This window comes from Rattus norvegicus, chromosome 1 (genome assembly GCF_021556685.1).
Source record: "Rattus norvegicus strain SHRSP/BbbUtx chromosome 1, alternate assembly SHRSP_T2T, whole genome shotgun sequence".
Classification (NCBI taxonomy): Eukaryota; Metazoa; Chordata; class Mammalia; order Rodentia; family Muridae; genus Rattus; species Rattus norvegicus.
Window position 1 is genome coordinate 222,362,299 of NC_141534.1, and position 144,179 is coordinate 222,506,477.

A 144,179-nucleotide genomic window follows, 5' to 3' on the forward strand; every position below is an offset into this window, starting at 1 on the left:
CCATTTTTGGTGTCAACACATTAATTCATGTGAGAAATTCAATACCAATTGCAAAAGACCAATGAGTAAAATTAAATCAGAGTTCATCCTGGGATCCAAACTATCAACCAAACTTACTATCAAAGCAGTCAGAAAAGCTCTTTTTTGTTTCACATGGTGCATTTTTCTAAAAAACTAGAGAGCAGACATAAGTGTTGTTCAGATATTCTATGATCTACCAGCTTCCCTGTAGGGCATTTTTATTATTATTAATTATGCTTTATCTAACCCAAGCATAGGGTGTGTTGTGATAACATTTTATTATTAAGCTATTTATTTGCTTTTAAGATTCTTTTATTTTGCATTTAGGAATGTTTTGCCTATATTTATGTGTGTGTTCTATGTGTTTTCCTGGAGCCCACAGAGTTCTGAAGACAGAATCAGATCCCCTTGAACTGAAGGTACTTGTGTTTATGAATCACCATATGAGTGTTGGAAATAAAACTCGGTTCCTCTTCAAGATAAACAGGTTATCAATAATCTGTGATTTACTTAATAATCTGGGAAATAGAGTCTGCCTATGCAGTTAACACTTCCACAGAATTCACTTTATAGCCCAGTTTGCCTTCAAACTTAAATTTTGATGCCTTTAATATTGTGATTCAGGCAGATCCTGTCAAGAAACACATGCAAGCTATTCTCTTTTTTTTCTCCATCTTTATTAAATTGGGTATTTCTTATTTACATTAGAATTGATATTCCCTTTCCCGGTTTCCAGACCAACATCCACCAAACCCATCCCCATCCCCTTGTATATGGGAGTTCCCCTCCCCATCCTTGCCCCATTACCGCCCTCCCCCAACATTCATGTTCACTGGGGGTTCAGTCTTGACAGGACAAAGGGCTTCCCCTTCCACTGGTGCTCTTACTAGGCTATTCATTGCTACCTATGCAGTTGGAGCCCAGGGTCAGTCTTTGGATAGTGGCTTAGTAGCTGGAAGCTCTGGATGGTTGGCATTGTTGTTCATATGGGGTCTCAAGCCCCTACAAGCTCTTTCAGTCCTTTCTCTGAATCCTTCAACGGGAGTGCCGTTCTCACTTCAATGATTTGCTGCTGGCATTCGCCTATGTATTTGCCATATTCTGGCTGTGTCTCTCAGGAGAGATCTACATCTGGTTCCTGTCAGCCTGCACTTTTTTGCTTCATCCATCTTATCTAGTTTTGTGGCTGTATAGGTATGGACCACATGTAGGGCAGGCTCTGAATGGGTGTTCCTTCAGCCTCTGTTCTAAACTGTGCCTCCCTATTCCCTCCCAAGGGTATTCTTGTTCCCCTTTTAAAGAAGGAATGAAGCATTTGCATTTTGGTCATTCTTGAGTTTCATGTGTTCTGTGCATCTAGGGTAATTCGAGCATTTGGGCTAATATCCACTTATCAATGAGTGCATACCATGTATGTTTTTCTGTGATTGGGTTACCTAACTAGGATGATATTTTCCAGTTTCATCCATTTGCCTATGAATTTCATAAATATTCCATTGTGTACATATACCACATTTCCTGTATACATTCCTGTGTTGAAGGGCACCTGGATTCTTTCGAGCATTTGGGCTAATATCCACTTATCAATGAGTGCATACCATGTATGTCTTTCTGTGATTGGGTTAGCTCACTCAGGATGATATTTTCCAGTTCCAACCATTTGCCTACGAATTTCATAAAGGCATTGTTTTTGATAGCTGAGTAATATTCCATTGTGTAGATGTACCACATTTTCTGTATCCATTCCTCTGTTGAAGGGCATCTGGGTTCTTTCCAGCTTCTGGCTATTATAAATAAGGCTGCGATGAACATAGTGGAGCACGTGTCTTTTTTATATGTTGGGGCATCTTGTGGGTATATGCCCAAGAGACGTATAGCTGGATCCTCAGGCAGTTCATTGTCCAATTTTCTGAGGAACCTCCAGACTGATTTCCAGAATGGTTGTACCAGTCTGCAATCCCACCAACAATGGAGGAGTGTTCCTCTTTCTCCGCATCCTCGCCAGCATCTGCTGTCACCTGAGTTTTTGATCTTAGCCATTCTCACTGGTATGAGGTGAAATCTCAGGGTTGTTTTGATTTGCATTTCCCTTATGACTAAAGATGTTAAACATTTCTTTAGGTGTTTCTTAGCCATTCGACATTCCTCAGCTGTGAATTCTTTGTTTAGCTCTGAACCCCATTTTTAATGGGTTATTTGTCTCCCTTTGGTCTAACTTCTTGAGTTCTTTCTATATTTTGGATATAAGGCCACCATCTGTTGTAGGATTGGTAAAGATCTTTTCCCAATCTGTTGGTTGCCGTTTTGTCCTAACCACAGTGTCCTTTGCCTTACAGAAGCTTTGCAGTTTTATGAGATCCCATTTGTCGTAAACCGCATTTTTTAATAGGATTATTTTTCTCCCTGAAGTCTAACTTCATGAGTTCTTTGTATATTTTAAGTATGAACCCTCTATCAGTTGTAGGATTGGTAAAGATCTTTTCCCAATTGGTTGGTTGCCGTTTTGTCCTAACAAATGTTTCCTTTGCCTTACAGAAGCTTTGCAGTTTTATGAGATCTCATTTGTAGATTCTTGATCTTAGAGCATAAGCCACTGGTGTTTCGTTCAGGAAATTTTCTCCAGTGCCCATGTGTTCGAGATTCTTCCCCACTTTTTCTTCTAGTAGTTTGAGTGTACCTGGTTTGATGTGGAGGTCCTTGATCCACTTGGACTTAAGTTTGCAACAGGGTGATAAGAATGGATCAATCTGCATTGTTATACATGCTGACCTCCAGTTGAACCAGCACCATTTTCTGAAAATGCTATCTTTTTTCCTTTGGATGGCTTTGGCTCCTTTGTCAAATATCAAGTGATCATAGGAGTTTGGGTTCATTTCTGGGTCTTCAATTATTTTCCACAGGTCTATCTGCCTGTCTCTGTACCAATACCATACACTTTTTATCACTATTGATCTGTAATACTGCTTGAGTTCAGGGATAGTGATTCCCCGGGAAGTCCTTTTATTGTTGAGGATTTTTTTGTTATTCCAGATGAATTTGCCAAATGCTCTGTCTAACTCTGTAAAGAATTGGGTTGGAATTTTGAAGGAGATTGCATTGAATCTGTATATTACTTTTGGCAAAATGGCCATTTTTACTATATTAATCCTGCCAATCCATGAGCATGGGAGATCTTTCCATCTTCTGAGATCTTCTTCAATTTCTTTTTTTTTTTTATTAACTTGAGTATTTCTTATATACATTTCAAGTGTTATTCCCTTTCCCGGTTTCCGGGCAAACATCCCCCTCCCCCCTCCCCTTCTTTATGGGTGTTCCCCTCCCAACCCTCCCCCCATTGCCGCCCTCCCCCCATAGTCCAGTTCACTGGGGGTTCAGTCTTAGCAGGACCCAGGGCTTCCCCTTCCACTGGTGCTCTTACTAGGATATTCATTGCTACCTATGGGGTCAGAGTCCAGGGTCAGTCCATGTATAGTCTTTAGGTAGTGGCTTAGTCCCTGGAAGCTCTGGTTGCTTGGCATTGTTGTACATATGGGGTCTCGAGCCCCTTCAAGCTCTTCCAGTTCTTTCTCTGATTCCTTCAACGGGGGTCCTATTCTCAGTTCAGTGGTTTGCTGCTGGCATTCGCCTCTGTATTTGCTGTATTCTGGCTGTGTCTCTCAGGAGCAATCTACATCCGGCTCCTGTCGGTCTGCACTTCTTTGCTTCATCCATCTTGTCTAATTGGGTGGCTCTATATGTATGGGCCACATGTGGGGCAGGCTCTGAATGGGTGTTCCTTCAGTCTCTGCTTTAATCTTTGCCTCTCCCTTCCCTGCCAAGGGTATTCTTTTTCCTCATTTAAAGAAGGAGTGAAGCATTCACATTTTGATCATCCGTCTTGAGTTTCGTTTGTTCTAGGGATCTAGGGTAATTCAAGCATTTGGGCTAATAGCCACTTATCAATGAGTGCATACCATGTATGTCTTTCTGTGATTGGGTTAGCTCACTCAGGATGATATTTTCCAGTTCCAACCATTTGCCTACGAATTTCATAAACTCGTTGTTTTTGATAGCTGAGTATTATTCCATTGTGTAGATGTACCACATTTTCTGTATCCATTCCTCTATTGAAGGGCATCTGGGTTCTTTCCAGTTTCTGGCTATTATAAATAAGGCTGCGATGAACATAGCGGAGCACGTGTCTCTTTTATATGTTGAGGCATCTTTTGGGTATATGCCCAAGAGAGGTATAGCTGGATCCTCAGGCAGTTCAATGTCCAATTTTCTGAGGAACCTCCAGACTGATTTCCAGAATGGTTTTACCAGTCTGCAATCCCACCAACAATGGAGGAGTGTTCCTCTTTCTTCACATCCTCACCAGCATCTGCTGTCACCTGAGTTTTTGATCTTAGCCATTCTCACTGGTGTGAGGTGAAATCTCAGGGTTGTTTTGATTTGCATTTCCCTTATGACTAAAGATGTTGAACATTTCTTTAGGTGTTTCTCAGCCATTCAGCATTCCTCAGCTATGAATTCTTTGTTTAGCTCTGAACCCCATTTTTTAATAGGGTTATTTGTTTCCCTGCGGTCTAACTTCTTGAGTTCTTTGTATATTTTGGATATAAGGCCTCTATCTGTTGTAGGATTGGTAAAGATCTTTTCCCAATCTGTTGGTTGCCGTTTTGTCCTAACCACAGTGTCCTTTGCCTTACAGAAGCTTTGCAGTTTTATGAGATCCCATTTGTCGATTCTTGATCTTAGAGCATAAGCCATTGGTGTTTTGTTCAGGAAATTTTTTCCAGTGCCCATGTGTTCCAGATGCTTCCCTAGTTTTTCTTCTATTAGTTTGAGTGTGTCTGGTTTGATGTGGAGGTCCTTGATCCACTTGGACTTAAGCTTTGTACAGGGTGATAAGCATGGATCGATCTGCATTCTTCTACATGTTGCCCTCCAGTTGAACCAGCACCATTTGCTGAAAATGCTATCTTTTTTCCATTGGATGGTTTTGGCTCCTTTGTCAAAAATCAAGTGACCATAGGTGTGTGGGTTCATTTCTGGGTCTTCAATTCTATTCCATTGGTCTGTCTGTCTGTCTCTGTACCAATACCATGCAGTTTTTATCACTATTGCTCTGTAATACTGCTTGAGTTCAGGGATAGTGATTCCCCCTGAAGTCCTTTTATTGTTGAGGATAGCTTTAGCTATCCTGGGTTTTTTGTTATTCCAGATGAATTTGCAAATTGTTCTGTCTAACTCTTTGAAGAATTGGATTGGTATTTTGATGGGGATTGCATTGAATCTGTAGATTGCTTTTGGTAAAATGGCCATTTTTACTATATTAATCCTGCCAATCCATGAGCATGGGAGATCTTTCCATCTTCTGAGGTCTTCTTCAATTTCTTTCCTCAGTGTCTTGAAGTTCTTATTGTACAGATCTTTTACTTGCTTGGTTAAAGTCACACCGAGGTTCTTTATATTATTTGGGTCTATTATGAAGGGTGTCGTTTCCTAATTTCTTTCTCAGCTTGTTTCTCTTTTGTATAGAGGAAGGCAACTGATTTATTTGAGTTAATTTTATACCCAGCCACTTTGCTGAAGTTGTTTATCAGCTTTAGTAGTTCTCTGGTGGAACTTTTGGGATCACTTAAATATACTATTTTGTCATCTGCAAGTAGTGATATTTTGACCTCTTCTTTTCCGATCTGTATCCCCTTGATCTCCTTTTGTTGTCTGATTGCTCTGGCTAGAACTTCAAGAACTATATTGAATAAGTAGGGAGAGAGTGGGCAGCCTTGTCTAGTCCCTGATTTTAGTGGGATTGCTTCAAATTTCTCTCCATTTAGTTTAATGTTAGCAACTGGTTTGCTGTATATGGCTTTTACTATGTTTAGGTATGGGCCTTGAATTCCTATTCTTTCCAGGACTTTTATCATGAAGGGGTGTTGAATTTTGTCAAATGCTTTCTCAGCATCTAATGAAATGATCATGTGGTTCTGTTCTTTCAGTTTGTTTATATAATGGATCACGTTGATGGTTTTCCGTATATTAAACCATCCCTGCATGCCTGGGATGAAGCCTACTTGATCATGGTGGATGATTGTTTTGATGTGCTCTTGAATTCGGTTTGCCAGAATTTTATTGAGTATTTTTGCGTCGATATTCATAAGGGAAATTGGTCTGAAGTTCTCTTTCTTTGTTGTGTCTTTGTGTGGTTTAGGTATAAGAGCAATTGTGGCTTCGTAGAAGGAATTCGGTAGTGCTCCATCTGTTTCAATTTTGTGGAATAGTTTGGATAATATTGGTATGAGGTCTTCTATGAAGGTTTGATAGAATTCTGCACTAAACTGTCTGTACCTGGGCTCTTTTTGGTTGGGAGACCTTTAATGACTGCTTCTATTTCCTTAGGAGTTTTGGGGTTGTTTAAATGGTTTATCTGTTCCTGATTTAACTTCGATACCTGGTATCTGTCTAGGAAATTGTCCATTTCCTGAAGATTTTCAAGTTTTGTTGAATATAGGTTTTTATAGTAAGATCTGATGATTTTTTGAATTTCCTCTGAATCTGTAGTTATGTCTCCCTTTTCATTTCTGATTTTGTTAATTTGGACGCACTCTCTGTGTCCTCTCGTTAGTCTGGCTAAGGGTTTATCTATCTTGTTGATTTTCTCAAAGAACCAACTTTTGGTTCTGTTGATTCTTTCTATGGTCCGTTTTGTTTCTACTTGGTTGATTTCAGCTCTGAGTTTGATTATTTCCTGCCTTCTACTCCTCCTGGGTGTATTTGCTTCTTTTTGTTCTAGAGCTTTTAGGTGTGCTGTCAAGCTGCTGACATATGCTCTTTCCTGTTTCTTTCTGCAGGCACTCAGCGCTATGAGTTTTCCTCTTAGCACAGCTTTCATTGTGTCCCATAAGTTTGGGTATGTTGTACCTTCATTTTCATTAAATTCTAAAAAGTTTTTCTTTCTTTATTTCTTCCTTGACCAGGTTATCATTGAGTAGAGCATTGTTCAATTTCCACGTATATGTGGGCATTCTTCCCTTATTGTTATTGAAGACCAGTTTTAGGCAATGGTGGTCCGATAGCACGCATGGGATTATCTCTATCTTTCTGTACCTGTTGAGGCCCGTTTTTTGACCAATTATATGGTCAATTTTGGAGAAAGTACCATGAGGAGCTGAGAAGAAGGTATATCCTTTTGCTTTAGGATAGAATGTTCTATAAATATCTGTTAAGTCCATTTGGCTCATGACTTCTCTTAGTCTGTCGACATCACTGTTTAATTTCTGTTTCCATGATCTGTCCATTGATGAGAGTGGGGTGTTGAAATCTCCCACTATTATTGTGTGAGGTGTAATGTGTGTCTTGAGCTTTAGTAAGGTTTCTTTTACGTATGTAGGTGCCCTTGTATTTGGGGCATAGATATTTAGGATTGAGAGTTCATCTTGGTGCATTTTTCCTTTGATGAATATGAAGTGTCCTTCCTTATCTTTTTTGATGACTTTTAGTTGGAAATTGATTTTATTTGATATTAGAATGGCTACTCCAGCTTGCTTCTTCTGACCATTTGCTTGGAAAGTTGTTTTCTAGCCTTTCACTCTGAGGTAGTGTCTGTCTTTGTCTCTGAGGTGTGTTTCCTGTAGGCAGCAGAATGCAGGGTCCTCGTTGCGTATCCAGTTTGTTAATCTGTGTCTTTTTATTGGGGAGTTGAGGCCATTGATATTGAGAGATATTAAGGAATAGTGATTATTGCTTCCCGTTATATTCATATTTGGATGTGAGGTTATGTTTGTGTGCTTTCATTCTCGTTGTTTTGTTGCCAAGACGATTAGTTTCTTGCTTCTTCTAGGGTATAGCTTGCCTCCTTATGTTGGGCTTTACCATTTATTATCCTTTGTAGTGCTGGATTTGTAGAAAGATATTGTGTAAATTTGGTTTTGTCATGGAATATCTTGGTTTCTCCATCAATGTTAATTGAGAGTTTTGCTGGATACAGTAACCTGGGCTGGAATTTGTGTTCTCTTAGGGTCTGTATGACATCAGTCCAGGATCTTCTGGCCTTCATAGTTTCTGGCGAGAAGTCTGGTGTGATTCTGATAGGTCTGCCTTTATGTGTTACTTGACCTTTTTCCCTTACTGCTTTTAATATTCTTTCTTTATTTTGTGCGTTTGGTGTTTTGACAATTATGTGACGGGAGGTGTTTCTTTTCTGGTCCAATCTATTTGCAGTTCTGTAGGCTTCTTGTATGCCTATGGGTATCTCTTTTTTTAGGTTAGGAAAGTTTTCTTCTATGATTTTGTTGAAGATATTTACTGGTCCTTTGAGCTGGGAGTCTTCACTCTCTTCTATACCTATTATCCTTAGGTTTGATCTTCTCATTGCGTCCTGGATTTCCTGTATGTTTTGGACCAGTAGCTTTTTCCGCTTTACATTATCTTTGACAGTTGAGTCGATGATTTCTATGGAATCTTCTGCTCCTGAGATTCTCTCTTCCATCTCTTGTATTCTGTTGGTGAATCTTGTATCTGCAGCTCCTTGTCTCTTCTTTTGGTTTTCTATATCCAGGGTTGTTTCCATGTGTTCTTTCTTGATTGCTTCTATTTTCATTTTTAATTCCTTCAACTGTTTGATTGTGTTTTCCTGGAATTCTTTCAGGGATTTTTGTGTCTCCTCTCTATGGGCTTCTACTTGTTTATTTATGTTTTCCTGGAATTCTTTCAGGGATTTTTGTGTCTCCTCTCTATGGGCTTCTACTTGTTTATTTATGTTTTCCTGGAATTCTTTCAGGGATTTTTGTGTCTCCTCTCTATGGGCTTCTACTTGTTTATTTATGTTTTCCTGGAATTCTTTCAGGCATTTTTGCGATTCCTCTCTGTAGGCTTCTACTTGTTCTCTAAGGGAGTTCTTCACGTCTTTCTTGAAGTCCTCCAGCATCATGATCAAAAATGATTTTGAAACTAGATCTTGCTTTTCTGGTGTGTTTGGATATTCCATGTTTGTTTTGATGGGAGAATTGGGCTCCGATGGTGCCATGTAGTCTTGGTTTCTGTTGCTTGGGTTCCTGCGCTTGCCTCTTGCCATCAGATTATCTCTAGTGTTACTTTGTTCTGCTATTTCTGACAGTGGCTAGACTGTCCTATAAGCCTGTGTGTCAGGAGTGCTGTAGACCTGTTTTCCTCTCTTTCAGTCAGTTATGGGGACAGAGTGTTCTGCTTTCGGGCATGTAGTTTTTCCTCTCTACAGGTCTTCAGCTGTTCCTGTGGGCCTGTGTCTTGAGTTCACCAGGCAGCTTTCTTGCAGCAGAAAATTTGGTCTTACATGTGGTCCCGGGCTCAAGTTTGCTCGTGGGGTGCTTCCCACGGGCTCTCTGCAGCGGCAGCAACCAGGAAGACCTGTGCTGCCCCTTCCGGGAGCTTCAGTGCACCAGGGTTCCAGATGGTCTTTGGCTTTTTCCTCTGGCGTCCGAGATGTGTGTGCAGAGAGCAGTCTCTTCTGGTTTCCCAGGCTTGTCTGCCTCTCTGAAGGTTTAGCTCTCCCTCCCACGGGATTTGGGTGCAGAGAACTGTTTATCCGGTCTGTTTCCTTCAGGTTCAGGCGGTGTCTCAGGCAGGGGTCCTGCCGCTCCTGGGCCCTCCCCCACGGGAGCCCAGAGGCCTTATACAGTTTCCTCTTGGGCCAGGGATGTGGGCAGGGGTGGGCAGCCTCAGGAGTGCCCACCTGACCAGGCGGTGAGGTCTCTCTCTCTCACGGGGTCTGGGAGCCCAATTTCTTTCTTCAGAGGCTTGAAGTTCTTATCATACAGATCTTTCACTTGCTAGGTTAAAGTCACACCAAGGTATTTTATATTATTTTGGACTATTCTGAAGTGTGTCATGTCCTAAATTTCTTTTTCCGCTTGTTTCTGTTTTGTGTAGAGGAAGGCTACTGATTTATTTGAGTTAATTTTATACCCAGCCACTTTGCTGAAGGTGTTTATTAGGTTTAGTAGTTCTCTGGTGGAACTTTTGGGATCACTTAAATATACAATCACATCATCTGCAAATAGTGATATTTTGACTTCTTCCTTTCCAATCTATATCCCTTTGATCTCCTTTTGTTGTCTGATTGCCCTGGCTAGGATTTGGAGAACTATATTTAATAAGTAGGGAGAGAGTGGGCAGCCTTGTCTAGTCCCTGATTTTAGTGGTATTGCTTCAAGTTCTCTCCATGTAGGGTAATGTTAGCTACTGGTTGCTATAGTTGGATTTTACTATGCTTAGGTATGGGCCTTGAATTCCTGTTCTTTCCAGGGCTTTTATCATGAAGTGGTGTTGAATTTTGTCAAATGCTTTCTCAGCATCTAATGAAATGATCATGTGGTTATTATCAGTCAGTTTGTTTATACAGTTGATGGTTATCTATATATTAAACCATCCCTGCATCCCTGGAATGAAGCCTACTTGATCATTATTGATGATTGTTTCGATGTGCTCTTGGATTCAGCTTGCAAGAATTTTATTGAGTATCTTTGTTTCAATATTCATAAGGGAAACTGGTTTGAAGTTCTCTTTCTTTGTTGGGTCTTTGTGTGGTTTAGGTATTAGAGTAATTGTGGCTTCATAGAAGGAATTCAGTAGTGCTCCATCTGTTTCAATTTTGTGGAATAGTTTGGATAGTATTGGTATGAGGTCTTCTATGAAGGTCTGATAGAATTCTGCACTGATCCCATCTGGACCTGGGCTCTTTTTGGTTGGGAGACCTTTAATGACTGCTTTTATTTCTTTAGGAATTATGGGGTTGTTTAAATGGTTTATTTATTCTTGATTGAACTTCAGTACCTGGTATATGTCTAGGAAATTGTCCATTTCCTGCAGATTTTCAAGTTTTGTTGAATATAGGCTTTTGTAGTTGGATCTGATGATTTTTTTGAATTTCCTCTCACTTTTTTGTAATGTCTCCCTTTTCATTTCTGATTTTGTTAATTTGGACACACTCTCTGTGTCCTCTGATTAGTCTGGCTGTGGGTTTATCTATCTTGTTGATTTTCTCAGAGAACCAGCTTTTGGTTCTTTGTATAGTCCTTCTTTTTTCTACTTCTTTTATTTCAGCTCTGAGTTTGATTATTTCCTTCCTTCTACTCCTCCTGGGTGTGTTTGCTTCTTTTTCTTCTAGAGATTTTAGGTGTGCTATCAAGCTCCTGACATATGCTCTCTCCTGTTTCTTTCTTCAGGCACTCAGAGCTACGAGTTTTCCTCTTAGCACAGTTTTCATTGTGTCCCATAAGTTTGGGTATGTTGTACCTTCATTTTCATTAAATTCTAAGAAGTCTTTAATTTCTTTCTTTATTTCTCCCTTGACCAGGTTATCATTGAGTAGAGCATTGTTCAACTTCCACATATATATGTGCATTCTTTCTTTATTGTTATTGAAGACAAGCTTTAGCCCGTGATGGTCTGATAGAATGCATGGGATTATTTCTATCTTTCTGTATCTGTTGAGGCCTGTTTTATGACCTATTATGTGGTCAATTTTGGAGAAAGTACCATGAGGTGGTGAGAAGAAGGTATATCCTTTTGTTTTAGGATAGAATGTTCTATAAATATCTGTTAAATCCATTTGGTTCCTGAGTTCTCTTAGTCTGTCTATGTCTCAGTTTACTTTCTGTTTCCATGATCTGTCCATTGATGAGAGTGGGGTGTTGAAATCTCCTACTATTTTTGTGTGAGGTGCAATGTGTGCTTTGAGTTTTAGTAAGGTTTCTTTTATGTATGTAGGTGCCCTTGTATTTGGAGCATAGATATATTTAGGATTGAGAGTTCATCTTGGTGGATTTTTCCTTTGAGGAATATGAAATGTTCTTCCTTATCTTTTTTGATGACTTTTGGTTGAAAATCGATTTTATTCTATATTAGAATGGCTACTGCAGCTTGCTTCTTCAGACCATTTGCTTGGAAAGTTGTTTTCTAGCCTTTTACTCTGAGGTAGTGTGTGTCTTTCTCTCTGAGATGTGTTTCCTTTAGGCAGCAAATTGGTGCGTACTCATTGTGTATCGAGTTTGTTAATCTGTGTCTTTTTATTGGGGAATTGAGTCCATTGATGCTGCGAGATATTAAGTAATAGTGATTGTTGCTTCCTGTTATATTCTTGTTTGGATGTGAGATTATGTTTGTGTGCTTGTCTTCTTTTGTTTTGTTGCAAAACAATTAGTGTCTTGCTTTTTCTAGGGCCTAGCTTGCCTCCTTGTGTTGGGCTTTACCACTTATTATCCTTTCTAGGGCTGGATTTGTAGAAAGATATTGTGTAAATTTTGTTTTGTCATGGAATATCTTGGTTTCTCCATCTATGTTAATTGAGATTTTTGCTGGATACAGTAACCTGGGCTGGCATTTGTGTTCTCTTAGGGTCTGTATGGCATCTGTCCAGGATCTTCTGGCTTTCATAGTCTCTGGTGAGAAATCTGATGTAATTCTGATAGGTCTGCCTTTATATGTTACTTGACATTTTTCCTTTACTGCTTTTAATATTCTTTACTTTGTTTTGTGCTTTTGGTGTTTTGACTATTATGTGAGATGAGGAGTTTCTTTTCTGGTCCAGTCTATTTGGAGTTTTGTAGGCTTCTTGTATGTTTATGGGCATCTCTTTCTTCAGGTTAGGGAAGTTTTCTTCTATGATTTTGTTGAAGACTTTTACTGGTCCTTTGAGTTCGGAGTCTTCTCTCTCTTCTATACCTATTATCCTTAGGTTTGATCTTCTCCTTGTGTCCTGGATTTCCTGTATGTTTTGGGCCAGTATTCCGTTTTACATTATCTTTGACAGTTGTGTTGATGATTTCTATGGAATCTTCTTCTCCTGAGAGTCTCTCTTCTATCTCTTACATTCCATTGGTGATGATTGTATCTATGGATCCTTGTCTCTTCCTTTGGTTTTCTCTATCCAGGGTTGTCCCCCTTTTGTGCTTTCTTTCTTGCTTCTATTTCCATTTTAATTCCTTCACCTGTCTGATTGTGTTTTTCTGTAATTCTTTTAGGGATTTTTGCATTTCTCTCTATAGGCCTCTGCTTGTTTGTGTTTTCCTGCAGTTCTCTAAGGGAGTTCTTTATGTCTTTCTTGAAGTCCTCCATCATCATGATCAAATGTGATTTTAAATCTAGATCTTGCTTTTCTGGTGTGTTTGGATATCCAGTGTTTGCTTTGGTGGGAGAATTGGGCTCCAATGATACCATGTAGTCTTGGTTTCTCTTGCTTGGGTTCCAGCGCTTGCCTCTTGCCATCACATTGTCTCTGGTGTTACCTTGTTCTGCTATTTCTGACAGTGGTTAGACCATCCTATAGGCCTGTGTGTCAGGAGTGCTGTAGACCTGTTTTCCTGTTTTCTTTCAGCCAGTTATGGGAACAGAGTGTTCTGCTTTCAGTCATATAGTCATTCCTGTCTACTGGTCTTCAAATGTTCCTGTGGGCATGTGTCCTGAGTCCACGAGGCAGGTCACTTGGAGCAGAAAAGTTGGTCTTACCTCTGGTCTCGGGCCTGGAGTCGCTTCTAAGAGCCGGGTTTTAGCTCTCTGTGAGGCCAGCAACCAGAAGTGCCTGCCCCGCCTTTGCTCGGGATCCTGTGCACAGGTGGCCCAGATGGCACTAGGCGTTTTCCTTTAAATCAGAAATATGGGAAGAGAGTAGTCTCCTCTGGCTTCCCAGGCGTGTCTGCCCCTCTGATGGTCTAGCTCTCCCTCCTACGGGATTTGGGTTCACGGAGATGTTTGACCGGGTCCCTTCAGATCTGGGTGGTGTCTGGACCACAGCATTAAGTGCCCCTGTCTTCCTGTTCCCAGAGCTATTCTCTTTATTATACAAGTTCTATATAAATGAATATGATCACATGAAATAGCTGGTTACTCACTATGGGATATGTGAGAAGAAATTGTTCTCTGTCCTTGGACAGAGAAATTGAGATTACAGAATGTTCTCTAAGAATCTTTTCTAATATCACAACAGTACCCATAACATAAATGGATATATACCAATACACAGTGGGTTTTAATAGATAATCTAATGTATTTTTTATTGGACTATATGCCAGGGACCATCCCTGATGGTTCTTCTTTCTTGGTTCCTCTTGAGGTCACACAGGTGGAAGAGCATTGATGGGGTAAATCTTGGTCTTGTGAGATATTTAAGGTTTCTGTTTAATAGTTTACATATGTGCACACACATATGTCTAAAGTATAATGCCGTATAATTTCTAAGTCATTCTATTCTGCATTCCCTTCCAATCTTGCTCTCTCCTCATGCTCTGATGTAACAATGTCCTTGTTCCTAATGTCTACTCCCAATGCCTTTATTCCAAATGCTATGTTCCCAATGTTATGCCTGCCAATGCAATAATCTTTGTACTGTTTCTAGGAGAATAGATAACATGATTTATCCAAACATCTTTTTTTTTTCAAAAACAAAAATTCACTAGAAGTTCAAACATAAATTCAAATCATAAATTGAACAAAAAGTTTACAGGAGAATGTTTACATGCATAGTTATTAACACTAATTACCTGGTTAAACATTCATTATCTGTCACTAGCTCATAGAAAGTTAAAAACTGTAATTTTTGTGACTAATTTATTAGTGATGTTTTGTTTAGATAAACCCAGTTGATATTTTATCTTCTGTACTTGAACCTATAGTAAATTATTAGTTCCCTTTCTATGACTTTTGGTTAATGGTATTATAACCTCTTAGAATGTGCTCTAAGTTAGAGATGTCTCTTGCTATCTCACAAGCAATTAACTCACGACAGTTGAAGGTTGGCAGAGTTCTTATTGCAGTTTTATCGTCAGAAACCACTTAATAGCAGCTCTATTGGACAAGATCTTCATAATTACTAATATAATTTTAGGAATATGGATATACTGTAGTAGACCTCTGTATATTTAAATATTCTTGGATATAGTCTTCTTTAAAAAGGATGTGTCTTTCTCTTTTTGATGTATTATACAGTTCACTCTGGTCTCAAATTCACAATCTTCTATTCTGTGCCTTGAAATGGTGGCATTACATCATTGTGCCACCGTTTCTAGCCTGATGTATTGAAACTGAAAGAGAGATCATATGTGTTCCTCAAGCTTGTTGTTACAGAGTAGGAGAGAAAAAGAAAACACATCTCCACTTGTCAAGGATTTTCTAGCTATTTTGATGCCTTGCTTTGTAAAACCTGGACACACACACACACACACACACACACACACACACACATGCATGCATGAACACACACATACACACACATATGCACACACCCATACATATGCACACACACCCAAACAACAATAACAACAACAAAAACAAAGAAAATTGTAAATTGTAAAGTATTAAACAAATATAGGCTGTTATGCCTAAAAAGACCAATCATACAACATTTTGATGCTATTTAACAGTATTAATTTTTTGTTTGTTTCACAGGTTTGTATGACATACTACATTTAATCAGTTTTATTAATATTTTAGATATGATTGTAATAGATATTTTTTATTAAACACTGCTTTGATAGGGAATTGTATTACAGCTTTCAGCCCTATCTTCAATGCCATTTACCAAACTAAATAAAGTAAGTGACAAAGATCTAGAGTGTGTCATTGTCCTAGTCAACATTGCAGCAGTTTCTTGGCAGTAGATCCTATGCGATCTAGAACCCATGGTGGCTAAGATAGCTATTAGTATATCCCACAAGCAACATTTATAGGCATACCTGAGAGAAATAGCCATTGATATTTATTTATTTATTTTCTGCATTAAGTGTGCTCTTCTGTGAACTGTGCTCCTTACACCTCATGGTGGCTTAGGGATAAAATAGATGTCTCAACTGAAACACAAATTGCAAAATGGTTCAAGTTGGGTAGAAATTTACTTCAGTAGTAGATTGCTTGCTTAGCAAGTACAAAGCCCTGGCTCAGTCTTTGATCTCCAGGAAGGAAAAAAGTGTTTCAAGTTATGACTGTTTTAGCAACAGAGTAAAAAATGAACTGGGTGGCAAAAGTCACAAACTGGGTGGCCCTTTGAGTTGGTAATCTTCATTCTCTTCTATACCTATTACTTTCAGAATTGGTATTTCATTGTGTCCTGGATTTCTTAAAAGTTTTGAGATAGGAGCGTTTTGCTTTTTGTATTATCCTTGATTGTTGTGTCTATGTCCTCTATTCTATCTTCTGCCACTGAGATTTTCTCTTCTATCTCGTATTTTGTTGGTGATGCTTGCATCTGTGACTCCTGTTCTTTTTCCTAGGTTTTCCATCTCCAGGGCTGTCTGCCTTTGAGTTTTCTTTAATGATCCTGTTTATATTTTTAGTCCTGGACAGTTTTGTTCAATTCCTTTACCTGCTTGATTGTATTCTCCTGTATTTCTTTAAGGGATTTATGTGTTTCCTCTTTAAGGGCTTCTACTTGTTTACTTGTGTTCTGTATTTTTTTAAGGGAGTTATTTCTGTCCTTCTTAAAGTCCTCTATCATCTTTGTGAAATGAGAGTTTCGATCTCAGTCTTGTTTCATTGGTGTCTAGGGGTATCTAGGACTTGCTGGGGTGAGAGAACTGGGATCTGATGTTGCTTATGTTACTTATGTTCTTGCCATCTGGTTATCTCTGGTGTTATCTGGCCTCCCTGCCTCTGACTGGAGTCTGTCCTTCCTACAAGCCTTTGATCCCATTATCCTGGATATGTCAGGATACCTGGAGATTTGAGCTGCAACTGGGGCTCGGGCTGTGTGGGATTGGTTCCGGTGCCAAGGCACTGCTTTCAGCACAGGTGGGAACCGTTAAGCATGTGGGTCTCTGGTTCGGTCTGGGTTCCCAACTGATGGCATTTTCCTCTCCATCCATTCCTCCCAGTCCTTCTTTCTGCTCCTCTTCTCTCCCAGATCCAGTTCTCCTCCACCACCATCACCATCTCCCAAAAAGGAGCAAGTCTCCCAGAAATGGCTTAACAAAATGTATTAGGACAAAATGTAAAAGGACAATACTCAATCTCGTACGGAAAATCAAACAAACAAAAAAACTCAGGATAACTAAAAACAATCCTGTACAATAAAGAATATCTGGAGATTTCACCGTCCCTGATTTCAAGCTGTACCACGAAACTATAGTTAAAAAAAAAAGACCCACATGGTAATTGTATAGCAATAGACAGGTTGACCAATGGAATCGAATCAAATACCCAGAGACTAATGAAAATGGTCCTTTTTATTCACTGCTCCTTGCTGTGACACCTTCTTTCCAGCAGCTGCAATTCCAGTCTCCTTGAGGAAACAGAATCTGTCATTTGGCATCTTTGTTCACAGGGTGGAGGGATTCCAGATTGGTCTTTTTACTGGCCATAAGCAGATATGGATCAATCCACATATGGTGATCTCAGAGGGCAGGTGGAGACCTAAGGGAGTGCTTCTGCCCTGGTCCTTGATGGACATTTGGTCAAAGCAACCGGGCGCCCATGAGTGAGTGTGAACCTCTCCAGGGATCCCCCCAGAGGAGTGTCCATAGAGTGTCTCCACTCGGCTTCAGGGAGGTGCGCTAGTCCAGGCATTTCCCACCATCGCCATCTGGACTAGGGAGAAGTGCCCAGGCAACAGAACCCAGACCGCAGTGTCAGGACTGCAGTGCTCTGCAAGTTGGAAGGAAGTGGATGAGGAAGGCTGAAAGACTCAGGGCCTTTCTAGGGGCAACAACCCTACAGCCAACCAGCTTCCATATCAGGAAAAAAGCTGTAAATCTTTGCAAAAGACAGGTGGGTCTTTTATCCTTAACTTTTAGAAGTGCATTATATTTATTTATTATTCATTTGTGTGTATTATTATATGTGTGAGCATGGTGTGTGTCACAACTTTAAGGAGTTTGTTCTTCCCTAGTATGTGGGTCTGTTGCATGGATCGAACTCAGGTCAGATTTGGAAGCAGGTGGTGATATTGTGTGAATCTTTTGCCCATTTTTACTCATCATATAAAGGCTAGAGCCTGTGATTGGGCAGGGAATGTGAAAGTGGGATGGGTGGTCTAAGAGAGAAGAAAAGAGGAAGAGAGTGAGGAGAGCAGGAGGAAGAGAAGATGGGGCAGAGAACTACTTGGCTGAGAGAAATTGTAAGTAGCAAGTGTATCATAGGGGGGATAGGCTGATGTGATGATGCAGCTGCCCAATGTAGGTTGCAGCTCATAAAATAATAACCAGAGTGTGTGTTTTTATACAGGTTTATTAGGGGTGAAAATTACTGCAGCCAAAGGCTGGCTCTTAAACGATGATTAATCTGTTCCCTGATGGCTAACATGACAATAGAGAGGATATACCTGGTGCTTGCTGCTCAACCAGCAACCGAACTCCATGATAGCCAGAAATCACATGCTCACTGAGTGCCAACAGAACTGGACAAACTAGAGCCACAAAGTTCAGGACTACACCATACCCAAGAAACCAGAACTGGGACAGGGTTGGGAAGGGTCAAGGTTCTTCATCTTCTGACGAGCCAGCTCTCTGTGAACATGCCTTAAACTTCACTACCCTGCAATGCAACTACAATTCTCAGTTAAAGACCAACATGTTTACCATCATGGGCCTAAGTTTCTCCCTTTTTCTATTCTTTTGTTCATTTTCATCTGTTTTCTTTTCTTTTCTTTTTTTTTTTTGGTTCTTTTTTTTGGAGCTGGGGACCGAACCCAGGGCCTTGTGCTTCCTAGGCAAGCACTCTACCACTGAGCTAAGTCCCCAACCACTCATCTGTTTTCTTTCCTCACATGCCCTGTCCTTGTCTCTGTTTGAAAAATCCCTGGACACTCGCCATTCACCATTATGTACTGAAAGTGAATCTTTCTACCTCAGCCTGCTTTAGATGGAGGTAATTAAAATATACATTCCATATAAAACATATCCTACACATTCATGCACGCGCACATGTGTATGTGCACACATCAGCCACTTCCTCACACTTTGTGAAACAGTCAATGGAGTCGTTATCACTCCAGTTACTGAATCAGAAACCCAGGGATCATCATTTCTTCTGGCTGCTGTCTCAGAATTTAGAAATGACATTTATTCTAGAAACTATTATAATTCCCGCCATCTTATTTTATTTTTTTAATATTATGGTATTATTTTGATAATGACAGTTCTACAGTTACTCCCTCCCGACCCTGCAGAGCCCAGAAGTTAAGCCACATAGTGGCTTCACTGTGTGTTTTACAGTAAGCTTAGAAAAGCACACCTGGTGACCCCCATACCACCATCAACCTTTAAACAAGCATGTGTTTGTCCTCCAATGATCCAAGTCCTCTCAGTCACTTTATGAGAAACACTTCAGATTCATTTCCCTGTGTTTGAATGTTGTGTGCGACAAATATTCACAAATGTGTTTTCTTGACTGTATTTTATTTCAGAACGAAAATATACAGCATGGCAATACTAATTTCTTTTACAGGCAGGGCCAGCATTTTGCATTGCAGAAACATTTACCCACGAATAGCTAGACTCAGTGGAGGGTTCTTGCCTGGCTTCAGGCAGGTCCAAGGATTCCCTGCCACCAGGACTAGGCAGGAAAGTCCAGGCAGCAGGTACTGCAATGTCATCTGTGGCTGCAGGCAGAAAATGGATGAGCTAGGAGGAGGAAGGTTAGCCCTCCAGAAACATTCTATCCCAGGGACTAGAAACCTGCTCTCACTTGTTAGCAAATAATGGACTCTTAATGTGACTTTCATTGAGTTATACTGTCCTGTGTCTCCCGTGGATACACTGCCACCCATTCAGATAGCCCACACATACAAGCTTATTTGCAGTAGCTGCTTCTTGTGCTGTTGTGTGTTGGAAAGAGCCAGGTGGTGGGCTGGAAACAGGCTTAGGTCAACTGTGATAAAGTGAGAGGAAGATATGGATAGCTTAAACAAAATTTGACTTAAGAGAGAATAAGAAGTAAAGAAGGTGGGAATAAATGGGGAGGAAAGAAAATGAGGGATGAGCAAGAAGTGGGGAAGGAAGAACAGAGGAAGAGAAAAGATGGAGTTGGGAAAGCAAGTACTTCATTCAAGTCAGTAGTGTAGCATCGGTTTTGCCATCTCTAAAATGGGCTGGCTGGGTGTCACATAGTATTTTAATATAATGTGATTCAGGACAGATGCTGGAAATGACTTGTGAGAGAGATGGAATGTTTTCTTAGCCTGTGGGTCCTTTCCATTTGTGTACAAGCCTGTGAGCATTACAGTGTCTATTACTTTCTGCTCACTTTTTTAAGTGCCCATAGAATAAGTGATTATCAGATGCAGGACTTTATGTGTTCTGACTGACTCGAAAGTATGAATTTCTCCCTTCAGAGATGTAAACAGTCATTGTCCGGCCACTCCCACAATTTTTGCACCACTTTTACCCCAGCCTATCTTATAGGCAGGACCAATTATAGGTAGAATGCTTTGTGGCTAGCTTAGTGTCCCAAACTGGGAATTCTTGCCCAGTTACAGAAGATGGCTGGTTCAAGCTCTGTATCTGCCATTGCTAGGGTCACCCCATAGATTCCTGGGAGCTTCCACTGCCCTAGTTCTCTAGCCTGGCCTAAACATCCTCCATCTTGCCCTAGAACAGTTGTCTCCCCCCCATCCCTGATTGTCTCCCTCCCTCCCTCCTCCTCTTCCTCCTATTTTAAAAATTACGGTTCATATTTCTGGAGTGGACACTGTCTTTATGGGTAGAAAACATTTACTCCCAATGATGCACATCTGGACAATCCATTCATTATGTCATCAAAATGACTTAGCACCTGATGCCAAGTCTGACTGAGTTTGAGCCAGGAGACTCACACGGTAGGTAAGAACCTGAATTCTTGAAAGTTGTGACATGTGGCACGCACCGACATACCCATAATACACACAAATAAATAATAAATTTTTGAAAAACGATTTGCAGTGTCTTCCTGATTTGTTCAAGTACTGAAGCTGGTCTGCTGTAGGTATGTTACTCCCTAGAAAGGCCCAGAGTCCTCCCAGCGCTCTGTCTGCAGCCAGAGGGCACTGCACTAACCGGCTGCCAGGTCTCTCTTGCTTAGTTCAAGTGGCAGAAAATCCTGGACTTGTCTGAAACCAGGCAGGAAACCCACATCGGGTCCTGGCTCCTCCGTTTTCCAGAGTCGGGTTAACATACCTAATTTGAGGAGGCTCTTAAGAGAAGATCGGTGGAGAGTAGAGGTCCACACCCACTCAGTGGGCGGTCCTCGTTGACTCTGCCGCCCGCCCTTAGAGACTAGAGGGGAAGCACTCAGCACTTGCTGTGGTCGGGACCGCGCTCTGAATGCAGCCAATGACTGAAGCACAGCTTTTGCTGTTCAGCCCAGGGACCAATCCGCAGTCTCTCCGCCCCCTAAACGAAGCGGTTAAATGATCTTCTGGTTCTGTTTTTTCAAAAAGACGCGGGATTCTAGCGGCTGGAGAGAAGGTGCCAGTGTGGAAAGATCTGGTAAGTAAAAAGCCACTTTAAGATGAATTTCTTCAAGCCAGAATGTTGGGAGCAGCAAATATTCACCAATACATTTGTCGAGTCTGTTTCATTTTGGAATAAAAATACACAGAGTAAGTGACAAATACTAATTTCTTTCTCAGGCTTACCTAGCATGCAGAGTGGAAGCCATACATTTTCAAGTAGGTGGTTAATACATCAACCTAAATTGCCTCTATGTTTCTATCAACATAATCCAGTATGTTCTGCTGAGGTCTAGAAAGTACCAGTCATCTTTAGTGTCCTTTAAGGGCATTGTGACGGTTTCCTCAATAAAACCAGACTTAATGCTAGATGTTGGGCTCAAGTATAGCAGGTCGTGGCTGTGAGCCAGGGAAGGTGGCAGGTCTATAAGCAAACTGTGATACTCAGAAGAGTGGGTGAAATCTGAGGCACACTGCTGCTGTGGGGGAACTCCAGTGCTGAAAAGCCCTTGGGGCAGAGGCAGAAGTGCTATCCATTTGAAGGGCCCAGGGAGCCCAGGGTTGTTTTCAGTGAGTTTTTCTTGCCTCAGAATGCTAATGGCATGGTAGTGTAGGAAGAGGCTTAGATCAACTGTGGTCTTTACCTCTGGAAGACCTCTCTGAGAGAAAAGTAAGTGGGCAGAATGTGCACATGGCTAGCCAGAATTAAAAATTAAAAAAGAGCCTTTAAGGGAGGGAGAAGTGAAGGAGGGAGAGAGAGGGACACAAAGGGCTGGGGAGGAAGTTTTTTGGCAATAAGGAGGGGGGATGTGTGTGCTGAACGCACGGAAACATAGCGGGTGGGGAAGTTATTCAGAAATAGGAAAGAAGAGCGAGAAAGGCCAGGGGAAAGAAAAAGGAGGCAAGAGAAAGGGGAAGAAGATGGAGAAAGCAAGTCCAGGGAGCTCTCAGAGAGGCTGAGGATGGGAATTTTCATACAGTCTGTATTGTTGTATTGTTCTCCTGAAGGAAGGTAGCAGATGTAATTAGCTTAGTAGACTTTGCCTTCTCAAACTATAGAGTGGGTTGGTATACTCTGAGGAATTTGTATTCACACCATTCTAACGGAAAAGGCAAGAAGGAGTGGAGGCAGGAGGGCATCATACAATGAACTTCCAAATACCCGTCATATAGCGAGGATTCTTTTCTCTAATTTATATGTCTTGGATTTGTTGTTGTTGTTTGACTTTTTTTGAGAGAAAGTCTCATGAGGCTGGCTGTGGACATTGGGACTCCTGATCCTCCTCCATGCTTTAATAGAGTGTGACTCAGCATGGATTCTGAAAATCGTTTGTGTGGGCAACATATGGAATGATTCAGAATTGTTAAAGCAAGTGCCAGTGAACTGCAAAATCCATATTTCTTGCTGCTAACTTTTATGTTTTATACTATGAAGCATCAACAGACAGGGAACCTCAAATTGCTTTTCTGGTTGAACAATTATCTGCCTGCCGCGGTCACATAATCCAGACCAGTTCCTCAAGTACTTGTGCACTTTCATTTCCTACATTCCGAGGAGTGTCCCTCTGGTTAAGTATTGGCACTGAACCTAGCGGGAATGTTCTCTGAGCAGTCTTTCACACATGGCTGCTGTCTGAAGACTTTACCTGCATTACATATTCTTCAATCTTCACAGCAGTTGAGGATGACTCTGCCACTCCTTTTAGGGTGAGGAAGAGGCAGAAAATACACAGTATGCCCAGGTCCATGGGGTCTCAAAATGGCTGCCTGAGCTGAGCCCTGTTCTTGGCACTCACTGTGCTGTGCATGTTCTCATAGGACATTCCTGCCATATTTTCAGTTGCTTCCGCTTCTCACAAACAGGAAAATAGGTCCAGGGAGACTAGTAGACTTCCTTAACAGTTCATTAGCAGCAGTTACTGGTAGAAATCAAGGACTCAGGTTCCACAAAGGAGGTCATGGACAATGGAGGGGTTAAGGTCATGGAAACAGTCTTTAGATGGCTCCCCCTGGGTAGGTGCTTCAATTACACATAGAGAAAAGCAGCAAGCCATGGGTGACTGTCTACAGACAGCCTTTCTATTTTCTTCTGATCACTTTCTCTGTGGAAACCGAGTGAAAATGCATAATTAAAGGGGTTGGGGATTTAGCTCAGTGGTAGAGCGCTTGCCTAAGAAGCACAAGGCCCTGGGTTTGGTCCCCAGCTCCGGGGGGTGGGGGGGAGAAAATGCATAATTAAATTGGATGTGGTGTGCTCACTTGCATCCACTTGCTCTGAGGAGGGTGAGGCTGGAGGAAGGCCAGTTTGAGGTCATCTTGGGCTACAAAACAAGACAGGCTTTAAAAGGAAAAAAAAAAAAACACGTTAAGGTGATGTCTGTATCTTGGTTGCATTTTGATGTGAATAAATTGGCATTGTAAGTGTACAAGGAAATGTTCCTAATTTGTAGAACCACCTCCCTGTCTTTTTGGTTAGAAAATAATGTAAATATAAATTCTCCAAAATGCTTGTTGAAAGAAAGTAGTCCAAGCTCTATAGAAAGAACTCAAGGTTTTTTTTTTTTCTTCATCTTTATTAAATTGGGTATTTCTTACTTACATTTCGATTGTTATTCCTTTTCCCGGTTTCTGGGCCAACATCCCCCTAGCTCCTCCCTCTCCCCTTCTATATGGGTGTTCCCCTATCCTTCCCCCATTACTGCCCTCCCCCCAACAATCACGTTCACTGGGGGTTCAGTCTTGGCAGGACCAAGGGCTTCCCCTTCCACTGGTGCTCTTACTAGGCTATTCATTGCTACCCATGAGGTTGGAGCCCAGGGTCAGTCCATGTATGAACTCAAGCTTTTTTTTTTTTCCTTTTTTTTTTTTCCGGAGCTGGGGACCGAACCCAGGGCCTTGCGCTCGCTAGGCAAGCGCTCTACCACTGAGCTAAATCCCCAATTTTTTGGAGCTGGGGACCGAACCCAGGGCCTTGCGCTTCCTAGGTAAGAGCTCTACCACTGAGCTAAATCCCCAGCCCCGAACTCAAGCTTTTTAAGCAAGCTTTTGAGAACTATCTGATGCAGCTTATGGAAATCAGGTCACTGCCTACACCACTCATTCCTCAAATGTGCCTACATAACTGAAGTGTTAGGATCTGCCATGTGCTAGGCATTGCTCTGACGGTGACATACTGAAGAAGCATGGGCTTGTTCTCCTTCATGGTGTATGGCCTAGTGATTCTTAGCTCTAGAAGGGCCCCAAAGGCAGGCAACAGAGTCAGAAACTCTCCCATCATTGGAGGCCTCAGTATTGCATTTAAACTAATTTTTTCTCTTGCTGAGACAGCAGGAGGAAATGCTACTTCAAACAAAGGACCTAAAACAGTAACTAATGCCCTTGTCATCTTGGACAAACTTTCCATATTACTTTTTGATATTTCTTACCAATTTCTTTTGTTTTCAGGGCACTATTCAGGAATCTTCATGCCTCTTTGCCTGACCTTATCATCTCCATGCTAAACAAACAGCAGATTTTAAGTTGGAAGTAGAACTTATTTTTGAATTTCCAAGCTGCAAACCCTTTTTGCAGGTTTGGCATTTGAGTTCTCCGTTTGCTTCTGTCTGTGGGTTTGGATGCATCATTGCCCTTGTCAAGAATACCCTTTCCCCAAAACGAAGTCTTTATAGAACCTGCTTTCTGTGGCAGTGGTGGGGGTTAGCTAATACAGATGATTTGTGTTTGGTATACAGTGTTTGGTACAGTGCGAGACATGCTCGTGGGACAGGGGGTACTCTGCTCTCCTTACTTGGGTGATTATCTTGGCAGATAAATTATCTGCTTGCAATGTTACTGTCCTTGGACAAGCAATGCCAAGATGCCAAGATGAAGGGGAAAGAAAGGACCCAGGACCCACCCAATTCATCTCCCCTGACCAGTGTTTCAGGTCTTACTTTTTATTTATTTTAATTAAATAAATTAATAATCAAGTAATTAATTAATTTTGCATCGCTGACACAGGCTCACAAACCTGCTCTTTTCCAAGTCCTTCCTCCTTACCTCCTCTCCCTTTCATTCCCCATCTATTTCTCCTCCTTTTCTCTTCAGAAAAGGGGAAGCCTACCATGAGCATCAACTGACCCTGGCATATCAAGTTGTAGTACAACTAGTATCCTCTCCTACTGAGGTTACACAAGGCAGCCCAATAGTAGAAAAGGGTCCCGAAGTCAGACAGCACAGAGACAGCTCCTGCTATCACTGTTGGGAGTCCTACATGAAGACCGAGCTATACAACTATAATATATATGCTGGGAAGCCTAGGTCTGTCCCATGAACACTCTCTGCTTGGTGGTTCAGTCTCTGTGAGCCCCTGTGAAGCCATGTTCATTGATTCTGTAGTGTGCTTGGCCCATTTGGCCTCTACAATCCTTCCCCCCACCTCTTCCACAGTTCTCCAGGCTCCACCTGATGCCTGACAGTGAGTCTTTGCATCTGTTTCCATCAGCTGCTGGGTGAAGCCTCCCTGATGATGATTAAGCTAGGCTCCTGTCTGCAAGTATAGCAGAATATCATTAGCAGTGTCAGCGGTGGACTCTTTCTTATGGCGTGGGTCTCAAGTTGGACCAGTCATTGGTTGGCCAATACCTCAAATTCTGCTCCTGTTTTACCCGCAGAACATTACTTAAGCAGGACAAATTTTATGAATGTTTGGTGGCTGTGTTGGTGTCCCATTCCTTCCATTAAAAGCCTTCCATGGTCACAGGTTCAGACTTCATATCTCCCAGTGCTAGGAGTCTTCGCTAGGGTCACCCTCATAGATTCCTGGGAAGTTTGATTGTCCTGTTTCTAGCTAGTCTCGGAGTTCGACTTCCAATTCTAATTCTCTCCTAGTACTCGTTCCCTCTGTCCTTCCCTGACCTGATTGATCCCTCCTGATTCTGTCCTTATTGGATTCCATTCAATACTCCATTATGTAAATGTATTACATTTTACCTATTTTTTCAGTTGAGTGACATCTTGGTTATTTCCAGTTTCTGGCTATTACGAATAAAGCTGTTATGAACATAGTTGAACAAGTGTCCTTGTTATATGGTGTTATGTTCTTTGAGTATATGTCTAGGAGTGGTATAGCTGGATCTTGAGGTATAATGTCTATTCCCAATTTTCTGAGAAATGTCGAATTGGTTTCCAAAGTGGCTGTACACTTATGAACTCCCACCAGCAATGGAGGAGTATTCGCCTTGCTCTACACCGTCTCCAGCATGAGCTGTCACTTGAGTTTCTGGTTAGCTATTCTGACCATTCTGACAGGTATAAGATGGCGTCTCAGTTGTTTTGATTTCATTTGCCGGATGCATAAGATGGTGAACATTTCTTTAAGTGTCTCTTAGCCGTTAGAGATCCCTGGGTCAAGAATTCCGTTTAGATTTAGTTGTACCCCACTTTTATATTTTTGGTTGTGAGCCTAGCCTTTAACGGCTGAGCTATCTCTCCAGCCCTGTACCCCACTTTTAATTGGATTATTTGCTTTGTCGATGTCTACTTACTTGAGTTCTCTATATATTTTGGATAATAGTCCTCTTCAGATGTGGGATTGGTGAAGATCTTATTCCATTTAGTAGTTTGCTGTTTGTCCTTTTGATAGTATCCTTTGCCTTACAGAAGCTTTTCAGTTTCATAAGGTCCCATCTATTAACTTTTGGCCTACTGGCTACGTTCCATTCAGGAAGGTTTTTTTTCTTTGCCAATGCATTCAAGGATATTCCCCACTCTCTTCTATAAGGTTTATTGTACTGATTTTTTTGTTGAACTCTCTGATCCACTTCGACTTGACTTTTGTGTAGAATGATAGATATTGATCTATTTGCATTCATCTACATGCAAACATATAGTTAGACCAGCACTATTTGCTAAAAATGCTTTCTTTTATACATTGTATAATTTTGGCTTTTATTTTTTTGGTCAAAAGTCCTGAGTATGTAGGTGTATGGATTTATATCTGTATGTTCAATTTAATTCTATTGATCAGCCACTTTTTTTTAAAATGCCAATGCAGTTTTTATTGCCATTGCTTGAGATCAGGGTTGGTGATATCTCCAGAAGTTCCTTTATTGTATAGGATTATTTTATCTGTCCTTGCTTGGTTTTTTATTTTTCCAAATGAAGCTGGGTATTGTTTTTGCAAAGTATGTAAGGAACTATATTCAAATTTTGATAGGGATTACCTTGAATCTGTAGAAGGTTTTTGATAAGACTGCCATTTTTACCGTTAGTCCTTTAGATCTATGCACGTAGGAGATCTTTCCATCTTCTGATATCTTCTTCAGTTTCTTCAGAAATTCATCTTCTCATACAGGTCTCTCACTTATTTGGTTAGAGTTACACCAAGATATTTTACATTATTTGTGACTATTGTAAAGGGTATTGTTCTCTAATTTCTTTCTTGGTCCGCTTATCATTTATATAATTCAAGGCTACTGATTTTTTTTTTAGTTAAATCTATATCCAGCTACTTTGATGAATGTGCTTATCACATGTAGGAATTCCTGGTAGAATTTTTTGGGTCGCGTATATGAGCTATCATATTATCTGCAAAAGAGATATGTTGACTTCTTCCTTTCGAATTTATATCCCTTTGATTTCCATTAGTTGTCGCATTTCTTTAGCTAAAGCTAACAGATTTCCATATGTCGAGCCATCACTGTATCTCTTGGATGAAGCCTACTTGCTCATGGTGTATGATGTTTTTGATGTGCTCTTGGTTCGTTTCTTGAGCATGTTGTTGAGAATTTTTTGCATCAATGTTCATGAGGGAAATTGGTTTGAAATCCTCTTTCTCTGTTAAGTATGTGGTTTAGGTATCAGGGTGACTCATAAAATGTATTTGGCAATGTTCCTTCTCTTTCCATTTTGTGGAATAATTTGAGGAGTATTGATATTAGCTCGTTTTTGAAAGTGGTAAAAATCTGCCTTACAACCATCTGGCCCTGGGCTTTTATTGGATGAGAGTCTTTTAATGACTGTTTCTACTTCTTTAGAGTTTAGGTATATTTGAATTGCTTAACTGTAGTAAATGATAACTATCAAGAATAGATAGGTGGTCTGGTTCTTTCAGATTTTTCCAAGTTTGTGGAATACAGGTTTTTGAAGTAAGACCCAGTGATTCTTTGACTTTCCACAGTGTCTGTTGTTATGTCCTCTTTTCATTTCTAATTTTGTAATTTAGATCTCTCTCTCTCTCTCTGATTTTTAGTTAGGCTGAATAAGGACTTGTCTTGTTTATTTTATCAAAGAGACAACTACTTCTTTCATCGACTGTTTTTTGTATTGTTCTCTCTATTTTTATTTTATTGATTTCAATCCCGAGTTTGATTATTTCCTAATATCTACGTGTCTTGAGTGTATTTCCTTCTTTTGTTCTAAAGCTTTCAAGTGTGCCTTTGAGTTGTCAGTTTGAGATCTCACTAATTTTTTATGAAGACACTAAGTGCTATGAACTTTCCTCTTAGCGCTGCTTTCATTTTGTCCAATAAATTTGAGTATGTTGTGCTTTTATTTTCATTGAATTCTAGGAAGTCTTTAATTTCTTTAGTTTTTTCCTTGACACAGTAGTCATTCAGTAGAAAGTTGTTCAGTTTCTTTGAGTTGCTTCTGTTTTTGCTGAAGTCTGACTTTAATCTATGATAGTCTGTTTGGATACAGGTGGTTATTTCAAATTCCTTGTATCAGTTGAGACTCACTTTGTGACACAGTATATGGTCATTTTAGAGATGCTGAGAAGAAGGCATATTCTTTTGTGTTGTCTGTGGATATCTCTTAGGTCCATTTGAGTCACAATACATTTTAGTTCCATTATTTCTTTCTAGTATATTTATAGAGTGGATTTGTGAACAGATACTGTTTAAATTTGGTTTTGTTTTGGAATATCTTGTTTTTTCCAACTATGAGTATTGAAACTTTTGCTCAGTATAATAATCTGGGCTGGCACCTGTGGTCATTCAGCATTTGTAAGACAACTGACCCATCCAGTTGTGGGTCCTTTCAGAGGCTCTCCTGAAACACGTGTAACTCTAGCAGGTCTGCTTTTATATGGCCCTTTTATTTTGCAGCTTTTCATTTTCTTTATGCTGTACATTTAGTGTTTTATTATTATGTGGCAGAGGGTTATTTCTTTTCTGGTTCAACTTATTTGATATTCTGTAAGCTTCTTGTGCATTTATAAGAATCGTTTTCTGTAAGTTGGGGAAGTTTTCTTCTATGATTATTTGTTGAAAATATTTTCTTGTCTTTTGAGCTCACAGTGTTCTCCTTCTTCTATTCATAATATTCTTAGGTTTGGTCCTAGTGTCCCAGATTTCCTGGATGGTTTGTTTCAGGAACTTTTTAGATTTACATTTTCTTTGACTGATATATCCATTTCTTCTATCATATCTTCTATCTCTGAGGATCTCTCTTTTATCTCTTATATTCTGTTGGTGATGCTTGTATCTGTAGTTTCTGTTCTCTTACCTAGATTTTCCATCTCCAGGATTCCCTCAGGGTTTTTTTTTTTGGTTGTATTTCCATTTTCAGGTCTTGAAAAGTTTTATTCCTGTCCTCACCTGTTTGTATTTTTCTGGACTTATTTAAGGGATTTATTCATTTCCTCTTTAAAAGAGTCTACTATCTTCCTAAGGTTGGATTTAAGGTCATTTTCTGTGTTTCAGCTGTGGTGAACTATGCAGGGCTTGAGGTAGTAGGATAGCTGGGCTCTGGGGGAGCACATTCTGGTTCTTGTTGATTGTGTTCTTACACTAGCCTCTAGTCCTTTGAGTTTGGAGTTTTTCTAGGTTTAGGTGCTAACTTCTAACTTTATCTTTGTTCAGTGGGTGTTTCTGGATGTTTTCACCCCCCTTGGTTTCTGTTTCTTCTCTGGTCTCTTTGACTGAGTGGAGTGGGGTTCTGGTGATGAACAAGTCTTCAGGTACAGTAGGGTATCTCTGCTTGGGTTTTTGTGACCTGTATGACCTCTGTGGTTTCAGGTGCCAATGTTGCCCCCAGGGTTCCAAGTACAGGGTGATCTCTGGGGTTCTGGGTATCTGCTTGGTCTCTGGGGTTCCTAGTACTTTGTGGCCTCCAATAAAGCAGCCAAAGTTCTGGGCTACGATATGGATCCCAGGTGATAGGGTACAGTTTAGGACTGTTGGATGTACTTTAAGGGGAATTTACAGGCAGTGGAAAATGACTTACCTGGGAGTCCCTGGTGTCTGGGAAAGCAATTGGAGTTCTGGGATGGAATATGGAGCCCAGGGGTTATATTGAGCTGTCTCTAAGAAGAGTTAGAGGCCAGTGGGTAGTGTTTTACATGGGGTCCCTACATCAGTACCTACATCTGGAAAAGTTTGTGGGCCAGAATATGTAGCCCAGGGGAGAAGTAAAATTTGGGGCTGTTGCCACCCAGTTCATTGTTTGCTCTGTATGCAGATATTTCCATAACTTAAACCTTTTTTTTTTCTCTTTTGGAGGTTGAGGACAAAGCCTGGGCCTTGTAATTGGTAGTCTACCACTGAAGTCAATTTCTACCCCAACTTGAACCATTTTGGAGTTTGTGTTTCAGCTGAGCCATCTATTTCATCTCTAAGCCACAATGAGTTCTAAGAAGCGCAAATCACAGAAGATCCCATTTAATACCAGGAAAAATAAAAAAATCAAAGACTATTTCTCTCAGGTATGTCTATAAGTGTTGCTAAAGCGTTATGCTAATAGCTGTCTTAGCGAATATAGGTTCTAGGTTGCATAGGATCTACTGCCAAGAAACTGCTTCATTATTGATTGGGACAATGACACACTCTAGATCTTTCTCACCTACTTTATTTAGGTGAATGGCCTCGAAAATAGGGATTTGTATTACAGCTTTCAGCCCTATCAAAGCAGTGTTTAATTAAAAAAATACCTATTGCAATCATGTCTAAAACATTAGTAAACAGATTAAATATAGTATGTTATACCAACCTGTGAAACAAACAAAATGAATACTGTTTAATAGCATCACAATGTTGTATTATTGGCCTCTTCAGTCATAATAGCCTATATTATTTTAGTGCTTTACAGTTTACAAAACTGTAAATTGTATATTTATTCTTAGCATAAAATTTATAGGCAAGTGAGGAAGGGTTTTGGTTTCAATTTGTTTATGAAGAAGAAAGAGAGTGTGGAGTTGCTTGAGCCTGTGATGAAGACTTGAGCAAGTTTACTGAGACATTTGGAGCCTAATACTCTCAGACTCTGTCATGACTAACGATTGTGTCCTCCTAATAACATGTTCCTTTATTACATCAAGACAGCTGAGAAGTGTCAGGCATTTGAGGTGCAATGCCAAAGCCTTTTCTTTGTTTCTTTGTGTCCAGGTTTTGGAAGGCAAGGTATCCAAATAGCTAGAAGTTCCATGACAAGCTGATGTCATGTGTTTATATGTGCTCTACTTTATAATAGCAAGCTCAAGGAACACGTGTGATCTCTTTTGCCCTTTCAAATGTGTCAGGCCAGTAACAGTGCTGTAATCCCACCATTCCAAGGCATAGAATTGAAGATTTTTAATTTAAGACCAGAGTGAACGTATAATACCTCGAAAAAGGGAAGGAAACATCAAAAAAAAAAAGCCATCATCTATCCAGAAATATTTAAATATATGAGGTCTATTGCAGTATTACCATTTGTACACAAATGATGCTTCTGACTACAGAAAAAGTATATATAAACTGCAGAGATGTGTTTTGAGAGACTCTATGCCTGGATAGAGTAGATTTATATTGCTTTGCATTCTTTTTTCTGTCTGTTTAACTGAGAAATGAGTGTCATTACAAATGATGACAGACTGTCTTTAGACACACCAGATCCCATTACAGTTGGTTGTGAGCCACCATGTGGTTGCTGAGACTTGAACTCAGGACCCGTGGAAGAGTAGTCAGTGCTCTTAACCTTTCAGCCATCTCTCCAGCCCAAGGGTGGATTCTTGGGTCGGGGAATACCTTTATACAAAAAGGGGGAAGGGACATGGGATAGGGGTATATGGACGGGAAACTGAGAAAGGGGATAAAACTTGAAATTTAAATAAAAACTCCAATTAAAAAAAAAGAATACTCACACAAACAACTAACATGAAACAAACAACAACAACAATAACAAAAAAACAAATGATGACAGGCTTAATTTTTAACCAAGCTCAAACATTGCTACTCCCATTATTACTGAGTGACTTTGCTGTCTTCTCATGATGAATATGACTTGGGACTAATGAGTCTTTTGGGCAAATTAAGACAACTGCTGTCTTAGTTCCTTTTTCTGTCACTGTGATAAAATGACCAGACAAAAACAAATTAAAATAGGAAGAGTTTGTTTGGGTCACAGTTTGTGAGAACCATCATGGGAAAGAAGTGTTAGCAGCAAGACCTTGAGCGAGTTAGTGTTGATCTGCAGTCATTAGTAGAGAACAGTGAACGTGCTCTGTTCCCCCATTATCAAATTAAACAGTCCAGCGTCCAGCTTAGGGAATGTTGCCAACATGTTTTTAGGCTAGTTAGAACTGATGAAGAAACACCCCACAGATGTTCTCAGAGACCCTATCCCAGGTCATTTGAGGTACTGTCAAGCAGACAGTTAACAATAACTACCGCAATCAATTTTAGTTTTTATTGAGTTGTTCATATTTCTGGAATTTGAATTATATCCTCCCATTTTCCCCCTTTCTGATTCTTAACATAAAGTCTTATAAAATAGGAGATGACGAAATTTACAAAAAAAAATGTGTAGTCCAATACAAAAGACATGAGACTTTGTATTAGAATCCACTATGTATTGTTATCTATGTTCATAGAATGTGACAAGCATATTTCATGTAGTTATATTAATTTATAGGGAAAGTATATAATAAAGAAAAAGCTCGCATGGGTTTTATTATACATGCAGCCTGAGTCACAGTATTAAGAAGATATGAAAATTGTGAAGACAAACTGGGCTGAATACTGAATTCCATGGAAGTAATAATTGCAAAGCCAGATTCTGTTTCACAAATTATTAAATAAAGCACAGATTATTAAGCACCTTTTGCTGTTGATGAGGAACTGGGTTTGATTTTCATCACCCACATGGTGATTCATAAACACTAGTAACTCCAGTTCAAGGAGATCTAATGCTTGCTTTCAGACCTCTGTGGGCACCAGAGTTACACATGGAGCACAAAGACATTAGGTAAAACATTCATATACATAAAATGAATAAATTTTAAAAGCAAATTAATGTTATAAATTAATGTCTTAATAATATGTTATTGTAACACACCTTATGCTTGGGTAAGATAGTATGTATATTAAAGATAATAAAAATGATTTGACATGCCATACGGGGAAGCTGGTAGACATTTGGGTCTGAATAAAACTTGTGTCTGCACTCCTATTTTTTAGAAAAATGCAGCATGTGTAACAAGGAGAGCTTTTCTCTCTGACTTGATAAGTTGAGTTTGTATTTTGGATCCAAAGATGAACCTTGATTTAATCCTACTTATTGGTCTTTTGAAATTGTTTCACATATGAATTGTGTGTTGACACTAGAAACGGATACAGGACTAGAGTTGTCGGAGTTATAAATATCTACCATTTATTTTTAGGTTCCCAAAGAAGAGCAGAATGATCCCAGTATTTCTCAAGTAAAAGTGGACTCTAAAAAAATGCCAAGGGATATAACCAACACCAGGAACCAAAGACCACTTTCACCTAAGAAAACTCAACAAGATCAGACTCCTCCCCTATATAAGAAAATTCTGGTCACCTTGGGTGTGAACGCTAGGAAACACAAAAACATGAAACATGTGCTCACAGATAGGGAGACAAGTAGCTTGTATGCAGCACTTAACAGTCTCAGTGCTGTCAAAGAAGAGATAGAATGCCAAAAGGGCAAAGAAATGCTGGTATGTGGCAAAGAAGGAATTGAAGGATACTTAAACCTTGGCATGCCCCTCTGCTGTATACCAGAAGGCAGCCATGTGATCATTACATTTTGTCAATGTAAAAGTAAGACAGAAGAAACTAAACAATTCTTTGAACCACAGGACCAAGCATCTACCAATTATGTCCGATTTTACATTCATGCAGTTGGGAGTAAGAGGAAAAAGATTCTGAAGTGTGGGGAACTTCACAAAGAGGGGAACAAAGTCTGTGTCTATGGCTCCAAGGGAGAGAACATCAGAGACACTCTGAGGAAGGACGGCAGGTTTTGTTCTTTCATAGAGAATGACCATTGGAAACTCATTAATGACCTGGACACTATCATAGAAAACACTCAGCCAGTTGATGAGTTAGAGGGCAAGCTCTTTCAGGTTGCAGCTGAGCTACCAAAGAACCCTAGAGTAGTCTCTGTCATGCAGAATTCTGGGTTAGAGAACAGAGACTTCCATAAGCTAGAAGACTATATTGTGAATGCGAACCCTACATTGAAAGAAGAAGGAGAAAAACTCAGAGCATACATCAAGAAAGAAAGTAAAAAAAGTTCCTTATTCAAAGTGCATAAAGAACACTTTGGGAAAATAACAAAAAATTCTACTCCTGTTAAAGTGCACAAACATCTTTCGAAAGTCAGTGATTCAGTTGGGTTCCTATGGTGGAACAACAATGGAAAGGAGGGCTGTGCCACCTGCTTTGTTTTTAAAGGATTATACATTTTGACTTGCCGGCATGTGATAACTAGTATTGTGGGTGAAGGCATAGATCCATGTCAGTGGGCAAGCTTAATTAGTCAGTGTGTAAAGGTGACCTTTGGTTATGAAGAGTTCCCACTAGTAGAAGACAAGTTTTTTGAGGTTAAACCTTGGTTTGAGATATCTAATGAAAGCCTTGACTATGCTGTCCTAGAACTGAGGGAAAATGGACAAGAAGTTCCTGCTGGACTGTATAATGGAATAGGACCTGTGCCACTTAGTGGGTTAATATATCTCATTGGCCATCCTGATGGAGAAAAGAAGTCTACTGATGGCTGTGCAGTGGTCCCTCAAAGTCATAGAGGGCAAAAATGTCAGGAAAATTTTCAAGAAAGAGAGAAAGCAAACTACTGGATTTCTACATCTTTTTTCCCTATATACACACAAAGAAGTTTCCACGAAGTCTTTCACAACCATGATGTGGTTACTTATGACACCACTTTTTTTGGTGGGTCTTCTGGATCCCCAGTATTTGATTCTAATGGTTCATTGGTGGCCATGCATGCTGCTGGCATCACTTGTACAGACCAGAATGGAGTTTTTAATATCATTGAGTTTGGTTTTACTATGGAATCCATTCTTGCTAATATTAAGCAAACTAAAGAGTGGTATGATACCATTTTTGTAAATGATCGGGATGCAGAAATGCTGAGCACAGACTCCTGAGGACTGGAAAGGGTGTATTCTAGTTCACAACTTTATGGGAATTGCCTAAGGTGTTTTTCTTCAGATAATAATGTTTTATGAACTTTCAAAATGATTAATTTCACCCAATAATCATAGTTCTAGAGTGTATCTTAACTATCAAGCATTTTCATGGTTTATTAAAACAAACAATCAAAAACAAAACTATCAATTGAACTATTTGTGTAAAGTAGCATGAAAAAGAGGATTAAGTGCTGATGTGGGATCCGAGGGTCAGGAGATGCTAAGATGTGAAAAAGTTGAGAGCATAAACTGGAGTTATTAGCCAGAAGACTCATGGAAAAGAAAGAAGCCAACCACGTTCCTTGAAACTTAAACCAATTTCAAACTCACTCATTTGGTTCTACCCATATCTTCCTTCTCTGCTGACCAGAGCTCAGCCAGGACACCGAATCACAGCGACTTAACCCTCCTAGGTCCCTGAACATGGTGGCATTTCTTCCATTTTGTCTTTTTAACTTAAGACTTAGATCTGAAATGAACCCACATGAAGTGGCATGGAAATCATTGAGCAAGCAAGGAGCTGGTCTCTGCCACAGAATGCATGTACCTGAGACTTTCTGGACTTGAGTTGTGGAGAGCAAACATGGGAATAGGTGGTTTCTACTTGATACGATTCACAATGGAGAGTGCTAGGAGGATATTGGACACAACCTAGGACAATTCTCAGCAGTGTGACACTCAAGTCTTGGTCCTTTGAAGAGAAAGAAAACTGCGTTCAAGAAGTAATCTCATCAAAAACAGAGTCAAGGAGAATTTATGAACAGAAGGCCAGAGATCTTAGATTATTTGAGAGAAAGTAGGAGTAGATGAGATGCTGAAGGAATGTTGCTGGGATCCAGCGATTGCTTCAATTCTTCCTTTATCATAACTGAAATATGTCCTGTATGAGAGCTAACATGATCCTAATCCACAACTCCCCTTATTTTCCAGACATTTCCTAGTGCTATTGTGTGATATTTTGTGTCCCCTGCCCAATGTATTTTTCCCAAATCAAATACAGGTGAATCAATTAAAAAACAGTGTAATATCTGTAGTAGGTTTTGAAATATAAGATGAAAAAATTATTTGTATGGCATTCCCATTGTTTTGGCCCAAATACTCATTCTCAATATTATAAAGTAATAAATGTTGTTTTTACAGCTATTTTCACTAGTTTATGCATTTTTCTGTTTGTTTATAATTTATAAGTAACTCTTAACAGCCAAAAATCCTCATTCTTTTTAGGTTCTGTTGGGAATGAAGGAGGGGTCTGTCCCTGCAGGTTTCCTGACTAACAGGGAAGTGAACTGCAAAAAGGTTAGAATGAAAATTTGGTGCAGCTGGATTGTGTCAGTCAAATGGGGATCAAATTTGGAGAAAATAGCTCAATTTTCTTACACATTTAAACATAGAAGAACTTTGGGAAAGTAGTTTCCATGTGACAGTTCTCATAATAAAGCCTTAGAAATGGGTGTTTCATTGAACTCTCCTTGCAAAATACCCTACTATAGAAAAGTATCTAAGACCTTTATCATAAGAACAGGTTATATTGACTGGGATACATATAGTGCCTGGGGCTAGGGCCTGCAAAGGAAGAAGATTTAATCATCCTAAGGATGGATCCTCCCTATGGAGGGTGCAAAATACATGGGGCCTTTTTGATAAGGGTGAATTCTATTTTCTGAGAAACAAAGCCCACGATTAGGGCCTAAACAGTTCTCAAGGTTTGGGGAAGTTCAGGTGGCTGCTACTCCTAATAGGACTAGCACAGGATCACCAGGTTGATCAGTTTCACTCCAGCATTACAAGTGATTAGGCATTCATTTCCCTGAAGAAAATAGGCCTGCATAGTTAACAATCCTTGTTTCTCCAATGCTTACTCTAAGCTGTGCTTTCTACAAAATTCCATATTTGTTCCTTAAAATTAATTTGTAAGCATCCCAAGTCAAATTCTTGTAATGTTTCCTGTCATTTGTGCACAGGATTGATTTGCCTGCTACACTCTTCTCTACTGAGAGGCGTGTTCTTTTTTTTTTTTTTAATGGGTGCATCGAACTTTATTGATGGTATTCAAGAGAGTAGAGAGGGCTCCTGAGGCCCCTCCTGTTATTATGGGGGTCTGGGATGGAATTGTGAGGGAGACGCTCAGTGTTGGGGGCTGAGTTGGGATGGGGACTCCTCAGCAACAGTTGGCATTTTTCTTGCTCTCAGTGTCCTTGCTGGAGTGGGGTGGGTGGTCCAGGGTTTCTTATTCCTTAGAGTCCATGAAGGCCGTGAGATCTACCACCCTGTTGCTGTAGCCATATTCATTGTCATACCAGGAAGTGAGCTTTACAAAAGTTGTCATTGAGAGTAATGCCAGCCTCAGCATCAAAGGTGGAAGAGTGGGAGTTGATGTTGAAGTCAAAGGAGACAACCTGGTCCTCAGTGTAGCCCAGGATGCCCTTTAGTGGGCCCTCAGATGCCTGCTTCACCACCTTCTTGATGTCATCATACTTGACAGGTTTCTTCAGGCAGCATGTCAGATCCATAACAGATACATTGTGGGTAGGAACGTGGAAAGCCATACCAGTGAGCTTTCCATTCAGCTCTGGGATCTGGGATGACCTTGCCTATAGCCTTGGCAGCACCAGTGGATGCAATGATGATGTTCTGGGCTACCCCACAGCCATCACACCACAGCTTTCCAGAGTGGACATCCATAGTCTTCTGAGTAGCAATGATGGCATAGACTGTGGACATGAGCACTTTCACAGAGCCAAAGTTGTCATGGATGGCCTTGACCAGGGGGGCTAAGCAGTCGGTGGTGCAGGATGCACTGCTGACAATCTTGAGTGAGTGGTCATATTTCTCGTGGTTCACACTCATCACAAACATGGGGGCATTGGGCGAAGGGGCAGAGATGATGACCCTTTTGGCCCCACCTTTCAAGTGAGCACCAGCCTTCTCCGTGGTGGTGAAGACACTAGTAGACTCCATGACAGACTCAGCACTAGCCATCACCCCATTTGATGTTAGCGGGATCTCACTCCTGGAAGGTGGTGATGGGCTTCCCCTTGATGACAAGCTCCCCATTCTCAGTCTTGACTGTCATTGAACTTGCCATGGGTAGAGTCATACTGGAACATGTAGACCATGTAGTTGAGGTCAGTGAAGGGGTTGTTGATGGCAACAATCTCCACTTTGCCAGATGCAGAGGAGAAGGCAGCCCTGGTAACTAGGTGCCAAACCTGGCCAAATCTGTTCACATCAACCTTCACCATCTTGTCTACAGGACAAAGCTGGCACTGCACGAGAAGAGGCCCTGTCCCTGGAACAGGGAGGAGCAGAGAGCCAAGAGGCATGTTCCAACTCCTCAGTTCTCAAGCAATGAATTATCTTAGACTTATTTATTTTATTTTATATGTATAGGTGTTTTGTCTTTGTGTATGCCTACACACTAGGTGTATGCCTGGTGCCTGGGGAGTCCAGAAGAAGGCATCAGATCCTCTGGAATTTGGAGTTATAATTGGAGGGTTGTGAGTTGCCATGGCTGGTCTGGGAATTGAACTTCAGGTTGTCTGGAAGAAATGCCCATAACCCTGGAACCAACTCTCCAGCTTGTCAACATATAACCTATCAAGGACTCTCTTTTACATTAGACATTCAGCTCTGTACATTCCAGAACCCGAGAGGATTCCCTGAGATCTGATCAGATTCTGTCAACCAAGAAACAAATGCAGTGGGCAAAGGAAGGGGATTAAAAGGCCCCACTGTTATATAGGCTAATAAGTCTGATTATGAGGTAAAGTTGAAGCTAGCGATCCAAATGGTTCTTTGCTGTTACTCAAGTTATTCTCTGCAAAGGAGAAGGAAAGGATGGGCTGTTACAGTGGGCAAGCAAGCCCCATGGCTTTGCAGAAAAGGGATGTAGCTACGGCTCCTGGATACATACATGCCTTACCAGCATGGAAATTAATCATGCCAGCAATAAGGGACTTCTGTGGTACATAGCTTTGGGTGAACCAAATCATTAGAAATTAGAATTAATGCAAACTAGTTAATCCAAAACTGAAGATAGAATCATGTAGGTGATTTTTTTCTAACTCTGAACCCACTCTTTGTCCACCTCATCCTTAGCTGCTTTTGGGAAGAGAAAGATAAAGCATACCTCTGAGAGATTTCTATCCCAGAGGTGTTCTGGAGGTCATGCAAAATCGTATACCCATGTCGGGAGGAATTCAGAGAGGGGCTCAACATTATTATTTTGATTGATTCAACTAAGTCACAGTATCCCTCACTTTCCAACATGGAGAAGAACGTCAAACAAGACCAAAGTCTGGTCAGTTTGACAGAACCAGTGGGAGGAAGCATGATACAAGCAGACACCTGAACCAGGGTATTCTGTAGCATTGTGATTGGAGAGAAAAAAGTGCTGACAATAAAATTTCCTCTATCTCCCCACTGTTGTACTTCTCTACTCTAGCTGTCCCTTAGCAGAGTCTCTGATTTCCTGGTTTGCTAAGCGGGAGCATATGGTAAAAGCCTCTGTTTTTCATTTTGATTCTGTCAGTGGGAAGGAAGCAATAACATCAAACCAATGTAGCTTAGGTGATATTTTTGATGGGGAAGGAAAATAAAGAGAGTTCAAAGAATAGGATCATTTGGGTGGATTCAGTACTTAATGTAGAATGGAACCTCTTGTTTGACATCTGCTCCACTTGGAAATGCAGATTGCCTTCTGGGCCTGTGTGTAGGCTAGCAAAGTCTAAGTCTGTTAAGGAGAGTGGGAAAGCCCAGCTGTGTGTGGTGAGAGACTCACATCTGCAAGCCTGCTTAGAGAACATTTCCTAACACAACATTGCCACCTATTGGATGGAGGTGACAGGTACATTCTTCCCAAACAGGCAGCCAATATCCTGTGTCAAAACAGACAGGAGATTTTCTTCTCTTGGCATCCTCTTTGGGCGATGACTCAACTGATATTTAATAGCAAAGAAAGTATGTCATTGGGGTTGGGGATTTAGCTCAGTGGCAGAGCGCTTTCCTAGCAAGCGCAAGGCCCTGGGTTTGGTCCCGAGCTCCGAAAAAAAAAAAAATAGAAAAGAAAGTATGTCATTTAAATATGTCCTTCATTCAAGAGTTTAGCCTGCATAGATTTAGTGTTATTGACTTAACCAAAAACAAACCAAGCAAACAAACAAAAACATGAGAGACTTGCTGAAGGCAGTGTCAAGTTTTTCACTCTGAATTCACTAAATAGAACACATCAGAGCCCCTGGAACACAGGCATTTCATATGGAAAGCGATCAAACCCAAGGATAATCAGGATATATGAACACCAGAGTTATCCTAGGATCTTTATCCTAGATGGTAAAGGGACGTTATCAAGTCTTCCACACCTTACTAGGAAAGATGGATGCTACTTGATAGATTTTGGGTCAGTAAGGAGGACAGGAATGTGGCTCCCATTCAAATGCTGTATCTGAGCCTTTCCTGTTACTTTTTTGACCATATCTGATGGCTCACTGACAGTTTTATCCACTTGAGGAAAGCATGGCAGACAAGGTCTCAGACAGCCAAGGAAGAGAGATTTGGGTCATGACACCATAGAAGATGCCAACACAGGAGAAATTCAGGATAAAGGGAATGGACAGCGTCAGAGAGATGCAACTGAGATAAAGTCATGTGATCAAATCACTGTATACAGAAAAGCCATTGGCAAAATTAAACAGTGTCACAAGCACTGTCAGCAAACTAGAAATAGAACTTAAATTCCCAGGATGATAAAGAATTTCAAAAACCCTATGCCCATTTTGATATGCAATGGTAGGAGACCTAAGTGCATTCCTGCCAAGATCAAACAAGAGGCAATGATGTTTACTGTCACCACTCCAATTCAATACTAGAAGTCCTAGCTGATGTAATACAAGAAATAAATAACATGAGGATTAAAAAGGAAGGGAAAGGCTCTTTGCAGAATACAGGTTTGTCCATGTATCTCCTTTAAAAGTCCTTGAGCAACAGCCACAGAAACTTGCTGTAACTGATGAATGAGTGATTTAGTTCATTATTGATTTTATAAAAAGCACGTGAGCCCAGCGTACTTTAGTTTTGTTTGTGAGTCAACAGTATATGCTACCGAGAGGAGGTGAACACATATATCAATAGAATTGAGTAGAGAAATTGAAAATGGATAGATTCACAGGAATATTTCCAGATGACTTTGACAAAGATACCAAAGAAATTCAGACAAAAATTTTCCATAAATCACACTATAATGATAAGTCCTCAAAATCTCAACAGAGGGAAAAGGCAGGGAGGGAGGGAGGGACAGATCATTTTTCACGAGATAATTAATTTAAAACGTATTATAGATCTACATATAAATTGTAAAATCATAAGCCTTATAAGGAAAACAGAAAAGTCATCAAATCTGAGGTGGTCAAGAAATTCTTACATTTAATACAGAAAATGGAAGTCAGAAAGTTGTGAAAAGCAAAACCCTGTTAAGGGTGATGAGGCCCCAGCTTGAGAGAAGATATTTTCAAGTCAAGTATCCAAAGGTTTTCATGGAGGATAATTTTTAATGTTCTCACTATATTTAAAAAGTATCCAAACACATGAACAAACATTTCACAAAGAAGACGCAGAAATCAAGTACTCACATAGGAAAACACTAAACATCACTATTATTAACATACAGCATGTTCATATTATTAAAAGCTCAAGACATATCATGACACCCCTAAGAGGAACACTAAAATAAAGTATACCTATAATAGGATTCACAAAATGGCTCACTGGCTTGCCACACACCAAATAGCCTGAGTTCAATGCCCAGGACCCTCATAATGATAAAGGAGAACTGACTACAAAATTGTCCTCCCCTCCATATACACACAATGATGATGATGATGATGATGATGATGATGATGATGACGACGACAACGATGAGGACAACGACAATGGATATGAGGAGATAGAGACTAGATGTTGAGTACATTATTGGGTAAAAAGGAGAAACAGCACAATCAGACTAGAAAACTGGCTCCAAATCAATGGTTGGGGAGGTCCTAGATCCTAGGGTAGAAGATGTCGCTGCTATTTCCTAAACCGTCTTCTGCTCAGACTTCCTTTTAAATATTTATGTTTATGCCCATAGACCTAGGCAGAAGCTTCTTTTAAAAAGTGGGTATTAATCAACGCAGAGACTCATACTTGGTCAAAGTGTTGAGAATAAAACAGAGTTCTCAGCCCTAACTGGGACAACTGTATCAAGTTCTTATCAAGTTCTGAACAGTAACCAAGAGATGTGGAATAGCCTGTAATGCTTTGGGGGGGTTTTGTGGGCAGCTTTAAAGAGGTAACTCACACCTGGCACTAGGCTTTTCATAATAATCAATTCTGGGGGTAGGTCTACTTAAACCTATTTTGTGCATGTACACATATTAGACAACATCAAATATAGGGGTCTATTTCTTTGTTTCGTATTGGCTTTCAAACAGGTAGTACATTTCGTCCTGCTCTGATTTCTGCATGGACAGCATAAAGGTTATACCATAAACACTTGTATCCCTTGGCATTGACTCTCAGTGGTTACAGCTGTGTGGCATTTGACCAGCAGAGAGCATGAAAGCTCTAGGGAGCTGATGCAAGCTGACGGGGGGCGTGGCTTTGCATATTTGACACACCTCCAGGATTCAGGCCTGGATGAGGTAATAGGCGGCCAGAAGAAGAAGGAGTGGGGCTGTACGTGTGCGTGTGCGTCAGTGTGGGTTTGTCAGTGCGGGCAAAAGCCCTGGTGAGACACGCTTGTAGGAACCCGGGCCGCGGATACTGCCGGCGCTGCGCTGAAAAGAAACAGACAGAAAGTTAGTAGCTGCAAACTTGGGTCGCGGCGGTGGCCGCTGGGACCAGAAGGGCGCGCGTGCTCTCTGCACCAGGGGACCAGAGAAACTCCGCGGGCGGGAGCTCACTTTGGCGCTCTGCCAGGGAGGGGCGACTTCTGGCAGCCACTGGCAGCAGGGACCGGGAGCTGTGCCAACGCGGTCGCCTTGCTCCTTGCGGAGAGAGGGCAGAGGGCGTGACCGTGGGGCGCGATCCACGCGGTCACCAGCCAAGCCCAAGGCGCAACTGGTGCGAGGGGGGGTGTAGCGTCGCGGTCGGGTTGCGCTCCCCGGGTGGGTTTGCAAGGCGGGATGGCGAATACGTAGGGCCGGGCCTTTGCCTGAACCTGCTGACCGAGCTGCGGCGGTGCGGAGCCGGGCGGCGCTCAGTCGGAGGCGGGCGGCCCCGGGGTCCGGGTCCCGGTACCTAAGTGGATGCGGACTCCTGGTTAGGCCGCGGCTGAGGCTTCCGGGGAGGCGGTGGCTCCAGAGGCCGGGTGTGCAGAGCCGGGACCAGGGCTCTGCATGTTCCAGACCTCAGCCCTGGACCCTAGTGGTGTGGGAATGGCTGAAAGAACATGGCCTCCGGGCGTCCTTACAGCCCTGCTGTGAGCCACTATTTCAAGGCAGTGTGCGCTGGTCCTTGCGCCGGGGGGCGCAACGTGGTGCTGGCCAGATGGACAGCCAGCTTGCCCCCTACATCATCGACCTGCAGGCCATGAACCAGTTCTGCCAAGACACGGGTGAGCCATCCACATCCCTGGTCTGTCCACTGTAACTCACTCAGTGGACAGCTTTGCTTACTGATGTCAGTGATAGGTGTTGAGGTGTTGAGGGCAGGTGCTTTCCTAACCTAAATCTCATATGATCCCAAGACCACCTCCAAGTAAATGTCCTTGCAAGTAGTTTAAAGTTTATGCAAACCCAGCTTCAGCCCATCTGCAGGAGACCCCTTTATGCCCACTCAGCCTCTAGTGGCCCTTTGTGCAGGAACTCTAGGGCTTAACAGCCCCCCAAGAAATGCTGACTCTTCAGCAAGATACTGGTGGAGCCCCTTGACTGCTCACACCTTAGCTGACTCTGCTCTGCCTCCAGCACCTTTGTGGCTACCATAGACCTCCCCCTCCCTTTAACCTGGTTGACTCTGGCCCTCTTCTATGGACCCTGCCTTTTCACTGACAGCTTTAAGACTTGGGAAGCCATAGGGATCCCAAGTCTCTAATTACAGGCTAGTGTGTGAAAAGTGCTGGAAAATTACTGAGAGGAGAAATTGGAGGCAGGGATTCCAGAGGTGGAGCATCCCAGATGTGGTAAAAGGCTAGGGTAGGGGGTGGGGGTGGGAGTGGGGAGTGGAGACGGGGCTCTGGAATGCCTGGCAGAGAAGCTGCTCCCTTTGTCCACAGAATTCAGGGCAGAGTGAACATTTTTCAACTCAGCCTGCAGAGTGTGGAATGAATGTCTTTGCCAGCTATGCCTCAGACAGGGGCTTGGCATCTAGAATATATAAAGAACCACAATAATTCAACTCCAAAGTGGCCAACCAATAAATCGGTCAGTGAATGGGAGATAAGGTTTGCAAAAGCAGAACCACAAATGGACACCAAGGATTACAAAGGTGTTCAGCATTCTTAGTTACGAGGGGAATGAGAATTGAAGCCACACTCTGTTTTGGATTCCATCTCACCCCAGTGACAATTACTACGATAAAGAAAAGAGAAAACAGGTGCTGTTCAGGATGTAAGGAAAGAGGAAGTATTAGTCCCTGTTGGCGGTAATGTAACCTAGTACAGCCATTATGTAAATTAGTATATGTTTCCAAAAAATTAAAAAACAGAACTTCCCTATGACCCAGATATACTTCTGTGTATGTGACTATATTATATATACATAATATATATTCTATTCTACCACAGAGATACCCATACATCAACGTTTACTGGTGCTCTTTTCACAATAGCAAAGGAATGGAGCCAGCCTAGAGGGAGCCAACAGATGAATGGATAAGGAAAATGTGCCACATATATAAATGGAATTTATTCTGCTGCAAAGGGAAAAGGAATCATGTAATGCCGGGAAAAAGAATGAAGATGGGAATTAGATAAAAAACAAAACAAACAAACAAACAAAACCCTCCAGATTTAGACAGACAGCACATCTCTCATGTGGATCCCAGCTTATAAAGTCTGTCTGTCTGTATATAAATTGGAGTGAATTCCATGATTGTGGCCTCTGAAATCCAAAAAGAGTGCACAAGGAGGGAAAGGAAGTGTTGCAGAAGCGGAGGGAGAGCAAAGGGGAGATGAATGTGGAAAGGGAGGGTGTGAATAAGGTACAGTGATGGGTGAGGGCATGGGGGGACAAGAGAGATGAGGCGATTCAACAAAATAAATTTTGTCTGAAACTGGCACAATACATCTAATCCTGTGTGTTAATTATTAATTAAAAATAAACTATTTAAAAAATAAAACTATGAAAAACTGAGTGTATATACAAAGATGCCTTTTGTGTTGTTCTTTTAAAATAATAGCAAGATTTTGGGGTGTCGTAAAGTTCCAAACAGAAAAATGGTTAAATAAATCATGAATTTCTGCATCATAATTCTGATCATTATGCAAGCATTAAAGCTAAGTCTAAAAATAATTTTCCTTTCCCTTCCTCCTTTTTCTCCCTTCCCTCTCATCTTCCCAATCCCTTTGGAACATAGTTGCAAAGCTTTCAGTTACCCCAATACCCAGACTTCTTGCTGGATGCTATTACTCAGAGGAGTCACTTAAGGGGTACTAACATCAAATTTTGAACCCAAAGAACTGATTTCAAATTTTTAGTGCTTCAGTGGGATTTTTTTATAATGTTCATAATGCTGTGCGAAAGAAAAACTGAAGAGCTATCCAAACTTTGCTGTGCTAAAAATCACAAGGTAAGTGAGGTATGGGAGTTACTGTTGCCTTCGATTTCTGTATCTTACTGGACACTAGCAAAACTGAGCAGTGTTCAAATCACTGACCAGCAAACCATTGACTAAAGTGGCTTAGTTAAGCGCTTACACTTGAGAGAGGGTTGCTGGTAGAGTACCTGCCATGTAATTAGGATGTCATCCCCAGTACCCAGATAAATGCGGGACACAGCTAAGCACGCTTGTAATGCCAGCACTGGGAAGGGGGAGACAGGAGGAGCTCCGAGGACTTCTGCCCAGCCAGTCTGACCAAATTGGAAAGTCTCAGGTTCAAAAAACAAGGTAGAGAGCCATGGAGGAAGAAACCCAACTCTGGCTTCCATATGTATACACAATGGCATAAGCACTCCCCACTATGCAGAGGAATATGGACACATACACACACACACACATTTACATTTAAGTAGCAATGATCACCTGCAACTCTGAGAAAAAGAAAGTGTATTTATATGAGACTAATTGATACCGACCCTTGAGAAAAGGGATGTATTATGTTTTGTTTTCTGTGGACACATATACCCATATATATATATTCACATATATTCACACAGACATGTTGTAAAGTCTGCATACCATTGTTTTAATTATTGTACGTGTGCCATGTAGTAGTGCTAAATATATTCACAGAATTTTGCAAATATCCCTATTATCTACACCCCAACTATATCATAACTCCCTAACGTGACCTCTTTACCTATTAAACAATAATTTCTAACCTCCTCAGATCTTGGTAACCTCTATTCTACCTTCTGTGTCTATGAATTTGCTTCCTGTACACCTATCTCATAAGTGGGATCATACAGCATTTCTCTCCTGTGTTTAGCTATTTTCACTTAGTACAATGTAGTCAGGATTTATGATAGCTGTTTATGCCTTTATGGCTAAATAATACTCCATCACATGTGTATAACCACATAGCCCCTAACTCCTGGTCAGCTGGTTTCACAGCTCGGTTTCTGAGTGTGAATGAGATTTCTTGGAGGAAAAAGGTGTCCAGCCTTTTGGGAAAGAGCCCCAAATGTACACAGTTAACTTCTGAGTTACAGAGCAGATTCTGGAACAAGGACCCTAGAGGGAGGGGCCTGATATGACAGTGTTTTGAGTTTGCATAGCTTAGTACACATGTTCTAAGAACTTCCGCTTAACGGTTTCCTAGAAGCCAGATCAAAGCACCCCTTAGTCCCTGTACTCTGAGGGTAAGCCTCATCGACAGGATCTATTGCTGCTGCTTCTCCAGCTGGCTTCTGTAGAGACTGACAGAGACAACTTTGCAGGTGAGGACCAGGAGAAAATGACACTTGGGGATGCCTCATCTTCTTTCGGCTTTCCACTGAAGGGGATGATTCAAAATATTCCTGATGGACACGATAGAAATTGTTAGAACTCTTTGGTTATGGAAATTTTGTAAGGGAAGAAAGGAGGTGTTTTATTTAGTAAGATTTAGGGAACCGTCAAATACAGAGCAATCTGCTGGGATCTGTGAGAAATTCTTGATTGAGTGGAGGAAGGATTTATTATGAATTGATAAATAAATATGAAGAAACTGAAACCAGCTATTTGTAGATCTGTGTATTTGAGACTGGAAAGAAGTGTGCTAATTCAGGTAATATTTATTTGAGACTGTGTGTGTGCGCGCGCACATGTTTTATAGATTGCTTTTGAATTACTAATATCCAGATAAATGAATCTCCTACATAAAATCACAAAGATACTAACACTTTGAAAATGTGAATTGATTACCCAAACCATAAAAGATATGCATTTACAAACCCTTATCTATAATACAACTCTATTACTAAGGATTCCTAGTTAAAAATATCTACCACCAAATCTATGAATGTAGGTAGAGTGTGACATGTCTCTGTTTTGTACAATCTTTTTCATAGAGACCTTTTTTACATGAGTTGTGTTCTTTGGATAAATATCAAACACAGAAGTGGTTTCATAAAGAGTCTCCAAATGCCATTTACAAGAGGACTTTGCTCATGGCCAGCAATGGCAGTTCACCAATGTGTTCCTGTTCCCTTTCTCCTATATTACTTGAGCAATGTTTCTGTTTCAGGGTGTGGGTGTACACATGCAGAAAGCTGGTTCCAAATATACTCAGGAATACTTGATAGTATTCATGCAGTACTCTAATATCAAACTTCAGTTTGCTTCTTATTTCATACAGTTTCTGAAGTTCTGTCACCAGCACTGAAAAAGAGTACAAATTTAAACAAAGCAAAACAAAACGAATACGAACCTTTCCAAATCCACTCTGCCTCTGCACTTCTGGCTAGGACTTTTTCTGCGGTTAGGATGTATTGTATGAGAGAAGAATAAAGAAACAGAAAAAAAAAAGGAAAGAGTGTTTTCTACATAGAGAGTACAAGGGTCAGTGAAAAAGACCTGCCATTGTCCATTGTAGTTGGTGAACAAACAGATAAAGGGTCACACAGAGAGTCTCGTTAGTCCACATATTTCCCAACATGTTAAAGCAACAAGATTAAAGACAGGGTGAGATCTTTGGTCATTGGAGCCAATAGAAGCAAACTTGCCAGCACTGTGTATGTGTGTGTGTGTGTGTGTGTGTGTGTGTGTGTGTGTGTGTGTGTGTGTGTATGTGTGTGTTTATTCTCTGCAACCATGCAAAGAACCAGTGTTCTAAAGGGTCAAACTAAAGACGGGAAGTCTCTGAACACACTGACCAGAGATCTGGAAGTCAGAGCAAACAGGGAAGAAGCCAGCTGATAAATTAGTTCATGGACACCAAAACCAGGTCAAGGGCCATTTATAATTGCCAGTAAAGTAGAAGGAACAGAGAGGGAAATGATTTAGGACAAATGTGGTTTTGTCTTGAAAGGCTGAGCTGTGAAAACCACACACCAAAGTCTAACAACTATTCAAGTCCAACAAGATGGTTTTTCTTCATTGCTTCTAACAAGATACCCAGTAGTTCCATGGAGTATGGTAACTAGTGTGCTTTTTAACGGCCTACTCTGCTTAATTGCTGTTTTGCAACCTTGGAAGTCCCTGCAGACTTTATACCAAGCATCTCCTTCTCGTGAAATCCTGCTCAGGCAGAACACTTGACATGGTCATTGGTCACAGACTTTGTTCGATCATTTCACTCAGTGTTACAATTCAACCATTTCACAATTTCTATTTGAAACATAGGTCGTAATGCAGAAATACCATTTTATGTTACTTAGTTAATACACCGTGTGAACATCAGACCCATAGGTCTCTTTTAAGATGGAGTAAGAGTCAAGAAAATCTTGTGATTAGGGTAAAGATGAGTGAGTAGGCTACAAACGCTACCCTGTAATAGAACAAACAGTAACGATATTTTCAGTTAACAGAAAATATTCCATGCCAAAGGCTATTTCAAAATAGAAAGGAGCTGGCAAAGCTGTTTGTTGGATGAAGGTGCTTGCCACCAAGGTTGATTACCTGAGTTGGAACTTGCCTGGTAAAAGAAGAGAACTGACTCCCATTTTGTCCTCTGGCTTCTCCATGTGTACATGGCATGCATCCCCCCCAAGTAAACTGATTAAAATGATGGCATCTATAGCACCAGTAGTTGGAAATTTGTCACTATAATTTAGCCCTATGCAACTGTGCGCTGTTTAAGAGGTTCCTACATGGCTGCTTCTTCCTGCCTGATGCTTGAGATGGAAGCACTCAGAGAAAGCACTTGGAAAAAGAGAAATGGACATGAAGTACGAGAGAATGTAAACAAGAACTCAAAGGGGATAGACAAATCTGTCCTTTCAGACTCTGGCTTCTTCAGTGGTATCCTTTTGCTTCCTTTTTAGTGAAGCTGAACACATACACAGCAAGAATGACAGGGAAGTCCCGATGATACAGATCTGAGAGGAGAATGATGTAATTGTCAGGAACCTAGATCTACTGCTTTTTGGAACGAAATGAGTGAAAACAACCAACCCAATCACAAAACACACAAGAACAAACACAGAAATTGCTGTTCCTAATGTTATCTCCAAATATTTGTTCTTGGGGCTAGAGAGATGGCTTAGTTGTTGAAGAATGTGTTGAAGAAGCATGAGGTCTTCAGATCCTCAGCACCCATCTAAGAAGGCACGCACAACATACATCTATCATCTTAGTGCAAGAAAGGAATATACAGGGGAATCACTGGGGGATTATAACTGAATTGATGGAAATTCCTCATAGCTCTTGCTTCAAAAAACTATGTTCCCAGAGCTGAAGAAATTTATCAGTGCATAAAGTACTTATAAGGCAAGAATGAAGACCAGACCAGAGAATCCCTGTGAATTCAGATCCCTAGAATTCACAGAACAGTTGAAATTCTAGCATGCCAATGGAAAACTGAGAGGCGGAGACAAGAGAAACCCTGGGAGCTCACAAGGCTACTCTGGCAGATGAACAGGAAGAAGCAAGAAACCTTGCCTCAGACAAGATTGCCTTCTGGTAGGCACAGGCACTTCTACTCACACACATATGCAAACACAGATATGATCATGAGCATGGACATGGATGCTATACCCACATGTGTGGTCATGTATATATAGAGAGAGGTAGGAGGAGAGAAGAAAAGAAGGAAGGAAATGAGAGAAAGAAAGAGTGAGAGAAAGAAAGAAAGAGTGAAAGAAAGAATAAGATTGAGGAAAAATGCAGAAGATACTCAACGTCAATCTCTCTGATCTCCATTCACACTGACTCACACATTCACACAATCTATTCTGTGGTCCACCCTAAGAAGGAAGGGACTTTAGAGACAGTTTTGTTTAACCTCAAAAAATTAATTCATTCTATAGGATTCCCCCTACCTCCTACCTCCAGAGGTTCCTGTTTCTATTCTTTCTGCTGTTCCTCAGGGCTCCACTCCTGTTTCCCTACCCCCAGTACCTGATCATGTTTCCCCTTTCCCCTCCTTGTCCCTTTTTCCACCCAGGTCCCTCCCTCCCTCCCCTTCCTGTGGTTTCTTTCTTCTCTGTTCCAAGTCGGGGGATTGAGGCATCTTCACTTGGACCCTTCAGCTTGTTAACCTCCTTGAGTTCTGTGAATTGTATCCTGGGCCTGTACTTTTTTTTGTTTGTTTTTGCTAATAACCACTTATAACTGAGTACACACCATGCATGTCCTTTTGGTTCTGAGTTAACTCACTCAGAATGATATTTTCTAGTTCCATCTATTTGCCTGCAAAATTCATGATGTCCTTGTTCTTAATGGCCGAATAGCAATCCACTGTGTAAATGAACTTCATGTTCTGTATTTATTCTTCTGTTGTGGGACATCTGGGTTGTTTCCAGTTTCTGGCTACCACAAAAAGGCCACTATGAACATAGTGGAACACATGCCCCTGTGGCATGGTGGGGCATCTTTTGCATCTATGCCCAAGAGTGGTATACATGGGTCTTCAGGTAGACATTTATTTCCAATTTTCTGAGAAACCTCCAGATTGATTTCCAGACTGACTGTACCAGTTTGCAATCCCACCAACAATGGAGGGGGTGTTCTTCTTTCTCTACATTCTAGACAACTTGTGACAACGTGTTACCCATTCTAATTGGTAGTAGGTAGATTCTCAGGGTCATGTGATTTGCTTTTACCTGATCTCTAACGACTTTGAACATTTCTTTAAGTGTTTCTTGACCATCGAGATTCCTCTTTTGTGAATTCTCTGTTTAGTTCTATACCCCATTTTTTGATTAGGCTTTTGTTTGTTTGTTTGTTTTTGTTGTTTTGTTTTTGTCGTTTTTTTGTTTGTTTTTGGAGGTTAGCTTCATGAGTTCTTTATATATTTTCGATATTAGCCCTCTAACAGATGTGGGATTAGTGAAGACTTTTTCCCAATCTGTGGATTGCTGATCTGTCATATTAACTATGTCCTTTGCCTTACAGAAGCTTTTCAGTTTCATAAGGTCCCATTTACGAATTCTTGATCTTGCAGCCATTGGAGTTCTGTTTAGAAAATCCACCCCCCACTGCCCCTGTGCCAATGTACTAGAGACCTGGGAGGGGAAAGAAGATCAATACTCAGAGGGAGGTGAAATGTTCTACAGTGGGGAGAGGTAACTTGTAGAGTCCACCTCCAGTAGAAATATAGGACACCAAGTGGAGGGATGGGATTGCCATCTCACAGTCAAAAACTCTGATTCAGAATTGTTTCTGTCTAAAAGAACTGCAGGGACAAAAATGGAAAAGAGTCTGAGGGAAAGGGGGTCCATAACTGGCCCAAATTTAGATCCAGCTCAAGTGGAAGCTCCAAGGTCTGACGCTATTACTGGTGCTATGGTGTGCTTACAGACAGGAGCCTAGCATGGCTGCCCTCAGAGAGAGGCCTAAGGAGCAGCTGAAAGAGTCAGATGCAAATACTTATACCCAGCAAATGGAAAGAAGCTGGGGACCCCTCTGGTTGAATTAGAGAAAGGCTAGAAGAAGCTTAGGAGGGGTGACCCCATAGGAAGACCAGCAATCTCAACTAACCTAGATCTCTGAGATCTCTCAGACACTGAACCACCAACAGGCAGCATACGCTAGCTGATATGAGACCCCAACACATATACAGCAGAGGACTGCCTGGTTTGGCCTTAATGAGAGAAGACTTATCTAACCCTTGAGAGACTTTAGGCCCCAGGGAGTGGGGAGGTCTGGTGGGATGGGGTGGGAGGAGGGAATGGGAGAGATGGGATGAGGAACTGTCAGAGGGTGGAGCAGGAGGGGGATAATGACTGGACTTATTAAAAGTTTATCAACAATAACAACAACAACAACAACAACAACAGCAACAACAACAAGAGCAAAATTAGTTCATGCCCAAAACAGTTGGTGCTCATCCATGATTCATTATGTGAAAGAATGAATGCAAAAACATATAGACATTGAATTCTCATGCTGATGACAAAGTAAACTTTTAATGAGGCTGTAGCATTTTTTATCAAAGGAAGATATAATTTAAAGCTTAGGTAAGAAGAGGAGATTTTTTACGTACATGATTATTGCACAGCCGGAGGAAGGGACAATTGTAACAGAGGCATCTCAGACCCTAGGATCTGCAAACATCTGAGAGGCAGGGAAGAGGTTTGTTCTCTTAAGCAGTTACTCTCTTGTTTTCTTCAAAGCAAGCCTATGGCAAGTCCTCATGGCAAAGAGGAGGCTTTGAACTGAGAGTGTTGACTCAGACTGAGAGTAGGCCAAAGTTCAGTCAGGTGATGAGGGGAACATTAACTGAAGCCGGGTCAAGTTGGTTAACACAAACTTTGTTCTTACAGATTCATGGAGACAACAGTTCAGCTATTAACAGAAATCAGCAGAGCCATAGAGAACTTTGTGCAGGGTCATGGAAAGCGCAGCCACATCCATCATGGATCCGAGAACATGTCCCCCCGAGCTCTGCCTATTGGAGTGGAAGCTGTTAGGGGAACGGGGTGTTGTGTGCTCAGCAGGGGAAGTAGAAAGTTTGACCTTTTTGGTTAATAATTAGTTTCTGTTTGGATAATGAATTTAGCTCATCATTTCTGAAGCAAAGAATGAGGTTTTTAGATGGTCTGTATTTATCCCTGTCCTAGGTGAACATGGAGGGCCTATGGAGACCCACTTGACTCATGGAACGATGGTCCTTGTATTGTGCTGTTTACCAAATACAGATTGGGTTGCAAGGATTTCCCTGTTTTGTTTGCCCGCTTGCTCGCTCTCTTGCTTTATTTTTGACAGAGATAGATAAGAAGTTACTTTATAACATACAGATGATGTGACTTAAAGAGAACAGAAACACAAACACGGGCAATTATTAATTTGATTATAAGACAAAGGTGTCCTTATTAGCAAAGATGGCACCTTGCACGCCATCCCCCCATCTCTTAGATCTGTCTCCTTTAAATTTCAGCATAACTTGCAGGTGGAGGGAGACTCTATGATTATTTCATGATTAATCTGTGTGACTTTTGTTTGATTCCTCTCCTCAGAGGTTTAAGGCCATGGAGACTTAAAAGATTTAACCCACTTTATTTTTTGTATATTGTATTAACTTTTTTGTTTTTTTTACTTATTTATTTTACAATCTGCTCATAGCTCCTCTCCTGGTCACCCAATCCTACAATCTATCGCCCATTCCCCTCTCCTCTTCTCCTCTGAGCAGGTAGGGTCCTCCAAGGTATCTCTCCACCCTGGCAATCAAGTCTACAAGGCTAGGCAAACCCTCTCTCACTGAGCCAGGCAAGGCAGCCCCCCACTAGGACATTTCCCACAGACAGGCAACAGCTTTTGAGATAGCCCCCACTTGTTGTTCAGGACCCACATGAAGACCAAGCTGCACATCCTTACACATGTGTGGGGAGGCCTAGGTCCAGGCTGTGTATGTTCTTTGGTTTGTGGTTCAGTCTCTGAGAGTGCCAAGGGTCCAGGATAGTTGATTATATTGGTCTTCCAGGAGGAGCAGCAGAATCAACTAACATGGACCCTTGTGAGGATTTCAAAAACCACATTTTCTGCTGATTCACAGTGCTTAGGTACAATTCAGCATAGCCAATCCCTTGAAAAGTTGATCTGTTGAAATATATGTTGGCCTTAACTGTTTGACCTACCTTGGTAGCGAGCCCTGTGTGTTTTACTGTGAAAAGCTAATGATTTACTAATGATTCTTGATTATCAATGCATAGACATGTGCTTACTATTTTGGAGAAGTGACAATAAGATTCTTGCATTATAAAGTTATTACATTATATTAAAGTTATTGTGCATTCACTTTGGACAAAAGACAAGCACTTACGTATGAAGTCAAATATGCACAATATAGCTCTAGATATGAAAGATGATCTCATGAATGTGTACATTTACTAGCATAATTATTTTACTAATGACTTCCTATAAATCATAACAGACCAAGGGTCCATAGGAAGATTAAAGGATAAAGAAGCTCTGATTCATGCATACACGAATACTATCCACTGGTAAATGTACTGCTGAAAATATGTACTGTCAAAATATGTTCTAATACACCATATATTGAAAAACACAACACGATGTTAATATAGATTTAATATATAAATATATATTGTATAATTCACATATTATTGAAGGAGAATTTTAGAGACAGAAAACTACTGATGATTTCTTGGGCTAAAGAGTCAGATAAAGGGATTGATGGAAATGAAATGAACATTTTGATAGTGTGGAAATGGTCTGCAGTATTATTAGAATGCTGATTATATAAATGTAGACAATTACCAAAAGTATTAAAATGATTTGCTAAAAATTGGTAAGTTCTATCATATATAAGTTATTGCTACTCCTTCTATGTAGAAAAGGAATGTATCAAGGTTAAAGAATATCTATCATCTATCTATCTATCTATCTATCTATCTATCTATCTATCTACCTATCATCTATCTAAAATCTGTGAATCATCTACCTATTTACCATCCATCCATCTACCTATTGATCTATTTATTTATTTATATGTAAATTTTTAATACCATCAACTGTTAGTGGTTCACTATAGCATCATTATAATCCATATGGAAGAGCTCAAAGAAAGCACTTTTTGTTTTTCATTATTGTTAATATCAAGAAAAAATGTGATTCACTTAGGCAATAAGTTAGGCAGAAGATTGCAAGCACGCATATAGAGCTGAGTACATAATGACTTCATTTACGATGAGCTTGTGACACAGATAACCTGGGAGCATCTTAATCCTTTTAAATTTGCTTCAAATATACATGTATTTGTGTAGAAGAGTCACACAATGGAATAAGTAGTGTATGTATCTGAGAGGTAGAGTACTTGCTTAGCATGCATAAAGACCTAGGTTCAATCTTCAATATTAATACACGCACGCACATGCGCACACACACACACACACACACACACACACACACACACACACACACAAGCAAAAGTTGCCCATATATGCTTTGAGCATAGATTTGTTAACTTCCTAAACCCTTTATTGCTAGAATTGTAGATGGTACAAAAATGAAAATAGAAACTTCAGAAATATTTTTTAAGTTTGAAAAATTATGTCCATGATCATGTCATACAGAAGCACCTCTCATTTTTCCATGTAGTGAGAAATTTAGTAGAAAAGGCACAAATGAAACAGCAGGAAAATAGCTCATTATGAACTAGAACTGCCCATTATGTCTTCATGTCTTCCAGTTATTCTCATTCTTTGATTTACTTTTTCAAGTCTTAGAAACTTGCTTATATGAGTGCTATGTTTACATAATTTCCTCTCCCCCTCATTCTTCTCATGCCCCCAGGCCCCACACTAACTCTTTCTTAAATTCATGCTCTCTTGCTCTTTATTATCATTAAGTATATACACAGGCTTGGCCATATATATGGAAATTTGTAAACATAACCTTCTGCATTTGTTTAATGTTGTTCGAATTTGTTTAGGGCTGAACTCTTGTGATAGGGTAACCTATCGAGGGGACTCATTACTGGAGATGACTGATTCCTCCTTTCTTATCAGCCATTGATCATCTGTAGAGCTTCATCTAGGGAGATTCCCTGTGAGAATTCCTCCAGTCACACTAGCATGTCAGTTGACATTGTCATCGTTTTTAGGTCTTGTTTTAGTAACCATATTGTTGGTATTTCCTAGGTATAGCTTCCCTTTCATGTATTGTCTTAGTTGGTGTTGTGTTGCTGTGAAAAGACACCATGACCATGGCAACTCCTATAAAGGAAAACATTTAATTGGGGCTTGCATACAGTTTCAGAAATTTAGCCTACTGTCATCATGGCAGGGAACATGAAAGGATGATGTTCATGATCACTTTAGACAAAGGTACCTGTACCTTCTTCCTCACGGTGAGAAGTTTAGTAGAGGAGGCACCCACAAAACAGTAGGAATCTACCTCAAATTATGAAATAGACCTGCTAACAATGTCAGACAAGGTGCTGGAGAAGTAGCTGAGAGTTCTACAACCAGGTCCACAGGCAGCAGGGACAGTAAGGGTAAGTCACTAGGCTTGGCTTAGGGTTCTGTAACCTCAAAGCCCACCGCCCGTGGCATACTTCTTCCAATTAAGGCTACACCTCCTAATCCTTCTAAGTAGTTCCACTCTCTAATGAGTACGTATTCAAAACTATGAGCCTAAGATGGCCATTCTTATTACTATCACCACATACATAGACAACACTATTTCACAGTAGATATCTTTAACATTTCTTAATTCTTTTAGGATAAGGTAGCTATCAAGATGCTCCATTTGCGAAGTTCACAGATGCTGCAGATGTTGGAGAGCTCCTTAAGGAAATACCTTCCTGAGTCCTTAAAGGTGAATGCAGAGTGATCTCAGGGAAATGGACTATTAAGTGTCTAAGAAAAAGATGGGAAGGAAAAGAAGACTTACTGAATTGTGTTCTGGGTCAGGTATTGACTTTGTGGCCTAAAATTTAGTCGATGTCATCCCAAGGCAAGGGATGCAAGCTATACACATTTAACTAAAGAGAAAATAAAGCTCTGTTGTGACAAAGCAGGACCACATCATAGTGAATGGCAGTGTGGTGATTTGACCTAGATGATCTTTGCTGAATCAAGGACATTCCCCTGTGCTCGCACAGGAATTGTCTTATATAACACTGGATGTTTCTCAGAGTTGCAAGTTGACAAAAGCAAGTGCATTGATGTTTAATATTTTCCTAACTGACCACATGTCTGACAAGAGATTAACCACCTGATTCTTTCTCAAAACAAATAACAAATCAATCCCTATTTTGCCAATTCTCAAAGAATTACATATAATTTTGGTTAAGCAAAAAATTATGTTTTAGGAATGAATCAATAACTTTGTATAAGATAGATTTCCCCATAACTATTTAAATATATTACAAATGGACTAGAATATTACTAGGGATAAGGAATATCTTTGTATTACAGTGAACATGTTAATTTATTCAGAGGACACATAACCAGGTAGAAATTACACTCATAGAAATGAAGACTCAGCACATGAGAATAAAGCTGGTAAAACTGAAAGGATAATAAACCTACAAGTAAAATTGAGGGTAATACTCTTCCTTTCATCATTTGTAAATGTGATAGAAAGATATAAACAGAGTGAAGATCCAAGAAACATTAGGAGCTCACTGTCTAAGTGCCTCTTAAAGAATACTTTCCACATTCTATTCAAGTATTCAAAGGATCTAACACAGATCCCCCCAGCACACACACACACACACACACACACACACACACACACACACACACACACACACACACCAGAAATTTAAAATTATTCAAATCATATTAAATGCGTTCTTTGGGGTCTATGGAGATGGCTCAGTGAGTGAGTGTGTTTTCTTTATGTGTGTAAGAAAGGGCGTAAGGAATCCCTAGCATTCAACTAAAAGGTCACCCATGGCCATGTACACCTATACCACCACTGCTCTGTGGTGAAGAGACAGGAGGATGACAGAGACTACTAATTGCTAGCCTAGCTTCAGATTCAGTGAGAGACCCTGGCTCAAGGGGTCAAAGTAAAGGAGAGTCACAGTGCAGCACACTCAATATCCTCTTCTAGCTCTCTCACCTCTGCAGACATATCGTTGTATACATCACACACACCTTCATACACACATGTGCATAAATGCACTCAAGGAATTAAAGCTAAAATTGAAAATTATACATGTAAATTGTATGCAAATGGTTACAATAGTAATAAATAAACTATGCATAAAATAAAAAGGGAATTTGGTCTAGGGTAATTGAGTCACAATGGAGGTACAATAGCAACTGAAGCATTGATTAGTGGGAAATACATAGCCTTAACTTGGTTGGTTCCTACCCCAGAAACTAGAAAAAAATATAGAACAAATAAACTCACTTGCAAGCAGAGAAAAGTCAATCGTAAAAGGAAAAACATGCAACAGAAAGAAATGAATCTGAGTGATAAAAACTTAAGGAAATAAAGTTATAACCATACTGATCTAGATTAGGGAAGATAAACATCTCCTAATTGAAGTACATGAAGCGTCACTAAAAACCCAATGAACATCATAAACATAACAGGAATGTTGGGTAATTGACAATGTATTCATAGATTTCAGATACACTTTTGTTATGTGAAAAGCACAAATTAACAAAGTTTGTTAAACAAGAATATACAATCTCAATAGCCTACATATGTATATGAAAACATTGTGACAAAGGAAGTGCTTTCTCTAGATGGTTTTACTGGATACTTATATAGCATACATAAGAAATAAATAATACCAACCACACAGAACATTAGTCAGCGTGTAACTGAGGGTGTGTAACAGAGAGTGCTCCCAAATTCATTTTATGAAGTCAGAGTTACCCTAATAACAAAAACAAAATTGTGTATCAATAGAAAACTATAGATCTAAACTCATCATTAACATAATACAAACATTCTCAAAAATACTATCAAGATATCAAGACATTTAAATTTGACTTGATTAAATTTGATTCATGCTTAATCAATACAATCACCATGCCCATACGCTACTGAATAAAAATCATATAATCACTTTTTGCTTGTTTTCTGAGACAGAATTTCACAGTGTAGCCCAGACTGCCTACAACTTACAAGTAATTTACAATGGCCTCAAACTCATGGCAATTCTCTGCTTCAGACTAAAAAATGCTGCAATTAGAGGTATAAACCTCCACAACTAGTGAGACACAGTATCACCAAGTAATCCAACCTGGCCTTTAACTCACCATCATTTCACATCATTCCTCTGAGTGCCTAGATTACAGGTGTACAACACCACACCTAGCTTGATCTTTATTAATAGGTAAGGAAAAATGTGACAAAATATACTATCTTGATGAATATGAAACTCAGCAAAGTAGGAAGAAAGAGAATTTGTTGAACTTGACAAAAAGCATGTAGGCATGATGTACAGCTCCTTTACAGCAAAGAAATGGAATATTTTTGCTTTAGATGAATAACTAAGTGATATTATCCATTTTCATTAATCTTATTTAATGAAGCATTGGTGACCTAACCATCATATAAGACAAGAAAAATAAAGTAATACCTATTGGTGGAGGGAAGAAGTAAAAAAGTGTGATCTCAAAGGTCATGATAATCTAAAGGGTCTACAAAACAGTTTTCTGGACATAAATTTAACAATGTTAAAAGATTCAAGATCAATATACAAGTAATATAACTCAATTTTATTTGTATATATTAGCAATTAATGAATAATTAGAGTCCAAATTTTAAAATAAGTACCATTTACAATAGCATAAAACAAAACAAACAAAAAACCAAAAATTCCTATCAAACATCAACCTGCCAAAGCATTAGATAGGGACTCCTGTTACTTTACATTTTCTTTTGTTAACTACTGCCATACCTAGATTCTTCTAGACAATAGGAAAAAGATATGTCTAAAACAACTATTACACTGAGTATGAGGATGAGAAATATGACCATCATAGTTTTCTATTTACTTTCGCAGCCTTTCTGACAACCTGCATAGATGTCATTTATAGACTAAGTCACGTGAGTTTTCTGCAATCCCAAGTCATTGCTCCTTCTGATTAGACAGGAAAGGCACCTATCAAAATGACAGAGCACATGATCTAGGTTTAAATTCTTTGACCAAAAAATTCTTTGGGCCATATCCAGAAGCTCAATAAAGTCAGAAGTTAGTATGTTTGCATGCAAAATGAGTAGAGGATTAAACATTTTTGTAGTCCTTTTAAATCAATATTATTAAAGTCTCAAGTAGCAAAAAGATACAGGTATTATAACTAGAAACAGTCTCTTTCTAAACAGTGAATATTGAATAGTTTAACACACATCAACTGAAATTCATCCTAAATATTAAATATTAGGCAATTAAGGAAACATGTAAATTTCTGTTTATTGACATGAAAACATGTCTTTATATATCATACATGAAATTCATACATATTAGGAAAGTCTCTTGTTTATACATTTATATGTGCATATACGTAAATAGAAAATTATAGGAAAACTCAATGATATAAGACTGAATTATTACTAATTTAATTTATCTGCATACTTAACTATATAATAGTCTCATAATTTTGTTTGAAAATTCTATCTACTTTGAAATAGTAAAATATTACTTTAAGACTGAACTAGAACTAGGTATTATATGATTTATACCTACTAATTTCATAGAAATCAACATTATTCTGGTATCAAAAGCAAGGCTTTTACTGTTCCTTTGTAATGAGCTGACATTCAGTTGTTGAAATATTTAGGTTTATGGGACTGTCTTCCACATGAACCAGGGAAACCCATTCAAGCTCAAGGCTCTGGTGGACAAGTGGCCTGATTTTAATACAGTGGTTGTCCGTCCTCAGGAGCAGGTAAGTTATATCATGGAATGAATGTGACTCTAAGTTTACAATTGCTCTATGTTTAACATGAACCTGGAAATGTGCAGGCTATAAGGAAACAAAGATGACCCCTGATGATGCCAGGGTCCCTCTTCTAGATGAAAACAAGATTAGCACATGAACTCTAAATTGAAAAACCACAAAGAGAGATAAGAGATGAAGAAAAGAACGAGATTAAAAACAAAAAAGAAGAAATAAATTACAAAATGTGAGTAATAAGTTCCTTTCTTATCCTCAAATGTAAATGGATTAAATGGGACCTCACAAAGATCTGGAACCCTATAGGTGTCTGACCTAGGTCCCCTGCATATATGTTATGGCTGAATAGTTAGGTGTTCTTGTGAGATCCTGGTGGTGAGAAGCAGGGTGGGGGGAGGCTCTTGGCTGTCTCTGACTCTTTTGCCTACTTCTGCAACGCTTTTCCTCCTACTAGTTTCCCTTGTCCAACCTTGATGTGATGGTATATGCCTGGTCTTATTGTAGATTGTTGTGCAGTATTTGGCTGATGTCTTTGGGAAGCTCGATCTTTTATGAGGGGAGGCAGAAGAGAAGGGTTGATCTAGGGAAAAGGATGGGGAGAACCTGGAGGAAGTGGAGAGAAGGGAGGTAAGGGAGATTACAGATATACAATTTATAATCTGAGATATATATTATATATATGAGAGAGGAATTAAAAAATCATTTTTAATAAAAAATTCTCAATCTAAAGATGAAGAGTAGATTTTAAAAATCAATAATACATTGCCCAGGTATAGGGTGCATACACGAGACTACATTCACTTTCAGAAAAAACACATTGGATATGGACAGAAATAAAAAAGTAGTTTATGAATACTAGAAACATATAAAGAAATATTAACAAAGTAAGAACAACATATCAATTCAATAAGTGTAAAAGGCATCAATGCCTCACCTTCAACAAGAAGTAGACAGGTCAACAAGGCACAAAATGACTATGAACACTGTTTTTGTATTAAATTTTAAACAAAACAGTCCTAAAACACGCCAAACTTTCCTTCCCACCACAGCAGGGCACACATTTCCTCTAGTACTCGTGAAAACACTCTCCATAATACTCCACACACTAAATTAAAATCATATTAAGAATAATTTCAGACTATGCTGTTCTGAAAATAGATATTAAAGAACCAGTTGTAAGGGGAAGTTCCTGACAATTTTATATGGGAAAGAATGAACACAAATAAATAGTTAATATTACATTCTACCAAACACTAAAAAAAGAACACTTTAGATCCCAATTGGTTGGGGAAAAGAAATAACAAGTATCCAAAAAGAAATAGATCAGAGAATACAAAATTCACTGAAATAATGTTGTTTAAAAAAGTTTGCTTTCTGAAAATATAAACAAAACTTGTAAATTTTTGACCTGTTTGAGGAGAAAAGAGAGAAGATACAAGCGAATGGAGTGAAAGTGAAGGTACTACAGCTGACATCATAAATGAACGGAGACATGAGGAACTCGATCTTGTGAATATGCCTCTCCCTGGGTGATCCAAAGGATGTAAACTGTTTGGAAAGATACATCCTCCAAAGACTGAATGGAAAGCAAATAGAAAGCTGAAGAGACCAATACCAAATAGAAACTGAAGGCAATAAAAACCTCCAAACATCTTTCCAAAGAGGAGGTAGAAAGTGATCCCCCCAAACAGCATCTTCCAGACAAAACAGGGCTGGTATTCATATGAACTCACAGAGACTATGACAGCATACACAAGACCTGCACCAGTTTAAGCCAGACAAAACCCCACCATGGAAAGCAGACAAAGGTCCCAACCCTTATTAATGATCTATCTGCAATTGATACTTCTTGGGAAAGGGAAATACCTATTTTCTTTAATGGCATGTTATATTAACCACACTCCAGGATAGGGCGCTGGTACTTGCGCAACACAAAACAGACTCCATGGGTATTTTATGTTTTGTTTTGTTTTGCACGCATTTTGGGTTTGTTTTGGTCATTGTTTTCTCTTTTTGTTGTTCATTTGTTTGTTTTGATCTTCATCCTTTTCATGTGGCTTTTTATGAAAGAGAGAGACAGAGAGAGACACAGAGATGAGAGAGAGCAGAGAGACAGAAAGAGACAGAGAGAGAGAAGAGAGAGAGACAGAGACAGAGATGAGAGAGGAGAGAGATAGAGAGAGGAGAGAGACAGAGAGAGGAGGGAGACAGAGAGAGAGAGGAGAGAGACAGAGAGAGAGGAGAGAGACAGAGAGAGAAGAGAGACAAAGAGAGAGGAGAGAGACAGAGAGAGACAGAGATGAGAGAGAGAGAGAGAGAAAGAGAGAGAATGAAGTTGGATGAGTGAGGACATGAAAAGAATCTGGGAGGAGAAAGAATATATTGTATGTAAAATATATTTAATAGAATACATAGTATTGTATGAATAGTGTATGACTACATACAAAATATATAAAATATATAAAAATATATTGTATGTACAAATTTTAAAAATATAGAAAACATAAACAACAACAAAAAGCCTAAGCAAGCCACAGCATAACAGCAAATGGTTTATTGCTAAGTACTACAAACGTTCAAGAAGGATCAGCACTAGTCCAGCGTGGTCTGGAATCATTGTATATTCCAGCCTGTCCCTAAATTATTGTTCCTTCAGTATCTGCTTCACAAGTCTGGGATTACAGACATGCCCAACATGCACCACGCCTAGTTTACTATTGTTTATTACAAAATATAGAACGAGGTGAATTCTTCGTGTATTTTATGAAGTCACTCTCACTTTTGTAGTTATAAAAGACAAGAAAATTGCCAGTCATTTTTCTATGAATATTAATGCAATATTTGATAAAATATTAACTATCTTGTGAAGTTGGCATAATCTATGCAAATGAGCAGATGTGGTCCGTCACAGTATGACATGGCCATTTATTTTTGTCAAAAAATAAATTTTTGACAAAATGTATTACTTTTTTTGGCAAAACTTCTTGAGTCTACTTATAAGAGGAAAGTACCTTAACACAAATGAAGATCTGTCATTTGTCCTAGTAATCCCTCTCCTGGGCATAGATGGTCTTGAAATAGCACCACAAGTATCTATACTGCTACATGTATTGTAGTATTTATAATACATAAAATGCAGAAATAATAACCTCGGAACCTACAGATAGATGAATGGGCACAGATATCAATATACAGAACTGATTATTATTCCTTAGCATAAAAATGATAGCTTACTGTTTTCTAAAATATAGATTAACTAGGAAGATGTTGTCATTGAATTGGGAAGTCACAGGAAAAAATACTCTCACTTAATGTGAAATAAAAATATCAGATGTATAGAAAGCAAAACGGTGATTGAACTATGTAACTGATGGTGGTGAATGAGGAGATACATACATAAGGCATCAAAGAGGCTCAAAGATCTACTGTGCAACATGAAATTTTATTGTATTTTCTGCTAAATTAGTTTCTTGCTACTATTTCCAGTGAAAGAATAATAATTATGTGAGACAATAGGTCTGCTAATTGACTTCAGTATAATAGTAAATATTTATTATTATTGTGATTATTATATGTGTATTTTCATAATATTGCATATTCTTTATACATATACAATAGCAGTTATTATTTTACAAACCCTACCCACATCCTGACCAATGCAGAAGAGGATGCTTGAAGCTAACCATCTGACTGATCACAGGGACCCCAATGGAGGAGTTAGGGGAAGGAGCTGAAGAGGCCTTATCTGGCATCAAAGGGAAGGGAGGCCCTTAGTCCTGTGAAGGCTTGATGTCCCAGTGTAGAGGAATGCTAGGGCAGTGAGACAGGAGTGGTTGGGTGGGGGAGCACCCTCACAGAAGCAGGGTAAGGGGGGATGGGATAGGGGATTGGCAGAGAGAAACAAGGGGATAACATTTGAAATGTAAATTAAGAAAACATCCAGTTAAAAAAACTCACCATAAACAGTATAAAATATAAAGTAAATTTACTCAAAATATAAAAATGGAATAATATTTGTTTTTCAGATGTCAGTTGTAGTATTGCCTAGCTGCAAGGGCATTGCTATGCTATATTTTCTGGCCAGTCTGACCAAGTTGAATATTTGTCCTTCAGTCCCTTCCTTTAACTTCAAAAAAATTCCAGCTGTCATTTATAAACTTTGAGAAGAGATTTTTGAAGAAATTGTGTTATGATTTTTCCAGAAATAACCTTTTTTTTTTAAAAAAAAAAGATGGTACTTTGTGCTTTACAGTTTAAAGATATCAGGTGTTATTTTTGTATGGCATATATATGTATATATGTGTATATATATACACATATATAATCATCTTGTCAACTTCAATATTGTCATCTTGAACATATATGTATGGTCTGGAGAGAAGGCTCAAGGGGTAAAATATTTTCTGTGCCAGTTTGAGGAGTTAGGGTTCAGATCCTTAGAAGCTCCATGAAGCTCTACACTGCAGTGCATGTATATAATCCCCTCATGCTTACAGGGTGGTAGAACTTGGGAGATGGGAATTTCTAGAGTTTTACAAGCAGCTAGACTGGCAGTGGCGTCAGCAAAGAAACTTCCCTGTCTCAATTTGGAAGGTGATAACTGGCCCTCTCACCTGGTCAAAGATGCCCTCTGACCTCCATCCACACCCCACGTTCTTGGACAAATATGCTGTACACACAGGTGGAAATAAAGCACACAATTGTTTTGAGGCTCTTCAGAACAAGAAGACTCGTTCTTACAAGGCCTTTGACCTTCTCACTTCTTTTTCCTGAGTATTACTAACTTAGGAAAGAATGTTTCATAAGCCATCCTTAATTGATTTAAAATCACAATGATACCCATACAAAACACATAATAAAGTTTAATAAAAATCATTCCTGTAAATTAAGGAGTGGTGCTGGCATGTGAAGACAACATCACTGTTTACGTTCCATTCATGAGTTTGAAATTTCCAGCAGGGTTGGGAAAGAGGTTCTGCTCTGGTTGAAGCTAATGGCTGCTGAGGGAAGGGAAGGTCCATATTCTTGTAGGTGATCCTGCATCCATATGCATTTGGACAGCACCAATTGGATTCAATGGTCATTTAAAAATATATGTAAAGTTGGAGAAGAGGAGGAGTTTGGAGGATGAGTTTGGAGGAGTTTGAATGACATAGTGGGTGAACATGACTAAATGCATTATACATATGCAAATACATATACATATACCTGAAGTTTTAATTATTAAAAATAATAGGTCAAAGAGTGTAATAAAATTTTAAAATATTGAAATTACATGATACAGTCATATTATTTATTCCACATTGCCCAACCAAATAGGACATGGCAGATGACCTTGATCACCACACCAACACTTACCAGATCTATTCTAAAGATCCTAAGCAGTGTTTGGCATTCCTCGGCACACCAGATGTCATCAACTGGAAGCAGCATCTGCAGATCCAAAGTAAGGGGACCGGGATGTGTGCTTGCTGCTGTGACCCTCTGTGTGCACATCTCTAGGATCACTCTCTGTCCTAGCACCTCGCTCTGTCACCTCTTTTAATTTCTTCGAACTTCCAAATCCCAATCTAATGGTCATTCCTTGGACTGTCTTCCATCACCTCTACAGTGGATTCAATTTCAAATATTGAAGACTATAGCATTGTTAGAAGAAACAGCAAACTAGGTAGTTTTTGGTTAACTGATATTTCAAATATGAATTCAGGAGCTCTGAGGACAACTAGATAGGAGACAAGGTATGGCCTCTGACACATTCCATTACAAGAATAGCAGTTTATTGTGACTTGCCAGGTCACCAAGGTGTATATCAAATGTAGTTACAAACATGCCCTCTGAAGTTAAAGCCACAGGGGACTTCCTGGTTCTGCCTCCAAGTTGTGACTCTTGAGCAAATGACCTTTCCATTACTCAGTATCTTCATATGTAAAAAAATTTCTGATACTAAAAGATCCTAAAATGTAGAATAAATGACAGGATTACGTGAGGCATAAGATCAATGCCTGGGCATATAACATACTCAAACAAGGTTGGATATTACTTGAATATGCTCCTTCTGTTGAGGGAGACATAGTGGCATTTTTTTTAGTATTCTGCCATACCTGAGAATAAACATGTCCAGGGAATAACTTTAGGAACAGACACATAGGAGGTACAATCAAGGCAAAGTTTTCTGATTAAATCTTATATACATCTTTGGACCACTTCTTCGATCTACATGGACAGTTACTTACTGCCTGTTTCACTCCCTTCTAGGTTCACAATCCAGCCTAAACGAAGCAATAACGGACTTTGCAGCTGGTAAGAAGGTCAAGGTCAAGAGAACACAGTGTATTCTCTACATGATGCCTGAGACAGCAAAGAAACTGGTTCCTTTCCTGTTGGAGGATACAGAGAACTTAGATCGTAACCCTGGCAGACCCCGGGCTATGTGAGTTGGATGGAAGATGCTTTAGTCCACCTACATCTCTCATAAAAGTAGCTCCAAACTTCTCTTCCTACACAGTCCTTTTCCAACATGATTGTTAAAAAAAAATGTAACAGATGGTGCACTCTGTCTCTGCAAATGCCACCGTTCTTTAATCGTTTTCAGGTTTTAACCAGTCTTTGTTTTCATGATTTCTTCTGTTTGTGCATATGTGTTTGTTGGTGTGTTTGTTGGTGTGTTTATAAGTATGTATACACACATGTGGAGGTGAAGGGACAACTTCAAGTATTGTTTTCCTGAGCACCATACAGCTTGTGGTTTTGTTTCTTTGCTTTTTTGAGACTGAGATTCACATGTTTTGGATAGGCTGTCTGGCCACTCAGGTCCAGAAATACAACTGTCACCAGAGCTATTTATGATTGCAGACTTGTACTTCTATACCCAATTAAAAAAAAAACATGGGGTGTGGGGATCAGAGTGAGGACCCCATGTTCTATGTGCAGCAAACACTTTTTTGACTGAACTATTCCCTAATCCTGTCATTAATTAACTCAGTACATTTTGATGAAGTTCAAACTTACTCTGGTCCCCATAAGACATAGACTCATCCCTTGTTGGACATCTATCCCCCTCGCACCAGAAGCTCTGTCCTTCTGCAACCTGATCCTCATGTGTTCACACATGCCTCTGGAAGAGTGCATTTGCTTTAAGCTTGTTTGAAATGTCCTCCCTTCCAATATTCACACATTTTCCTCTCCTCTTTTGTGGCCATTGTTTCTTCATAGTCTCATTTTATTTCCCTTATGACTTCTTTTCAGAGGTCTCCGTCAAAAGATACAATTATTATGAGACATTTCATTTCCTTTATTGTACTTTCAATAGCTAGAAACATCTTTTTTTAAAAAAAATATACCTACCAATGTGCTGCTAGAAGCTGCCTACAAGATTCAGAATTCCTTACAGGCAAGAGTTTCAAGTAAGTAAGATGACCTGAGTTCAATGCTTAGGACCCACATAGTAGAAGGAGAGAACCTACTCTCACAAGTTGTCATCTGACCTCTACACATGTGTCCCTGACAATACATAAACAAATGTAAGGTTTTTTTAAAGAATGAGGATCCTTTTAGTATTGTTCAGGGAGAGATTCTCAATATAAGTCAATATAATAATTTCCTTCCTTTCCTCTTGTGCCTTGTTTGCTCCTTTTCACATCTATGGATTCTTTTTCTTTAACCATTACTATTACACAATATACAATGTGCTCAATCTCTTTAATGTTACTTGTATGTATGTGATTTCAGAGCTGACCAACTGCTATAAAGAGGTTTATTTCTAGGGAAGACTCTTCTGCTCTTAGTGTTTGTTAGTTGACTGCAGTTTGTTTGTTTGTTTGATTTGTGAGACAGGGTTTCTCTGTATACTGGTTCTGGCTATACCTGGAACTTGATTTGTAGACAAGGCCAGCCTCAAATTCACAGAAATCCCCCTGTCTCTGCCTCTCAAATTCTGGGATTAAAAGTAACAATGCCTGGATATGTGTAGTTCTTTAAAGGTATAGCACCATGAGCTTTTTCGCTTTTCATGCTAGCATGTCAATTGATGTGGTTCTTAATAAACATGCATTTAATCAATCTACTTCACAGAGAAAATGTTTTCCAATTAAGAACATTTGGGCAAAGTCTGTATTTTCCCTGTGGATTTCTAGAATAGCACAGAGCAGCAGTGAAATCTGATGATGGGAACTTGACATACAGATGCTCAATTCCACAGGCCCTGTGGTTCAGAGAGCCTGGAGTGAATTTCCTCACACTGTGAAAGGCATTGCAACCCAGAGAGCACCTTCTCACCCAGAGTAGCACTAAGTCTGTTTCTCGGGGGATAGTCAAGAAATCTCTAACTTTATTTTATGATTCATAACAGAAAGTAGGCTCTTACAGTGGAGTGGCTTGCTTGCCATGAGGATGATGAAGGATGTTACTGTGACCAGAGTCTGGACCTTCTGGTTATGCATCCTGAGTAGAGTATTTACCTCACTGCAGGAGTCCTCTTGCTTTGATATACACAGAAGGAGCTGTCTGTGTACCACATTGTTGGCCATTATATTCAATATGGCAAAGGATTCTCAGAAACCAATATTGAAGATTTCATGCTGTGAGGTTTAGGGAGAAGGCTTAATCTGTTAAAGTACCTGGTATGCAGTTCTGAAAATTTGAATTAAAATTCCCTAAAATATGCATGAAAAGCCAGACGTGATATTGTGCTGGTTTTTCCAGTACTGCTGTGGTGGAGTAAAAACTATCACCCAAGATCACTGGACAGCTAATGAATTGCTGAACTCCAGATTTAGTAAGTGAGGCTGAGCAAGACTGAGAAAAGCTCACAACATCTACACAAACACATGCACACACACACACACACACACACACACACAGATCTACACACACACACATACATACATACACACAGATCTACACACACACATACAAACATACACACAGATCTACACACACACAATCTACACACACACACAGACACACACAGATCTACACACACACACAGACACACACAGACGCACAGACACAGACACACACAGACACACGCGCACACACAGATCTACACACACATACATACATACACACAGATCTACACACACACACAATCTACACACACACAGATTTACACACACACAGACACACACAGACACACAGACACACACAGACACACAGACACAGACACACACAGACACATGCACACACACAGATCTACACACACACATACACACACAGATCTACACACACACACAGAGATCTATACACACACAGATCTACACACACACACACACACACAGAGAGAGAGAGAGAGAGAGAGAGAGAGATGATTTCATGATACTAAAGTCTTGTTTTGCTTATTGCTTTTGAGTACTTATTTTTTATTCATCCATGTTTTCTATCCTTATGATGTCATCTACTATATTTTCTGTGGAGGGTAAGTGGGTCAGAACAATGTTGAGAATAGCACAGAGTTTTTATAAAGATTTAATTGCTTTTGTGATACTGTCCTGGGTACTTGTAAGACAAAACCTTTTATAATATTAATTTCTGTCTTCTGACAAAAATGACTATTAGCCATCCCTTTTAAAGAGGATAACATGGAGGCAGAAAAACATTAAGTTAGGTTATCTGCCTAGTCTTACAAGGCCAGCCAGACAGTGCTGAGCTGACGCATACCATTACTGGTGCTCTCATGCCTCACAATAGCCTTTTGTGGGGGAGGGACAAGTATTTCACACTGTATATAATACTTAGGGTTGCCCTTTTTCTTTTTTTTCCCTCAGTGATCAAGAAATGTTTAAACTCTCATCACTGGATGTTACCCATGCTGCCTTGGTGGATAAATTCTGGCAGTTTGGTGGCAGTGAGAGGAGCCAACGATTCATTGAGCGCTGCATCCAGATCTTTCCTAGCTCATGTCTTCTGGGACCTGAAGGGACTCCTGTGTCCTGGGCTCTGATGGACCAAACTGGAGAAATTCGAATGGCGGGCACAGTGCCTGATTACCGGGCACAAGGCCTTATCTCTCACATCATTTATGCTCAGACTCTGGTTATGGATAAACGTGGCTACCCTGTGTATAATCACACAGAAAAAGCCAACAAAGTCATACAGAAAATGAGTCATACTCTAAACCATGTTCCCATGCCCTGTGACTGGAATCAGTGGAATTGTGCACCTCTGTGATTCTGGTGCTCAACACAAGGCTGTGTTGGGTAGGCCATAATAAATCTGGAGGAGAGGAAAGTGGTCATTAAGAAAATACATATTATAATGAACAATAAAGGAATGGCCATTGCTTAAGCTCTGGGGAAGCAGTGTGAATAGTTAACACTATACCATGATCCCTGCCCTCATGTTACCTTTTATATCCAGCAGACCTGTAATGGCCAAACCTCTCCGCTGAGCCACCATCGTTGTTCAGTTTTCTACATTCTGGATATCAGTGACACATGTATTCAGCTGCACATTACTATCCCCATGTGGATTATTGCCCATAATCAGTTTTGTTGGGATGTGGTGCTGATGGGGGACTAGTATATGCTTTTCTCCAGCACTCCTTTGTTTAGGACCTAGGATACTTCTCATCAACAGGTACTTTGAAATGATTGCTTCACTGGAAGACCTTTTATCTCTGTTTAATAACCATGCAAAAAATGCATGAATAAATACATGGCAGTAGTTGGATGACACCTGGAAAACTAATTTTTAAGAAAATTTATTGTGCATGTTAAGTGTGTACATGAGGCTTTGGAATTATGGGTAGATAGTGAAACAAATTCACAGATCCATCACTTCAGATAATTACCATATTTTGATTTGACATTGAGAAAAACTTTAGTATTAATCTCATACAGTTCAACGTTATTATGTTTTTCATGTTATAAGCAGATCTCTAGGTTTCCTTATTAACATGTCTAATGTTTTGTAATTCTGTGTCACACATATACCTCATCCTTAACCTTGGTGACTACCATTTTGTTGTTTTAAATATGCAGCTGAAATTGTGTGTTAGCTTTTTCTGTGTAGCTTGTCTCATAGGGCTTTTCTTAGATAGCTGTCTCATCCCCCACATTAATTCACTTTATGGAAAATGGTAGGAACTAGTTATTGTAAAAGATATTATTACCCTGTGATATGTAATTTTTTTAAAGGAATACACAAAGTTGTGCAAAATTTATATGCAAATACATAAAAATTTATATGCAACTTTACATAAAGGTCTTGAGCATTTTTACAGTAAGTTACACAACTTTGTTGACTACTGATAAATAATAGCTCTAATCAAAATAATAAACAAATACACAAATAATGGGTACTATAAAATAATGAACATGATACAATTTTGTGAAAATGTGAACACACAAATTATGTAAGATTTTTTTCTGGTAGGGGATTTTAAGTAGTTGGTTTAGTGAATAGTCATTCACTGAAGAGATGATGCAGTTAGTTAACTTTGAGGTATTTACACCGTAACGCTTTACAGACAAGAAAACTTCTGTATATATTAAAGAAAAATTGTTAAATATATTCAATATTATAGAATACAGATTTTTCTGAACAGCAAAAAAAAAGACATAGAAGAGAGTGGTCAGTACTATAATTATTATTAACAAACTGTAGTTCATTGCATTTATGTATGGATTTTGATCTTAATATTTACCAGGTTTTTTTTGTTGGATTTTTTTAATTTATTTAATACTTAATAATAATTCTTTGGTTTCCGGGCAAACATCCCCCTCCTCCCTCCCCTTCCTTATGGGTGTTCCCCGCCCAACCCTCCCCCCATTGCTGCCCTCCCCCCAACAGTCTAGTTCACTGGGGGTTCAATCTTAGCAGGACCCAGGGCTTCCCCTTCCACTGGTGCTCTTACTAGGATATTCATTGCTACCTATGAGGTCAGAGTCCAGGGTCAGTCCATGTATAGTCTTTAGGTAGGGGCTTAGTCCCTGGAAGCTCTAGTTGCTTGGCATTGTTGTACATATGGGGTCTCGAGCCCCTTCAAGCTCTTCCAGTTCTTTCTCTGATTCCTTCAACGGGGGTCCTATTCTCAGTTCAGTGGTTTGCTGCTGGCATTCGCCTCTGTATTTGCTGTATTCTGGCTGTGTCTCTCAGGAGTGATCTACATCCAACTCCTGTCGGTCTGCACTTCTTTGCTTCATCCATCTTGTCTAATTGGGTGGCTGTATATGTATGGGCCACATGTGGGGCAGGCTCTGAATGGGTGTTCCTTCAGTCTCTGTTTTAATCTTTGCCTCTCTCTTCCCTGCCAAGGGTATTATTGTTCCCCTTTTAGAGAAGGAGTGAAGCATTCACATTTTGATCATCTGTCTTGAGTTTCATTTGTTCTAGGCATCTAGGGTAATTCAAGCATTTGGGCTAATAGCCACTTATCAGTGAGTGCATACCATGTATGTCTTTCTGTGATTGGGTTAGCTCACTCAGGATGATGTTTTCCAGTTCCAACCATTTGCCTACGAATTTCATAAAGCCGTTGTTTTTGATAGCTGAGTAATATTGCATTGTGTAGATGTACCACATTTTCTGTATCCATTCCTCGGTTGAAGGGCATCTGGGTTCTTTCCAGCTTCTGGCTATTATAAATAAGGCTGCGATGAACATAGTGGAGCACGTGTCTTTTTTATATGTTGGGGCATCTTTTGGGTATATGCCCAAGAGAGGTATAGCTGGATCCTCAGGCAGTTCAATGTCCAATTTTCTGAGGAACATCCAGACTGATTTCCAGAATGGTTGTACCAGTTTTCAATCCCACCAACAATGGAGGAGTGTTCCTCTTTCTCCGCATCCTCGCCAGCATCTGCTTTCACCTGAGTTTTTGCTCTTAGCCATTCTCACTGGTGTGAGGTGAAATCTCAGGGTTGTTTTGATTTGCATTTCCCTTATGACTAAAGATGTTGAACATTTCTTTTGGTGTTTCTCAGCCATTCGGCATTCCTCAGCTGTGAATTGTTTGTTTAGCTCTGAACCCCATTTTTTAATAGGGTTATTTGTCTCCCTGCGGTCTAACTTCTTGAGTTCTTTGTATATTTTGGATATAAGGCCTCTATCTGTTGTAAGATTGGTAAAGATCTTTTCCCAATCTGTTGGTTGCCGATTTGTCCTAACCACAGTGTCCTTTGCCTTACAGAAGCTTTGCAGTTTTATGAGATCCCATTCGTCGATTCTTGATCTTAGAGCATAAGCCATTGGTGTTTTGTTCAGGAAATTTTTTCCAGTGCCCATGTGTTCCAGATGCTTCCCTAGTTTTTCTTCTATTAGTTTGAGTGTATCAGGTTTGATGTGGAGGTCCTTGATCCACTTGGACTTAAGCTTTGTACAGGGTGATAAGCATGGATCAATCTGCATTCTTCTACATGTTGACCTCCAGTTGAAACAGCACCATTTGCTGAAAATGCTATCTTTTTTCCATTGGATGGTTTTGGCTCCTTTATCAAAAATCAAGTGCCCATAGGTGTGTGGGTTCATTTCTGGGTCTTCAATTTAGTTCCATTGGTCTATCTGTCTGTCTCTGTACCAATACCATGCAGTTTTTATCACTATTGCTCTGTAATACTGCTTGAGTTCAGGGATAGTGATTCCCCCTGAAGTCCTTTTATTGTTGAGGATAGTTTTAGCTATCCTGGGTTTTTTGTTATTCCAGATGAATTTGCAAATTGTTCTGTCTAACTCTTTGAAGAATTGGATTGGTATTGTGATGGGGATTGCATTGAATCTGTAGATCGCTTTTGGTAAAATGGCCATTTTTACTATATTAATCCTGCCAATCCATGAGCATGGGAGATCTTTCCATCTTCTGAGGACTTCTTCAATTTCTTTCTTCAGTGTCTTGAAGTTCTTATTGTACAGATCTTTTACTTGCTTGGTTCAAGTCACACCGAGGTACTTTATATTATTTGGGTCTATTATGAAGGATTTCGTTTCCCTAATTTCTTTCTCGGCTTGTTTCTCTTTTGTGTAGAGGAAGGCTACTGATTTATTTGAGTTAATTTTATACCCAGCCACTTTGCTGATGTTGTTTATCAGCTTTAGTAGTTCTCTGGTGGAACTTTTGGGATCACTTAAATAAACTATCATATCATCTGCAAATAGTGATATTTTGACTTCCTCTTTTCCGATCTGTATCCCCTTGATCTCCTTTTGTTGTCTGATTGCTCTGGCTAGAACTTCAAGAACTATATTGAATGAGTAGGGAGAGAGTGGGCAGCCTTGTCTAGTCCCTGATTTTAGTGGGATTGTTTCAAGTTTCTCTCCATTTAGTTTAATGTTAGCAACTGGTTTGCTGTATATGGCTTTTACTATGTTTAGGTATGGGCCTTGAATTCCTATTCTTTCCAGGACTTTTATCATGAAGGGGTGTTGAATTTTGTCAAATGCTTTCTCAGCATCTAATGAAATGATCATGTGGTTTTGTTCTTTCAGTTTGTTTATATAATGGATCACGTTGATGGTTTTCGTATATTACACCATCCCTGCATGCCTGGGATGAAGCCTACTTGATCATGGTGGATGATTGTTTTGATATGCTCTTGGATTCGGTTTGCCAGAATTTTATTGAGTATTTTTGCGTCGATATTCATAAGGGAAATTGGTCTGAAGTTCTCTTTCTTTGTTGGGTCTTTGTGTGGTTTAAGTATAAGAGTAATTGTGGCTTCATAGAAGGAATTCGGGAGTGATCCATCTGTTTCAATTTTGTGGAATAGTTTAGATAATATTGGTATGAGGTCTTCTATGAAGGTTTGATAGAATTCTGCACTAAACCCGTCTGGACCTGGGCTCTTTTTGGTTGGGAGACCTTTAATGACTGCTTCTATTTCCTTTGGAGTTATGGGGTAGTTTAACTGGTTTATCTGTTCATGATTTAACTTCGGTACCTGGTATTTGTCTAGGAAATTGCCCATTTCCTGTAGATTTTCAAGTTTTGTTGGATATAGGCTTTTATAGTAAGATCTGATGATTTTTTGAATTTCCTCTGAATCTGTAGTTATGTCTCCCTTTTCATTTCTGATTTTGTTAATTTGGACACACTCTCTGGGTCCTCTCGTTAGTCTGGCTAAGGGTTTATCCATCTTGTTGATTTTCTCAAAGAACCAACTTTTGGTTCTGTTGATTCTTTCTATGGTCCTTTTTGTTTCTACTTGGTTGATTTCAGCTCTGAGTTTGATTATTTCCTGCCTTCTACTCCTCCTGGGTGTATTTGCTTCTTTTTGTTCTAGAGCTTTTAGGTGTGCTTTCAAGCTGCTGCCATATGCTCTTTCCTGTTTCTTTCTGCAGGCACACAGCGCTATGAGTTTTCCTCTTAGCACAGCTTTCATTGTGTCCCATAAGTTTGGGTATGTTGTACCTTCATTTTCATTAAATTCTAAAAAGTTTTTAATTTCTTTCTTTATTTCTTCCTTGACTAGGTTATCATTGAGTAGAGCATTGTTCAATTTCCACGTATATGTGGGCATTCTTCTCTTATTGTTATTGAAGACCAGTTTTAGGTCGTGGTGGTCCGATAGCACGCATGGGATTATTTCTATCTTTCTGTACCTGTTGAAGCCCGTTTTTTGACCAACTATATGGTCAATTTTGGAGAAAGTACCATGCGGAGCTGAGAAGAAGGTATAACCTTTTGCTTTAGGATAGAATGTTCTATAAATATCCGTTAAGTCCATTTGGCTCATGACTTCTCCTAGTCTGTCTATGTCTCTGTTTAATTTCTGTTTCCATGATCTGTCCATTGATGAGAGTGGGGTGTTGAAATCTCCCACTATTATTATGTGAGGTGCAATGTGTGTTTTGAGCTTTAGTAAGGTTTCTTTTATGTATGTAGGTGCCCTTGTATTTGGGGCATAGATATTGAGAGTTCATCTTGGTGGATTTTTCCTTTGATGAATATGAAGTGTCCTTCCTTATCTTTTTTGATGACTTTTAATTGGATATTGATTTTATTTGATATTAGAATGGCTACTCCAGCTTGCTTCTTCTGACCATTTGCTTGGAAAGTTGTTTTCCAGCCTTTCACTCTGAGGTAGTGCCTGTCTTTGTCTCTGAGGTTTGTTTCCTGTAGGCAGCAGAATGCAGGGTCCTCGTTGCGTATCCAGTTTGTTAATCTATGTCTTTTTATTGGGGAGTTGAGGCCATTGATGTTGAGAGATATTAAGGAATAGTGATTATTGCTTCCTGTTATATTCATATTTGGATGTGAGGTTATGTTTGTGTGCTTTTCTTCTCTTTGTTTTGTTGCCAAGACGATTAGTTTCTTGCTTCTTCTAGGGTATAGCTTGCCTCCTTATGTTGGGCTTTACCATTTATTATCCTTTGTAGTGCTGGATTTGTAGAAAGATATTGCGTAAATTTGGTTTTGTCATGGAATATCTTGGTTTCTCCATCTATGTTAATTGAGAGTTTTGCAGGATACAGTAACCTGGGCTGGCATTTGTGTTCTCTTAGGGTCTGTATTACATCTGTCCAGGATCTTCTGGCCTTCATAGTTTCTGGCGAAAAGTCTGGTGTGATTCTGATAGGTCTGCCTTTATATGTTACTTGACCTTTTCCCCTTACTGCTTTTCATATTCCTTCTTTATTTTGTGCATTTGGTGTTTTGACTATCATGTGACGGGAGGTGTTTCTTTTCTGGTCCAATTTATTTGGAGTTCTGTAGGCTTCTTGTATGCCTATGGGTATCTCTTTTTTTAGGTTAGGGAAGTTTTCTTCTATGATTTTTTTGAAGATATTTACTGGTCCTATGAGCTGGGAGTCTTCACTCTCTTCTATACCTATTATCCTTAGGTTTGATCTTCTCATTGCGTCCTGGATTTCCTGTATGTTTTGGACTAGTAGCTTTTTCCACTTTACATTATCTTTGACAGTTGAGTCAATGATTTCTATGGAATCTTCTGCTCCCTAGATTCTCTCTTCCATCTCTTGTATTCTGTTGGTGAAGCTTGTATCTACAGCTCCTTGTCTCTTCTTTTGATTTTCTATATCCAGGGTTGTTTCCATGTGTTCTTTCTTGATTGCTTCTATTTCCATTTTTAATTCCTTCAACTGTTTGATTGTGTTTTCCTGGAATTCTTTCAGGGATTTTTGTGTCTCCTCTCTATGGGTTTCTCCTTGTTTATTTATGCTTTCCTGGAATTCTTTCAGGCATTTTTGCAATTCCTCTCTGTAGGCTTCTACTTGTTCTCTAAGGGAGTTCTTCACGTCTTTTTGAAGTCCTCCAGCATCATGATCAAATATGATTTTGAAACTAGATCTTACTTTTCTGGTGTGTTTGGATATTCCATGTTTATTTTGGTGGGAGAATTGGGCTCCAATGATGCCTGTAGTCTTGGTTTCTGTTGCTTGGGTTCCTGTGCTTGCCTCTCGCCATCAGATTATCTCTAGTGTTACTTTGTTCTGCTATTTCTGACAGTGGCTAGACTGTCCTATAAGCCTGTGTGTCAGGAGTGCTGTAGACCTGTTTTCCTGTTTTCTTTCAGCCAGTTATGGGGACAGAGTATTCTGCTTTCGGGCGTGTAGTTTTTGCTCTCTACAGGTCTTCAGCTGTTCCTGTGGGCCTGTGTCTTGAGTTCACCAGGCAGGTCACTCGCATCAGAAAAGTTGGTCTTACCTGTGGTCCTGAGGCTCAAGTTGCTCGCGGGGTGCTGCCCACGAGCTCTCTGCGGCGGCAGCAACCAGGAAGATATGCGCCGCCCTTTCCGGGAGCTTCCGTGCACTAGGGTTCCAGATGGCGTTTGGTGTTTTCCTCTGGCGTCCGAGATGTGTGTGCAGGGAGCAGTCTCTTCTGGTTTCCCAGGCGTGTCTGCCTCTCTCTAGGTTTAGCTCTCCCTCCCATGGGATTTGGGTGCAGAGAACTGTTTATCCTGTCTGTCTTCTTCAGTTTCCGGCGGTGTCTCAGGCGCAGGGGTCCTGCCGCTCCTGGGCCCTCCCCTATGGGAACCCAGAGGCCTTATACAGTTTCCTCTTGGGCCAGGGATGTGGGCAGGGCTGGGCAGTGTTGGTGGTCTCTTCCGCTCTGCAGCCTCAGGAGTGCCCACCTGACCAGGCGGTCTGGATATTTTGTATTTACATTTCAAATGTTATTCCCTTTCCTGGTTTCCCAGACAAAAGCCCCTTACCCCATCGCCCCCCCTTCTTCTATAAGTGTTTCCCTCCCCAACCACTCCCCTTTCTACCCCTCTGACATTCCCCTACACTAGGGGGTCCAGCCTTGGCCAGACCAAGGGCTTCTCCTTCCATTGGTGCCCAACAAGGCCATCCTCTAGTACATATGCAACTGGAGTCAGGGGTCAGTTCATGTAGTCTTTGGATAATGGTTTAGTTTTTGGGAGCTCTGGTTTGTTGGCATTGTTGTTCTTATGGGGTTGAAATCCCCTTCAGCTCTTTCAATCCTTTCTCTAATTCCTCCAATGGGGATCCTGTTCTCAGTTCAATGGTTTGCTGCTAGCATTTTCCTTTGTATTTGACATGCTCTGGTTGTGCCTTTCAGGAGACAGCTATATCAGGCTCTTGTCAGCATGCAGATTTCATGATGACCTTGTTTTTAATAGCTGAGTATTCCATTATGTAAATGTAACACATTTTCTATATCTTTTTGGAGGGAGTTTGAGGGACATCTAGTTGTTTCCAGTTTCTGGCTATGTGAATAATGCTATGAACATAGTGAAACAAATGTCCTTGGGCTATGGTGGAGCATCTTTTGTATATATATCCAAGACTGGTTGGGTCTTGAGGTAGAACTATGCCCAATTTTCTGAGAAAATACCAAATTGATTTCCAAGTGGTTGCACAAGTTTGTACTACCATGAGCAATGGAGAAGTGTTTACCTTGCTCCACATCCTTGCCAGCATGTGCTGTCACTTGAGTTCTTTGACCTTAGCTATTCTGACTTGTATAAAATGGAATCTCGGAGTCATTTTGATTTGCATTTCCCAGATTACTAAGGATATTGAACATTTATTTAAATGCTTCTAGGCTATTTGAGATTCCCATGTTGAGTATTCACTATTTATCTCTGTACCTCATTTTTAAATTGGGTTATTTGGTTTGTTAGTGTCTCCTTTCTTGAGTTCTTTGTAGATTTTGGATATTAGTCTTTTGTCAGATAAAGAGTTGGTGAAGATCCTTTCCAAATTTGCAGCCTGACATTTGTCCTATTGATGGTGTCCTTTGCCTTGCAGAAAATGTTCAGTTTCATGAGGTTCCACTTATCAATTGTTGATCTTAGTGCCTAAGCTATTGGTGTTCTTTTCAGGAAGTTATCTCCTATACCAATGCATTCAAGGCTCTTCTCCACTTTCTTTTCTAAGAGATTTAGTATATCTGGTTGAGGTCTTTGATCTACTTGGATTTGAGTTTTGTGCTGGGTGATAAATATGGATCTATTCATTCTTGTACATGCAAACATCCGGTTAGTTAAACCAACAATATTTATTGAAGATGCTTTCATTTTTCCACTGTATGATTTAGGCTTTTTTTGTTAAAAATCAAGTGTCTATAGGTATGTGGGTTTATTTCTGGGTCTTTATTTTGATTCCATTGATCAACAAATCTGTTGGGGTTTTTTTTGGTTTTTTGGTTTTTTGCCAATACCATGTGATTTTCAATACTACTTCTTTGTAGTCTAGCTTGAAATCAAATATAGTGACACTTCCAAAAGTTATTTTATTATACAGGATTGTTTTCACTAAACAAGATCAAGAAGATAGAAATTGGAAAGGAAGAAATCAAAATATGACTGTTCTCAGATGATATGATAGTATACATAAGTGGCCCCATAATTCTACCAGAGAACTCTTACAGCTGATAAACACCTTCAGCAAAGTAGCTAGATACAAAACTAACTCAAAAAATCAGTAGCCCTTCTTTATACAAACGTGATATGAACTGAGCAAGAAATTAGGGAAATTTAGGACAATGAGGAAACACCATTCACAATAGCCACAAATAATATAGAATGTCGTGGTTGAACTCTAACCAAACAAGTGAAAGACATGTATAACAATAGCTTCAAGTCTCTGAAGAAAGAAATTAAAGAGGGTATCAGAATGTGGAAAGATTTTCCTCAATCATTAATTAGTAGGATTAACATATTAAAAATCACCATTTTACCCAAAGCAATCTACAGATTCAATGCAATTCCCATCAAAATTGTAGGACAACTCTTTATAGACCTTGAAACAGCAATTCTTAACTTCCTATGGCAAAATAAAAAACCCAGCATAGCTAAAACAGTCCAGTACAATAAAAGAACTAGTAATTTTGTTTTACAAATTATGTTAAAATACCCATACAATTTCCCATAGCATCTGTACCAATCAACAGTCCTAAAAACCATGCATAACAGCTCTCCCTTTCCATACCCAAGCCTACAGGCTTTTTTATTCTTTGAAAATTTCACTCATGTATACAATGTTCACTGATAATATCTGCCCCAAGTCCCTCTCTCCAACTGCATTTATTCCCCCAACATACCTGCCTCCCAATCATCAAAGAATTAAGAGGCATGTCCAAAGGAAGAGGGCAGTGAACACATTCCTTGTCTTTTGACTATCTATATATTTAAGTAAGTAAGCTGAAGAAGATAGAAGAGAAAGTGTCTGCTTCTGGAATTAGGATAAACTGAACCCGACTCCTTTGTTGTAGTCAGCCTTTGTGGTTTACATTATTGATGGATTTACACTATTGATGGTAACAAAACAACTCAATGTAGTTTGTTATAAAGAAAGTCAAGGCCAGTCATAATGGCTTCAAACCACAAATGATGGGAATGGGAATTGATCATGTACCTAGAAGACCCAGGGTTCCAAAAGAATACAAACAAAAACAAAAACTAAAAAAGATGTGTAAGCTTGCATAGTGCCAGTCCATTGAATGAAAGAATACACAAGCTCTTTTTGCTATCTATGTAGATAATAGCTACCTACCCCTTCTCTGGTCCTCTAGTTTGAGCATCTCTTCTCTGCTTAGCAAAAGCCTCAAGTAGCTGGGAAAATAGTACTGATCCAAAGGACCCTAGATTGTCAAACTTCCCTCCATAGTGGAAGATCTGGGACTGAAAACTTTTTAATTATCTTGTCTGTTCTTAGAGAGAAGGAGCAAGTATTAATATGTGTTGACGGGTTACTTTTAAAAAAGCCTATATCATCAGGAAAATGTAAATCAAAATAACATAAAGATTCCATCTCACTCCAGTTAAAATGGCTACTTCAAGGAATTAAACAGAAATTCCTGTCAACAATGAAGTGAGCAAGGAACTCTTATACACTGCTGGGATCAATGAAACTACTTCAGCCATCACAGAATTCAATCTGGATGTTTCTGGAGGAGACTAAAAACAACTCCACATGTTCCATCCAAACTATTTTCAGGGACATACCCAAGAATCAAAGCTTACTACACGGATTCCTACATACCTGTATCTACGACTACACTATTCATAATAGACAAGGTAGCCATCAATAAATGAATGGATGAGGGGAATGTGTTATATACACTTACAAGAAAGCATTATTTAGTGATAATTAGAAATATAATTACTTTGCTTATAAGAAAATGTGCAAAACTGGATGGAGGTCATCTGTGAAAGAGGCAGAGCCCTAAAGATAAGTATTTTCTGTCATATCCAGAAGCTAGAAGTGAGAATAAAACAGAGGTATGATAGGAGATTTGGAAAAGGAAAAGGAGGAGGAGATAAGAAAGGGAACTAGAGGAAGCTAATATAGAAGATCATTTACTATTGTGAAAAAGTCAAAATGTATTAAATGGGAATTTAATAAAGCCCTTTTGTTGAATTTTAAAAATAAAATTCAGTAAAAGATCTATGGACTAAATAGTCTTTGTTTTCTCTCTCCATAAAAGCGATAATAAGAGTTAGTTGTTTGGTCCAGAGAGTAAAGGTGCCTGCCAGTGAGTCTGAAAATGTGAGCTTGGTTCCCTTGGTCCAGGGAACCCTGTAGTGAGAGCACCAATTCCCACAAACTGTCTTCTGTCCTCTGCACATGCTGTTGTTTCCCCATATCACGTAAATAAATAGATTTAAATTTGCCTTAATATTAGGTTAAGATGTCTCTATACTAAATCCTTGGAAATTTAACTGTATCTTCAAAATTTTCAGAGCAGAACTACATTTTGCCCTGAGAAAAAGGGATTCTTACTGTGTTAACACTGCAGGCAAGTCTCTTTCTGGCATGCATAGAAAAAGAGATATAATGAGAGATATAATGTTGAGCTTTATGAATCAGACCTCCTGCCTTCTTGCTGTTGCAGATATTTAATGATAAGAATGGGAAGGAAGGGGAACACCCTCACAGAAGAAGGGGGAGGGGAGATGGGATAGGGAGATTATGGATGGGAAAGTGGGAGAGGGGATAACATTTGAAATGTAAACTGAAAATCCAATAAAATAAAATATTCACACACACACACACACACACACACACACACACACACACACACAGGAACTGGAAGAAAGAGGGTATTGCTTACCTAACTACCCCTTTCCACCCTGCTGGCTCATGGTAACTTTGGTTTGCATATTAATGGCAAGTGGGGACAAAGAGCAAGGTGATGTTTGGAAGAGAGAAGTTCATAGGGCAAATGTCACCCTCATCTTGCAGAGCCAATTCCTAAAGCAGGAGACCAGCAAAGGAAGGAAGGATTAGATTCTGGAGAGCTGACAACCAGAAGTTTTTGTCAGTGTACTTAGAGCAAGGTCCACATTTCCGGTCTCAGTTCAGTTAATTTCTGGAAGAGACACCAAAGCTCACTCACTCTTCAGGTTCTCACTGAACCTACTGTATCGGAAGGGACTTCACCTCCCAGAAGTCCATTTTTATGAAGACTGTTGAGACAGCTTTCCAGGTGAGGATTTGTCTCAGAGTAGCAGATCTGTAGGATGAATGAGTTTGGAGGCCAAATGAACACACAAGAACTCTAGATCATAAAATGGTTGTATGTGATAGAAAATGAATACATGCTAGCTGTTCTTCAAAAATATCATCTATCTATCTGTCTATCATCCTTCTGCCTGTCTTCCTGTCTGTCTGTCTCTCTGTTTTATTGGGGGCACATGTGCTACAGACCATTTGTGAAGGACAGTAGAGAGACAACTCTACAGAGTTGATTCTCCCCTACCATCTTTTTGTGGTCTTTGGAGATCAAACCTGGATCACCGAACTTATGCATAAGCACCTCTACCTGCTGAGCCCTCTTCCAGGCCAGGGTGTCATCTGTGCTAGCCAAACATACAAACAAGATTATCCATATCTATTGACATAAATGTCATTTGCTTCACTTTGACAACACACACACACACACACACACACACACACACACACACACACACACACACACACACACACCATAACAATGTGATTTTTAGAAGTCCATTGTTGCTTTTTAACATTTTTGTCCTCTCAAGTGAATGATATAAAAATGATCATACTACATGAATCCCAGAATATGTACCAAAAAATGTCTAAGGGAAAAATACTAATTTCACTTGAAGAAACACATGGCATGCATGTCTTCTGTAAAAGGTACTTTGTCAAGTGCTATGGAAAATTCTTAGATGTTTCTTTTGTGCAAGGAAGTGTGGAAATATTTGTGTGGTTTTTGGAAGTGGGTAAATATAGGACCTACCGTATGGAAGTACAACGTCACTGTGCTCACTCCTCCCATTTTCATTACAGGTAGGTAGGTTTCTCTGCACCTGATGGACAAGAGGACTATTAAAATTAAAGTCAGAGAGGAAAGCGAGAATTCATACCACAGTGTTTTAATTAGTAGTCAAATGGCAAGAAAATTTTATGTTCAAGGTTGCATCTGAAGGCAGCCTAATTTTGAATTTACCTGTTTTTTTCTTTAAAACTCGTTTTTTTTTTGTGTTATTTAGAAGCTATTTTATGTCCTGTACTGAACGTTTTGATTGTACTTTGATACTTTCTCTCTGTATATCACTCCTGCAGGTATGGGGTCAATGCTGTAGAGTTATGGTATTTTGTTAGCTTATATTTAAGATTGCTTCCCCTATACCTGAAAGCTGAAATTTTATTCAACTGTGTTTTATACCTGTGTTTGTGTAACTTTATAAACTTCTGTTTAGGGCTGTTCTGTTCTTTTACAATTCTTTCATCCTTTTAATTTCCACTCCTGGAGTGGCAGGGTCAACAACTCCAGAGTTCATTTATAAGTTGATCAGTGCTACTGACTACAGTGTGTCAGGCTTCTTGAAAAATGTCACTATAGGCATATGAATCCCATGGCTTTGAATCCATCCTGTTTACTGGGCTCCATGATTGGTACTTCCTCAAAATTGATTCTAAATCACACCATGCACAAAACCCAGCGATTTCACACATCAAGGATTTAACATAAAGCTATACTGGCATCTTAGTCTCATGTAACTCCTGGTATAGCCAGTGGTGCTGAGAAAGCCCATGAAAGAGACAGTGCTAAGATTTGGGAAGTCAAAGTGAATGGCCTCATTCTTTAGTGGTTCAGTCTGTTGACAACTTCTAGCTGTTGCCTTTCTGATGAAATGGGTTTCTTTTCTGTCCCTGCAAGAGAAACAAGCTAGGTGAAGTACGGTGTACCTTCAACAAGTATGTGTGTGGGCCTTGAGATGAGAGCTTTGGAGAAGCACCCAAGGGGACTATTGCAACTCCAGCTTGTGCCCTGCCATAATTTGTGTGATTCTAATATGTTTCTTCATGCAACATGGAAGGTATAGAAGTAACAGCTGCAGGGGTTGGGGATTTAGCTCAGTGGTAGAGCGTTTGCCTAGTGCAAGGCCCTGGGTTCGATTCTCAGCTCCGGAAAAAAAGGAAAGAAAAAAAAAGTAACAGCTGCATGTGAACTAGATATGTTGCCTGGGACACGGTACTGGTTACATTTACAGATGATCTTTCTTTTGGTCTTTGCTGAAACTTGATTGTTAGATACGATGTTAGGTTCATTGTTCTTGGTCTTGGTCTGACTACATTATGGTCATATAATGGCCTTATCTGATATTACTTTTCTGTTAAAACATTGTTTTCTTAAATTTTTAAATGTGGTGGTTGGTATTGTCATTTTGGCAGAAACTAGAACCATGTGGAAGATAGACCTTGGAGTATTCCTGTGCGGATTATCTTGATTACGTTAATTAATTCTGGATGGGACTAGGTAAGGTATCCTGGGCTGTACGTATAGAAAAAGAACTAAGCACCGTACATGTTTTCTGCTTCTTAAGTGTGGATATAATGAGATCATTGCTTCACTTTCCCACTGCTGTGGCTTCCCTACCATGTTGCACTGTATCCTGATCAGGGAACCAAAACAAAAATATTCCCCTCTCAGTCAATTTTGTTGAAATCATTTATCATACCAACTGAAGAAGAATCTAAGACTATAAATTACAGAAAATAAAATAGGAAGCTTTGTTTAAATTAATGACTCAAGAGGACCGAAAGAAGTATAAGAGCAAGTCGATTCAGTCTTTCTCTCAAAACTCACAGTGGAAAATTTCTCACTATCTGAACCCAATAGTAGTCACCCTGACTACTTAGCAATGGCAATCGGCACCAACTGTTGAAAGTCTAGTGTTGTACCTCACCCAACTGCTTAGAAGTCTTCAATCACAGTGTCCGTGCAAAATACAGCTGTCACTTCAAAGGGAGTAAAAGAGAATTATTGAGTCAAATATGTGTCCATGATCTGGGACCATCAATTCATGTTACAAATAACATGTTCTGACATAGAAGACATTTCATGAAGTCCTTTAGTCACATTACTTTAAAGGTCATAAGTCAAAGCAATTTCCACGTGTGTGAGTGAAAACATCATATAGGCTTGGTCACAGCAAAATGGAGCCATTTCTGCTATAGGTCTCAGTTGCTATCTGATTACAATCATAGCTTTTGGGTTCGAAGATGTCAGAGTCTCCTACATTAATAACAGTCCCCAAAGTTTTCCCGACAGTTAACACATCAAAAGAGTCTTAGATCAGACACAGCAGTAAGAAATGTGTGGCTGCAAGAGTTCTAAAGATAGCTAGAGATAATTTTGACTCTGAATTTACAATATCTCTGTTCTCCACAGCCACAGAGTTCTGATTAGTCATCCAGTCTTGTGGAGTATTTAATGTAGGTGTGGTGTTTTTCTTAGAACTTCTGTTTACAACTATGCAGCCTGTTCTGGACTTTTGATTTTATTCCATTGATCTATTTCTTTATCCTACGCCAAGGTATTCTGTCTTGTTAACTTTAGCTTTCTATTAATAGTAAGCTTACACTTACGTGAATTTTATCATCCCTGTCCCATAACTAGAACATGAGGGTTTCATGATTGATTAGAAATATTTGTAGGTAAGCAACATTTTATTTTATTTTTATTTAAATGTGTTTGTTCATGTGTCACATGAATGGATCCCATGTAGGTGAAAGGGAGATGTCAGATCCCTTGGAACTGGAGGTAAAGGCCAATGTGTGCTGATAAGAGTGCTGTAAACTGAATTTGGGTTCTCTGGAAGAGCAGTTTAAGTGCTGAAACTCCTTTCCCTATCTTTACAATTAAGAGTCTCAAAATTCCCTCTCTGTGCTCCTCTGTAGATACTGTCAACAATGTCTTTGACTATTGTTCTTTCTCTGTCCCTGTCTAACCTGCTGCTAATCACATGCTGTGTGTTTTTGTGTTAAATGTTCCATTGTTTTCAGTTTCATGAGTTCTGTCTTGGTCATTTAAAATGCTTTTTTATTCTAGGTTTTGTTTTTATTTATTGTTTTAGCTAGTGTTCTTTCTTCTTTTCTCTTCTGTCTTTCTGTCTTTGTCTGTCTGTCTCTGTCTCTCTCTCACACACACAAATCACATACACACACACACACACACACACACACACACACACACACACACCACTCAAACTCCAATTTCCATATACTCAAGTTATTTCTTTCCCCAGTGACTTTGCTTTTCCCCAAGTGACTGAAACTGTACACTTCTTTAAAAATTAAGCTGATGCAATTGGTTGTGGGAAACAGAGTCCAGAGCCTGATACATGCTAGACAAGGAGCTTGGCAAGTAAACCAACATTTCTAGCCTCTTGTCATTTTCCTTTCTCCAAGATCATACTACTATGTCATCTGGCAACTTGTATGCCAACCTTCAACCCAGTCTAAAATCATCTAATGGAAACTGCTCAGATCACACTGGCTTGTGAGCATGTCTATGGTAAATAACATTTACTCTTAATTGATGAAGGAGGGCACCTCACTGTGGGCCATACCATTCCCTGGGCATTGGTCATGGAATGGATAAGAAAGCATGAGCCTGTTAGCAAGTCATCAAGCAGGATTTCTCCATGGTTTCTGCTTCAATTTCTTGCTTGGGTTTGTGCCCTGACTTTCCTCAGCTTTTGACAGTAACTTGAAAGTTGAAACAAAACCGTTCATTTCTTGAACTTGGTTCATTGCACTTGGTTGGAATGTTTTACCATGATGACCAAAATCAGACTAGAATATTATTTGACTATTTTATGTAGAAAGATAAATCTAGATCCTAATGCTCAAAAGCAGAAAAACTTTTCCCTGCTTTTAAAAACCCACACAGTTGCCTTGTTGGCCAGTTTCAATACTAATTCTTTCCAGTGTACTTTCTTTTTGTCTTTACTGAGAAGTTATTTTTCTGTATTCCAAATATCACTATTTCATTACATAACATTGTGACATACATTTCTTTCCCCTTCTAAATAGTTAGGCCGCTATGGGACCAACATGATGTGGTGAGTCAATATTGATTGATCAATTGATTGATTGATTGCAGATGATGCTCATACTCCAACATCCAGTTGAAGTAAAAGTAGAGCTTGCTTATGGGAATTGATTCTCTTTTTTCTACTACGTGGATCCTGGGGATCAAACTTAATCATTAGCAAGCATCTTTCTCAATGAGCCACCTTGTAAGCCTTTACATAGTATTTTCTAGTATATATCATAGACTCAAGGATGAGGCTTAGAACTATACATGAAAACCACAGAAAAATGATAGGATGAGAATAGCCATTGGAATGCAACCATTATAAAACTTTCTTGTTTATATCTAAAATATGTCAAAGAACCCTACATTAAAAATTAGATCAAAACGTCATGCAATATTAACTCACATGAGAAGAAAGAGGAGGAAAAGGAACACTGGCAATAAAATAAAACAGTAGAGCATTGCTTACATGACCGATTCTTCTGATATATTGTATGTTAGTTACTCACTCAATTCAGCCCCATAAACACTCTGTGAGCCAGATGGTGCCATCATCCCATCTACCTTCTATGAAATCAAGGTTAGGGGACTTCCTGAGTAACACCATTACTGGAGATGCCAGTTACATTAGTCAGGGTTCTTTAGAGTCACAGAAATTATGGGTAGTCTCTATATAGTAAGGGGAATTTGTTGATGACTTACAGTCTGTAGTCCAACTCCCCAACGATGGTCAGCAGCAGTTGTGAATGCAAGTCCAAGGATCTAGCAGTTGCTCAGTCCCACAAGGCAGGCAGGCGAAGAAGAGGGGGGATCTTCCTTCTTCCAATGTCCTTACATAGGTCTCCTGCAGAAGGTGTGTTCCAGATTAAAAGTGTGTACCACCACGCCTGGATCTGGGACTTGCTTTGTCCCAGATGACCTTGAACTCTTTGCCTTAGTCTCCTGGGATTCATAGCCACTATGCTTCAAGATCTCCATGTCAAGATCCAGGTCAGAAACTTGTATCTCCCAGTCTCAAGATCAGGATCAAAGGTGAGCCTTCCAATTATAGATTGTAGTTCATTCCAGATATAGTCAAGTTGACAGGCAGGAATAACCACTCCACCAGAAGAAACACTGATACAACAGAAACTCAAAAGAATAGAATTCATTCAGTATACAATGAATCCAAGGGCAGAAGGGGGAACTGAGAAGTCAGAGAGTGACTCTTGTGTTCCCTGAAAGTCTTATGTTTCTTTGGAGCTGGTAAGGATGTTATTGAAGGGGAGATTTGGCTATTTATACAGAACATTTGTCCCTGTCATTAATGAATGTCCACTTATTATTTCTTTAGGCTAAAGTGTCATCATGATTGTTCCATTACAAGGTGCACAGATGCTACAAATGCTGGAGAAATCCTTGAAGAAGTACCTTCCTGAATCCTTAAAGGTGACTTAGAAAATGCTAAGGGCAACAAGGATAAAGTGTATGCAAAAGAGCTTAACATTTATGTTTCACTATGTGTGTGCATGTATGGTGTGATTGATATGTGTGTGAATATGCATGCATGTATGATGTGACTAATGTGTGTGTATGTATGCATGTGTGGTGTGATTAATGTGTGTGAATATATATGCTTGTACGGTGTGACTAATATGTGTGTGTGTACATGTATGGTGTGATTGATGTGTGTGTATATACATGCATATGTAGTAAGATTGATGTGTATGGTATGTACATGCATAGATAGAAAGTGTGTATACACAAGGAGTCCCAAGGTTTATGTCCAGTGTTTTTCTTCATCACTCTCCACCTTATCTATTGAGATAGATTCTCTTGATGAACTTGGAGCTCAGCAATTCAGCTAGTGTAGCTAGTCAGGTTGTCCAGGAAATTTCCCTGTCTGTGCCTCACAAGCTATGGGATTCAAGTAGGCCATAAGAACTACTAGGCTTCTTTGTCGGTACAGGGGTTAGAACTCTGAGCTCTAATCATCACCCTTGTATGGTAAGCACTTTATCCACTGAGCCATCTCCCAAATTCCTATGTGATTTTATTTTGAGCAAACCTATATCTCAAATTTTCCCACTTAATTTATGATTTTCTTTTCAATATATTTTCTACTCTCTCTATGTCACTGGTTAAGAATATGGAGATGCAGTCAGGTACGATAGTACCTAACTTTAATTTCAGCACTTTGGAGTTAAGAAAGAGGTGGTTTTCTGCGAATTCAAGGCCATTGTGTCATAGTGAGTTTGAGGCCAGCTAGAGACACATAGTGAGACCTTAACTCCATAAAAATTAATATGGAGATATAAATAAGTAATTTAACATACTATGGATTATGGTAGTCAAGACAGCTTGGGAGACAGGTGCCTGCCTGCAAACCTGACAGCTTCAGTTTGAGCTCTAAATCCCATTTGGTGGAAGGAAAGAAGTAACTCCTATGACAGACACATATCTCACAAATAAATAAATAAATAAATAAATAAATAAATAAATAAATAAATAAATAAATGTAAGACTAAGAAGGGGCAGCTTTTCCCCCATGTCTCACCAGCAGTGAGTTGCAGCACAGTCGTGTGCACACATGGACTTTACCCTCTGCTCTCTGAAGTTTTTCTGCTGCTTCTTCTCAAGAACCCCTCCTTAACAACCCTTAATATTTCCTGGAGTTTTCCACCACAGTTGACTGAGGGTACATATTAATGTTTAATTAGTTCATTTCATGTTGTTGTAAAAATATAATAAATATAAGAGGTATAGGTTGTCTTTTTCCTCGCTAGGTCTGCACCATGGTGCCATAAGATACCTGCTAGGTATCTTGGCAGAAACACATCCCAACTCCTCGGCAGCCCAGAGTCTCCTGCCACCACACACTTTCCTACACTCAAACCATCACATAAAAGAACACACAACACAATAATCCTTGACCCAATTGATAAGATATAATTGCCCACTTAAACATACAAGACCTGGTACCATCCATCCCTTAGGAACATTCATAACAACCTGTAAATACACAGAGCAGAATCTCTGCCACATTGTCAATACATCACCTGCCATAATGTCCTGCCACGGCTTCTCTCCTTCTCCTATCTCCTGTCTCTTCCTTTCTCCTCTAATCTCCTCCTCTTCCTTCAAACTTCTCTCCCGCCCATCCTTCCTTCTCCTCCAATGACAGGCCTCCTTCTATCCTGTACCTGCCCCTCACCTGTACTTTACAAATTCAATGGGGAAGTGGTTCTGGTGAAGTCACCTGAGTTCTGAGAAAGTGACTAGGCAGCTGTCCTTGGGGCAGTGGAATTAGCAACAAAATACAGATAACTTTAGGGCAAACCACAACATTTCCCCATTTTTGTCCAGTAAAAAAGCCTTTTTACTTACATATAAATTGAGTACAATTACTACCATTCTATAATTTATAAAGCATATGATATTTTCAGTACCCAGTCCATCACTATTTCAGTTAAACAGAATGTTTAATTATCCATTCTAGCTTAAGAAAGGCTTAAAATCTATATTATATCTTGGCTAGCTTGTATACTATCTGATAATTATCCAATAATATATGTATATGTATATAAAATATGTATATGTATGTAGCCTGGTAGGCTATGAGACTGTAATCAGTCTTTAACCCTGTCAGAAATCTGAAAATGACCAAATATCTATACACATAGAAAGCCTAACACGGCTTCTAGAACTGAGAGGTTATAGAGACAAATCTCTACTAGCACAGTCCCCTGTTAGCAACATGTGAGCACAAGTCTTCAGTCTTCTGGCCCAAAATCAACTGACAGACTCTTGAAATGAAGATTTTGAAGGGCTGATCACCCTGTCTTGGCAGGGTTTATCAGCAAACTATTCTGCATAATTTGTCCTTTTCTGGACAGTATTAGTCTGCAGATGAAACAGGCAGTTTTGTCCAGTGGCTGTCTAGCCACAAAGTATTGCCTCATCCAGAGGTAGAGATGTTCAAATTCTTCATTAAATCTGCCAAAAGGGAACTGTTAGGATCAGATATGTCTTAACAAAAGATAAATAACTTTAAATCTCAAATTTTGTGGATTTCTGACGTTTTTGAAAACGATCTACTATATAAGACAATCTGTACTATTGTCTTTATATCCTAATATCTTGAAAGTGCTCTCACAATATGTTTGCTATTTGGCCCTTAACTCACATGTGTAATCAACTCAGAAGTTTGTAATGTCATCAATAGAAAGACTGGCTCTAAACCTTGTACTTTTAAACTCTTTTAACAAATTCTATATCAAAACAAAGATATGATTTATCTTAGTTACCAAATGAGATTATGCCTGTACAACTCAATCTAGCTAATTCCTCCCTGTTAAATTACAACCAATTACAAATTCCTCATAAAAACAACTTTAGAATAACCACTTTCAGCCTCCCCAAAGTCCAGGGAATTGGGGCGATGACTCCTCCATAACTTCTTCAAGCTGTACATGGGCATTGAGATATCCTTGGGAGTAGGGTGTAGGAAGAATGAAGCAAATGTTGTAGCCGATGTGTCCTGACTGGACCCAGATGAAAGTCCTTGAGACCAGGAATCCAAGTAGGCACACTCTGTAAAATACAACTCTCAAGACAAAAGTTTAGAATCCAGATATCTTTTTGTTTGATTCTCCTGAATAAATATTTTAGGCTGTCTACCTCTATCAAATCTGATCAGTATGATTCTGTAAGGTTTCCAGAGCCTAATCACACTTTTTAAAATACAAAGACAAAATCTTTCTCCCAAAATACTGTGTTCCTTAGTCTGAAACCAGAAAAGTTTGTATCTTGCTCTCTCTCCCAGAGTAATAATATAACCATAAAACTCAAAGTCACACCCATCATGAAGACTAAGCAATTTTTTCAAAAAGAAGTAAGCTAAACAATGAGCCTGATAGGCTTTTGTGCTCTGTGATATCAGGACATTAGCCCAAAATTCCCATGGAGCCCACGTTAAGAGAATCTGAGCTTCCTGTTCTGGTAAATATCAAAAGTAACCACAAACCCTCGCTAGCCAGCATCAACGAGCCATATGGACTTTAGGGGGGTAATTTATAAAACAAACCAAATACTTTCTATCAATTCCAGTATCAATAAGCAACATATCAAACCAGGACTTTTGCCCAAAATATCTCAATCTGTTAAGCTCTCTACCTAGAGCTACAGATTTTTATTTAACCTTCATAACTTCTATAATATATGTCTGCATTCACTCTCCCTGGTGTTACAGACATTTATCACAACTCTCAACTTGGAGGTAGTGACTAATTTTTCCCTATCTAAGTTCTGAACTGTGGATGAAAATCCCCACCTGATTCAGGTAATCTCTTTACTCTCTTCTTTCTAAAAACAAATTTAATCACCTTTTAATAACATCTGTAATTAAGAAGCAGCTTGTCTAAGTAGGATTTCAATGCAATATTCCCGTGGAGCCCACGTCAAAAAGAATATGAGTATCCTGAATGACTTTCTAAACAACTTTTTTAAAAAAGAAGCTTTTAATCTCTAACTCTCTGACAATTTCAGAAGAATGTTTGCCATGTGAAAGGTAAACCATATTGAGTGTATTTGAAGTTAGTCTGTGCTCTGAACTTAATGTATGTCAAGCTGTTTTGGGGTTACCTACTGTTTTTCCCTCCCCCTCCAAACCCATTACAACTTATTAAAGACGGGTTTACCAAGTCAAGTAGAGATATAAATGATTACATTTCTCTAATGGTGAGTTCAGTTCCTTGATTTTTTTTTGTGAAATGAAGTCAACTCCAGTGAAGCTTCAGTAAATTGTGTTTGTGTATGCTGTGTATGTGTGTGTGATGTTTCTATATATATATACATATATATATGTTTGAATATGTATACTTGTGTGAGTGTTTATATGTGTGTAAGATAGTTCAAGTGTATTTCATTTGTATGTATATTTCTGTGTCTTTGTGCCCATGTGTAAGAACATACGAATGTTTGCTTTTGTGTGCACGCATGTGTGTTCCTTAGAGAAAAAATATTTCCAGATTTGTGCTACTCTATAAGAAAACTTTCCTATAAATGTATCACCATCTAACATAAGATGAATGAATTAATCTCTTTCTCTAGCAGATTGGTCACTGCCTTTTTATAAAGTAGAAAAATATTAGCATCCCTTTATTTGTAGGTTGCTTTTTAAATTTTTTTAATTCTTTAACTTTTTTTTATCCAGACTTTATGTCCCTCCCAGTCCATGCTCTGACTGTTCCACATCTCATACCTTGTTCCTCCCCACCCCCAGTCTCCAAGAGGACATCCCCACCCTGTGGCCTCCAGTCTCTTGAGGGTTAGGTGCGTCTTCTCTGACTGAGTCCAGACCAGGCAGTCCTCTGCTGTATGTGTGTTGGGGACCTCATATCAGCTGGTGTATGCTGCCTGGTTGGTGGCTCACTGTTTGAGAGATCACGGTGGTCCAGGTTAGTCGATACTGCTGGACTTCCTATAGGTTCACCCTCCTCCTTCTTCCAGCTTTTCCCCAATTCAACCACAGGGGTCACCAGCTTCTGTCCATTGGTTGGGTAGTAAATATCTACATCTGACTCTTTCAGCTGCTTGTTGAGCCTTTCAGAGAACAGTCATGATAAGACCCTGTTTGAAAACACACCATAGCATTAGTAATAGTGTTAGCCTTCGGGCCTCCCCTTGAGATGGATCTCAATTTGGGCCTGTCATTGGTCCTCCTTTTCCTCAGGCTCTTCTCCATTTTTGTCCCTGCAGTTCTTTCATACAGGAACAATTCTGGGTCAGAGTTTTCTTTTTTTTTTTAAGATTTATTCATTTATTATATATAAGTACACTGTAGCTGTCTTCAAATACACCAGAAGAGGGCATCAGATCTCTTTACAGATGGTTGTGAGCCACCATGTGGTTGTTGGGAATTGAACTCAGGACCTCTGGAAGAGCAGTCAGTACTCTTAACCACTGAGACATCTCTCCAGCCATGGGTCAGAGTTTTTGACTGTGGGATGGCAACCATATCCCTCCACTTGATGCCCTGCCTTTCTACTGGAGGTGGACTCTACAAGTTCCATTTCCGCACTATAGGGCATTTCATCTAAGGTCCTTTCTTTTGAGTCCTGAGAGTATCTCACCTTCCAGGTCTCTGGTACATTCTGAGGTTGTCTGTTTCTATATTTTCTGCTGGCCCTCAGGGCTTCACTCCTGTTCCCCTCCAACACCTGATCATGTTCCCCTCTTCCTCTCCCTGTCGCCTTTCCCACCCAGGTCTCTCCTTCTCTCCCCACATACTTTGATTTCGTTCTTCTCCTTCCAAAGTGGGATTGAGGCATCCTTACTTGGGCCCTTCGGCTTGTTAACCTTTTTGAATTCTATAGATTGTATCTTGGGTATTTTGTACTTTTTTGGTTAATATCCACTTATCAGTGAGTACATACCATGCATGTCCTTTTGGGTTTGAGTTACCTCACTCAGGATGATATTTTCTACTTCTACCCATTTCCCTGAAAAACTAATAATGTCCTCCTTCTTAATAGCTGAGTAGTATTCCATTGTATAAATGAGCCACATTTTCTGTATCCATTCTTCTGTCGTAGGACATCTGGGTTATTTCCAACTTTTGGCTATCACAAATAAGGCTGTTATGAACATAGTAAAACCCATGCCCTTGTGGTTTGGTGGGGCACCTTTTGGGTATATGCTCAAGGGTGGTATAGCTGGGTCTTTAGGTGACTCTATTTCCAATCTTCTGAGGAACCTCCAGATTGCTTTCCAGGGTGGTTTTATTAGTTGGCAGTCTCACCAGCAATGAAGGAGTGTTCCTCTTTCTCTACATTCTCGACAAAATGTGTTGTCACCTGAGATTTTGATTTTAGCCATTCTAATTCATGTAAGGAGGAAGGGTACAGAGACAGGCATGTTGATCAATGAAATAGAATCAAAGAGTGAGAAATAAAACCACACACTTATGCACACTTGATCTTTGACAATGAAGCCAAAATTATACAATGGGGAAAAGAAAGCATCTTCAATAAATGGTGCTGGTCTAACTGGCTGTCTGTATGTAGAAATAAACCCTTATTTGGCACCTTGCACAAAGGTCAAGCCCAAGCGTTGAACTCATTTAGTGAGATATGGTGGCTTTCTCAGCTTCTCAGATTTCATAAGGGAATGCTTAATTCTTTAGTCTTACTAGTCACATACACTTTCTCTTAAAGGCAGTGTGAGATTTTTCAGAGAAAGTTGTTCTTAAAAATTGTTCATTTTATTTGTTTATTATATATGTTACTATTCATAATTGAAATTTTTTTCAACAGAAGTTGAAAGAAATAATGTGTGAGATTGTTTGGCCTGTATTCTTCCTTAGCTCCTTGTAATTACGAACTGTTATAATTTCATGGGAATAACTTCTATCCTGATTACGGAAGGTAGGTTCATTCCTCTCAGCAAACGAACATCTTACCTACTTGCAGGTCTATGGGACCATCTATCATGTGAACCATGGAAACCCATTCAATCTAAAAGCCCTAGTAGACAAGTGGCCTGATTTTAACACAGTGGTTGTCCGCCCTCAAGAACAGGTAAAGTGACAGGTGTGGAACAAATAAACTTTTGTGGTCATTCATGTAGAATCTAACAGAGCCTATCGTGTGTTATATTTAAGAATATACATGTATATAAATATACATATGTACACCTAATAAAAATTAATGAAAAGAAGAGGCGATGAATTTGAAAAAAAAAAGAAATACATGGGAGGATGGGAAAGAGGAAATGGAAGGAAATAATGTAATTATATTATAATCTCAAAACAGATATGATTCCATAGAAGCCAAGAGTATAAGAGTATAATGATAATTTCTGGAGACTGAGGTGCTACTCAAAATTGGGATAATATTCATGAAAACTTATAAAATTACAGTTAATGAGAAATAATAAGTTAAAGAGATCTATTTACAGCATTTTGACTGATTACATGTTATTCTGTTATGGTGAGAAAGATGAAAAGGGTTTATAACAAAAGTTTTACAACTGTATATTTTAATTAGCTATACACACATAACCGTATATTCCACAATGGCATTTCAATTTATGGTAGACCAATTGTACGGCAATAGCCCAATCAAAATAACATTGCCTAGGATGGGAGTGATAGCTATGACAGCATGAGGACCAGAGTTTGAGCCTCAGAACCCACTCAGAAATCCCAGGTGTGTGCTTGTAATCCTAGGGTGAGGGAGACAAGACAGGAGGATCTATGGGCTCATTGGCCAGCCACATAATTTGCTAGGCATGTTCTAGGCCAATGATAGAGTCCAGGGGAAAAACATGGTTGACACCTAAGGAAGGGCACCCAAGGTTTTCATTTGTCTTCCACACATAACTACACACATGTACAGCACACACACACACACACACACACACACACACACACACACACACACTGAGAGAGAGAAAGAGAGAGAGAAAGGCACACAATCTCTCTTTCAATAGCATTATAACCATATTACAATCATTTTGACTTGTGTAATCATAATCTGTGCTGCCCATCCAACAAAAGTATCTGTCATCTCCCTTCTCAGAAGACCATTGCCACTCTTAATCCTTGTCTATACTTCAAGATGTGCATAAAACTAATAAATAATTTGATCTATAATTTCAGAACATCAAAAGTTTAAAGGTATGACATACAAATAAAGATAATATAAAATATAAGCATGGATTATGTCTTTAGTATGAAGTAGGATATTGATAAGCACCTATATTCAACAATCAAAGAAATTCGCATTAATAGTAAAAACAAAACTGAAGTAAAACTATTTAATTTTGTACCTGAACTAAAGTAACAAAATACATCATATTATTGCTGACTTGTAAACGCGTTTGCTTCTGCAGCTTTAATATTATTTAAATATTTTTTTAATTCTACCCTAATTGTGTTAATGTTTTCCTCTTCCACCTTGTAGAATTTGTAAAGGGAATGTTTATTATTGTACTCCTGTTTGGTTTTATTACATACATACCTTTTTTAACTCAGAATTATCTGCGCCAAATTCAATGCTAGAATGTTCAGATTTATATGTTCTGAAGATATCTGACTTACAGTAAAATTTCCTCTCACAACAGAAGCTTTCCTTCAATCTTCCAACAAAAACAAAAATCTAAATGTCTGTGTTCTTGATTCTGTGCTCTTGATTTAAATGTTAATGTAATACATTTGTAGCAGATGATATTATTCTGTAATGTTCTAACCTTATTTGAAACTTTGATCTTGATCTCACAATTTAAATACTTCAGAAATAATAGGATCATACGAATAAAAAGAACAATCTTTTATTATTTAAAATCATTACAATATAGAGCAGCAGAGATGGCTCAGTGCTTAGGAGCACTGACTGCTTTAATAGAGAATCCTATTTCATTCTCAGCATATACACGGTGGCTCACATGTGTAACTACAGTTGCAGGAAATGCAAGCCGTCTTCTGTCCTCCTTGACAATAAGCATGCATGAAGTGCACAGACACTCATGCAGGCCAGGCACCCACACATAAAATAATAACATAAAATAAACTTTAAAAATTTAAACTATAGTGGAACTAGCACTACAATCATGAATGATAAACAATGTGTGTTATTTTTCCTTTCTCTGTGATAACAGGAAATGAAAGATGACCTTGATTTCTACACTAACACTTACCAAATCTACTCCAAAGACCCCGAGAACTGTCAGGAGTTCCTGGGCTCCTCAGAAGTCATTAACTGGAAACAGCATTTGCAGATTCAAAGTATGAGCAATGGGAAATGGGATTGTGACCTTCTTCTGTGTCTTGTCTCACAAGGTTTCTGTGCTTCCCCCACCAAGTACCACATCCTCAGACAGATGTGCATCATCATTTCTATTTGTAAAAAGGAAACTGCTAGACAGGATTCTTCAGAGGAACTGAACCTGTAGAATACATAAATATTTGTATATAACAAAAGGAGACTTCTTAGCTTGGTTCACATGAAAGGGACTATGTAGTCCAATACTGGATTTCTAAACTTGGAGAGGCAGAGAAGTCAGTAGCTACCCGTCAGGTTATGGGTCCCACATCTGCTCTCCCACAAGGCACAGCTGCTCAGGGAGGCAGGACATGGGAGTTGATCGGGCTTACCCCACATTGTCGCTGGGCGGGTGTTGGGCCTTAGGGAAACCTGGGGACACTGCTCCAGGGGTAGGGAAGTGCAGTGAGGCGCCAAACAGCTGGAGATGGCTTGGGGTTCCTGGGCCTACAAGGAGGCCAGGGCTGTGGGAGTTCCTAGGCTTTTGGACATCCAGGCACCGCTGGAAGCTAAGGAAGAGCTGAGAATGGAGTGGGGGCCCACAGGCTGTATCTAGCCCAGGCCAGAGGAAAAAGGGGGAGCTCCTGCTGGTTCCCCAGGAAGAGTCTTTGGCTTGACAGCGGTGAGCTTGGGTTTGGCTTGGTGATGTCATGTCTGGGAGCACAGAGAGGCCTTCTACAGGAGATTAGATGAAGAGTCTATAGACAAGGCCTTCTCCATGGCTCCCCACGGCAGATCCCGATGAAAAGAGGCAGTCCATGGTTTTAAGGCATTTATTGTCATGGCAGAAAGTGGATGAGTAAAACCATACACCACTTCTCATGGTGGGCCTGAGATTAAATACCTTTGGCAAGGAGGACTGTCTGGGAAGGAAAGCTTATTGGCTTAGCTCTCCAGGCCTTTAGCTACCTCATTAAAATGGAGATCTGTCTTGATTGTACATGACCACAGGCCACATCCTCTACATGTTGAGGGGTTTGGGGTGTTGCCCTTACATGACTGTTAGCCATAAATCTATGGGGAGCTGCAGTTAGTTACAGGGACCTAGTGCCTAGGAACAGACAAGGTGTTCTGCCATCCCTTCAGGGTCTCCGGGGTTTCTAGCCTTAGCTCAACTGGGAACTAGGGCGCTTTTCACTGTTCCACAACTACCCAATTCACAAAGGTACATACTGTGACAATTGAAATTCAGTGTTGCTAGATTGGAAGGTACCGTGTTCACTTTGGAAGGCTGAAGAGACCAAGTCTGCTGTCAACAGAGGACAATAGCAACAATGGTAGACAGTAGACTTTACTTTTTTCTGAGACCTCTCTTCATCTGCCTACCCATAAAGGTGTGAACCACTTTGAGAGCTAGTCTTCCTCCCTCAGTTAATACTCTTCCAGACTCTTCCAGAGGTATATCTTTTAGATGGTTCTAATTTTTGTCAAGTTGACAACTGAGGCAAACCGCCACAATAATTCCTATTCCCAGAAATGTGTGGCATATTTTATAGACGAATCCAGAATCCTTAGGAAAAGTAGGTCTAACAGTGAAGCTTGACCTTTGGAATCCCACATCAGTAGTGAGATTGACAACTCATGGTGTCTCAGGTCACCAGTGACAACAACCCTGGTGATAATCATGCTCTTAGAGTCAGACTTCCTAAGTTGGTATGTATCTGTTCCTCTCTATCTGATCCTTATGCCTTGCCCCTCTCTAAGACTGTGTCTTTGGACATAAATATCAGAGTAATAACAGTTCCAAAACACAAGAACAGGAAGAGCGTAATGTAATGACTGGTGTCCTGGTTGCTCTAATTGCCAACTTGATACAAGTCAGAGTCACCTGGGAAAAGTTGCCTGATTTGGGTAATTGCCAAGATCATATTGGCTTTGTTAATTAATGTAGATGTGCCCAGGCCACTGTGTGTAGTACCATCCCGAGACAAGTGATCCTGGAGAGTATAAGAAACTAATTGAATGTGAGCATGTGAATGAGCTAGAGAGTAATCCAGCAAGCAGTTCTTCTGTGGTTCCTGCCTTGAGTTCCTGCCCTGACTTCCTGCAGTAATAGATTGTGACCTGAAAATATAAGCCAGATAAACCCTTTGACTCAAATTGAGTTTCATTATGGTGTTGTGTCACATCAATAGTATGAAACTAGAATGGGGGGGTAGGTCAGTTAATGTTTGCTATAATAGAAAATTCATACTGAGGTGAAGCATCAATTCAGTTTGGGCTTTGTGAGCAGTCTGTAGTACATTTGTTCATGTATCATGTGCTATTGGATGACTCTAAATTTGTTGCTTCACCATAGACCTATTCAGATGTCTAGATGTTGGTTCTGGCTGTGAGTCAGTGCCATCTTTTTGTTGTGATGATGCCACAATGTGTCGCTAGCCAGATAGCCTAGGTTAATTTAAACAAAGCTGGTCTTAAGGTAATAGGATCAAAAAGAGAAAGGTCCAAGTTCTAACACTGTTAAGCTTCTTTTTGCATAATTCTATTTTTTATGTTTGTCATATGAGATATAGAAGTAGAGTACACCAGGAAACAGATACTAGGAATTATGGTTAAATCCTGAATCATTACTTCAATGATCTGTAACACTGAGGTCATAACTCAGAAGATGAGCTATCATATTTTAAAACTTAACCTCTTTGATTTATTAAATCTATACAATCTAGTAGCTTAAAAACTTCATTCCAGCCTTAGTCTGCTCACAAAGTGACTATGAGTTATTTTATTCCCTTTTGTGTTTTCAATTTTGTAAGACAGGGAGCATATGTCAGCCATGACTATATATGGTCATTCTCACTGCAGCAGCGACAGCACAGCTACAATCAATCAAGATGTTATCTTAAATCTCACACTTCTACCCCATTAGAGAGCCCACTGAATGCACCAACCATTGCTTCTCTCCTTATCAGTTCACTGTATGTTTCCTTATAACCCCATCTAGGTTCCCAGTCCCACCTGAATAAAGCAATACAAAATCTTGCAAGCATCCATTCTCTCCAAGTCAAACACTCAGAAAACATCCTCTATGTGGTATCAGAGACAGTTAGGAAACTGTTCCCTTCCCTGCTGGATACAAAGAATTTATCACCAGGAAGTGGCAAGCCCAAGGCTATGTGAGTTTGAAAAGACCTGCTGTATATTCCTCACATCTTTCTCCTAACCTCACTGCCTGACCCTAATTTTTCTCTGATCTTTGCTGCCCATGCTCTAGTAGATGACCCCCATCTATGCTCATGCCAGCAACTCTAATTAAATTTAGTTGCCCACATCTCCCCACCACACACAAGAAATAAAATTTACTTTTTGTAAAGATGTCCACTAGAGTGTGTGTGTATGGGCAGGGGTAGAGTGAAGGTAGCTAACAGTGTGTAAAAACCAACATATGTCTCTCTCTCACACATATTCATAAACATACATGGAATTATAAATAATAAGCTTTTTAAATATTGTAATTATAATAGTGCCAGCAAGATGGTTCATCAAGTAAGGGTTTTGATGGACATGGTTGACTACCTGAGCTAGTGAGTTCAATACCTGGGATGGACATAGTGAAAGGAGAGGACCATCTCCCACAGTGTTCTGATCCCCAGTATGTGTATATCCATCTCCTCATACCTACCACTCCAATCATTACATAATGGAAAGGAAAAAATGATCAGAATAATTATTAAATTAATTAATTAAAAATGATCAGAATAAGTATAATTCAGGACACATTCCTCCTTGTTTACATCATTATAAGAGCAAAGTCCACTGTCCACTACTCTGAACTTTATCATTTTCACTCATCTCCTCCAACCATACTTGTCTTTCTGTCCCTCTAGTATAAGCCTGTCTATATTCCAGGACTTTGCATTTGTTGCTTCCAATGCTCTGTTTCTCAAGATAATAGGGATAGGATGACATATACCCTTCTACTCACAGACTTTGCTTTTTCTTTTTGGGTCCTCTATAGCAATCAAGAGATGTTTAAACTTTCATCTTTGGATGTTACCCATGCTGCATTGGTGAATAAATTCTGGCTTTTTGGTGGCAACGAGAGGAGTCAGAGATTCATCGAACGCTGCATAAAGAACTTCCCAAGTTCCTGTGTCTTGGGGCCTGAGGGAACCCCTGCATCTTGGACTCTAATGGACCAAACTGGAGAGATGCGAATGGGAGGCACCGTGCCTCAGTACCGGGCCCAAGGTCTTGTCTCCTTTGTTATCTATTCACAAGACCAGATTATGAAGAAACGTGGCTTTCCTGTTTATTCTCACACTGACAAAAGCAATACTGTTATGCAAAAAATGAGTTACTCACTGCAGCATCTCCCCATGCCCTGTGCCTGGAACCAGTGGATATGTGTACCTATGTGAAGCTGGACTCAAACACAAGATGATGTCGGGTGGGCCGGGGGATGTAATTGGATGGTGAGCAAAGAGTGAAGGTGATTGAAAAGAGAGAATAAATGGCAGCCAGCTGCAAAAGAGAGCTGCTGTCTGTGCTCTGGGGAAGCAGTGTGAATGGCCAACAGATCTCCATAACTCCTTTTTGTCAGATTGCTCCTAGACTTCCCTTAAGTTCCTGAGTTTGAAGCAGGCCTATACCCTTCGGTACTGGACTCATGTAATTTAGCCCCTTCATATTTCTAGGATTTATGTAACATTCCTTTATCATCTGCTCCAAATGGCTCCTCCTAGAAACCATAGTACAAAATTTGGAAACTTCTGCTACCCTTACTAGCAATAGGGAGAGTATGTTTTCTGACTACTGTGCCTATTCCCCTCTGTCTATTGCCTTTCCTTCAGTGATCAGCAAGTGAATTCTCCTTATAATGTCTTAAGGAAGTAGCTGCCCCTCTGTTGGGTGCTTCATAGATATGTTAAATACATCATTATACATGGATCATATACTTTATCAGATTAAACACAATATATATAAAACATCAAAAGAAGACACCAAGTAACAGCCTAATTTAGGTTTTCCAGTCGCTTCTTTGCCCTGAGAAAATGATGCAATGTGGCTTTCAAAGGCTTGGCTTCCCAACCTATTGCCAACCTGAAGGACTAAATGAAGTCTGCAGTTGATTGCACAGGCATGGGCTAAATGGTTTGTGCTAAGGACAGCAAGGGGTAAGTAAGTTACTGAGAGTACAATATGGATGCATCAGGGTAGGAGTTGAGGACAGAAGCCAAGCCTGGACATTTATTGTCCCATCTCTTCCTGCTACATTACTTCTGATGCTTGAAGTCTATTAAACATAGAGAGTTGTGTCAAGGAAAGTGTGTTGGTGGACATCTTAGTTATGGTTTTATTGCTATGAACTCTTATAAAGAAAATCTTTTTTTCTTTGTTTACATTTCTTTTTTTTTCTTTTTCCTTTTTTTTTATTAACTTGAGTATTTCTTATATACATTTCGAGTGTTATTCCCTTTCCCGGTATCCGGGCAGACATCCCCCTCCCCCCTCCCCTTCCTTATGGGTGTTCCCCTCCCAACCCTCCCCCCATTGCCGCCCTCCCCCCACCAGTCTAGTTCACTGGGGGTTCAGTCTTAGCAGGACCCAGGGCTTCCCCTTCCACTGGTGCTCTTACTAGGATATGCATTGCTACCTATGAGGTCAGAGTCCAGGGTCATTCCATGTCTAGTCTTTAGGTAGTGGCTTATTCCCTGGAAGCTCTGGTTGCTTGGCATTGTTGTACATATGGGGTCTCGAGCCCCTTCAAGCTCTTCCAGTTCTTTCTCTGATTCCTTCAACGGGGGTCCTATTCTCAGTTCAGTGGTTTGCTGCTGGCATTCGCCTCTGTATTTGCTGTATTCTGGCTGTGTCTCTCAGGAGTGATCTACATCCTGCTCCTGTCGGTCTGCACTTGGCAGGGGAGATACCATGATCACGAAAGAAAATCTTTTAATTAGGGCTGGCTTACAGTTTCAGAGGTTCAGTCCATTATCATCATGGTGGGAAGACTTTGTTTTTTGTCTAAATCAGAAGTCATGTTTACCAGATTCATTTCCAGTTAACTGACAGAATATGCTGAATGTCATCTTTATTGCTACATCAATAATTTCCTAAATTTAAAGGGGAACTATTAAAGCTGATTATCCTGATTTACAAACTATTTGTATCTTAAATTTGTATCCTCATATATGTCTACAGCATCCACCCAGAGCTGTTGTATACATAACAGAGCTACGGCTAAAACTGGCTGGCATTATGATGAACACATAATACACACTATAGTGTGAGCTATGCATTATCAATAACTCTTATAGAAAGGTTTGGAGGCAGGCATCAGACTACCTTCATTTTGGTGTTGGGTAACATAAGATGATGGATAACATTTAAGCAAGGAACTTCAGTTACGAGCCAATTTCTCCAAGAAAGAAAGAGTCTGTATATAACTGTGCAAATGCAGCTGTTCTCAGAACCCTAGATCTCATGCCAGAAGCCATACATTTTCCTCAGGATTAACTTTCCTGTTTGTGTGTTGCTGAAATGCAGCCTTTATCCACTGCTTATTCTAGGCATTCACTTTTAAATTAATTGTTCTATTGTGCAACTGCATGCACCAAGCTTTGGAAATGGAGACAATAATTTCGAGACAATAATTAAGTGAAATAAAAAAAAATCAACCTAAATGTATCAACATTGTTTAAGTTGAATAACACTTTGATTGGATTTAAAGTTTGGCTCAGTCTGAAATTCTGCATGATTCTGAATTATTTTTCCAATTTCTTTGTTAACAAATTACTTAATGTAAAAAATGGGCACAGTGACTAATCAATTTAATGGAGTTTTAGAGGATTAAATAACTACACATGATTCACCTAGAGCATAACAAAGAGATACAAGCTATGAGACTTAAAGCTCTTATTAGGGCTTGGGTATATGGCTCTGTGAGTAAGAGGCTTTGAAAGCAAGAGGACCTAGGGTCAAATTCCCAGCAAGGAAGTAAAAGCTTGGTATGGCTATGTGTTCCTGTGACCATAGCATTGGAGAAAGAGGAGAAACTCACTGCCAGTCATCCCCAGCCAAGTCAGTTATGTTCAGGTTTATTGAGAGATCATGCCTCAAGAAATAAGGTGGAGAGCAATAGAGTGTGGGTGCACACACACACACACACACACACACACAGGCATGTGATGTGATCTTGGATGAGTCACTTCCTATCCCTGTCCAATCTATTGGGGTTCTGTAGGCCACTTGTAGGTTTATGAGCATCTCTTTCTTTAGGTTAGTGAAATTTTCTTCTATAATTTGGTTGAAGATATTTACTTGCCCTTTAATTTGGGAATCTTTGCTCTCTTCTATACCTATTATCCTTAGGTTTCATCTTCCTATTGTGTCCTGGATTTCCTCAATGTTTTGGATTAGTAGCTTTTTGCATTTTACATTATCTTTGATGGTTGTGTTGATGTTTTCTATGGTATCTTCTGCCTCTTAGATTCTCTCTTCTATCTTCTCTATTCTGTTGGTGATGCTTGCGTCTATGACTCCTGATCTCTTTCCTAGGTTTTCTATCTCCAGGGTTGCCTCCCTTTGTGATTTCTTTATTGTTTCTATTTCAATTTTTAGATCCTGGATGGTTTTGTTCAACTTTTTCACCTGTTTAGTTATGTTTTCCTGTAATTCTTTGAGGGATTTTTGTGTTTCCTCTTTAAGAGCTTCTATATGTTTACCTGCTTTGATCTGTATTTTTATTCCTATATCTAGGCATCTAAGTTTTGGATGATCGTCTCAGTGTTGATATCTTGCCTTGTCTTTTTGCCTTCTTGAATGGTTTGTTGTCGGGTTGTTTTTCTTTCTCCTCCTCCTCCTCCTCCCCCCTCTTCTTAGACTCTTGACAATGTTCTGTATTTTTTAATTTATTTTTTTCACTTTACATCCCAATCACAGCCCCCTTCCACCTCCTCACAGTTCCACCCTTACGAATTCCTCCTTGTATTGACCCCTTCCCTTCCCCTTAGAGAAGGGAGAGAACCCTTGTGTGCTACCCCACCCTGGGAGATCTAGTCCCAGTAAGACTAGGCACATCCTCTCTCACTGAATTCCAATCATGCAGTCCAGGTAGGGGAAAGAGATCCAATGACAGAGAACAGAGACCAAGGTCCTCTCCATTTGTTAGGCGACCCACATTAAGACTAAGCTGCACATCTGCTACACATGTATAGGGGGTATAGGTCCAGCATCTGAATGCTTCCTGGTGGGTGGCTCAGGCTCTGTGAGTCCTTGAGCTCTCTGGACCCAGGTTGGTTGACTCTGTGAATCTTCTTGTGGTATCCTTGACCCTTCCAGCTTGCTCAATTCTATCCCCATTCTTCCATGAGACTGAGTTCCTCTTGATGTTTGACTGTGGGTCCCTGTATCTGCCTCCATCCACTGATAGATGAAACCTCGCAGGAGACAATATGTTAGATGCCCGTCTGCAAGCATAGCAGAGTATGATTTATGGTATCTGAGGTTAGCTCTCTCACATGGGATGGGTCTCAAGTTGGGGCAGTCATTGGTTGACTGTTCCCTCAGTATCTACTCTAACTTTATCCCTGCATAGCTTGTTTTTCTTTCTTGCATAGACAAGACAAATTTTGGGTTGAAGGTTTTATGGGTGGATTAATGATGTCTCCCTCTCTGCTCTGGAAATCCTGCCTGACCACTAGGTGGCCACTTCAGTCTCTATATTCCCCTCTGGTTGGAACCTGAACTAGGGATGTGGTCTTCAGTTTCTGTTGCCCTATCTGGATCTTAGGACCATGTGATGGCTGTGGGTATTTTGGTAAGGCTGCTCTTGATTTCCTTCCAAGTGTGATCACTGGGGTCCCAGGTAGAACTTGTCTTTCTGTATTGGAAGCTGACATGCAGGAATGGGGATGGGTTAAGCAGGGTGTAGGCTGAGATGGTCCACTAGGGGGAGAAAAGTTGAGTTGGCCATGAAGAACTATGGAATCCTTAGGGAATAAAGGGAAAGAAGGAATGGGTCCCTGAGGGTGATGTGCTATATGGCAGGTGATGAGACTGGTGAATTGGAATTGTACTATGGAAAGGAGAGTGAAATTTGCCTACCTGGTTCCATGGCCAATGTGCCCAGAAGATCTCTAAGGAGAAAAGTTAGGCATACATTAAGGGCATCAGAGAAAGATTGGCTTACTCTAGGAAGGTAAATTGAATGTATAATTATGGATAGATAGTAGGATACTGGAACAGGAGGGTCAAAGCAAAGAGAAAGAGGGGGAGGAGCAAGAGAATATGGGGAGGGACGGCTAAAACTAAGGGCATTTTAAGGGTTGTATGGAAACCTAATACAATAGAAGCAACCTAAACTATATGCATATATGGATATGAGCTAAAGGAAATAATGAAATATCAGGGGAGATAAAGCCCCAAGTCGACATCTCTTGTCACCAAATGCAGCTACCAGTTTCATGAATGGGCTACATCTAATTGAGTTGTTCACCAAAGAGGCCCCATAGGAACCCCCAACAACTCATGTTGCCAATGATATTGGCAGCTCTCCACAAATTGATGGTAAGATCAACATTGCTGAAGCCAACACCTATATAACACATTGAACTTGGAGAAGCCAAGGTGTTGCCAACTTAGAGTCTTCATTCTTACTGACTAGGAGGACTGGAAAGTACTTGGCATGCTACCAAAGGAGAAAGATAAACACCAACCCAGCCACAAACCTTTGAACTTTGATCTACAGTGGTGACCTGCATGTAAGATGTACTCATACAATAATGGCACAGAGCTTGTAGGACTAGTGAATATCTAATTGTATTTAAAATTCACTTCCAGAGGTAGAACTCATACTTGACAATTTTACTCAGCCAAGATCCTGAGACCCAGGGACCTAGGGATACTATTGTTCTGGTAAAGGAATCTAGCCATAAAAAGATTCTTAACCACATTCTACTATTCTCATAGATCAATCTCTTACTCAGCAATCATCGTGGAAGACCCCTGCTACAGTGATGGTAAGAAATACAGAGAGCCATGGCTAAATTTTGTGCAGAGTAAGAGACCTGGAAATATCCTAAACAAGATATCATCAATTTTCTCCTCTCAGGGCTCATAGAACTTGTGGAAGAGAAGGCAGAGTGCTAGAGCCAGAGGGTCTGAAAACGAGGTCCTCTAAATCATTGTGATTGAAGCTCATGTGAACACAGAGACTGAGGCAGCAAACACAGGTCCTGCACAAGGTTTGGCTGTTATGATAACTTTGTTGAGAGTAGAAGTGGACACATACCCACATCCCTAGCCAAGAAGCTATCTTCAATTGATAACCACTCATGAATGAAAAATTCATTTTTTCTAATTGATGAACTCTCACTGGGTAAATAAACCACTCTTAAGCCTTAGGACCAGCAGTAGCTGGCCAACACAAAATTAATTTAGTAGCAATTTTGTATTTTTTTCTCATGCCTTATCAAAAAGACTTCTTTTTGGAAGATGATATCATTACAGAAAATAACAACCAATTAAAATACAGAGTTGTGGATCTCAGTTCCAGTGGACGAAGCTAGAAAACAACTCTCATACTTAAAGGCTCAGGGAACATTGCAGAAGAGGGGTTGAAAGATCGTAAGATTCGGAGGACCAGGGAATTTATTGTGAGTTTGTGTCTCCTAGTAATGTCAGAAGCTTCATCCATAATACCTCACTAACGACTGTCTAAACACTAGCTGAACAAGGACAATACTAATAAATATGCCCAAGTAGACACCACAAAGCCCAATCCTGTACAAAGAACTACAGACAACTAAGGAATGCTGAGAGTAGGAGAAATATTCATGCCCAGGGAAGAGAACACTCGTTGGTTATCCCACACCAAATGGCCAACCTTGAAAACATAAGTACAAGTAACATTTTACAGACTGAGCAGGTTGTATTTAAGAATATATGTTTACGTATACACATACCCCAAACAACAATTAATGAGAAGAGAAGTCATGAATTTGCAAGAGAGCAAGGAGAGGTTTATGGGAGGATTTGGAGGGAGGAAAGGGAAGGGAGAATGACTGTGATTGTATTATAATCTCAAAATAAAACAAAATAAATAAGAGTAGACAAGTTAAAAGAAACATTTAAATTTTACAACAAATAGCAATCCTTGTTAATTATGCTATACATTATTTCAAGATGTAGGATTGTGTTAGTCATTAGAATAATGTAAACATTCAACTAATAAGGTGACTAATAGTGTCACATTTATTGGTATATTGACATTTACGCTTTATACTTCATTTGACTATTTTTGTGAGTATATTTATGTATTTGTCTGCAAACATGTGTTTGCTGTTATACAAGCATACATGGACAAGGGTCAGAGTTCAACCTTGAATGTTGTTCCTCACTCTACTATTTACATTGGTTTTGAGGCAAGGTTATTCACTGGCCTAGAACTTGCTGATTATGCTAGGGTGATACAGGGTTGCACCAGATTCTACCTCCTCTGTGCTGGAATAATGAATGTGGAGCACCATAGTATGGATTTTTGTTTGTGGTGAGGCTGGAAACTAAACTCAAATTCTTACATTTTCTCTACAAGTACTTCAGTAAGACTTTGCCTCCAGGCTGTTTTAATATTAAAATACTATGAATACAAGTCTACCCTTAATTAGATTTATTCTTTTCATTTTTATTTTTGCTATCTTTGTATAATATGCAAATTAGAGTGTAAAGATAGGAAATTAAGTAACCTATAGTTCATGGGTTCGTATTTTTAGATTGTTCTGTTCAATTGTCCATTTCTTTGTTTGTAGTCTAAATTTAAACCATCATGAATACTTAAGCTTCATAACAGTTTATAAGACTGGGAAGTGTGGGACAGCCTATTATATTTTCATTTCAAAATGATTAGGACTAGTAAGTTCTCAATGCAATTCAACATACATTTTTATACCTGTTTATAGTTTGTTTCTCTAGGCTGGGCACTGTCATTTTGATGACTGGTTCATGATCACAATGGAATTCCTTGTGGAATTCCTTAGCAGTGCTGAGTTTTCCAATTCATGAACAAAGGATGCATTTACATTTATTAAAATATTTTATGTCAGCATTTTATGGTTTTCAAGCATATGTCTTATAAATGCTTGGCTACATATATTGTTGAATATTTGAGTAGCTTTGCCTGTTTTATTTTCTTTGGTTTTGTTTGTATTTTTGTTTTTGTTTTTTGTTTTGTTTTGTTTTGTTTTGTTTTGTTTTGTTTTATACAAGGTCTTATTGGGAAGCCCAGTTATCTTAGAAGTCATGATATAGGTTGTCATTGAACTGATGGAGATTCACCTGGCTTTGTCTCTACTTGCTGAATAAATGTGTAGGCTACTGGGAATAGTTTGTTAATGCTTTAAATGGAATAGCTTAAGCTTTTTTGAGTATTTAATGTGCACAGAAGGAAAAAGGTGATTTGGAGGGTCTTAAATAGTTTCATTTCTAAAATTTTACTTAAAATATCTTTTTCTTTTCTTCTTTTATTGGATATTTTCTTTATTTACGTTTCAAATGGTATCCCTTTTCCTGTTTCTCTAGCAGGAACCCCATATCCCATACCCCCAACTCCCTGCTTCTATAAGAGTACTCCCCCACCCACCTACCAACTCTCTACTGCCTCCCTGACCTGGCACTCCCCTACACTGGGGCATCAAGCCTTCACAGGACCAAGGACCTCTCCTCCCTTTGATGCCCTACAACACCATCCTTTGCTACATATTCAGCTGGAGCTATGGGTCCCTCCATGTATGTATACTCTTCGGTTGGTGGTTTAGAACCTGGGAGCTCTGGGATATCTGGTTGGTTGATATTGTTGTTCTTCCTAAGCTGTGGCAAACCCCTTCAGCTCCTTTAGTCTTTTCCTATCTCCTCCACTGGCAATCCATTCTCGATCCAATGGTTGGCTGTGAACATCCTCCTCTGCATTTGTCAGGCTCCTGTCAAGATGCACTTTTTGGCATCCAAAATAGTGTCTGGTTTGGTGACTGTATATGAGATGGATCCCCAGGTGGGACAGTCTCTGGATGGTCTTTCCTCATGTCTCTGCTCCAAAATATGTCTCCATATTTCCTCCTGTGAATGTTTTGTTCCCTCTTCTAAGGAGGACTGAAGCATCCATACTTTGGTCTTACTTCTTCTTGGTCTTCATTAGGTCTGTAAATTGTATCTTGGTTATTCCAAACTTTTGGGTTCATAAACATTTATCAGTGATTACATACCATATGTGTTTTTCTGTGATTGGGTTACCTCATTCAGGATATTTTCTACTTCTATCCATTTGCCTAAAAATTTCATGGAATCATTGTTTTAATAGCTGAATAGTACTCCAGTGTGTTAAGGTACCACATTTTCTGTATCCACTCTTCTGTTGAAGGACATCTAGGTTCTTTCCAGAATTGGGCTATTATAAATAAGGCTGCTATGAACACAGTGGAACATGTGTCTTTGTTGTATTTTGGAACATCTTTTGGGTATATGACTAGGAGTGGTATATTTGGGTCCTCAGTTAGCACTACTTCCAATTATCTGAGGAACCTCCAGAATGATTTCCACAGTGATTGTACCAGTTTGCAATCCCACCCAACAATGTAGGAGTGTTCTTCTTTTGCCACATCCTCCCCAGCATCTACTATCACCTGAATTTCTGATCTTGGCCATTCTGACTGGTGTGAGGTGATATCTCAGGGTTGTTTTGATTTGTATTTCCATGATGACTAAGGATATTGAACATTACTTTAAGTGCTTCACTTCCATTCAATATTCCTCAGTTGAGAATTCTTTGTTTAGCTCTGTACCCCATTTTAATAGGAATTCTTGAATCTCTGGAGTCTAGTTTCTTAAGTTAAGTGTATATGTTGGATATTAGCTCTCTATTGGATATAGGATTGGTAAAGACCTGTTCCAAATCTGCTGGTTGCCATTTTGTTCTATTGACAGTGTCTTTTGCCTTATAGAAGCCTTGTAATTTTATGAGGTTCCATTTGTCTATTGTTGATCTTAGAGCATAAGCCACTGGTGTTCTGTTCAGGAAATGTTTCCCTGTGCCCATATGTTTGAGGCTCTCTCTGACTTGCTCTACTATTAGTTTCAGCATATCTGGTTTTCTGTGGAAGTCCTTGATCTACTCATACTTGAGCTTTGTACATGGTGATAAGATTGAATTGATTTGCATTCTTCTACATGAACCACATACCTATTGTCAATCGATCTTTGACAAAGAAGCTAAAACCATACAATGAAAAAAAAAAAAAACGACAACATTTCCAACAAATGGTGCTGGTTCAACTGGAGGTCAGCATGTAGAAGAATGCAAATTGACCCAGTCTTATCACCTTGTACAAAGCTCAAGTCCAAGTGGACCAAGGACCTCCACATAAAACTAGATACACTGAAACTAATAGAAAAGGTGGGGAAGAGCCTCAAACACACAGGCACAGGGAAAAATTTTTGAACAGAACACCAATGACTTATGCTCTAAGATCAAGAATTGACAAATGGGACATCATAAAATCGCAAAGCTTCTGTAAGGCAAAGGACACTGTCATTAGGAGAAAATGGCAACCAACAGATTAGGAAAAGGTTTATTACCAATCCTACATCTGGTAGAGGGTTAACATCTAATACATACAAAAACTCAAGAAGTTAGACTCCAGAGAATCAAATAATCCTATTAAAAATTGGGGTAAGGAGCTAAATAAAAAATTCTCAATTGAGGAATATTACATGGTGGAGAAGCACCTAAAGAAATGTTCAACATCTTTAGTCATCAGGGAAATGCAAATCAAAGAAACACCAAAATACCACTTCATACCAGTCAGATGGCTAAGATGAAAAACTCAGGTAACAGTAGATGCTGGGCAAGATGTGGAGGAAGAGGAACACTTCTTCGTTGTTGGTGGAATTGCAAGCTGCTACAACCACTCTGGAAATCAGTCTGGTGGTTCCTCAGAAAAATTGGACATAGTACTACCAGAGGACCCAGTGGTAACTCCTTGTCGTATAACTAAAAGATGTTCCAACATCCTGAGTGAGGTAACTCAGTCACGAAAGTACTCAAATGGTATGCACTCACTGATAACTGGATATTAGTCCAAAAGCTTGGAATATCTAAGAAAAAATTGCAGATCATATGAAGCCCAAGAAGGAAGACAAAAATGTGGATGCTTAATTCCTTCCTAAAAGGAAGAAGAAAATACTCACTGGAAGAAATACAGGGACAAAGAGTAGAGCTGAGACTGAAGAAAAGGTCATCCATAGACTGTACCACCTGGGGAAACCATCCCATATGCTGTCACCAAACCCAGTCAGTATTGCTAATTCAAAGAAGTGCTTGCTGGCAGGATTCAGATATATGTGTCTCCTGAGAGGCTCTGCTAGAACCCACAGATGAGGATGGTTGTAGCTAACCATTGGACTGAACAAGGGGACCCCAATGGAGGAGTTAGAGAAAAGACTGAAGGAGCTGAAGAGGTTTGCAACACCACAGGAAGAACAACAATATCAACAACCAAACCCTATCAGAGCTTCCAGGGTCTAAACCACCAACCAATGAGTATACATGGAGGGACCTATGACTTCAGCCACATATGTTGCATAGGATGGCATTGTGCAGCATCAATGGAAGGAAAGCCCTTGGTCCTGTGAAGGCTCATTTCCCCAATGTAGGGTAATGCCAGGGCCTTGAGGTTGGAGTGGGTGGGTAGGAATAGGAGCATCCTCATAGAAGCAGGGGGAAGGGGGCAGAGGTATGGGAGAGGGGGGAAAGGGGTAACATTTGAAATATAAATACATAAAATATGCAAGAAAATAAAATTATTTAAAAAAGAAACCATTGAGCATTTATGGATCTATGGAACTATGTAGCATCTACATCACAGTTCTTTACCTAAGGCTCAGGGAGCATTGCTTAAGAAGGGTTAAAGAACCAGAGGTCATTGATGTTTGCAAGAAAACTGCATTTCCTGAACATACCAGCACCATTGCATAAAGGAACTAACAGCATTTGCGCCTGCATACACATGACGTGCACAGAGTGTCAGCCCTGATGGGAAAAGAGCTGAGGAGCTTTTGGTAACTAATAGCTGCTGATGGAAAAAGGAAAGTCAGTTATCTTCAGGGAAGTGGCCCCGAAAAGCTACCCATGCTCCAGTAGGTGGTTCTGCACTCATGCACACATAAGTGTATAGGCAGCACTAAGTGGACTCAGGGGGAAATACAAAAACAAAACAAAAAAACTAAAGCAAGGCAGAAAACAAAAACAAAACAAAACAAAAAACTAGCACATGGTGTTGAGAGGGGAAAGGGAAAGTGTTGGAGGAGATAGGAGAGGAATCAGAGGTAGAGGAATGGAATGGATTTGATGAAAACACAGGACACGACCTTCTCAAACAATTAAAAAAAAAACAAGGAAAAATATCAAGTCATCTAAGAGTAGCTTTAATTTCATTTTGTCCTTCTTAATTGCATCTTTTAATTGATTTTTTTAATGGTTTGCTCTGGATAGATGCTTCTGGAACAGTTTGAGCAGAACAGATGAGAACAAGGGTGCTTATCTTGTGGGTAAATTCACACAACAGGCTGCTTTCCTTTCCCCCTTACTAGTTTCATGAGCGTCATACTGGATAACCCATTAAATTTTCCAAACGGAGCTAGGGAGATGGATCAGTGGGTAATAGCACATGCTGCACTTGTAGTGGACCCAAGGTCTCTCTTGGAGTAATATTAAGTATGAGATTTAATAAGTGTTTTTATAATTTGTGAAATTTACTTTTTTCACGAGCTGTCTGACCAACTTTATCTTAAAAGAAAATATTTACATAGCTATATCAATCATTCCTTAATACGTTTATTGTATTTCTTTTCTCTGTGTTCTATCAATTTATATTGTTACATGGCTGACTTTTATATATTACTGTACATTTACATTCCTTGGAACAAAAATTAGTGGTCTGTAACAGTCTTAGTTACTGTTTTATTGCTGTGAAGAGACATCACAACCAAGGCAATTCTCATAAAAGAAAGTGTTTAACTGGAGACTTATAATTTTATATGTTTAGTCTTTGACCATTATGGTAAGAAGCAGACAGACATGATGCTGAAGCAGTAGCTGAAAAGTTGGACTTTTGAAACCTCAAAGACCACACCCAGTGACACACCTTCTCCAACTAGGCCATATCTCCAATCCTTCCAAACAGTTTCACTACATGGTGACTTAGCATTAAAATAAAACAGCCTATAGGGACCACTATCATTCAAACTAACGCAGAAAGTATGTTTAAGCACTAATGAATTTCTTTTTATATTTTTCACTGCTAAATGCATATTAAAGGGAGATATTTAATCTAATTTCTCTGATATTTTTAACTGGAGTTGGTATCAGGAAATGCTGGCTTCGAAAATGAAAAAGGAAGGGTTTCCTAGGTAGTGTCTGCTTTCATTCAAAAAAAATGTAAAATCAGGCTAGATTCATTTTTAATCAGCTGACAGGAAACAGGTAAGAAAGTTGGTGCATATCTATAGTTCAAGTGTAGAAAAGGGCAAGAATGGTCTGGGCTATAGAGAGATTGTGATTTAAAATACACACACACGCTGGGTATAAAATTAACTCAAATAAATCAGTTGCCTTCCTCTATACAAAAGAGAAACAAGCCGAGAAAGAAATTAGGGAAACGACACCCTTCATAATAGACCCAAATAATATAAAGTACCTCGGTGTGACTTTAACCAAGCAAGTAAAAGATCTGTACAATAAGAACTTCAAGACACTGAAGAAAGAAATTGAAGAAGACCTCAGAAGATGGAAAGATCTCCCATGCTCATGGATTGGCAGGATTAATATAGTAAAAATGGCCATTTTACCAAAAGCAATCTACAGATTCAATGCAATCCCCATCAAAATACCAATCCAATTCTTCAAAGAGTTAGACAGAACAATTTGCAAATTCATCTGGAATAACAAAAAACCCAGGATAGCTAAAGCTATCCTCAACAATAAAAGGACTTCAGGGGGAATCACTATCCCTGAACTCAAGCAGTATTACAGAGCAATAGTGATAAAAACTGCATGGTATTGGTACAGAGACAGACAGATAGACCAATGGAATAGAATTGAAGACCCAGAAATGAACCCACACACCTATGGTCACTTGATTTTTGACAAAGGAGCCAAAACCATCCAATGGAAAAAAGATAGCATTTTCAGCAAATGGTGCTGGTTCAACTGGAGGGCAACATGTAGAAGAATGCAGATCGATCCATGCTTATCACCCTGTACAAAGCTTAAGTCGAAGTGGATCAAGGACCTCCACATCAAACCAGACACACTCAAACTAATAGAAGAAAAACTAGGGAAGCATCTGGAACACATGGGCACTGGAAAAAATTTCCTGAACAAAACACCAATGGCTTATGCTCTAAGATCAAGAATTGACAAATGGGATCTCATAAAACTGCAAAGCTTCTGTAAGGCAAAGGACACTGTGGTTAGGACAAAACGGCAACCAACAGATTGGGAAAAGATCTTTACCAACCCTACAACAGATAGAGGCCTTATATCCAAAATATACAAAGAACTCAAGAAGTTAGACCGCAGGGAAACAAATAACCCTATTAAAAAATGGGGTTCAGAGCTAAACAAAGAATTCACAGCTGAGGAATACCGAATGGCTGAGAAACACCTAAAGAAATGTTCAACATCTTTAGTCATAAGGGAAATGCAAATCAAAACAACCCTGAGATTTCACCTCACACCAGTGCGATTGGCTAAGATCAAAAACTCAGGTGACAGCAGATGCTGGCGAGGTTGTGGAGAAAGAGGAACACTCCTCCATTGTTGGTGGGATTTGCAGACTGGTAAAACCATTCTGGAAATCAGTCTGGAGGTTCCTCAGAAAATTGGACATTGAACTGCCTGAGGATCCAGCTATACCTCTCTTGGGCATATACCCAAAAGATGCCTCAACATATAAAAGAGACACGTGCTCCACTATGTTCATCGCAGCCTTATTTATAATAGCCAGAAAATGGAAAGAACCCAGATGCCCTTCAACAGAGGAATGGATACAGAAAATGTGGTACATCTACACAATGGAATACTACTCAGCTATCAAAAACAACGAGTTTATGAAATTCGTAGGCAAATGGTTGGAACTGGAAAATATCATCCTGAGTGAACTAACCCAATCACAGAAAGACATACATGGTATGCACTCATTGATAAGTGGCTATTAGCCCAAATGCTTGAATTACCCTAGATCCCTAGAACAAACGAAACTCAAGACGGATGATCAAAATGTGAATGCTTCACTCCTTCTTTAAATGAGGAAAAAGAATACCCTTGGCAGGGAAGGGAGACGCAAAGATTAAAACAGAGACTGAAGGAACACCCATTCAGAGCCTGCCCCACATTTGGCCCATACATATACAGCCACCCAATTGGACTAGATGGATGAAGCAAAGAAGTGCAGACCGACAGGAGCCGGATGTGGATCGCTCCTGAGAGACACAGCCAGAATACAGCAAATACAGAGGCGAATGCCAGCAGCAAACCACTGAACTGAGAATAGGTCCCCTATTGAAGGAATCAGAGAAAGAACTGGAAGAGCTTGAAGGGGCTCGAGACCCCAAAAGTACAACAATGCCAAGCAACCAGAGCTTCCAGGGAATAAGCCACTACCTAAAGACTATACGTGGACTGACCCTGGACTCTGACCCCATAGGTAGCAATGAATATCCTAGTAAGAGCACCAGTGGAAGGGGAAGCCCTGGGTCCTGCTAAGACTGAACCCCCAGTGAACTAGTCTATGGGGGGAGGGCGGCAATGGTGGGAGGGTTGGGAGGGGAACACCCATAAGGAAGGGGAGGGGGGAGGGGGATGTTTGCCCGGAAACCGGGAAAGGGAATAACACTCGAAATGTATATAAGAAATACTCAAGTTAATAAAAAAAACACACACACACACACACACACACACACACACACACACATACACACAGCATAACACAAAGGTTTCTTAAGTGCTGAATGGAAGAAATGATATGCAAAGTTTGAATTATAAAGTATATCTTTATTACAGAACAGATTCTATGCCTGATAAGGAAAAATATAAACAGACCTCAAATATAACATTCTAAGTGAAAGCACTGGACCCAATGGTTACATAGCCTAGGGTGTGGGTAAAGCCACTGTAACAAAGATTAAATTGTTTGGACAAAAAGAGTTTCGTGTTTTCCAGACTGAACAGGTAGAAGAGCATGACAGCTTTGAAAACTTGTAAGGATAGTCATGTTTGGGTGACTTTTAACCAAATTGTATACTCTTCATATTAAAAAAGTTTTTAGGCTGTTTATAATTTATACATTAATTAGGAAAAAAGAAAAATAATAGATGATACAAACATATATAGACATAGAAACACTTAAATCCTCTAGCTAGGTACCAACTGGGAGCTTGTTTCTTTCTTAGGAACATGAAATAAGGACCTACAGATGTCCTCATGGGGGACATCCCCAGAGAGCTCAAAGACTCAATAATGCCAAGCTGGTTCGCATGCATTGTTCTCTGAAGTCCAACATTAGTTTAGAAGACCAGGACAGACTGCACACTGTTTACCTTTAGCTATCATCCAGTCATCTGAATGTTGGTATTCATGCATACACATTGACCTTCTGTTCTAGAAATTTCCTAGAAGTCTACAAACATGGTTGAAAAAAATACCAAAGATAAAAGCGGTACTGAAGAACCTCAGAAAAGTGACTGGATAGGAAGTGTTCTATGTATTTTCCTCTATTATGCTCTACAAACACAAAACTGTGGATTGCATAGGTGAGGCAATGTTATAATCTTTTCTTTAGAAGGAAGGAGGAAGGTTGGGGATTTAGCTCAGTGGTAGAGCACTTGCCTAGGAAGCGCAAGGCCCTGGGTTCGGTCCCCAGCTCCGGAAAAAAAAAAAAAAGAAGGAAGGAGGAAGTAAGAATACCTTCTAAAGGTAAGGAATACATGGTAATCTCATAGATGGCCAATTTTAGTGTCCTTTTTCTGTTTTTTTTTCCCTGTGGCATTTTTGTTGCTTTGGTTTGATTTTGATGCATTAGAAATCTCAGCACCTTTTAATGACTCCCTGCCAGAGAGTCCCTCTGATAATACCTGGCTATTACTCCACGGAAGGACTTCTCATTGCAGACACACCATTCAGAACTGACTGTCACCTTGTTCAAGGAGCAAGGTAAGTTTCTGTATTCACCATCTGTTTTTAGTGAAAAGTACAGCTAATTCAAAATAGCATTAACAGAAACACTGTGAGCCATTTAAGCACAGAGTTCAAGTGCTTAAATCCTTTTCTAAAATGTGGGGTTAAATCTGTCTTGCAAAAAATAAATATTTGTCACTTGAGAGCTTCATGGTGCTTAGGATATACCAATGTCCTGCCAAGAATCCTAGAGTAGACAAAAAGATAAGGTTCTGCTACAGAAGGTGTTATTTGATTTTATTTGTTATCTGTTTCATGAGAGACTTATTTTTGGAGTTTTATTTATTTGTATGTATATGGGTAGTTTGCTTGTATGAATATCGATGCACCTCAGTGAGCAGTGCTAGTCAAAGCCGGGAAAGTCATTGGACCAACTTGGAACTGGAATTATAAATGACTATGAGCTGAAATGAAGTGCTGGGATTTGCATTTAAATCATTTGGAAGAGTGCTCAGTGCTCTTAAACACTAAGCCATCTCTCCAGTACTAACTTCACATTGAAGATAAAAGAATAACATAAAATGATCATATTTTATTTAAAAGGATTATACATGAATAAGCAAAAGAACGGACCTCCATTTTAACTTTGAGAAATTTCCCTTAGTTGTATAGTTTTATTTCCCACTTATCTATGGACATTTACTCATAGACCATCCATATAATTAAAAGCAATTAGGATGAAAGTAGCTTTCATATTAAATCTTGTCACTTTACAACAGCTGTGGAAATATTACTTAATTTCATAATAATCAACTACCTTCATGGCAAACAAGGGATACTCACATAGGTTTTATGCATATACAAGCATACTTACATGCTCACAGGTCACATTCATACCAATTCCTTATTATATGTTGTAAACCCTAATATATTCAGAAAGCAATTACACTGTTAGTCTTACATGTAGCTTTCCAGGGCTAGACTTGTTAGGTAAGCTGCTAAAAGGGGTAGGAGATGAACAATAAGAAGCCCTGGTAGAGGATAGATAGACCTCTAAGAGACTGACATTCAAATGAAAGGATTATAAAGTATTGTGTTTACATTAGAAAAGATTCAAACAGAAACTACAAACACAGATTTTTCATGAACACAGCTTATGAATTTAAATATAGCTCACAATCTACAAACTTTCAAGTTTTGATGATGCTTATGTTCCAATCAAGTCATGGCAGACGTAAGCAAAAGAAAGAATGAATTCAAGCTGGAATATAGATTCACAAGAAGAGCTTAAACAAAAGAATGGCTCACAGGGAATACATAAACAATTAGAAGAACAGAATATGAGTAACTGGGTGTCACATAAAGACCTACAGGGATGCATGTGTAGAAAAAGACTTGGGGAATGAGATTTAAAGACTTCAACACTTATCCACACCAGATGTCTTACATGTTGCCACAAACTTTTCTCAGGTCTTAAGGACAGAGTTCTATTCTAATACCTGATGACAATGACGCTCATGATGATGATGATGATGATGATGATGATCATGATCATGATCATGACCATGATGACATAGCTAGCAATCATGCAACTTGGCTATATGTAGTATTTTGTGCACTTAGGAAATAGATTTATCCACTTTATTTACACAGCAATACCTCAACACTGAACGCATTATCACCTTTATTTTTTAAATGTGGAAAATCTGTCTTAAAAGAGTTAAGCCAGGGACAGTGGATCTTAGGCTGAAAATGTAAGACTACCATACAATTCTCTCCAGAATCAAAGTTCTCTACTAGATGCTGCCTGGTATCCTGGACTCCTTCATTAGAATAATCGCTGCATTTATAGAAGCGCCTTCTGCTTCAGTCATCTCACTAAATCTGTTGGGCATGTGTCTCTCACTGAGATTGCAGAGAGAAGCCTAAGACTGAGGTGATACAACAAAGATAGTGGCTAACTACGAAATGCAATTTGATCTAAGCTTAGTTTACACTATTGATAACCATTCTGTCTGGGGCCAAAGTTTGGTTTGAAAATTAGTGTATTTTTCAACAAAATTATAATACTCATCCACTGACATTCTGTTATCTAAGAAAAAGAACTTACTTTTTAAATGTGTTGAGAAATCAGGGAGAATATATGTAAATATGTCCACAGGGCAGTCTCTGGTACATTGCATGCACAGAAGCGTGCCAGTGCTTGAGAATGGGAAAAGATAAAATCACTGAGTTATTAGTTTTAGAAGCTACACATTGGATAATCCATTAAAATATCAAAATTGTGTTGAAGGAATAGCCCAGCCATAAAGAGTACACACTCCTCTTATAGAGAACGTGAATTCTGCTGTCAGTGTCCACATCAAGTTGTTCACAATCACCTATACCTCCAGCTCCAGGGGAACTGAAGACTGAAATTCACAAGCACTAACACATAACACACATAACCACACACAGACGTAGACATATACATATACATAAAAAACAAGCCTTGAAAATTATTAAATTTTCAAAATATTGAAGTGGGGAGCTTTGAAAATGCTTCATTCAATTGATTGAATTCCTACAGAAGTTGATATACAATCAGTCGTCGGTGGATATGGTGGAACATGCCTTTAATCCCTGAACAGAAGCAAAGCCATTTAAGGAGTTTGAGGTAAGCCTGGTCTACCCAACAAGTTTCAGGCCAAACTGGGGTCAAAACTGAAATCTGGCCTCAAACAATTAACATTAGGAATTATACTTCTATTATTGCTATTGCTCTAATTAATGGGTGTGTGTGTGTGTGTGTGTGTGTGTGTGTGTGTGTGTGATGCATGCTATGGCATTTGTGGGGATATCTAAGGACAATGTGCATGTGTTACTTCCCTCCATTTACTGTGGAATCTGAGAACTGAACTCAAGTTAGTTGAGATTGAAACCAATACTTTGAGACTGTATACCATCTCACTGGCCCTATGCATTAAGAATCATTGAAATTTATATTTTTATTACAATAAAATAATTCCTGATAGTGCTACAAAGGCATATCGATATCTTGTCAATCTCTATACAATAGATATCTTCTCTTTCTTTATTTTTCCCACAGGTCATATCCTGATTCCCAAATAACATTAATGGAGAACAGGACAGAGATGACAGAGTTCATCCTCCTAGGACTAACCAATGCACCAGAACTGCGTGCCCCTCTGTTTATCATAATCAGCCTTATTTATTTCACCAATGTGATTGGAAACTTAGGTATGATTGTGCTGATTCTCTGGGACTCTCGACTCCACACTCCCATGTATTGTTTCCTTGCTAACCTGTCCCTGGTGGACATCTTTTACTCCTCAGCTGTCTCTCCAACAGTTTTGGCTGGACTTCTTGTAGGAAACATAGCTGTCTCCTACAATGCTTGTATCGCCCAGATGTTCTCATTTTCAGCCTTTGTCACCACAGAAGATTTACTTTTGGCTGCAATGGCTTATGATCGCTATGCAGCAGTGTGCAAACCCCTGCATTATACCACCACCATGACTCCAACTGTATGTATATGCCTCACCATGGCCTGCTATGCTGGGGGTTTTCTGAATTCCTCCATCCACACTGGGGATACATTCAGGCTTTCCTTTTGTGGGTCCAATGCAGTCCATCACTTTTTCTGTGATGTTCCAGCCATCATGACTCTCTCCTGCTCTGATAGACATGTTAGTGAGATGGTGCTCATTTATGGAGCAGGCTTCATTATCTGTTCTGCACTCCTCCTGATTTTGATCTCCTACACATTCATCTTCATCACCATCTTCAAGATGCGCTCAACTGCAGGATACCAGAAGGCTATGTCCACCTGTGTTTCTCACTTTACTGCTGTCTCCATTTTCTATGGGACTGTTATTTTCATGTACTTACAACCCACCTCCAGCCACTCCATGGACACTGACAAAACTGTGTCTGTGTTCTACACCATGGTCATCCCCATGCTGAACCCTGTGGTCTACAGCCTGAGGAACAAGGAGGTGAAAAGTGCATTCAAGAAAGTTGTAGAGAAAGCAAAATACTCCTTAGGATTTTGAATCTAGCTTTGTATAGTGCACTGTAATGCAACTCCATGCCTATCACATCTCCCCTAGGTACCCTGTGAGATTTCAGGTCACACTGATGTTAAGTAGAAGAATCTTTCTTTTTGGAAAATGGAAATAGTGATGAAAATGCAATATCTGTTTTAGACTGATGTGAAGTTTAGCGTGTGTTGGCTATGTTTCTCTAAACATTCATGGATCAGACTGTTTATTTACCATTTCTCCAAACATTTTCTACATACCAGTAGTAGCACATATATAAAACAAGAGGTAAAGAAAAACCAATGAGAAGAAGTTTCTGCTCCATGGACACTGACATTTGGGTGTAGAAACATACACAGGGTACAATGGCATTTTGCTAATATTCTCTTTCAAAGGTTTATGAATCCATGCTATGCATGTATATGTGTACACATGCACAGACATGCACATGTGACATGGTAACTATACACACATAACTACAGGTAACATAAAAATCTTTCTTGATGACTGGTTGTTTAATATTTTGATGAGGAAGGATCTCTCAATAAAACCAAGATCTCTACCATCAGCTGGTCTAGCTATTCAGTTTCCTCTTGTCATTCCTTTTTTCCAGCTCCCCAATTCTGGATTAGAGGTGGACCCTCATACTCTTCCAACACTTATGAGGGTTCTAAGAATACACAGTTATGGTCTTCATGTTTGCATGATATTTGTTTTACTCACTGGATCACCTTCACAAATCCACCATTAATTTTCCACAAATAATTCAAATAACATACTTTCGGGTAATAGAATACCAATTTATGTTTATTTCTCTTCAATTGATGTACTACTCCAAATGCTTAAAGAGATGTAGGTTTAAATATGTGCTCACACTCTGTGTGTATTTTACTGAGAGGCTTAGAAATAAAGTATCTTAAATGAATGGATATTTCTTTGTGTCCAGGTCATTTTATAGAAGCTTAATTTTTCCTTTATATGATTCAGAAGAGAAATTGTGCTAAGTATCATGAAAATAGAATGAAAAAAACCTATCCAATTTGCATGTGACTACTCCTAAATGACCTCCTTAAAAAGAGTCCTGGAGATTCATGTTCTTCGTGTATTATCTCTGCAAGCATTTCAGGGTACTCAGATGACCATTTCTCCTCAATGTATTTGCATCATCTCTTGTCACTCACAGTCTGTCCCTTCACCCAGTTCACACTGATCCCCTTGATGTTCTTCTCAACTGTAAGCATGTCCCTACTTCAGGGTACTTGAGCTTGCTGCTCCCCTGCACTGACATTTCCTTCACTGCATTCAGTTCTCTTCTTAAACTGATGCTAACCATCTTGAGAGATTTCCATGAGTCCCCTATAAGGCAGTCACTTTCCTTCCCATTCACACTGTCTCTCCACTCTGCCTTGTCTTCACGGTGCTCATCAGCATCTCAGCTGGAATATAAATATAAGTAAGAGAAATAGCTTCATGTGTTTTAATTACACACTACTACTTTGGACCTGAATACAATTTTGACCCATTGCAGAAGCTCCATATTTATTTAATAAGTGAATAAAGAAACTAATGACATTCAGTCCAGACATATAGTAAAATGTTTAGGCTACTAACAAAGTAGTGATAAACATAGAATAAAATTTTGTAAGATTTAATACTAGATATGTAGTGTATTTGAAAAGGTATAGATTTTTTTGCATTGCTGCATTTTAATCTGTATTCTCACTCAGGAGTGGTAGACTCCATTTGTAGACTGCTTGGATTTTTTTTCTAAAAGTTCCTTTTGAAATGAATCATCTCATTTTATTTTTTTAAATTTTAAAAGGAGAATCCAAGATGATTTCTGTCTACCATTGGCAGATAAGGAAAAGCTATCAGGGCTGGATAGATGGCTTAGTAGATAAGATCACTGGCTGCTCTTTCATAGGTCTTGAATTCAATTCCTGCCAACCACATGGTGGCTCACAACCATGTGTAATAGGATCTGATGCCCTCTTCTGGTGTGTCTGAAGATAGTGACAGTGTGTGTGTGTGTGTGTGTGTGTGTGTGTGTGTGTGTGTAACTCATATACATATACAAAAGACATAAGCCTCTAAAAAAATAGCTATTGAACATTCAACATTCCTGAACTGCAGTCACATGTTCTTTATCGAGAGACACTTTTATGAAGAGAATACATGCAAAGGCCTCTAATTAATTTACCATGTATATTTATATGTATATACATACAGCTATACTTATTTCTGTATCTCATGATCCTGTTAATCTAAACACAAACTCATGCTAATATCTGTCTTTAACTCAACTGTGTATTGAATTTACCCATTCCTACTTGTGATTTCCTCCTCTAGTTACTTAGAAATGTGAAAGTCACAGTTTCCTATTTATGGATTGATTCATTCATCTTTATTAAGCAAATAAAGAAATTCCATAGTTGTCTATTGGCATCTTAATGAGGAACAAATTATAGAATAGAAATATCTCATTGGATGGAAACATAGCTGCCCATTATCACAAAAAGTAAGGTTTGGTGTATTTTTGTTGTTGTTGTTTGTTTTTTATCAATCATTCCATTTGTTTACATCTCAAATGATGTACCACTTCCCAGTTATTCCCTCCACCATTCTACATGCCCTCCCCCCTAACCTTTGCCTGTATGAGAGGGCTGCCCTACCCACCCACACTCTCTGGTGCCACCACTCCAGCATTCCCCTATGCTGGGGTATGAAGCCTTCTTGTGACCCAGAGAGTATTCTCTCCCATTGCTACTAGGCAAGGCCACCCTCTGTTACTTTTGTTTCTGGAGCCATGGATCCCTCCAGGTACACTCCTTGGTTGGTGGTATAGACTCTGGGAGAACTGGGTAGTCAGGCCAGCTTATGTTGTTGTTCTAATGGGTTGGCAATCCCCCTCCTCTCCTCCAGTCCTTCCACCAGATCCCCCAACAAGTTACCAGAGGTTTGGTGTTTTTAAGGTCTAGTATATGAAAGAATAGCTCACTCTCCAAGAGCTTGGAAAAATTAATGGAAAATAGTCATAGGTGTGGTAACATGAATATATCTTTGACCAAATTGTGTAAGGCCTTATACTTAAATATTGGTGTGTATAAGTTAATATTAATTGGAGAAAAGAAGAAAATAACATGTGATGCACAGATACATTTAAACTATCTTTAGACCCAGAAAGACTTGGGTTTTTATTATTATAAAGGTGCAATGAGAACCTACAAGTACCCTCATGGGGAATAGCCCCAGAGAGCTCAATGACTCCATAATGCCAGGTGCACTACCCTTAAAAGTTAATCACTTTAGAAGAGCTCAATGGCAACGTGACCATGTGTGGTCATCACTAAGCCATCTGAATGTTAATATTTACCCATACATACTGATTTTAGTTTGAACTGGAGATTTTCTAAGTATCTTCAACCATGGTTAAAAAATACCCAAGACAAAAATTGTATTAAACAATCTTAGAGAAGTGACCAGTTAGCAAGATTTTCTGTGTACCTTCCTCAACTAAACACTTTGCAAATACATCTCCATGGATTATATGAGAGAGGTAGCACTATAATTTTTGTTTCACAGCAAGGAAGAAATAGAGACCCTTCTAAGGACACAGGGAATTCACACTAAATTTATCGGTTGATTGTTTGGGTGTTTTTTTCTTTGTTTTTGTTGTTTTAAAAAGTTCCACGCCTTTTGATTATTCCCTACCAGAGAGACCCTATGATGATACCTGTGTATTACTCTGTGGGAGGACTTCTCATCACAAACTCTGTTCAGAACTGATTGTCACTCTTTTTCAAAGAGCAAGGTAAGGTTCTGTATTCACCATCTACTTACAGTGAAATGTAAAGCTCACAGAGAGGTCACATTAGCAGAACCACTGTGAGTCATTTGAGCACAGAGTTTGAGGTATTGAACCATTTTTTTTTAAACGCTGAGTTAATTCTGTCTTGCAAATATTAAAAATTTGTCAATGAAGAGCTGAATGGTATTTATGAAATTATCAGTGTCCTACTTTCTAAACATTTTAGAGCAAACAGTAGAGATGAGGCACTGGCTGGTTAGGTATTAATTTGAAAATATTTGTTACCTGTTCGTATCCCACTGGAAATTTAAAAAAGTATAAACTAAGATGATCATTCTTTAAACTAAAGAAATGATTGTAACTTAATGAGACAAGGAAGTAATCTACATTTTAGTGATTCCCCACTCAAATCCCATACTCTCATTTTAAATTTAACCACATACCATATATTTAAGCATTCATGGATGATCCATTTGAGTAAAAACAATAGCTTTTTAGTATGGAAAAATCTACTTAAATACGGAACTATCACTCTTTGAACTAGGTGTGGAAAACTAGGCTATCAGGCAATTTACAAACAACAAATGGTAAACAAAATGTGGTAATATGTCTCATTCACATATAAGCAGAATTACATATACATGCACTCACATATATGCTTTTTCATATGGTTCTTGTGGTATCCATAGCACCCCATATATTTTTAAAGTGGTCATGTGTGTTAAGGTTTACATAAAGCCTTATTCTCTAGGTTTGTCAGGTGGTATGCTGAAATGACTAAAGAAATCGAGGAAGAAGACGTAGTTGGTAGAAGGTAGATATACTTCTAAGGCCTTAAAATTCCAATAAAATTATTTTAAAGTACTGTGTTTATATCATAAAAGATTAAAACAAAAACTCAGTTTTTTTCTACTAAAACAAGTCATGAATCTCTATATAGCTCACAATCACAAACTTTCAACTCTTAATGTTTGTGATTCAATCAAGTTAGAGCAATAGTAAGCAAAAGAAGGAAAAGGAACCCAAGCTGAGGTAAAGAAATGCAAGAAAATATTAAAGAAGAGTGGCTGATATGGATAATCAACCCGATGGGCATAGCATGAGTGCCTGGGGTTCACCCAAAGATGCGCAGGAATGACTATATGAAAAAGGAAATCGGGGAATGAGATAGTTAGACTTCAATACCTATTGCCCTACTAGTTGCCATAAACTTTTCTCAGGTTTGAGGAAGGGCAGAGTTGAATTCTGATACCTGGTTATAATGAGATTGGTGGTGGTGGTGGTGGTGGTGGTGGTGGTGGTGGTAGTGGTGGTGGTGGTGGTGATAGTGATGATGACGATGGCATGGCTAGCAATCATGCAACACAACTAAATACCCGTGTTTGTGCACTTAGAAAGTAGATTTTTCTCATTTAATTTAGATAATAATACCTAAACACTGAACACATTATCATCTTTATTCTGCAGATGTAGAAAATATGGCTTAGAGTTGAGCAGGAACAGTGGTTCTTAGGCTGCAAATGTGAGGCTGACATGCTAGTCTCCCCAGAACCAAACATTTTCTACCCAGTACTGCCTGGTATCCTGCCCACCTTTATTATAATTGTCTCTGCATTTACAGAAGCTCCTTTTGCCCCAGTCATTTCACTAGATCTGTTATGTCACTGAGTTCAATAGGGGAAGCTGTAAGACTAAAGTGATCCAGCAAAGACACTGGCTAATTATAAATTGCAACTTGATTTAAACTTAGGTTACACTATTGGACATCATTTGTCTGGGACAAAAAATTGGCTTGCAACCTTGTTCTATCAACATGTATATAAATCTTAGTCTCTGATGTTCTGAAATCTAAGAGAAAGTGCCCATTATTCAAATTTGATCAGAAATATGGGAGTACATGTATAGAAGTGTCTAGAGAACAGTATTTTGCACATTTATTCACATAGAGAAGTCTGTAACTGCAACCTTCAGAAATGTTGAGTAATTCATTAAGCTAACAAGTGATATCCTCTAAAAATAATTTATTCAATTGGCTGAAATCCTTTAAACAAAATTTTTTCAGGCTTATGCTTTAGTTATAGGGAACCTTTCAATTTCAATGAGAATGTATATATGAGGTGTATGGATGTGTGTGCCTTAGTCAATGCATGGAGGCCAGAGAATATCTCTTGAGAATTGGTTCTTTTCTTTCACATTGTAAGATCTGAGTACTGAATTCAGACTTTGTGTACGCACTTTTACGCACTAACCCATCTCATTCGGACTGGTTATAAAGAAATTTGAAACACATATTGTTACTATGTGCTTCTTATTATGAACTAATCCTTGTCATTATATGAATACATCAATTTCTTAATATGGCCTTCTTCTGTTCATGATAGGACAACTCCTGTTTCCAAGATAATAGTGATGGAGAACAGGACAGAGGTAACAGAGTTCATCCTTCTAGGTCTGACCAATGCATCAGAACTGCAGACACCACTCTTTATCATTTTCACTCTTATCTACTTCATTAACATGACTGGAAACTTGGGGATGCTTGTGCTGATTCTCTGGGACTCCCGACTCCACACTCCTATGTACATTTTTCTTGGTAACTTGTCTCTGGTGGATATCTTTTACTCCTCTGCTGTCACCCCAACAGTTGTTGCTGGACTTCTTGTAGGAAACCAAGCCATTTCCTACAGTGCTTGTGCTGCTCAGATGTTCTTATTTGTAGTTTTTGCTACAGCAGAAAATTTTCTCTTGGCTGCAATGGCTTATGATCGCTATGCAGCAGTGTGCAAACCCCTGCATTATACCACCACAATGACTCCAACTACTTGTGCATGTCTGACCATAGCCTGCTACGCTGGGGGTTTCCTGAATTCCTCCATCCACACTGGGGATACATTTAGACTCTATTTCTGTAAGTCCAATGTGGTCCATCACTTTTTCTGTGATGTTCCAGCAGTCATGGTTCTCTCTTGTTCTGATAGACACGTCAGTGAAATGATCCTTCTATATGGAGCAAGCTTTGTTATCTGTTCTGCACTCCTTGTCATTTTGATATCTTACATATTCATCTTCATCACCATCTTCAAGATGCGCTCAACTGCAGGATATCAGAAGGCTATGTCCACCTGCGTTTCTCACTTTACTGCTGTCTCCATTTTCTATGGCACTCTTATTTTCATGTACTTACAACCCAGCTCCCACCACTCCATGGACACTGACAAAATTGTGTCTGTGTTCTACACCATGGTTATCCCCATGCTGAACCCTGTGGTCTACAGCCTCAGGAACAAAGAGGTAAAAAGTGCATTCAAGAAAGTTGTAGAGAAAGCAAAATATTCCTTAGGATTTTGAGTCTTGCATCATATAATGCACTGTAATGCAACTCCATGCTTCCCTAGGTACCTTGTGAGATTTCAGGTTACATTGATGCTAAGTAGAAGAATCAATACCCATATCTTTTTAAATGTTCCCCTTTTTTTGGAAAATAGAAGGAATGATATAAATGCAATATCTGTTCTAGTATGGCTAAAGTGAAGCTTAAGCATTGTTGGGTATGTTTTTTCTAAACACTCATGGATCAGACTCTTTACTAACCATTTGTACAATGCAAACTGTGAGGCAAAATAAAAGCCCATGAGAAGTATCTGCTTGTGAATGCAGGGCACACACACATACATGGGTAGAAAAATATTCAAACATAAAGAAAACCTGTTCTATGGGTGTTTTCATTCTTCTTGGCTTTGTTTTGCATTTGTGTGTGGTATGTATGCTTGTATATTCACATATTTTTGTATGTGAGGGTATATGTGTGGATGCTGGTACATATATAGGGGCCAGATGCTGGGCATCTTTCTCAATGGCTCTCTACAATATTTATTTAAGTAGGCAAGTGAAAACAAGCTGGCCGAACAGCTAGTCTAGCTAGTAACTTTTCTCTGAGATCCACCTCCATCTTCTGAGTTTTGGTATTACAGATGTAGTTCTATGGTCTCAGTGCTGGTATTATGATGGGCCCCTATGTTGTCATTTATGTGACATTATGTCATGCTGTCCATTACTTTTTCTATGATGATCAAGAAGTCATGATTCTCTCTTGCTCTGATAGCCACATCCATGAGATGTTCCTTTTTTATGGAGCCAAGTTTGTTATCTGTTCTGTACTCCTTGTTATTTTGCTATCCTACATTTAGGAAAATTTATGAGAATGTGTGTTATGTATGAGAATTCCAACTCTAGTCTTCATACTTACATGGCAAGTGCTTTATACTCTTATCTGTGCATTCCAAGTCGTACTGCTAGTATTCAATAAAATGAGTTAAGACAGTTCATCAGGGTATTGGAAGACCAATTATGATTGTTTTTGTTTAGTTGCATAACTATTCTAAGTCCTCTAATAGATGCAGGTCTAGACTCATGTGTCCATATTCTTGGTGTATTTATTGAGTGAAGTGATCAGAGTATTTTATACAAATTTAGCTTTTAAACAGGCATCTTAAGTGAATTAATACTTTTTTCTTGTTGAAGCTAATTTATAAAAACTTATTTGTTATATCATATATTCCAAAAGGAAAAATCACACAGAGCACAGTGAAGGTAGAGTGAAAACAAAGGGATCTGTTGCACATGGATACCCTCCCATGCAGTGCTTTGACCATGCTGTGGATCATTCATGTTATCTATGTCCATTCATCACTAATAAAGTTGTGTCACCTCATGTTACTCACAGTCTGTCCCTTCACCCAGTTCACACTGCAAACATGCCCCTACTTCTTGCTGCTCCCATGCATGGACATTTCCTTTACTGCATTCCGTTCTCTTCCTAAACAGATGCTAGCCATCTTGGAAGACTTCCATGAGTCCCATATAAGACAGTCAGTTTCCTTCCTATTCACACTGTCCCTCCACTCTGCCTTGTCTTCACGGTGCTCATCAGCATCTCAGCTAGAATCTAAATATAAGTAAGAGCAGTAGCTTGGTCTGTTTTAATTCCATGGGCCTGCTTGTTACCCATGCCTAGCATTGCTAATGTGGCCAAGAACCTGAGACTAGATAGGTCATGGGGCTAAGAGGACAGTGGTGTTCTGCTAAAGGAACATAGCAATAAAATGATACCCAATGACATGTTGCTATACCGATAGATCAGTACCTTGCTCAGTCCTCATCAGAAAAGTTTCTTCTCATAGTAATGGCAACTTACAGAAGCCTGCAATTGAATAATGAACAGAGTGTGAAAGACTTTGAAGCATTTAAATCCTTCAATGGAATATCATCATCACACTCCTATCCTCAATGCTCAGAGATCTATGTAGAAGATTAGGCAGAAAGATTACAAGAGCCAGAGGTGATGGATGACTTTCAGACACAAGTGGACTGATATACATATAAATCAACAGTGACTATGATAGCATGCAACAGAACTGCACATGTTCAAGCCAGATGAGGTCCCAGCACTCAAAAGGGAAGTAGACACTGGCTCCCACCTTAACCACAAAGCAATCTGCAATTGATATCCACTGATAAAGTAAATATTTGTTTTCTTACTTACAATGTAATCTTACTGTATATATTAACTATATATCAGGGCATTCCTGATACTCAGTACTAGTTGGCCAGCACAAAAAAAACTCAGTGGTATTTTTGCAGATCTTTTGTCTCATTTTGCTTTGTTTTGGTATTTTTTTCTTATTGGTGATTTGATTGATTGCAAACATTGTTTGTATTGAGAGAAGAGTGGGAAAAAGGAGAAAGGGAACCTAAAGTTTGTTAAGTAGGGAAAATCTGAAAAGAACTGGGGTAGGGGAAAACATGATCAAAATATACTGTCAAAATTTTTTCAATAGAAATATAATGCTTTTGGGACATGTTTGATAGAGATTTGTTTGTGGGATATATGGTTCACTTTGTATTTGATGGTTATATTCATTGTGTATTTCTTTACATATGGATACTCAACACTAGTAGCAGAGTTTACAGAAAATAATTCATTTCAGTCTGTGCCACTATAGCATAACCCCAAAGACAGTAATTTATAATTAACAGAAATGTGTTGCCTCACAGTGTTGGAGGCTGGAAAGTCCAAGATTAAAAATCCAAAACCTGGGGTGTGTCTTTATACTGAAAGGTATGGAGACAAAGGCAAAGGACTGAAAGGCAAAGAGAGGCTAAGGAATTCCAATGACTCAAACCATTTCAGCTTATAATGCTGTACCTTAAAACAAACAAACAAAATCCCAAGAAAACAAAAAAAGACTTTCATCCATTTTTATTTATCTTTCATTTTGCACTTTTAAATTGATATTTCTAGAGATTCCATCTTCAAGACCATGGATTCGTCCTTCTGTTTGGTATATTATATTATCAATGTCCTTCATTACATTATCAATTTTATCTATTGTGTTTCAGCTTCAGGACTTGTTTGATTTTAAAATGATTTTTTTATTTCAGTATTTCTTTAAGCTTTCATTTTAGGTCAATCACTGTATTTCTGCCTGATTTGAAGTTTTACTGTTTCCAAAGGTTCATCGAGCTTCCTTAAAGCAGACATTTAGAATTTCTTGCTCGGCATCTCATAATCTCCTTATAAGTCACTGCTACTTTATTTTGGATATCTGCTGATGGCTTGCTTCGTTGATTGTTTTTATTTTGACATGTTTTACTTCCTCCAGTCTTACAATATTGACGTATCTGGCACTTCAAGATCAAGCCTGCCTGGTATCTGGGCAGACTTGTGTAGGCTGTGGAATCAGTGGGGTAATGGGTGCAATCTCTGTGGCCACTGAGGAGATATATCTCCATGCTGATGCACACCCAACACCTAGAAACTTTAGGTCACTGAGGCCTGACTTCCGCTAAGCTCTTGTCAGGTGTCCAGGGGTAATATGAACTGAGAATCAAATCTGCTTCACAGAGACTCTGAGTTCCCATCTGACGCCAGGGAGGATTGGACACAGCAAGGACGGGATTAAGACTACTGTAAAGTACTAGAAGTGATCCTTCACCCGCCTGCAGTTTGGTACCAATGATGCAGCCCTGTCTCCCCAGGCCCCTGGCTTCTGGTAATCCTTGCTGTACCCTTGAACCATTTTAATAAAGATGCATTATACTGGGGCTGGAGAGATTGATTAGTTACTAAGAGCACTTGCTGCTCTTAGAGAGAGTTTAGTTTCCAGTACCCATACGGTGGCTTACAGTGATCTGTACCTATCTTCTTCTTGCTCCCAAGTGGTGTTGGGTACACACATGCACAAACACACACACACAAACACACACACAGGGGGTGGAATAAAAACACTTTTATATAAATACATTTATATTTTTTACATCCCTACACTGTTTCCTCCTCCCACCTTCATCACCTACCCTCTTCATCACCTACCCTCTGTGCCCCTCCCCATCCACACTTCCTCTGTTCCTTTTCAGTAAAGGGCAGGCTTTCAATGGATGTCAATTAGCCATGGCATATGAAATTGCAGTAAAGTTAGGCACTTCTAATATTGAGACTAAACTAGGCAAACAAGTAACAGATAAGGGTCCCTAAAGCAGGCAGAAGAGTCAGACACAGTCCCTGATCCAATTAGGAATTCCAGGAGAAAACCAAGCTATACAACTACAACATATATGCAGGTCTCAGTCAGTCCTACACAGGGTCCCTGGTTGTCAGTTCAGTCTCTGTGAGCCTAGGTTGATTAATCCTGTGGGTTTTCCTGTGGTATACTTGACCCCTCTGGCTCCTACATCCTTCCCCTCTTCCCCAGGAATTCTTTGCTCTCTGCATCTGTTTCTATCAGTTGCTGGGTGAAGCCTCTCTGACGACAATTGGGCTAAACATTATTCTATGATTATAGCAAAATATCTTACATAGATTTTCTATTCTAGGTCCCTGGGCTATCCAGCCTCTGGGTTCTAACTATCCACAAAGTGTCAGGAATGAGCCCATTATGGCATGGGTCTCAAGCTGGACCAGCTATTGGTTGGCCACTCTCACAATTTCTAAGCTTCTTTTACCTCAGCACATCTTGTAGACAGGTCAAATTGTAGGTCAAAGATTTTGTGTCTGGGTTGGTGTCCCAATCTATCCACTGGAAGACTTGCCTGGTTATAGAAGAAAGCCAGTTCAGGCTCTGTCTTTCCCAGTGCTAGTAGTCTTACCTAGGGTCACCCTCCTAGATTCCTGGGAGTTTCCATTGCACTGGGTTTCCAGCTTGTCCCAGGGATGCATTTCCTCTCCCCAATCCAGTTTTCTATCACAGTACCCTCTCCTTTCATCTTCCTTGCACCAGATCCCTTCTGTTCCCAACTCACCCTTCCATACAGTCCCTCCATTCACCCATGAGGATTTCTCCTTCACAAGAAAATCCATGTGTATCATCTTGAGTCCTCCTTGTTACTAAGCTTCTGCAGTCCACAGGGATTAGAGTGTGGTTATCCTTTACTGTGTGTCTAATTTCCAGTTATAAGTGAGCACATGCATGTTTGTCTTTCTGGTTCTGGGTTACCTCACTTAGGATGATTTTTTTCTAGTTCCATACATTTGCCTGCAAATTCCATGATGTCATTGTTTTTAACATTTAAGTAATATTCCATCGTGTAAAAATACTATATTTTCTTTATACTTTGGTTGAGAAAAAATTAAATCTTTAAAATTATATATATACTTTTTATTTATGTCTTTTTTTCATGCAGGAGAGACCATATATATGTATGTAAACACACACACACACACACACACACACACACACACACACACCACACACACATTTGCTCACGGAGGCCAGAAGATGGATTTAGATCACCTGGAGCTGTATCTGCATGGGATTGCAAGCTATCTAATATAGGTATTAATAACAGAAGTCAGGGACTATGCAAGACAGCAAGGGCTGTTAATCACTGAGCCATCTCTCCAAATCCTTGATCAACATTTTTGCTCCCAAATAAGAAATGCATCTCTTATTTCATCTAATGTACTTTAGTTCTATCAAATTTTCTTAAAGTAACCATGTTTCATTCTCAATTTGGGTACAATAATATTCTATCATATGTATGTGCCAAATTTTACCTATTAATTTTTTGTTCGGGGGCACCTACATTGATTCCGTATCTCTGGTAGTGGGAATAGTATTCCAATAAAGATAGGAGTACAGACATCTCTTTGAAATATTGATTTTTGTAGCCTGTGTATATGTATGTCCAAAATGGGATAGCTGGATCATATCACGGGCCTATTTTTAAGTTTTATTAATGGACCTCTCTACTGTTAATACAGTGGGTGCATTGACTTACATTTCCACTAACAGAGTATAAGAGCTCTTTTCCATATACATGTTAACCAGCATTTACCTTACTGTTTTTGATAATCACTATTATGACTAGGATAAGAATATATATCCTAGAGGTTTGGTTTGCATTTCCTATCACCTTGAATATTTTTTAGACATTTGTTGTCTATTGTAGCTCGTCTTTCAAGAAATGTCTATTTAGATTATTTAGCCACTTTTAAAAGTTTTGTTTTATATCTATTTATTTATGTAAGTGTATAGGCATTCATGTGCCACAACACAGATGTAGAGTTCAGAGGACTCTGGAAGAAGTCAGCTTTCTCCTTCTACCCTGCATGTCCTAGATGTCTAACACAGGCTCTCAGGCTTGGAAGCTGGCATCTATATCCACTGAACAACCTAACTAGTCCAACATGTTAACTACATTTTCTGTTGCTAAGTTTTTGAATCCCTATATACTACTCTAGATATTAATTACTTATTATTTTAATGGGTTCTCAAAGTTTTCTCCAACTCTACATGTTGAACTTTCACTCAGCTTAATGCTTATGTTGCTGTGCATAAATTCTTTAAGTGGGTATGATTTCTTTTGCTTTTATTTTGTGATCATATACAAAACACTATTATTCCATTTAAAGTCACTTACATTTACATTCTTTTCTCTAATAGTTTATAAGGTCTTATATTTGGGGGACTTTTTATCCACTTTGATTGATTTTCACATAGGATGAGAAATAATAGTCAAGTTTCTATTTTTTGCATAACATAGTCAGTATTCCAGAAGCACTTCCTCAAGAGGCCAGTGTATATTGTGTTGTTGGTTTTGTTTGTTTGTTTTGGTTTTGTTTTCTTTTCAGTAATCAGTTAGCCGAAGGTGTGTAAATTTATTCTTGGAACTCTAGAGTGATATTTTTCCCTATATTCAGTCATGCTTTGAACTTTCAGTCTTCCTACATCTGCCTCTCAAATGTGCTGCGAGTTAGCTGTAGACCATGCTGTTTGGATTGCTATAGTTCTGTCACATACCAAATTATCTCTGCATCCATTAACTTTTCCCATTTTTTCTTTTCCATCTATGTATTTTTGCTGGTGAAGTTTCTGGAGGACAGCATATTGTTTATTGTTTTTTGTTAAACCAATCTTTTCAGTAGGGAAATTCAGTCAATTTCCAATCAAGATTCATACTAATATATAAAAACCTTACTCTTGCCATTTTACTTTGGTGATTTTTTTTCTTGATTTTTTTCAACGTCCTCTATTACTTCCTTCTGCTTATCTTTGTGGTTTGGTGTTCTCACTGTTCACAAGGATCCCACCCCTCTGCTGTATATCTACTCTTCTAATAATGAATTATATGGTTTTATGTATTTTTGCTTATTACATTCTAGAATAAGTATCTTTATAAAGGCTTGTCTATTGGTAATGAATTCCATAAGTTTTGTTTTGAAAAGTATTTGCTTTTACTATTTTGCTAAATAAAGTATTCTTGGAGGATATTTTATTGAAAAAAATGTGTTATTGTTTACTCCTGTTCTATAATATTTCTGTTCAGGAATCTTATTTTAGAAAAATTTGAGATCTTTAGTGTGATTTGGTCCCTGTTCTTGCTCGTTATCTTAGACTTTTGGTAGGTTGACTATGATATTCACTGCAAAGGCCTCTTTTGGAAAATCTATCTAGAATCTATTGGCATTTAACCAGAAAAGTAACGTTTCTCACTTCTCTCAAACATTAGACATTAAGCTATTATTTCATTCCATAGGGTTTTTATATTTTCCTTATTAATATGTATAAGACCTGGAAACTTGGACTATTTGATAAGGCCCATACATTTTAGAGACCGTCTTTAATTTATTTGTTTCTCTTTCTTTCTTTCTTTCCTTCTCTCTCTCTTTCTCTCTCTCTCCCTCCCTCCCTCCCTTCCTTTCTTTTTTTTTGCCTTTTTTTATCTGACTCAGATATTTCTATCTTCAAGATAAGAAATTATTTCTTTTCTTGGTCTTATCTCTTGTTAAAATTCAGTTGTGTTTTTAAAGTTTAATTTACTGAGTTCTTCATTTCCAAGATTTTCTGTTTGGTTCTTTCTCACAATGGCTATCCTTGATTAGTTTCCTTTTCCCATTATTGTTTTCTTGGAACTCCTTGTCTGTGTTCTTTTTAAATACCATTGAGTATTCTTAATATATTCATCTGAATTCTTCGTCAGGCATTCAATCAATATCCTTTCCTTTGGAGCTCGCATCTAAAAAGTTAGTGCATTCCCTTAAAAGTATCATCCCACCTTGCTTCTTATTTTTTGTGGCTTTATGCTAATATGTATGACATGTCAGTGTTCTCTACCAACTTTGTAAAGTGGGTTTAATAACCTTTTTTTTCTGAAAATATGCTTTTGGAAGACACAATGAACTTTCGATTCATTCTCCAAATTCCTTTAAAGCTGTAACTAATGGCTTTGGGATCAGTGTAATTGATGATAGAGTCAAAGATCTCAATGTTCAAGCACAAAAACGCTCTAGCAGGCCAGGTGGGTGATGCACATAGCAATGTGGCTGGAGTATGGAGAGCAGTGGTTCATAAAGAAAGGCCACAGTGAGAGCACGCACACCTACCATCAGTCCCAAGCATATGGTGTGTCAACAAGTGGTCAGCCATGGGAGAGGACAAGAACAAAGCGCTCACATCTTCCTTCAAACCTAGCAGTGGCATGAGTTTAGATTTGAGGATGGGGCAGTGTAAAGATAAAAAAAAATTTTACTAAGGCAACATCTCAGAATATGATATTTGCAAACACTTGAAAAATTGGAAGGAAGAATATTAAGTGCATATGTGTTTCCTGTAGAAATCAGTACTTTTCTGCTTGCCAGTCTTTGCTCTGGATGAGGGAGGGTCAAAATTCATTTGACCTTACGTTTGGTCAAATTACTTAACAGAAACTTTGTTTTGATGGATCAGTGAAGTTGAACAGTAGAGTTAATCATTTATAAGGGGCAGGATGGTAGGATGGCGTTTTTATCAGAGGGCTTTACTTGTAAGTTCAACCTGTTCTTGGCATCAAAGAGATAGTATATACTGAGAAGAAAAAAAAAGGATGACCAGAATTCTGTTAATAAGTATTTTTCTTCCCATTTGCCATTGGACATTAGCATGTCACCTCATTCTTTATGAGACAGAGAAGGTTCATGTCCAGTCTTATTCTTGATAAACATGGAAACATCTAGGAAATCAGTCTACATTAAGACAGGTGGGTTGAATAGGTTCTCATAGTAAGTTATTTCTAAAGAACAGAGTAAAATGAAATATTCACTAACCATTATTATTTTTCTGAGTCACATCCTAGAATATATTTTGTACTTCCTTGGTAATTGACTCAATAGATTCTCATGCATATTTTTCTAAATTAGATTCCTGAATATGAATGAGTAGGAAAAACCATCTTATTTGTTTTTTTTGGGGGGGGTGATTTAATACTGATGGAACTCTGGTACACTGCCCTGAGAATGTAAAACAAGACATTGGCTTTGAGAAAAACTTAGCTTCTTACCAAGTTAAACTATAATTATATCACTACATTTGGATATGGATTTAAAAAGGGGAAACATTGCCATAGAAAAATTTATATATCAATACTGCTAACAGCAATATGTTCAAAATAACCTAAAACTAGAAGCAATTCAAGTATCCTGCAACCATAATAGTTATAGGCACTTTTATGCCCATGCCTGAAATACTATTCAATAATGAAAAGAATCATTATTGAATTATACAATTATTTGTATTTGCTGAATACAATAACTACTCTTAGTTAAACATGTTAGTATATGCTTAGAATCTGAGCACTCTGAAGGCTCAGGTAGACAGATGACTATGAACCAGTGGTCCACATAGGCTAAGCAATGAGACCTTAACACAGAAAAAAGATGGAGGGTGTGAGAAGAGGGGAAGAGAGAGGAGGGAAGGAGAAGACAGGAGAGATGACCTCAGTTTCAAACGGTCATGTATTAAAACTTTATTCACTTGATATTTGTCACAGAAAAAGTACAAGGTGAGTAATTACAGAACCATGATTACTTGGGACTTGGAGTCAGAGAAGACTGTGAGTGGGAATGGAACACAGACATACTTTCAATGAGTACTGGAAATGGTCTAAACTATTAATGTGCTGTTGCATACACAAATATTATATGTCTACAGGTATCTAAAATCTGTAAATTTTCTGTATGATATGCACTGCTACGTGATGACTGAAAAGTATCCTCAATACCTTTCTGTGCACTATGTTGTATAAAACTGTATATTTCTGCCAAGTAGCCCTTTACAACTTCTGAGAGAGGAGAATAAGTCTTCTCCAGGGATGAGCCCTTTAATTTGTTACTCAATACCAACTTCTAAAAGCATAGAGGGTGAACAAAACCAAACCGACTCCACAGTTTGTATTTATATATTTGTGTGTATAACAATAGCTCTAAAACAGGCTTCACAAATGAATTAGAGAGAGAGTGGGGTAAGGCAGGGAGACACTGGAGGAGTTGGAGTAAGGAAGGGCTAAACGATGTAAATACAATATTCATATATGAAATTCTCAAAACAAAATTACTTGTGAAAATGATTTATTTATTTTATGTATATGAGTACATTGCTGCTTTCTACAGGTACACCAGAACAGGGCATCAGTTTTCATTACAGATGGTTGTGAACCAGCATATGGTTGCTGGGAATTGAAATCTGGAGTTCTGGAAGAGCAGCCAGTGTTTGTTTGTTTGTTTGTTTTATCTTTATTGTCCTTTATTCTTAAATTCTCTTTTTTCCCATCTTTATTAAATTGAGTACTTTTTATTTACATTTCAAATGTAATTCCCTTTCTAGGTTTCCAGGTCTACATCCCCTAAACCCTACCCCTACCCTTCTATATGGGTGTTCCCCTCCCCATCTTCCGCCCATTGCCATTCACTGGGGGTTCAGTCTTGGCAGGACCAAGGGCTTCCCCTTCCACTGGTGCCCTTACTAGGCTATTCATTGCTACCTATGAGGTTGGAGCCCAGGGTCAGTCCATATATAGTCTTTGGGCAGTGGCTTAGTCCCTGGAAGCTCTGGTTGCTTGGCATTGTTGTTCATATGGGGTCTCGAGCCCCTTCAAGCTCTTCCAGTCCTTTCTCTGATTCCTTCAATGGGGGTCCCGTTCTCAGTTCAGTGGTTTGCTGCTAGCATTTGCCTATGTATTTGCTGTATTCTGGCTGTGTCTCTCAAGAGAGATCTAGGTATGGTTCCTGTCATCCATCTTATCTAGTTTGGTGGCTGTATATGTATGGGCCACATGTGGGGCAGGCTCTGAATAGACAAATGGGATCTCAAAAAACTACAAAGCTTCTGTAAGGGAAAGGACACCGTTGTTAGGACAAAACAGCAACCAACAGATTGGGAAAAGATCATTACCAATCCTACAACTGATAGAGGGCTTACATCC

The 144,179-nt window shown here is 39.3% G+C and overlaps 6 protein-coding genes, 1 long non-coding RNA gene and 1 pseudogene across 25 annotated transcripts; 7 read left to right on the forward strand and 1 right to left on the reverse strand.

Annotated features, from left to right (window-relative positions):
• The first annotated feature begins 21,375 nt into the window (after nucleotides 1-21,375).
• Fam111a (FAM111 trypsin like peptidase A) lies at nucleotides 21,376-36,945 on the forward strand. The gene is made up of 3 exons (NM_001109163.1): nucleotides 21,376-21,431; nucleotides 30,877-31,079; nucleotides 34,014-36,945. The coding sequence occupies exons 2-3, from the start codon at nucleotides 30,999-31,001 to the stop codon at nucleotides 35,763-35,765; spliced, it is 1,833 nt and encodes a 610-aa protein (NP_001102633.1). The 5' UTR covers nucleotides 21,376-21,431; nucleotides 30,877-30,998; the 3' UTR covers nucleotides 35,766-36,945.
• Nucleotides 36,946-38,034: 1,089 nt separating this feature from the next.
• LOC134485207 (glyceraldehyde-3-phosphate dehydrogenase-like) lies at nucleotides 38,035-39,049 on the reverse strand (annotated as a pseudogene).
• Nucleotides 39,050-43,417: 4,368 nt separating this feature from the next.
• Nucleotides 43,418-46,148, forward strand: LOC148007867 (uncharacterized). Its single transcript, XM_087604117.1, has 3 exons — nucleotides 43,418-43,517; nucleotides 44,014-44,397; nucleotides 45,612-46,148. The coding sequence occupies exons 1-3, from the start codon at nucleotides 43,418-43,420 to the stop codon at nucleotides 45,656-45,658; spliced, it is 531 nt and encodes a 176-aa protein (XP_087460243.1). The 3' UTR covers nucleotides 45,659-46,148.
• A 1,620-nt stretch (nucleotides 46,149-47,768) lies between these two features.
• Glyatl1 (glycine-N-acyltransferase-like 1) lies at nucleotides 47,769-73,104 on the forward strand. Of its 2 annotated transcripts, NM_001126278.2 has the most exons (6): nucleotides 47,769-47,881; nucleotides 57,768-57,863; nucleotides 61,796-61,903; nucleotides 67,232-67,358; nucleotides 68,168-68,342; nucleotides 71,674-73,104. In NM_001126278.2, the coding sequence occupies exons 2-6, from the start codon at nucleotides 57,786-57,788 to the stop codon at nucleotides 72,074-72,076; spliced, it is 891 nt and encodes a 296-aa protein (NP_001119750.1). In that variant the 5' UTR covers nucleotides 47,769-47,881; nucleotides 57,768-57,785; the 3' UTR covers nucleotides 72,077-73,104. The 2 variants fall into 2 exon arrangements, with proteins under 2 accessions (NP_001119750.1, NP_001427016.1); NM_001440087.1 differs by lacking the exon at nucleotides 57,768-57,863.
• Nucleotides 73,105-84,481: 11,377 nt separating this feature from the next.
• Nucleotides 84,482-106,532, forward strand: Glyat (glycine-N-acyltransferase). Of its 16 annotated transcripts, none has more exons than XM_087549346.1 (9): nucleotides 84,483-84,761; nucleotides 86,981-87,065; nucleotides 90,481-90,662; nucleotides 90,964-91,058; nucleotides 95,893-96,067; nucleotides 98,081-98,188; nucleotides 100,269-100,395; nucleotides 103,377-103,548; nucleotides 104,391-106,532. In XM_087549346.1, the coding sequence occupies exons 7-9, from the start codon at nucleotides 100,272-100,274 to the stop codon at nucleotides 104,791-104,793; spliced, it is 699 nt and encodes a 232-aa protein (XP_087405472.1). In that variant the 5' UTR covers nucleotides 84,483-84,761; nucleotides 86,981-87,065; nucleotides 90,481-90,662; nucleotides 90,964-91,058; nucleotides 95,893-96,067; nucleotides 98,081-98,188; nucleotides 100,269-100,271; the 3' UTR covers nucleotides 104,794-106,532. The 16 variants fall into 16 exon arrangements, 15 of the variants coding, with proteins under 15 accessions (XP_087405445.1, XP_087405472.1, XP_087405542.1 ...); XM_087549350.1 differs by having other exon boundaries at nucleotides 84,670-84,761; nucleotides 90,470-90,662; XM_087549319.1 differs by lacking the exon at nucleotides 95,893-96,067 and having other exon boundaries at nucleotides 84,482-84,761.
• A 2,743-nt stretch (nucleotides 106,533-109,275) lies between these two features.
• On the forward strand, nucleotides 109,276-112,733 carry LOC147997062 (uncharacterized). The gene is made up of 2 exons (XR_015653026.1): nucleotides 109,276-110,391; nucleotides 110,484-112,733. It is a non-coding gene; the product is annotated as an uncharacterized LOC147997062 (long non-coding RNA).
• An 8,508-nt stretch (nucleotides 112,734-121,241) lies between these two features.
• Or5b95l1 (olfactory receptor family 5 subfamily B member 95 like 1) lies at nucleotides 121,242-126,578 on the forward strand. 3 transcript variants are annotated; one of them, XM_087591012.1, is made up of 3 exons: nucleotides 121,242-121,631; nucleotides 124,165-124,251; nucleotides 124,684-126,578. In XM_087591012.1, exons 2-3 carry the CDS (start codon nucleotides 124,205-124,207, stop codon nucleotides 125,648-125,650), a joined length of 1,014 nt encoding a protein of 337 aa, XP_087447138.1. In that variant the 5' UTR covers nucleotides 121,242-121,631; nucleotides 124,165-124,204; the 3' UTR covers nucleotides 125,651-126,578. The 3 variants fall into 3 exon arrangements, with proteins under 3 accessions (XP_087447138.1, XP_087447145.1, NP_001396075.1); XM_087591019.1 differs by lacking the exon at nucleotides 121,242-121,631 and having other exon boundaries at nucleotides 124,041-124,251; NM_001409146.1 differs by lacking the exons at nucleotides 121,242-121,631; nucleotides 124,165-124,251 and having other exon boundaries at nucleotides 124,658-125,650.
• A 5,277-nt stretch (nucleotides 126,579-131,855) lies between these two features.
• Nucleotides 131,856-132,794, forward strand: Or5b95 (olfactory receptor family 5 subfamily B member 95). The gene is given in 1 exon segment (NM_001000252.1): nucleotides 131,856-132,794. A coding segment is annotated over 1 exon segment (939 nt).
• The last annotated feature ends 11,385 nt before the right edge of the window (nucleotides 132,795-144,179 follow it).

Excerpts from the sequence above, each read along its gene's own strand:
- Fam111a (NM_001109163.1), top strand. The coding sequence starts at position 30,999 with ATGAGTTCTAAGAAGCGCAAATCACAGAAGATCCCATTTAATACCAGG. Across the intron at positions 31,080-34,013 it reads TCAAAGACTATTTCTCTCAG|GTTCCCAAAGAAGAGCAGAA; the intron begins GTATGTCTATAA and ends ATTTATTTTTAG.
- LOC148007867 (XM_087604117.1), top strand. The coding sequence starts at position 43,418 with ATGCAAGCTGACGGGGGGCGTGGCTTTGCATATTTGACACACCTCCAG. Across the intron at positions 43,518-44,013 it reads GAAGAAGAAGGAGTGGGGCT|CTGCGGCGGTGCGGAGCCGG; the intron begins GTACGTGTGCGT and ends CTGCTGACCGAG. Across the intron at positions 44,398-45,611 it reads CCAGTTCTGCCAAGACACGG|CAAAGGAATGGAGCCAGCCT; the intron begins GTGAGCCATCCA and ends TTTTCACAATAG.
- Glyatl1 (NM_001126278.2), top strand. The coding sequence starts at position 57,786 with ATGCTCCATTTGCGAAGTTCACAGATGCTGCAGATGTTGGAGAGCTCC. Across the intron at positions 57,864-61,795 it reads ACCTTCCTGAGTCCTTAAAG|GTTTATGGGACTGTCTTCCA; the intron begins GTGAATGCAGAG and ends TGAAATATTTAG. Across the intron at positions 67,359-68,167 it reads GCAGCATCTGCAGATCCAAA|GTTCACAATCCAGCCTAAAC; the intron begins GTAAGGGGACCG and ends ACTCCCTTCTAG.
- Glyat (XM_087549319.1), top strand. The coding sequence starts at position 90,978 with ATGATTGTTCCATTACAAGGTGCACAGATGCTACAAATGCTGGAGAAA. Across the intron at positions 98,189-100,268 it reads TTGTCCGCCCTCAAGAACAG|GAAATGAAAGATGACCTTGA; the intron begins GTAAAGTGACAG and ends CTGTGATAACAG. Across the intron at positions 103,549-104,390 it reads AGTGGCAAGCCCAAGGCTAT|CAATCAAGAGATGTTTAAAC; the intron begins GTGAGTTTGAAA and ends GGTCCTCTATAG.
- Or5b95l1 (XM_087591012.1), top strand. The coding sequence starts at position 124,205 with ATGCCTTTAATCCCTGAACAGAAGCAAAGCCATTTAAGGAGTTTGAG. Across the intron at positions 124,252-124,683 it reads AGCCATTTAAGGAGTTTGAG|GTCATATCCTGATTCCCAAA; the intron begins GTAAGCCTGGTC and ends TTTTTCCCACAG.